We start from the raw sequence: 144,179 nt of genomic DNA on the forward strand, positions 1-144,179 counted from the left end.
AATAATGTATTGATATTATATATCAATTATATATATTGATATTTCAGAGTCATAAGTGACCCTCTGGTGACACAGCAGTCATTTTGATGGCACTGATTTATTGAGAAATTGGGTTTTTGGAGAGCTGCAGAGGGGTGGGAGGAGAAGGCACATTGTGATGTTTGCTGCTCTGTACCCAGATGGAAATGCCCAAACTGAAAGATAAAAAATATCCCTGCCCTTGGTGGGGATGTTGGAACTGGTGATCTCTGCATCCATTCAACCCAAAGCATTCTGAGATTTATAAATTAAAAACTAGACAGAAAATCTGACACAAAATTATAAAATTAGGCAAAAATCTGCACCTTCAATCCCCTTTTGACTGAGCTCCCAAGGGAGCTGCCCTGCCCCAGCCTGGGAGGTGCCTCCAGCCCTCCCAGTGCCCTTTGACAGCTCCAGGTGATGCCCATGGACCTGCTGAGTGAGCCAGCCCTTGCCTCAGGTTAGATTTAAACTCTTCAGATCCTTCTCCTTTCCCTCCGAGGCTCGAGCTCCCCTCTTTGTGCTCTCAATTCCCGCAGCCTCCTCTGACACCCCAGCGAGGCAGCGGAGGAATCTGGGCCCTGGGAAACTTCAGAATCCGGGGATTTCACAAATATTTGCTTTATAACAACAAACAAGGGTGAGCACTGAGGATGTGAAATATGTGCCAGCACTGGCCCAGGAGGTTTTCCAGGGAAGGATCCTGCAGAACCAACAATGTCATTTCTTTTCCCACTCATCATTAGCAATCCCTGTGTCAGCACACGTTGTGCTCCTTGGCCCTTTGCTGTCAAACAAGCACTGAGGGCAAACTCTCTGAGCTCAGCCATTTCTGGGGCACTGCACTTCTTGCCCTTACCCATGAAAAACCTAAAAAAAAGATGTCAATTGTCAGAGTTTGGAGGGAGGCAGGAAAAATCCAGATGTTTATTCCTGCAGGGCAGCTCCAAGGGGGCGGATTCTGGCCTGGCAGCGGTGGCACATCTGGCGGAACCCAAATTTTGTGTCTGTGCCAAATCTCCCTCCCTCCCTCCCTGCACAGCTCAAGCAGCTTTTCCTCATCACCCCTCTCAGCACTGATGGCCTTTCCTGCAGAAATCAAAATTTTGCTCTTCCAGCCTCTCAGATCTGGTGCCTGCCAAGCCAAAGGACACTCAGCAGCTGCTGCATCAGAGGCAACATCTGCAAAATTCCCATGATGGGCTGTTTTGCTTTGCTCAGGTGTGAGGGATGAGGATTCCATTTTTTGGTGTCCAAGGGGGAATGCTGCCGGTTGCAGCTCACCTTGGCTGTTTATTTCCCTTCTATTCTGCTTAAATTAATTCCTAATCTCTCCCCTCTCACACAATTTTGAGCTGAAAGCAGCCCTGGATATTTTTTTTGGGTGGTTTGTTGGGTCGGTGGGAGGATGTGAGCATCTCTTGGAAATTCTGCAATCAATTCTGCAATCTGCAGATTGAAATGAGTTCCATCACCCTCGATCTTGATCTTGAGGGGTTTTTTTTTTGTCAATAATTATTTCTAACCTAATGGAATTCCTGTAGGGAGAGTTAATTTTAAATGTTTATAGTTAGTGCCTGGATACAGACTGCTACATCACCTTCCAGGTCTCTCTCTGGGGTATTCAGTAATAATAATAGTAATAATAATAGCAATTATTATTATTATTATTATTATTATTATTATTATTATTATTATTATTATTATTATTATTATTATTATTATTATTATTATTATTTCATCAAACTTTCTGTTTTTTTTTTCTAAGGACAATTAATTCTGAATTGTTGTTTTTTTGTGGTTTTCTGGGGTTTTTTCACATCACAGTAGGTATAAACCTTGGTATTCCTCTAGTTCTCAAGTGCTGCTGTTTTTTATTAAAAGAACCAGAAAAAAACACCCACTTGCTGCTTTTATTGACTGATACTTGGTAGGGTTCTTTATGAAGGCAGTGCAGAAAAAAATGAACAGCAGATTTTCAGGTGAGCATTTTGTGTGGCATGGTTTGTGTTTGAGCAGAGCACAAACTTCCAATGTTTGATCCAGCCTTGTGTCCAACCAAAGCAGAATCCTGTGATTCTGGCAATGAAAAGTCACCTCAGTGAAGAAATAACTGGTAATATACAATATTTCTGTATAAACAACCTCACCAAAAATACTCCAAAACACCCTGTTTCTTTTTTAACAACAGTGATCTAAAACATGCAACATTTTAAATTAATTTCTGCAAAAATCCGTGGTATTAAAAATGTAAATGTGAGTTTTATATGGAAGGAAATAAATGACAGGAGCTTCTGCTACCTGAAGATGAAATTGCATGTAGATGTGATTGAGACTTTGAAAAACAAGAGTCACGTGCAGATAGATGATATTTAATGGCTCATGGAAGCTCAGTTTGGAGAATGATGTAAATGTGTGTCTAAATCGAAACCCACAGCACTCCAAGCACACCAAGCGGTGCCTGGAACACTTCAAAAACCTCTCAAGGAAACACAAAGGTCAAGCAGGTCCAATAAATAACATGGAAGTGATAGTGGAGGAATTGGTGCCAAAACTGCAGGGATTTGTGCATGGGACTGTAATGAAATTTCTGAGGATCTCAGTGCAGGTGGCAAATGCTGCTCGTGGACTCAGTGAGCTGCACAGAACTGCTCAGACTCAGCAAACAACTGCAAAAACCTCAAACTGTGTTCTTAAGGAGTTCAGGTCCCAATAAATTGGGGTTTTTCTGTCATATTTTGGTTCCCCAGGCTGTCAGAAGGTGAATTTTGCTCCAGGAGGTGTCTCAGAGCTTGACTGCTTTGAACCAGCCCTGGGGCTGTGATCTGTTGGAGCTGGGGGTGTGAACCTGAGTTCAGAGCTCTGCTGGAAGAACTTTCATGTGTCTGTGTTTCCCATCCCTCCCCCTTCTCCACCCACCCATCCCGTGGCTTCACAGCACCAATCCCATGCCAAGCAAGGTGAATTTTAGGGCAGAACAAAGTTATTCTTCATTTCATCCCTGATCCTGCATTCCCAATGCATGAAGCAAATTTATGCTTGAATTTCTGCCAGACCTCACTGCTAAAATGCTTTTTCTTTCTGCTTCCCTTCTCCAGTTTCCGGTAATATTATGGGGGGAAAAAAAATTATTTTTCTTTGTGATATTTTCTAGGTAATATTTTCTAGATAAATATTTTCCATTTTCTCTGGTATTGTTTTCTTCTTTTTAATAAAGAAAAAACTGTCACTGAAACCATTTCCAGAGGAAGGGACTGTTGGTATTCAGAAGAAAAGCCTTTTAAAAATAGCTTTTCTTGGCTGCTTATAAATCTTTATCATCACTAAACTCCAGTAATCAAATAAGAACAGTTAAAACACTTCAAGAAAAAAAAAACAAAAAACCTCTCCAGCAACCCCAGTAGCTTTAATGATCTGGTAAAAGACCAAACAAATAGACATAATTATCATAAAAAAGCTATTACACAACTTTTGTCATTGGAATTGTTTATGGGATAGAAATTAAAGTACTTACAGCCAGCAGAGGTTTCCTTTGCTCTCAGCCACTGTCCCTTCCTGCTGAGCTCAGTGAAGCCTTTGGGGCTCTTTCCCTGGGTAATGAAACCCATCCTGGTCTCTTACCGGAGGAAAAAAATCTCAATTTAGTGATTTCTTATCCCTGTTTCTGTACCAGAGGAAAAAAAAATCTCAATTTAGTGATTTCTTATCCCTGTTTCTGTACCAGAGGAAAAAAAAATCTCAATTTAGTGATTTCTTATCCCTGTTTCTGTACCAGCTGACAACACTCAAGGACTTGTGTCCATCTGCATCCCCAGGTATTCCTCACTAGCACCTAAATTCCTTAAAGTCTCTGGTGAGAAGATCTCTTAAGATATTTATATTTATATTTATATTTATATTTATATTTATATTTATATTTATATAGTTATAGTTATAGTTATAGTTATAGTTATACTTATACTTATACTTATACTTATACTTATACTTATACTTATACTTATAGTTATTTATATATGAAAAATTAATTTCTATAAATATATCTATATATAGATTTATGAATAGATTATATATTTATGAGTACATTAACATTTATTAGTTAAATATTAAAACATATATAGTATATTACTATTTATAATTTTAAAATATTTAATAAATAGAGAAAAGAGTTTTTATATAAGGAATAATGTAATCTCAATTCCCTGTTTTCAATGATATGAAATAGTCCTGGCTGAAAACCCCATACATTATGAATTAATTTGTTTCAATTTAACCCTCTGTGTACTAGGGAAGGCTTTGCTTTTGGAACCTGTGCTGCCCATTGGAGTGGAGTTAAAGCTTTTCCCCTAAATTTACCCTCTAAGTATTTCTGTTCTTCTTCTAAGCAGCAAAATACCTCATAAAATATCCATTTTTACTCTAATACACACAGAGATTAACTAATTTCCCTTTTCCCAGTGCAAAACATGCAACAAACTCTGTTCACAGGGCAGAGGTAACTTTTAATGAGTGGATAAATAGTGGGTTTTCATTTAGGGATTTTTCAGTGGTTTTGCCAAATGTTTCAAGGTTTGTTCCTCTTGTTTGTGTTTTGAGTAGGCTTTGAATTCCTTTTCTTTTTTTTTTTTTTTTCAATTTAAACTTTTAAAGCCAAGAACTCTGTACTCAGTATTTATTCCCGCTGCACTTTGCTGCCCCAAACAGGCATTTTAAGGACAGGTTTCTTTTTGAAAGAAAAGATTTGCCCCATAAATCAGTCCCCACATAAAACTCCCAAGGAACAAGTGATAGGTCAGGAAGAAATGAACTGATGGTGAGAATTTGGATTTCTCCCTCTCTAATCCCAGTTTTAACCATTTTTATGCCTCCTTCTAGACTGAACTTCATTCTAACCTCTAAGTGAGCTTGGACTGGGGGTGAAAAAACCTAAAGAAAAAAGAGAGAACAAAATGCAGGTAATCCTTGGAAGACCCTGCTGCTTTTTATTGCCTCTGGGTGGAACCCTGGCATAAATAAAAATATCCTGGCTGCAGGCTTTAATGCAGAATTTATTGTGAAGAAAACCCAAGGTGGATACACTAATGAAGTAACATTTGCTGCTACTAAATTTAAGGAAGGGAAAAAAAAAATCAATAATTGCTGCATTGCATCAGTGCATTAAAGAGTACTCAAGAAAAAATATGAAGTGCCATGTAAGTGTCAATATATGACATTATATCGGTTTAATACATGTAAGCAAGATATAATAAATATAATAAAAAGCTTTTTAGGACAAATAGATGGGCTCAGTAACCAAGGATCAAAAAACCTGCCCAGGAATGTTGACATCTTTTCAAAGGTGTTGCAGATGATTATAATTGTGAGGAACCTTAACTTCTTCTACATAGTTTTGTGGGAAACACAGATTTTTGGAGAGTTGATGGACAGAAATATTAATTTTGAATGTGATATAAACTAATGGTTATAAAACACAGAGGAAATTGTTCTGTCCCAGAAGAAAATGGAAATTAGTTTTGATATTCTGGTAAAAACCACATTATCACCTTGGTGGGGTTAAACATTTGCTATAAAAGGCTGTGAAATTTGCTGCATTTTGCTAGGTTGAGGTTGATATCGGAAATGTTGCAAAACCAAGGACGGGGCTCAAGAGATCCATTGCCAGATTTCCATACCCAGATTTCCATACCCAGATTTCCATGTCCATACCCAGATTTCCATGTCCATACCCAGATTTCTGCTGCTGTTGATGATTCAGGGTTGGTGGGGTCCTTTTGTAAGTCCTTGTCCTTTGTATCTGCCCTGTCCTGGGGAGATCCGTCCTTCTGTCCCCATTAATTCCCCAAAGAGCAGGATGAGGGAAGTGTCTCTGGAGTGGAGGAAGCTCTGAAGAGGAAGGAGCTGCAGGATTATTATCAGCAAAAAAAAAAAAAAAACCCCAGGGTGAACTCCTGTTGCAGGGTGAGCAGACATTGCAGGAGAAATCAGCTGAAGGTTGAGAAAAACGAATCTCAAAAATCCTTTCACGCCTTGCAAGGCGACGTCACCACCCCTCAGGGACACACAGGTGGAATTTCCCTTTTCCATTCTTCCCAAAAGGGCCCTGAGGACAGGTTTCTATTTGCAGCAGGCACAGGACGAGGGGATGATTTCCCAAGTGAGAACCTACAATACGAGCAGAGGAAATAATGCCTGGTGGTTTCCAGATGACAAGTGGCAGCAGAGATTCCTGCCATGGGCTGAGGGGTGTCAGGTTCTTCAGGGCAGCGAGCAGGGCTTGGCTGGAGAGAAGCAAAAAGGTGAGAAAGGGCCCAGGGAGAGTGGCAGGGGGAGAGGAGAGGCAGACAAGGTGTTGGATGAGGTGAGGATGATCTTTCTCACCTCTGCTAGGGGGGCTGTGAAAATGAGAGGGAGCAGAAATAGGGAAAGGTGAGAGATGGAGCCTCTTCCCATCCCAGGGATGGCAAACTGGGGTGGCAGCAGCAGCCATGGCAAACTGGAAGAAGAGTGGGGAAGAGGTTTTAGGGTGACTTCTGTGATGATTTATTTAAAAAATATGGATATTGATCTAGTACCAATATCCAACTGTGACAGACAAAGACTCTCTGGCAGTTTAAAGTTAGAAAGTGTGTGTTTATTGTGGGATGGCTCCCAAATACACACCCAATTTACAGGTGATTACAGAGTCCTTTCATCTATACAAGTATTGAATACCCAAAATACAAATCCATATTCATAACTTTGGTACATCCCATTCCCAATATGGATATTGATCTAGTACCGATATCCAAAAACTCTCTAAAAGTTTAGAGTTAGAAAGTGTCTGTTTATTGTGGGATAACTCCCAAATCCACACCACAATTTACAGGTGATTACAGAGTCCTTTTATCTATAAGTATATAAGAGTATCTATAAGTATATAAGAGTACTGAATACCAAAAATACAAATGCATATTCGTAACTTTGGTCCATCCTGTTTCCTGCTTTGTATGGTAATTAGTTGAAAAGCCATTAAGCATGCATAGTTTATTCCTTGTAATGGGTCAGTGGTCCCTTTCATGGGGAGGGGTCCCAAAATGAGGAAGTGAATGAAGTCTTCCTCGTTCTGACCTTTCTACCTTTTCAATGTAAATCTGACAAAGGAAGCCTTGGTAGAAGTCCCATTCTCATCTTCAACTGGTTTCAGAGCAGAGAAGGCCACAATTGTCTTATGTTCCCAAAAGCCATTTATCAGTCTCCATATTCTTCATTACAAACCCAGCTAACCAAACATTGTGTTGACGAGCAATCAATTATTAGTTAACTACTAACTCATAACTTCATCAAGGCCTACCCATTTGTTTTAATTAACTCCAATAAAGCTTGTCTCTAACTAAAATCTTAGCTCCTCTAAAATCTCTAAATTCCTTAAAGTTTATGTCTCAGTGAGCCAGAGAGAAGTTTGATGAGGGGATCCATGTTTGATAAAGGGATCCATGTTTGATAAGGGGATCCATGTTTACCCCTGAAAGAATTTCCTACCAAAGTTATTGACACAGAAACCAAGAAAGAAAGAAAGAAGGAAAAATAAGAGAAACCTTCAACTGACTGTTCCAATGAGCACTTTGTTTGTCTCTTGTGACCAATGAGTAAAGTGTAAACTTATGAGCTTTGTAGGACTTAATAAAAAGCATGCATGCTTTTATAATAAAAACAGTTTGAAGCCTTCTGAAAATGGAGTGTGTTGCTTTATATTGTCTCCAGCTCCACTCGGACAGAAGAAAAGGTGGATTTTGGTGAAATGCAGAGAAAGCAGAAGAGAACGAAACAGCAACATTGGAAAATCAACATTTTGCTCTCTTTGATCTTTGTGAATCTCCCCACAGCCACACATTTTATCATCTTATCCTTGTCTCCCCTGCTATTTCCCTGCCTTGGCAAGCACAATATCAGATTTTTTCTTTGTTTATTTGTTTTAAGGAATTTCGGCTGCAAGACCAAATGCTACTTTGAGTCCAAACTTGACGTGGCTGTGATGGTTTTGGCTCTTGGGGTGGGGAGCTGAAAGTTGATGAGAGGAGAAGATGCTGCAGGTTGAGCTGGGAAGTGCCTGCCATAGCAGCTTTCCAGCCTCTCCCCACTGATTATGGCTCTGTTGCTTGATTGAGTTCAGGAAGGAGATTTTGACTTTAATTTTTCATCTGTGATTCACTCAAAAATCACTGTGTGCTGTATTATGTAGGATACACTTGCACACATATCCTAAATATATGGGACAGGCACTATTGAACAGGGAAACAGTGGAAAAGGAAAAGTGGAGAAACAGACACAGAAAATGAGGAATTTGAATAATTTTGTTCTAGGAGGAGTTGCATGGCACAGCCATGAAGTACAAGGCCACTGAAGATCTCTTTTAAATGCATGCATCCAAGATAAATCTAAAAAATATTTATTTTTATTTTGTTTTCTTCCTTTAAATGAAAAAATCATACCCTTCATTTTGATAAAAATGCTTCACCCTGTAGTCTGAAATAATTTGCTCTGTTAGTCCTCAAGGCTCTTCACAGTGTGCAATATTTTTTTGGGGCTCCAGTTGGAATTTATTAGTGACGTTTTTCTGCCTGAAATAAGAATTCTGTGTTAGGTGAAATTTGCATGCGTTTGTATTTATCTTTGAGTTTGTTTCTAACTTGTGTCAGATATACCTCAAGTACCAGGTCAGCAAACTTGTAATTGTCTCACAGGAACAAAGAACTGGCTTGTAGCAAACACCATCCTTTGCATAGCAATGAAGAAATAAATAAAAAAAAAAAAAAAAAGAATGGACTTGAGAGGTTTGAACTGGTCGAAATATCAAATCAAACTCCTTTAATATGTGCACTGTGTTCCTTGATTTTGGGAAAACATCCTGGAAGCTAAAAGCACCAAAATTGGCTCTTGGGCTCAGCTGAGCATCTGGTTGGTAACTTTTCTTATCAGTGAAAATATCATTTTCTTGAAGTTAAGGGAGCTTTGCAGTCATTTCCCAGGGATTGGTATTCCATCATCGTGCTGGTTTTGTGTTAATTGATTTTTGGTGAGGAGAGAAGATCTCACCCCAGAGGTGTTCCTAGTTTGCATAAAATCTGACAGCAGCTCTCTTCTCCTCAGGACGTGGCAGAGGAGAGTTGGTGATTCTGGAAGATAAATATGGGCAGCACTGATTGGTGAAAATGATTGATAAATGGGGTGGGGAATGGCACCAAATGTGGGACACAGAACGGCAGAAACAAATGTTCAGATTTAGAGTTCTGTCCTCAGAAAGTCCCTGCCTGTCAAAGAGGCAGAAATAAATTATGAGAATGTTGGTGTTTGATATTTCCAGTGGCAGGGGTGACATTCAGGAGATGGATGTTGGGAAGTCTCTGCCCTCAGCGGGTTTGTGCAGCTCTCCAGGAATGGGAACTGAACCCAAACGTGGTTTGGAGGCTGCAGAGGAGGAGTTTTCTGCTCCCTGGAGCCTTGGGCTGGTCACAGCCTGGGCACAGGGTCCTGTTTGCCACACACACGGCCTGAGTGCCTCTGGTGTCACCTGGGAACAGCCAGGCCAAGCAGTTCAGGGAGCTGAACGTTCATCTCAGAGCTTTAATGGCTTAAAGCCAACAACTGACCTGGATCTGCCTCTCTTGACACCAGAGGCAAAATTCCCATGGGTTCTCATGGAGCTGCATTTCATCCACACACTCCTGGTACCTTTTCCCTCTGTGCTTGAGCTGAGTTTTAGAAAATAAATCTATATTTTGTTTTTCCCCCTAAAGCTTTTCTATTTTTAGCTCACATAACTCCAGTATGGCTCCTGGTGGCCTCACACCCCATCTCATCAGGTTAATCATTTTTATTCCTAATTTCTTGTATGTTTTAGCCTACACCTGGCTGTCATTTTTTTGTGTGTGCAGACTAAAAGCTTTTATTTCTTTGAGTCAGAGACTCCCCAAGGCTGGAGAAGACCTCTGAGATCAACAAGTCCTCCCAGCACTGCAGGTCCACCACTGAACCCTGTTCCTAAGTACCACATCTACATTAATGCCTTTGAATTTGGAAATAACTAATGAGCCAAAATAATACAATCCCTTATCATAGGAGTTCTTTTTCTCTTATTATTTTATGGAAGGAAAATAACTGAAAGGTCAGAAAAATTCAGCATGTCCTAAGCTGATGCTGGATGGTTCATTTTTTTGAGTTACAATATTTAAATGTCAAGCGTCCACAGGAGAAATAAATTATTCATTATAATTAGAAAAATGTAACTTTAAAAAAAATCATTTATTGGTGACTAAGCAGCATATTCAGTGAGAATGTTTCTTCTTTTGTACAATAGCTGTGTACTTTGAGATAATGTTCTAATTAACCTAATTGCAGCTATTGTGTTGAACTGTAGGTTGAGATCCAAAGTGTCATGGCAACATGGAGAAAAGCTCTGCAAGCCTCTGCTCTCTCAGTAGAGTCTCAAAAATAGCTCTTTATTCTAGGAAATAAGGAGGTAAATCTCCTTAACAAGATAAAGCTTGAACCAAGAAAGAATTTTCCCCTTTGCACTTGATGGTAAAGCATAAATTAAGGATTTCTGCTTCAATTTAATTAGCATAAGCCATCATAATAATGTACCCCGTAAGTGTTTGCTTTTCCTGTCTCGAGCAAGCCTCCTGTGCTCAAGAGATTTACTGTAAATCATTGAATATTAATTTCTTGGATTTTATTGAAGAACATTTTACAAAGTTGGCTTAGGAGAGAGAACAATCATTTTCTTTCCTTTGCAGGCAAGATCTCATTTAATACAGTGATATTAACTAAAAGGGACTCCATGAAATGCTGCTCCAGTTTTATGATCTGGCTAAGCTCTGGAGACTTCTGGGAGAGGGAATTTCAGAAAATAGGAAGAGGAGGTTTCAGCAGTGTCTGATTCAAATGCCTGATGATATTAAGTCTCTCAGTTCCCTGCAACTCATGTGATCTTTCATTTCATTGACACTGGTAATGCTAATTAGCAAACTGCCTCTCAGTTTAATTCATGGAAATATATGATTCCATACAGGCTGAGTAATGATTGCACAAGTGCCATAAATTCAGGAGAGAGCTTGGCATGAATCGAGATCACAGTTCAGGGCTAATAAACTTTATAAGTTTAAGACATAATGGATTAGAGTCTATTTGCACTCTGGTGCTCTGGTAATATCATCAAAGCAAAGGTTTTTACTGCTTGTGCTGTTTCCCATAAATTAAAAACCTTGCCTAATATCTACTGCTCATTCTCCACATCTGGGGTTTTGTTTGGGTTTTGGGGGGGGCTTTTTTCCTGTTTGTTTGGGGATTTATTTGTTCATTTGTTCATTTGTTTGTTTGTTTTCTCCCTGAGGAGCAAAGTTCACCCTCGCTGGGCTCCATTTCCTCTGGCTCCTCGTGTCTCTGCTTTCTGGAGAGCTCAGAATAACCTCCCACCAAATTAAACTTTCATGAGCTTCCCTGTGGCCTGTCATTAACTGATTTTGGAAACAAATATTTACGAGGTCCATTTGGTTCCCATATCTTTGCCTGGAAATTGGGCAGCTGGGAGAGACCTTTTGCCAAGACCACTCGTGCTGTCCAGAGCCCTGGTGGGACACTGGGGCTTGACCTGAACTGGTTACTGGAATTTTCTGCTTCCAAAGATCCCTTTCCCATGGATTCCACTTCCCAGTGTAGCTAGCACTCTTCTTTTCACAGAGAAAAACCTCCAGGAAAATATGTCCTTAACCCAGGAGTTTGCTTTGGGTGGCTGGAAAATACAGACCAGAAAAAGAAATGTGCTAATCTGGATTTTTGTTTTCTTCCCTCCTCTAAAATCCAGCCCAAATAGCAACTTACAAGGTTATATAGCATGTATATCATATATATATATAGCATATATTGGCTTATTAAGAAATACAAAATTATAAAAATACAAGGGATTTTTCCCTGTAATTCTGGAAATATCCTTAATTCCATACACAGGAGGAGATGATTCCTCTTATTGTGGCAGATTTTCGATAAATAAAGGCCAAATATTTATCCTGGTGGTGCAACAGTTATTCAGAACATATTTGCCAAGCTTTTGGTGATGGCATTTCACATCCAACTGTTTGATTTGTGGAAACAAGGAGCTGGAGACTTGAATTTCCACCTCTGCCATCGGTGAGCGCAAGTGCAACTTTTCCAAGGAATTTTGTGGCCATAAACTTTTCAATTTGCCAAGGAAAGCTGGCCAGGAGGCAAATGCAGCTGAAATACGAGTGCAGAAGTGGTGACCAAAGCAGCACTGCCTGCTCCACTGCACTTAATTTCCTTTGTGAGACTTAAGGCACTTAAAGTAAATCCCAAACCGAGCAGTCTCCGCTTCTCCCCGGCTGCTGGGAAAGCTGGAACACTGGTTCTGGCTTTTATGAGCTCCAATATAAATCTCAACGAGTCCTCCATGAATAAAATGGATTGCAGTCTCCAAAGTTCTCTCTTTTCGCTTTAAATTGAACTGGTACCTATTTCTAAACTTTTTTTTTCCCCTCCCGCGCCTAAGTGAAAATGTTTTCTTTAAATAGTTGTAAGTGCTTAAAAGAATATGTAATTTTATACTTCCTAAGCCCCTTTCTGTCAGAACATAAGAGGTCCACAGAGATTAGGGATTCAATTTAAAAGTAATCAAATACTCATTTTTCCTATGAATATTTAGACCAGTCACTTGCCAGAACTTACACCTGAATCTGTCAAATCCTGGGGGTTTTTCCGTAATTTTCCCTCCACCCCTGCTCATTCACAGAATGGTTTTTTCAAGCTCTGACTGCCCAGCCTAATCAAAAAACACACAGGCAGAACCAAAGGTTTCAAGAGCAGCAAAAATCCAATCCCAGCCCTGAACTTCTCCATCCCACTCAGCCCCCAGGGGCCAAGGTGAATTCCAGGAGTCAGGGGCAGCATTTTCTGTCTGGGAAAGGCTCTGGAGGCTCCAAACGAAGCTGAAGCTGCAATTTGTCACCTCCATGCCCCTCAGCCACCTGGAGCTTTCCTGTGGTTCTCCCTGAGACCCATTCTGTAACCAGCAGCAGACCCACAAATAGAACCGGGGGGCCAAATTCGAACTTCATTCCTTTAATGCAATGAAAATTTTCCTTTTTGCTTTTTAAATCCTCACCAGTTTTTTGCCACTGGGGGTTACCAGGTCCTCAGTTCCCCTGCTGGGCTGGGGTGCTGCACTGCCTGAGCTGCTGGGAGCTCTTTTCTCCCTTGCAAACCCCCAGAGCTGTTTTGTTAATTCTTCTCCTGCGTGCCAGCCCTCCTCATTTCTTGTCCCAATAACATCTTTACACAGACACTTCCCCCCAAGCTGTCACCTTATTTATTTCCTCCTCTCTCTTGCCTTGAGGAACATTTATAAACATGAAGACAGTGCAGGTTTCTCACTTTTATTTCAATTTCCTTAATCTGCTTGGTAGAGTTGTCTCAAGTTTTGTCTGGCCAAAGCAGGTATCAGTCTCTTTATTTTTTTTTTTTTAAATAGAATTATTTTTTAAAATATATATGTGGTATCATAACGATTGGATAAATTTTTCTTACTTTTTTTTTTTTTAGTTATTTTATTTTTTATTTTATTTTTAAATTTTTATTTTACTATTTTATTGTTTAAATATTTTTATTTTATTTTATTTTCTTATTTTGTTTTCTTTATTATTTTATTTTCATTTATTATATTTTATTTTATTTCCTTATTATATTTTATTTTATTCGATTCTATTTATTTATTTTTTAACTTTTAAATTTTTTTAATTAATTTATTTTAAATTTCTTTTAATTGATTTTATTTTGTTTTAATTTTATTTTATTTTATTTTATTTTGTTTTAATTTATTTTATTTTATTTTGTTTTATTTTATTTTATTTTATTTTATTTTATTTTATTTTATTTTATTTTAATTTTATTTTATTTTAATTTTTTTTTCCAGCTTCCTTTCAGACCATCCAGTCTGACCTCTAAATAGCACAACCAACACTTTTAGCTCAACACTAAACCTGATCTTTCCTGAAAATGCCTGGGTTATCTTAGAGAATTCAGGGAATTCAATACCTTAAAGACCCCCAAACAAATTAACAACCAACAAATGCTGCTATTGAGACTGCAAACCTTTAAATTCCCCTCCCCTCCAAATATTTTAATATTTCTTGGAGAGTTCTGCAGAGATATTTTTGTTAGATTTTCCCACCAAATTTTTACTAAGGTGAACACTTCTTCTCTTTGTAGAGATCTCCTCCTGCAATAATTCCTACTCCTCTGAAATTCTGCTGCTGGTTTTAATCTTTCCTGTTGCTCAGTTCCCTCTCAGAGGAAACGTTCTCTGCCCTGTTGCTCTCCTGCTCACTCACCTTTCTTTAAATAAACATTTGCTTTCCTCTTCTTCCTGCTTGGTGGCTGCAGTGGTTATTGTAATAGTCTCAAAGCAAGAAAATAAAAATTAATTCATGCTCAAGTTTCTTCAAAGGTCAGGAAGGATCCCAGGAAAGCTGATGGGAGGTGGGGGTGTAATTTACCTGTCTTGAAAATCCTGGCCACAGGCAATGTTATTATTATTATTATTATTATTATTATTATTATTATTATTATTATTATTATTATTATTATTATTATTATTATTATTATTATTATTATTATTATTATTATTATCTACTAAGGAGCAGGAACATGAGTCAGATCCTTTCCACCACAGGAAGATTTCTTTTGACCACAGCAAAAAAAGGAACCAGTAAAAGAAAAAATCCCCAGAAGTATCTCAAACGTTATCTTGGCATGTATGAGTCAGAGACAACAAAAGCTCTGAAAATAGAACAATTTGTAGCAGATAAGAAACATTTCAGGTTAATGGAACATAAAAAAAAAAAAAAGGAGGGAGATATGGAGTTCATAATGTTGGAATAGATTATACTTTGAAAAGAAATAAAATTCATCTAGTGCAGGGAAAAGTTGTGAGTACAGTTAGGAGGAGATGGCAGGTGGAAGAACAGAGAGAGAAAGGTTAAAGGAAAACATGAGGAAGCATGAAAATAAATATCCAGCTGTATTTTACACAGGTGTGCAATGGTTTATTGAATATCCTTATTCCCTCCGTTAGTACCAGAAATACTGCCAAATGTTCAGAAATATAATTAAATAGTTATTCAGTTAAAATGTTACCTTTTAAAAAGATGTTGCTTTGCACACACATTGACATCAGTTTGCAGTATTTTTGCAAACAGGTATTTTGCTGCAAATTTTTAATATTTTTTCAAGAGGAGCTTGTTGCTGTTCCACTCAACCAAAGATCCCACCAGGATTTAAATCCTTGTTGTGTGCTTTGCATGCCAAACAAGGAGGAAATGGCCTCAAGTTCTTCCAGGGGAGGTTTAGATTAAATATTAGAAAGATTTCTTCATGGGAAGGGTTGCAAAGCGTTGGAACAGGGTGTCCAGGGAAGCTCTGGGGACGTTTGAAAAATGAGTGGATTGAGGACCTGGTTTAGTGGGGGTGGGTGGTTGGGCTTGACCTTAAAGGCCTTTTTCAGCATTAATTATTCTGTGGTTGTGTTTGAGGGTGCTGCTGAGGGCAGGGCAGCACTGCCAGGGACTTTCTCATTGTTTTTGTGGGGTTTTTTTATGGATCCATTTGGATTGGATTGGATCCCTTTGGTGTCAGCTTTGCTGCACCTCTGAATTCACGTCCAGAACTCCCGGGGTCCCTTAAAGCTGTCCATTACCTAAACTCACCCAGTGCCTCCCTGCAGCATTAATTCAGGTGAATCACAAAGCTGCTGAGCAGGTGGGTTTTCTTCCCTCCCATAAAATAAATAATGTGTCATGAAAATGCATTTTCAGTCCACGTGGAAAACCAGGCTGATGCTGTAAAGTGCTCCTGCAAGGGCTGGGAAGGCACTGCAAAGCCTCTGTCCCTGGTGAAAGTGGGAGGGAAATCAAACTGCTGAGCATCACAGATCAGCTCCAGAGAGGGAATTCATGCTTCTGCTTACAGATGAAGTTGTCCTACACCGAGATCCAAGATTCAAAGCCTATTCCCCAGTGAAGCATCCTGCCCACACCTGCTGTCTTAAGGATTAAATGGAGTTCTGGCTTATAGGAAAAATACACCAAATTGAATTTTTCCATTTGCTTGAAAAACTTCTCCATGGTGGCTGTGGAAAAGTATATTTTTCATATAAAATTTATGATTATATATAATAATATAAATATTTTTATATTATATATTTATATTATATTATATAAAAATATAATATAATATATATTATATACTATAAAATAATATAATATATTATTTTATATATATAATGATAAAATAATTTTATTTATTTATATTTATAATTTTATAATTATAAATATAATATAATTTCATAATATAATTTATATTTAAAATATTATATAATTATAATTAATATTTTTCATATATTTATAATTATAATGGAATGGCATTGCTTATATACAGCTGGGTTTATATTTCTTATTCAAGGAAGCACAACCTGTTTCAGTTCTAAGCAAGAGTCTTACTGATTGCATTTACCCAGCAAAAAATTCAAAAAGAAAATCAGCATTTTCATCCTTCTCCTCAAAATAGTACCTGAGTGTGCCTGACCAGCTTAGGAAAAAGGTTTCAAAGTTAAAGACCCTTCAAGGACATCCAGAAATGGACTTTGTGTCATTAAAGTGTTTCTGTGGTTTTCCTGTCACTGTAATTCAAAGACACTCATTCCATGAAGGTTCAGCAGTAAAAGTTTTCCTCCTCCAGGACTCCAGAATGTTTTGTTCTGGTGCAGTCCAAAAAAGACTCTGTGGAAATCTGAGTTTTTACTTTAAGAAACAAAAAAGAAATCCAACTGCAAGTCCAAACATAGGCACAAAAAAGCCAAACACGCTTTTAGCAAAAAAAGAAAATAATTTACTTGGTGTTTATATATTGTAAAAGGTCAGGTACCTCTGTTCAGCAAGGTAATTCAATCAGATTTTGTATTCTGCATCTGTTTTACTTATCTATCCATTTATCAATATTTAGAAATGACATCTATTTGGGGGAAGAAGAAAAAGAGCCTCAAAACTGAGGCGATCTTTTAGTACTTTGGCAGAGCGGCCAAGAACATCATTAACACACAGTTTGAAATGTGCCCTTATCCATTTTAACTTGCCCAAACCAGCATTTCGTGGGGAAATCTCAAGAGATTTCTGCAATTTTCTAGCAGTGGGTGAATTACCCCATCCCTCAGATTCACAAGGAATTTTTGCCATGTCAGCCAGCAAGTTTTGAGTACAGTTCTGTCACATTTGCAAAATAAATTCAACAGAATCTTCCACACGTTTGGAAGAAAGGACAGAGAATTTCCTGCCTTTTAAACCACTGGGGAAGGTGAGAACCAGCCTGTCCATAGGAATATGAAGTGCTGAAACACACAATTAGGAGAGATGTCTAAAATTTTAATTGAACAATGCCACGCTGTCACCAGCAGCTTAAATGCAGTCCTGTAATGCCATTTGCTATAAACCATGTCAAAATGAAAAATAGGTGTGAGCTGACGTGTGGGGTGTCTGAGATCTCTGAGCTCTGATGGATGTTCCTCCAGAGCTGTCGGGTACATAAACTACACAGGTGATTACCCTGTAATTAAATGCAACTAACAAAGGATCAGGGGAACAAAATGTGGGGCAGGACCTGTGGAAAGAGGAGCAAGTGTTGGCTTGATGACTCTGCTGGAGGAGTTTAGGTTTAATAATCGCAGTGGATGCTTGGCTCTGGTGCCAGATTTGGGTTTTCTGGGAAGCAAAGCAGCCCATTGCTGTTTCCCTCACAGTGTCACATCACAGATGGGTTTAGAGCTCCTTGGGAACTGGGAGGGACTTTGGCAGTGCTTCTCCAATTGATGCCTCAGGGTTTAGCTTTTATATTTTTCATATTTCTGATTTCTGCTGCTTTAGTGTGTGGGTCTGAGCTTCATACTATGGGATGGTGAGCTCTGTGCACAGAGCAGGGAGACAAAACAATTCCTGCTCCAGCTGGGCACCAAGGACAAATGATCCAAATCTCAGCCCCAAGAGCACAAACCCCGTGGGCTGGAGAGAGAAAAACAAGCAGGGTGGGACTGCAGGGGCTAAAGCTGGGATGGGACAATGAACTGCAAGGTGCAAATGGAGCAGAACTGATCCAAGGCAGAGACCCCGGGAGCGCTCGTGCATTTTGGGGCCATTTTGGTTCATCTTGGGTGCAGCCCTGGCTGGGCTCTGGTGCTGCCCAAGGTGGATCCATGGAGGAGATGCTTGGAATGAATCCCTGCTTTATTCTGGAGCTCTGCCCAGCCTCTGCTCCAGGGCAGCCTGCACAGAGCATCACCAAAATCCCCTCTCCATCTCCACAGCAGCTTCACCTCCAGCAGGGCTTTCTCTGGGAGCAGACACACATTTCCCCCAGCTGTCACACCCCAGCCCCATTTCCAGTTCAGTAGACCCCACATTACTTTATGAGAGCTCTCTCTGGTTTATTTTAGTGCAGCCAACAAAGCCAACCAAGTTCTGACTTCCCAACTCAGGATCCCAGGATCAAGGGTATTTCTTCTCTCGCCCTTCATCTTGCATGAGTTTAATGTCAAACAAATCTGAACACAGGTACAAAAAAAAAAAAAGATGAAAACAACAAAAAATTCAGTCTGCTTGAAATTTTTCAAGGTTTGAACATGGGGCATTGAATATTTCCTCCCGTTGATTGAGAGATAATAGCAAATTGAATTTGTTAAATCACTTCAAATAACATTCTTAGTAAAGAAATTAGCATTTCTTTCATCAAGCACATTTTCTATTATTTACCAACTCATAGAGTTAATTTTAATAAGCCAAAAGCAATTAATACTTATAGTAAATAGTTTCCCCTAAATTCTGGATTGAATGCAGCAGACCTTTACTAATTCACATTTTACTAATCCTCACTCTTCCTAACACACAAGAGCCTTTCCCTTCACCTCCTGCCTCTTTGCAAAGATTTAATATCACAATGTTTCAGTGACTTCTTAGACTGGTGGAATCTCATTATTTATACAGCATAAATAATTAAACGAGACCCTCTTTTTAAAATTAAATGAGCCATGATTTCTGAACTGGGTACCTTCGTTAGGAATTGTGCCAGGAGCTGACCCCCCCTCACAGGGAATTCAGTGTTCACTGACCTCTGGCTCTGAGGCCTCACAATTGAAGGTCACAGCACAGAATATGGACAGAAGGATTCTTATGAATTTCCCCCCTCTCCCCATTCTCTTGGAAGGCAGAAATCCCAGTTTTTTGGGTGAATATGTGCCCAGGTGGTTCTGCTGCTCACCAGGCATTCCCATGTCATCCAGTGCTCCTCCTGGAAACCTCAATTCATCAGTATCAGATTTATAAATATCAATTTCTCACTTTTCCCCTTGCTCTTCCCACTGCCAGTCCATCACTGAGCAGAGCCCACAGCCAAGGCTGATGTGGGGAGTATTTCCAGTAGTGATTCCCACCCTTTTAGATGAAATTTTGCTAAAATTTGCTAAAATTTCATTTTTGATGTCTCACAAATGCCTTTTCCATGCACATTTAAAAATATGAAAAAAAAAAACCAACAACCCTACACTTTACCCAAGTCCTTTGCCCATGGCAGCACACGGGCAGGGAGGGTGTTTAGTTATGCAGGGCAAGCTGGAAAATTGAAATGCATGGCTTGTTTTAAAGCTCACAGAGTAATATTTGAGTTACCTGAGTAAATCTCTGCATAATCCCCTGGTGATGACAGTCAGAATTTCTCAACTCTAAGCTGTGTTAACACACAGAAATTCTGATTAGCCACACAGACTCTTGGAAGGGGCAGATCCGAACAATAGGCCAGGCTTGGGAAAGATGGTTGTAGGGAAATAAATAAATCATGCTGCCTTCAGCCCTCCCTGCAGCCACTTGGGCTGGGGGTTTGGGACTGAAAAACGCCCATAAAATAAAAATATCTGTCCTAAAATTGGGTCATGTCTCACAGGCAAGACTCACCAGCACCCAGGACTGGGCATTACCGGATATTGAAGGTGTGAATATGCTTCAGTTGTGCAGAGAAAACTCCAAATTAATTCAGTTTGGATTACATGCGTGTAATTACAGCGGCTTGGCCTCTCTGTGCATGTGTTAGCTGCAAACAAATGAGGTTTGTTTGATGTTTCACGTTGCACCATGGATAAAAGATCTGCAGCAAAGAGCAAACCTATTGCTTTGATCCCACCTTGAAACACAGGGATGTAGATTAAGGTCTAAATCCAATTCTCAGGCTCAAGGAAACTTTTCTGATCATAGCACTGGCTGGAGTAAGGGTTTATATCTTGGGGTTGTTAATTAACAAAAAAAAAAAAGAGTGAGAAGGATCTAATTTTTCTTGTCTTAAGTAATTACTCCCTTGCATTGTGGTCAGTGGTGAAGATTCAGAGATAAAAACAACCTCACGAAACTCAAACACAGGGGCTGCCACATTTAGAGAGAAAAACAATCACCCTTCTCCTGTTCTTTATTATGGAGGGTGGATTGCATTTAATCAGCCAAACACTGACACATTTCAAATCCAACAGAAGGAAAATCCAGACTGAGGCTTTATTAACCTTTATTCGATGGAATTTTTGATCTTCACAGCAATAGCTGCTCACCTTAGAGAGAAAAGAGTGTGAAGAAAATCAGTTTATAAAAAGTATAGAAAATGTAGCAAATTTGAAGAGCACTGATAGAAAAAAAAAACCCCAAGCCAGCCCCCAAGTCCTATTACTTATCTTTTTTTTTTCTTAAATGAAAATGAGATTAAGCTTGAGAGGGCATAAATTTACACTTACTGAAACGTGGATAAACTTGATAAAGAGCCAAAAGATCAGAACAAGATTCCTAGACCACCTTAGAGTTTCAGAAATAATACCTAAATTAACTGTACAAAACAATTAGAGTATAAATGTTTTTGTTACCTTCAATTCATTAAGTTACTAAAACACATCCAAAATAGAAGAACAAAATTACTCTGGGAGATCAATGGAAACTGTTTCCATTTGAGAGCTGATTGTTTTAGCCTTCTGGATAGCCAAATTAAACACAAGAAATAGACCAGCAAAGCAGATATTTTTAGATTTAAAGATCCCCAGGGAAAGGGAGGAAGTGTTAAAGAAATTAACAACAGATTTTGTGTCATTCTTTTAGTTCAAAGGACACTAAAGGATGGAAAGGTGACTCAGGTGAAGGTGTCTCATCACACTTTTTCAAAGTTTCAATTTATCCTGTGTTAGCTTCTCTTTTTCACTCTCCATTCCTAAGAAATTACACTTCATCCTTCATATTACCTGAAGAAGCAAAAAATATCAATATACTGAAATAATAATGATTTTTCTTGGCTGGGCTCTTTATGTATGTGAAAATCTGACATTTTAGCTATTAAGATGAATTATCATCATCATGAAAGTATCGTACACATGAAAATTACAGTAATTCAACAGTTTATGTCAAGCCTAATGGCAGAGGAAAGTGTTTATGTGTGAACATCACATAAAGCTGAACCAAAGGCAGAATCCTCTTCAGGGAGGTCTGGGCCCGTGGTGGCAAATCCCTGTTAAAATGAGTAAAATCTTCAGTTCCCTCAGGGCTTGGGGAGCTCTTCATAAAATCAGAGAGGTCTGGGTTGGAAGGGATATTAAATATCACCCAGTGCCACCCCTGCCATGGCAGGGACACCTTCCACTGTGCCAGGTGCTCCAAGCCCTGCCCAGCCTGGCCTTGGGCACTGCCAGGGATCCAGGGGCACCCTGCCCACCCTCACAGCCAGGAATTCCTTCCCAATGTCTGATCTTTCATGTTTCCCGCTCCTTTTTCACTCCTGTGTTCCGTTGGAACCCTGGTTACTGAGAATTTTGGGTTTTCTGTGCTGCCAGGCACTGACCCCCATGAGAACACTGCACTGACCTGAGGCTGTGGAGAAGCTTCCAGAATGGAAAGATGGAACTGGGATTGTGGGGGTGGAGTTTGGATAGAAGTGTGTGATACCACAGGGTGGGAAACTTAGAGTTTAAGGGTTTAGAATGTAGTAATAGTTATAAAGCAAGATGGAGGCTTTAGGGCAGAGCCTGGTCCTTCTTCTCCACCTTCTTCTTCTCCTTCTTCACCTTCTCCTCCCTGGGTTTGGGTGTTTTTGTGTAATTGGATAAAAAGTCCCCATTGCAGGCCATGAGTGATTGGTTATTGGGTTTAAAGTAAAAATAATTTCGGTGTCATTTCTTAATTGGACAGTTTATCCTTAAAAGGCCTTGGAGAGAGACAGAGATGGGGCTCCATTTTTAGTTTGTTAAAGTGCTGTAGAACTCGGGGTTTGTGAGACTGTGACATGGATAAGAGTTAACAAACATCTGAGTCCAAACAAGAAATCACATCTCACACATTTAATCCCAACCCTGGCAAAAAAGAAGTTAAGACTCTATAGAGCTCCTTCAGCTTTCTGGAAAGTTCTTCCCCTGTTCTTCCCTCCTTCAATATTCATCAAAAGGAAGAAAAAGAGTGGGGGAATGCTTGGCTCAAATTGCCTATTTAAATAATTATTGTTGTATCTATGTTGTCTTCAGAGCCAGACATCCAGCTGTCCCACAAGACTGAGAAATTAATTCCCACAAGCAAAACCATTCTGATCTGTAGGGATCAACGTTAAACTGTGCAGAATTTTGGCCAGCAACATAAACAATACAGACAAGACAGTAAATATGTGCTTCTATGAGCACATTACAGCATTTTAGGACCATCACCACATTTTCATTTCCTACAGAACTCCTCTGTCCCACCACATCCACTCTCCAAAGAAAAGGACCAAGTAAGAATAAGCACAATACCAATTTTTCTGAAATAAAAATCCAATGTTCAGCCGATGCAAAGACCACTTTAGGACTGAGCATGAAGAGCAGGAATATTTGCTCAGTCTTCTCCAGGAATATCTTATAATAGCAAAGGATCTACTTTTTTTTTGTTTTACAAATTACTCAGCTGTTCCCTCACTCATTTACAGCCACATTTTTTTCAATCATTTGGTCACCAAGACCACAAAAATATTTTCTGTTTCCAGGGCCATGTCAACCCTTTTTTATCCCTCCTGATACTTAATTTTGAAGTAAACCTGCAAATCTCTAATTAAAAAAGTCAAAATGCGTGATTAATTACAAACCAAGAGTATTTTGAAAGCAGGAAAGAAAATAAACAACTGTGTAAAGTGAACAGATGGGATTACAAACTGAATTGCCATAATTAGCATTGTGAGGCTGATAATTACTCATTAGAATAACAATACATGTCTAATATTAATATGAGATAACACAAATGTGGTTATATAGGAACAGAAGGATGAAGTAAACTTGGAAGGGTCTGGGAAGGATAATTGGAGCTGGACTTCCTGCTAATATTTAGATTTGACTTGTGAGGTTCTTGTGAAGATAAATTCTGATTTTTGTGGACAGGATCCCGATTTCCCCGGTTTTAAAGCAGGAAAAGCCCTGCAAAGTCTTTATTGAAGGCTTCTGATGGCCCTGTACAATTTCTTAGAGATCTAAAGCTTTCTGTTGAACAACATATGACTTTCTGGTCTACTTGATGAGTCTAAACCTGGCTTTAGGGGGGATTTGGGACCTAAGAACTACCTGCAGATATAAAGCAGGAGATGCTTGGAAATCTGTCTATATTGAAAAGTGGCAGAACTGTCTCTAAAGAAGACTGTGAGCAAGTGGAATGTCCTTTAAATGTTGAAAAGGACATTGATCTCCTTAATTCCCAATAAGTACAGTGAACATGAGGGTGCTCAAACGATAAATAAATCTGTATATGAGGTAAATCTGTGTTTTTCTGCAGTTCTAAGAAATGACAATTTATGAGAGTTGATTATGATGAGTTGCCAGGTTACACAAATCAAAATCTAAACCCAAACCATGAACTTGGAGATATTTAATAGAAAACTGGAGTCAGTGTTACTTTATTCTGTTAACTTTGAGCAGTTTTACTTGGATTGGAGAAAGAGGAAATCTTAATGAAACAATTGTACAGTTACTTCCATTTAATGGCTGTTTTACAGTCAAATACACATTAGGAAGAAAAATGTTAATTGCTGATGTGCTGAATACACTGTACAGGCAACATTTAATTACAAAAAGATATCATTTTGAATGACTGCTATTTTCCCTGCCTTCCCCAAATGAACTCACCAACAGAATAATCCAGAGTGTAAGCAAAACTGAAGTCCAAAGATCTAATTTCTAATTCAGGGAAGCATTAAACATATGCTTAACTTTGACCAAATGTGTAAAGCCATTAACTCCAGGCCCATAAAGAAGTGCTTAAAGTTAAATGGGTACTTAGGTTATTATTCACACAGGGTTGCCTTCTTGAATCTTACTCCCCTACTAGTATTAGCACTCTCTTCAGCATCTGGTCCCATTAATTACCAAAAGAAAAAAAAAAAAAAAAGAAATCCCCAAAAAACCTGTTACTGACCATTAAAATGCAGCACAACCTGATTTGCATATCTACATATGGGTTTCATATTATATTCTGTTTCTACCCTTTTTTTTTTTTGCCTGTATTAAACATGAGCAGAGGAAAGCAGAGGTTAGTTTATCTGTTTGCTGGGCCTGATTGTTAAAGGCAGGCAGGCAGCTGAATATTTGTGTCTGTAGTTGTGAATGCAAATGAGGAGCTGCCTTTAAAAATCGTGAGTTGTGTTTTTGGAGTCTCCAAAAAGAAAGAAGTTTGGGCAGGAATCTGAAATAACCTGATTCAGAGTAAAATTTCTTAATTTTTTTTTTGTCTTCATAGAATTAAAAAAAAAAAGGGAAATCCAGCCTTAAAATAATAATTTTCAGGCCTAAAAGCTTTGTGACTGCCATGGACTGGAGAGAACACTGGGAGATCTAAATTTCAGACAGAAAAGACATAGAATAACTCTCATGGTTATTAATAAATGGGCTTCTAACCTAAACCAGCCCTGAAAGAACAGAGCATAAAATATTCTTGCTATTTCCACTTCTTCCTTACTAAGCGAAACAGAAGATGGTTTATTTGGGTTAATCATTTTCTCTCTAAGCATCTCAAAATCAGACCTTGGATCTTATTTTTGCCATGTTTTGATTTCTCCTACACCAGACCAAAATCTTCCCCTTGACTTTGCCTTGTTTGACACAAACCCAGAATCAATTCCAGCTTATCAGTAGCAGACAAACCGGGTCTTTTTGGGGGAAACTGGAAAATCAGGATAAAGTGCAACAATTTTAGGAAGTTTTGAGACATGCAGCTATTTCAGTCAACTCCACTCCAGTGGCATGAAATTATTCTTCTTCATTAAATTATTATTGAGGAAATTTAGTGTTTATTTAGTGAATACTCACAGGGTTATTAGTTATGGACTGCCCTCCTGGTTTTTAAGTCTAAATAACTCTACAGCCACGGGATTTCCTAATACCAGTTCTTCCTCTGTGAAAAGCTGTGCCCTCTCTCCATGAAAAATGAGGATATTGCTTAGATTCCATGGATTTAATGCTCTCTGGAATGGCTACAGTTATTGCTACAGTCTGTTCTAAGAGAATAGGTAGGCAAAAGGTGGAAAGAAGGAGTTGAAATGTAAAATTTTATGTTGAGTTTCTCATTCCATGCACTGCCCTCCTGAGATTTATTAACTACAGAACCACAAATCCTCCAAGCCCACATGAAAAGCCAATGGGGATGAGATTTCCCTGATTTTTCCCTGGCTCAGCTTTAGTTTCCAGCTGTTCAGGCCTCCCTCCCTCCTTTTCTGATGTAGGGTGAGCAAATTCCCAGCAGGGACTGACTCCCCTCATCCTTGGTCACACCCCAGGCACTGATCTCACCTGAGGGTCCCCAAAATCTGTTCTACATTCCATAGAATGAAATTCCTTTAACACAAGTTTTTTTGGATGGAAAAGGTGCCCCCACCTCTCTACAAAGCTTCAATAAACAGGGAAAGTTCTCAAATAAAACTCGAATCAAAACACAAATAAATTTCTGTCCTTTGCCTTTCTAAACTCCTATGAAATCTCTAGTCAAGGCTGAAACCTGATATAATACTCAATTTTTTTTTTGTGCAAGATAAATATTTGCTCGAAATCCAAGAAAATCTGCATATTGAGCCCAGGATAATCCTCTTGGATGCCTGGCAAATGCCCTCGAATCCAAGTCTCTTACCCATTCTGGAAAGATTAGAAAAAAATCACATTTTGCCTCAAACAAATCTTGGTATGGATTGTCTCGTTATCTGGAAATATACCTTGTACTTGAACCCTCCTGTGAAGTGTTTGGTACTATTTATTTTCACTGAAGTCTTTATTAGAGCCAACATTTAAAGTTTTAACAGAATTGCCTTTAACTGGAATTTATTGGCCATTCTTGCCCCACACAAACACTTTTTAATTTAAAAGAACATGTTTCTTACAGCGAGGTTTCAGCCCAACTGCTTTTTTTACTTAGTGAAAACCCTTTGAAATGCTGTTGTACTTCTTATTTAAGAAGTTATTCATGTGAGGAATGGCAGCAGGTCTAAGTACATAATCCTAAATAAAAGGTTAACTTTTGCAACAAATTGTAAATGGTTGTTTGTCTGGTTTTACTTTTCCCAAGCAATACCCAGAGACAGATTTACTTTGAATATTCTTCACTCCCCGAGAGATGACTTCTCCTTCGTTGGAAGTTTTATTTGAATGAGAGTGAGACGTGAATATCTGGGAGCCTTCACATATTTCTGAGACATTTCTCTTGCAGGTTGCAGATGATTCACAGCAAAGAAGTCTTTTGATGCCTTGCCAGAATACAAAATGCCAGGTCCTTGCCAATGAAAGAAGCTCCGCTTCCTTCAGCTCACATTTGGAGCAGCAGTTGGGCTTAAATTTGCTTTTGTAGATATGGTTCACCCAACTGTCTTCGTTTGGAGCAGGCTTTGCTCAAAGAACACAAACAGCAGCTGAAGGACCTGACCCTGGGCAGGGAAAACTCTGGAATGACAGAAATACATGGAGGAAAAGAGGCTGATGGTGTTTGTGCTCAGTGCATGAGTGAGGTCTTTATATAAATAGAGCATAATGTGAATACTAGAGGCAGATCAAAAACTGCTATTCTTCAGTGAAGTTTGCTTTTAAGTGCTGGTTTTGGGAGATAGAATATTTTCCTGGCATGCATTGCAACACTTCTGTTATACAGATTTTATGTGATCCAGGTGCTAAAGTCATGATTTAAGCATTATTACATTTATTATTAATGTACACCATCATTTGCTGCCTGACAACATAACGCTAACTCATGAATAAAGTATCCAAGATAGCAGCAAAATGATAAGTAATTCCTAGGTGATAAGAGCTGAACAATTAGTACCAAACAATACCATCATAAAGCACGGATTTTGGTCCTTACAGACAGCATTAAATTAAATTAAATATTTCCCAGCTAAAGGATAAGGCACATAAGTATTCCAATTACAGATGAAAGGGAAGCCATGAATCCCTTCAAATCTCTACAGCAAAGGGTTCCCAATGCTTTTAATAAACATATTGTTTTTACCTGGAGGAATTTAAGATTAAATCTGATCTAGAAATGATGCCTCAGGTTTAGCTTTTATATTTTTCATATTTCTGATTTCTGCTGCTTTAGTGTGTGGGTCTGAGCTTCATACTATGGGATGGTGAGCTCTGTGCACAGAGCAAGGAGACAAAACAATTCCTGCTCCAGCTGGGCACCAAGGACAAATGATCCAAATCTCAGCCCCAGAGCACAAACCCCGTGGGCTGGAGAGAGAAAAACAAGCAGGGTGGGACTGCAGGGGCTAAAGCTGGGATGGGACAATGAACTGCAAGGTGCAAATGGAGCAGAACTGATCCAAGGCAGAGACCCCGGGAGCGCTGGTGCATTTTGGGGCCATTTTGGTTCATCTTGGGTGCAGCCCTGGCTGGGCTCTGGTGCTGCCCAAGGTGGATCCATGGAGGAGATGCTTGGAATGAATCCCTGCTTTATTCTGGAGCTCTGCCCAGCACAGGGCATCAGAACTGTGAAATAAATAACACAAACACCTCATGGCTGCTCACAGGGTCAGGACTTCGCTGTTGTCTGGGAAGGATTAACAGCAGGGAGTTATTTTGATGATGAGAATTGAAGATTATATATTCAAACTGGAAAAGTGGAATTTAACATTCCCTTTTTTACCAGTGACAAAACTTTTTGTGGCCAGCACAATGGGATGGATCTGTATTTTCCCTTTAACCTGAAGGGAAGATGTGTTCCAATCTCTCTGGGTGTGGATGTATCTCCCACCCATCTCGTTAATGTCCTCACTTCAGCAGAAAGAAGATGTGGAGTGTTCAGTTTTAACAGCCTGGATTTCTTCAGAAATGATCCTGTTGGGATTAAGTTCCTCCAGCTCAGTATATTTTCCTATTGAGCTGCTTTTTTTCTTTTTTTTCCCCCTTCTGTGACTTTTGGCTAAAAGTAATTGCTGAGTTTTCTCATTAGGAATGTGTGTGTCCCTCTAAAAGGAAACGAGTGCAGGACACCACCACCTCTGCCAGGCTTATCTGCAGCCTGGAATGCAGATTTCCTGCTTTGTCACTGGATATCTTCATTTGCAGCCTGAATTTTTCCTTTCAAATCAATTCTCAGATACAGAAGACAAAATCCTCTTGTAGTAGATGGCAACAAACGCCTTGAATTTTTCCATTGTGAGAACAAATAATGAAATTAAAGTTTTCCTAGGACATTAATTCAGGCTAGGAAGGGTGACATGTTCATCCCAGTGCTGAAAAAAGCCATATTTATTTAAGTTCCTTTGGTAGACATAGATCCAGACTTGCTGGTTAATGTTCACAGAATGGAACAATGCTCATTTCTGCAGCTTCCCTTTTCAAATTTAGTTCTGTGAGTGATGTGCAGTGAGAACTTGATGTTCAGGAATGCACCAGAGAATTACTTCTAGTCATTCTCGGTTATTTTTTTATCTCTTGATTTCTTTAAATAAAGGATAAAAAATTGGCTTTTCATGCATTGATGTTTCTATATTTAGTGCTGGAAAGGGTAAAAGAGAGAGGCAAAAAAAAAATCCTGGTTGTGAGCTGTGGGCAGTTTAATTCCCAATTAAATTTTGTTGTGGAGAGATTAATTTAGGACATATTCCATCATTTTTGCCAAGTTTGCTCTTTCCATTGGCTTGCCTGAAGCCCAGGACCTCACCTTCCAAGTTCTCCAGAGAGACTCAAAGAACCAGAACTGTTTAGAACAAAACCCAACATCTTTGAGCTGTTTTCCTGCCTAAATCCTAACACCAGAATTAGCTCATGCCAGGCTCTAATCATTTATGCTTACAGGCATCTAAAATTAGGTAATGTGTACCTGGAGATAAATTTGGCTGCGTGCTGCACTGTGCACGAGAACTGCAAAATGAGGAATAATGGAGGGTAAAATCCTCAGCAGTGGAACACCTGACAGGTCCATAATAAAGCTGAATTTACAGAGTGGGAAGCCAGAGGCCATTTGAATTTAGGCTGTGTAGTAAATAATGGATGCTGAAGTGCTGGGCGTGGTTTATGAATATGCAAATGAGCATTAGCATTTGGAATGCAGGCAGGGTTCTGATTCAGGGACGGGGCTGTGAATATGCAGCAGCTGAATTTACTTCTTTATTGGAGTCGGTGGCTCAGCATTTTTGTTTTTATTTTTTAAATTTTTATCTCTATTTCAATTTCTATTTTACTTTTTTTTTTTAATTTTTATTTTTGGGAGTTTTTTATTTTCTTTTTTTTTTTGGGGGGGGGGTTTGCTTCTTTTTTGGGTTTCTTTTTCTTTCTCTTTTCCTTTTTCTTTCTTTATTTTCACATTTTCCATGGTGAAAAAGCAGCTGGCCACAAGATCAGCAGTCACTCTCAGAGCTTGCTCTCCTGGATTTCCTAGCAGGGTACAGATGGATTTGTTTTTTCCCTGCTGTTACCACCAGTGAGGGAATTTTGGTGCACCCCTTGTGTAACAAGCTGTGCTCCATGTTTTGTTCTCTTCCTTGGGCCAGAATTTACTGCTTGGGAAGAGTTTTATTTATTTTATGCCTTCTTTCTTTATTTTATTCCTGCATGCCACTCCAAAGCAGGAGGGACCTAAAAGACCTGGTGGATCCAATAAGGTCATGAAACTGAGATAATTGGACATAACCCTTCATTTATAACTTTCAAACTGTGAATCTTTGTTTAATCATTTAAGCTAAATCTTCCCATTTCCCAGCCTGTTTCAAGGGAAGTGAAACATTCAGCCTTCCTAGCAATTTTGCCAATCCAGAGACAAATATGGATTGCTTAATATCATTATATTGTAAAAGCCTTTCATTTCAGTATAAACCTGGCTCAAACGTCATGCCAGACAATGATTCCGTCAGCATGAATTTAAAATTGAATAAATAAATTATCATCTTTAGTGAATAACAGCTACTGTAAAAATAAGGTATAAAGTAAGTAATTGTATGTATTACACTAATTAGTGTGTCATTATATCTTAAATTTACCTAAAATAATCAGGATTTAGGAAATATTGATATTGCTTTGATTTAGCTTTTTTATTTGCTTCTTTTTTACTAATGTTTCCTTATTTTAACAAGTGCTTCAATACAGAAATAGTCTGTTCATCATCAAAAAGGAAAAAAAAAATGTAACCTTGATTTGCTGGAATAAATTACAGTTACGCGTGACATTTACATATTTTTGTTATTGAAATTACCTCCAAAAATACCTCTTGAAGATCCCAACAGTTAATGATAATGCAGTTTAAATTTCAGCATTTCTTTCTCTCCTTATCTTTTTTTTTTTTGCTCAGTGAATCCTCATTCCCTAGATAAGTAGCCCATGGCTGTTGCTGGGATTTTTTTTTCTGTAAGGTATTACAGGTGATGAGTCAGAATTATCTGCTAAAATTAATTCTATTAGGAATGCATTCGTTGGCTTGTTCTAAAGCAGCAATTTATCACATTGCAGTATAATACATTGATAAATCTCCCAGCACTGGCAAAAAAAGCTTCCTGGGATTTACTCCTCCGTGTTCCAACAGACCAATTTATATTTCCTACACATTCTGGGGTTCAGAGAAACACGCTGGGGCTGATGTGGGATGGCAGACACTGAAGTCTGAGGGAGCTTGGAGCATAATTAAGAGATAATAGTGCTATCTGCCTGTTTTATGAGGCACTAACACAGCCCTGAGTGAATAAAGCACAGAATAAACTCATTCCAGCCAGGGAACTGGAGCTCTGCCAGCAGCCTGGATGCAGCAGCACCATTACATCAGCCTGCTATCAGTGTTTAATTAAAGAAAATTGGGTGGGCATTGCTGCAAATGGCATGGAAAAGGATGGTTTGAGGCTGGGGAGGGCTTGGTGGGGTCACTCCATCGCCAGGAGCTCGTTGTGGAATGAGCTCCTGCTCCACACCTCCCTGGGGATCTCAGGCGTGTCTGAGGTGCAAAAGACACTGAAATGAGAAAATTCACAGATTGTGTCACACAGAAACTCACACAGAAATTCTAGGTTGGAAGAGACCTTTAAGATCATCGAGTCCAACCCATGTTCTAATACCTCAACTAGATCATGGCACCAAGTGCCACATCCAGTCTTTTTTTAAACTCTTCGAGGGATGGTGACTCCACGACCTCCCTGGGTAGATGATTCCAGTATTTGACTACTCTTTCTGTAAAATACTTCCTCCTTATTTCTAGCTTGCATCTCCCTTGGCGCAGCTTGAGACTGTGTCCTCTTGTTCTGTCGGTTGTTGCCCGGAGAAAGAGACCGACCCCCAGCTCACCACAGCTACCCTTCAGGAAGTTGAAGAGGGTGATAAGGTCACCCCTGAGTCTCCTTTTCTCCAGGCTGAACAACCCCAGCTCCCTCAGTCGCTCTTCATATGGCTTGTATTCCAAGCCCCTCACCAGCCTCGTTGCTCTCCTTTCAGAGCAGTGGGATGCTGATGTTATCCTCAGTCTTAGAACCGGGGGATTAAGGGGAAAAAAGCCAAAAAACTAAACGAGCTGGACAGCAAGAAGCTGATATTGGGCTGCCAGGTCCAGGTGATGGCTGAGATCCTTATCACACTTTCCTCTAGAAAGGACAGATGGAAAGACAAAGGGAAGATGTGCTGCCCACATCCTGGAAGGAGTTGGGAAGTTACCCATGAAGGCAGGACCTGGCTGAGCACCAGAGTGGCTCCTGAGACAAATCTCCCTGACATTCAGTCCTGACAGCTCTGCCCACATTTCCACATAAAGGTGCTCATTTAATCCAAATATTTGGATGCAGGTGCCTACTCCCACCAGTGGCTGGATGGAGGCCACTAATTTTGTTTGTGTAAGTGACCAAGCAGGTGTCAAACTGCCACAGTTTTGGTCCAAATCCAGCTTTTGAAGGCTGATCCGAGAGGAAATTCTGGGGAGTTTGGTGATGGATCCCCTGCTGTACCTCACCTCCATGGGAAGGGCTCAGGGAGGCAGAAGGGAGTGGAGTGCCCCTATTTCTGTGGAACATTAAAGAAACTGATAAAAGTCTTACTCCTGCCACAGCCACCAGCTCAGATTTCCACTTTCAGCGCAGGTGGCACCAAAAATTTGCAAGGCAGAGGTATCAAAAGTCTTTCCATCACATCAACCAAAACCACTGCAGAAATTAACATTATGTCATCAAAAAAAAACCCCAATAATATTCAGTAAGACAATATGGGGAAATGTAATTTAAATAAAATAATAATGGAACAAGAATAAACTTACATTTCTTTGTAATTACTTCAGAAAATCAGGCTACACCTTCTGCTTTGAAGCTCCAAAGCCCTGAAGCATTTGCAAGGGGAAGACAGAATTAGCAGCCAACACAATCAATCAACACAATCAGTTGAAGCATTTTAGTATTTTTTGACTAAAAACTTAATGTGAAACTACTTTTTTGAGATGTTAATAAAAAACTGAACAATATCCTAACTAATCCTATTAAATACTTTTCTCACTGGACTCCAGCAAACTTATTGGAGAAATGTCTTCACCATCATTAGAAGTTCTATGGGTCACAGACACTTTTCAGTAAATCTGGCCTGACTTTGGTACTCAGGAAGGTCTAATTTTATTCAAAAGTAAAAAATTAAGACAAAGATTTGCTCAAGGTAGAGTAAAACTGAAAATAATGACAGGTTTTTCCATAAAGTACATTTTGCTCAATGGGTGAACAGCGCCAGGAAGGAGGTGGATGCTGCTGTTCTGGCAATCTCTGATCTGCTCATAACTCTGATTTTTGTGCCTGGATTTTATTCACAGCCCACACTGTGACACAGCAGCACCCTGGGCCTGAGCACCATCCCACATTCCCAAAAACTCCACACTAGCATACGTTGCACAGAGGGACCTGCATTATCAATGGCTGCCTTCTTTTCAAGCAGGATATCTGCATTAAATTGGATTCATATAGCAGATACTAGGAATGTGGTCATAATGGATAAGGAACCTATTGAAACATCAAACAATAGCTGATTCTTACAAAATGTGCATTTTTACAGGTGTGCTGTAGAGAGATTGATCAATCCAGCTGGGAATTCCCTCATTTTTGTACGACAGAATGTCCTGGTGGTTGATGACAGACTGCTTCAGCAATGGACTCCAAGGAATTTGTAACACAGACCAATTTCCTAATTCCCACCACTTTTCCACTTGTGGCTCCATCACCCTCTCAGCACAGCAAATAAACTGATCTAATGAAAGGATGAAAGAAGAGTTGCTCTGTTTTATAAATTATTATATGGTTTCTCAATAGGGAAAATGTGGGAGATCAAAGGCCACAATTATTTCATTTTTAAGTTTTTTGCTGGTTTTGGAACTAAATCATCGACCACTAAAATGGAGCCTCTTGCTGGCAATCTTCCCTATGCCTTGCCCTCCAAATATTTTAAGATAGAGCTGTAAAAACCAAAGTAAATATAACCACCCTCTTCTTTCAGTCTGTAGTTCTTGTCATTTCCAAATATAGGTTCAACTTTCTCTTCTGCCCTTGAGGAGCTGGGCCGTTTCGTCCTGGCCTTTTGAGTTGAGCTAATCAGTACTTTTTGTCCATGTTTTTTTTTTTTTTTGGTCCAATTTTCTGCATTTTCTCTTCTCTGCTTCATTGGAACCAAAATAGTTTGGGCTGCTGAAGTGAATGGAAGTAATTTTTGTCCATTCAGCACAATCCCACTGCCGCCCTTCCACACTAAATGAGAGATGTTAGAGTTCATCCCTCCAGCTTTCTCTCTCTTGGCCAAGAAAATCTTTTCCATTTTGTAGCTTCCCAAAAGATTTTTTTCTTTTGCTTAGCTGCTGCTTGGAGGTGATATTTGCAATCTAGGGGCTGATGGAACAAGCGAAGATGTAAATATTGTCCTGCTGGTAAGCGCTGATTCATTGAAATGGAAATTATTTGTGCAAGAGCATCGTGTCTTGGCCATTATTTGTGTCAGAAACGAGGAGCAAAAGTAATTTAAAAGCAGGTGCTCTGCATTGCTTTGTTTTACAATGTCTTTTTCTCATTAAACTTGTTTATATTCTGTGTAACCTTTCGGATGAACAGAATGTAAGAGTGCAAAACAAGAGACAACACACACAGAGCTTTAACCTTATCAACTTCACAGAACCAAAACAGTTTCCTGCATGCAAGAGGATGGGGTGGGAGTTGATAGTCCCTCTTTTTAGCCTTTATAGGAAAAAAAAAATTAGAATCACTTTGATACCTTAGGTGTGAATCTTAAAATGCTTAACAAGCTCTAAAATAATGCCCCAAAATTCTGTTCCTCCCAGGCTGAGCTCTCACACCTGAGCAGCCACAGGATGTGATTAACTCCTCAGTGACTTTTCTAATTGAATCAATTCTGAATTGATTATTTCTCAATTATTTGTATCATTGAATTAGTTTTGAATGCATCATTCCTCAGTGATTTGTGTCGCTGAATCAATTTTGAATTGATTATTTCTCGATGATTTATGTCACTGAATCAATTTTGAATTGATTATTTCTCTATGATTTGTGTCATTGAATCAATTTTGCAGCAATCAGATAAACAGCTGGATTCCTCAGTGGGGGCTGCAGGATGCAGCTGCTGCATCCCAGCTGCACCAGGGCTCCCATGCATCCTCACCCCTGTGCCTCCTTAAATCCTGGACATTTTGGAATTTACCAACTCCTTTGTGTGTTCCTGTCACATCCCTATGAGCAAACCTGGCTGAACTTGTACAAAAACCAGTGCAGAATGGAGAGGCAAGATTAATTTTGCCTGTGCTTGATGGGTAACAAAAATAGATAACACGACACTGTGCTGAAATGAAGATGATGAGCAGAAGCCTGGAGAGCGTGTGAATCAAATTTAACTTCCAGCTCTTAAGACACAGCACAGAAATTTCAAGAGGTGGTTGAAGGAGAGCCCTTGTGAGTGGTGCTGCTGTGCTGGTGCTGGGCTCTGGCAGCCAGGAGAGCTCTGTGCTCTCAAATGCTCCTTCAGAAGAGGAGCTGCCCCACAGAGCTGCTGCCTTTGGCTGTGCCAGAGCCTGGGGTCATCCTGCAGGGATGGATTTCCATCCTGGCAGGGCTGGATTTCCATCCTGCAGGGCTGGAGCTCCATCCTCCCTCAGGGCTGGAGCTCCATCCTGGCAGGGCTGGAATTCCATCATGGCAGGGCTGGAGTTTTATCCTGGCAGGGCTGGAGCTCCATCCTGGCAGGGCTGGAATTCCATCCTGCAGGGAGGCACCCCCTGAACTCCTGAGTGTAGCAGTGTGGGGGTTTAGATGGTGGAAGATGCTACCTATTCCCAAATAAGCATCTCAGGTGGAAAAGCTGCTTAGGGAGGTGCTCAGGCCAAGCAGTCAAGTGCACACAGCACACTCAGCATGGGCAGCTCAGCCAAGAGAGGCAGTAGAGCCTTTGGTGTGATAAATTCCAGCCAAGGTTTATTCCAGCACGCCCAAGGGACAAAAAGAACTAGCACGGGGTGCCCAGAGCAGCTGTGGCTGCCCCTGGATCCCTGGAAGTGTCCAAGACCAGCTTGGATGGGGCTTGGAGCAACCTGGGATGGTGGAAGTTGTCCCTGCCCATGACACTGGGTGATCATTGAAATCACTTCCAACCCAAACCAGTCCATGATTCTATGAACTCCTGAAGAAATTCAGGCTGGAATGAGCATTTTCAGCTCAAATGGGTCAAATACTGATTCTGCTGCATTTCTGCTGCATTTTGGTGACTTGACCACAATTTTCCATACTGCTAAAATGATTTCAATGTGTTGCAAGAAATTCTGGTGCTTTTTTACAATTTCAGAGTTTCGGTACCTTTATTCTGCAGGTGTCAAAGCCAGGTGCACAACTCCTTCTATTTCTGAGAAAATGCACTGTAAAATGGAAGTATTCATCCAGATTCTTGATTTTGGATTTTTTATATATATATATATATAAAAATATAAAAATAAATATATATATATATAAATGTATGGAGATATATATATATATAAAATATATATATATAAATCCATACATTTATGTATGTATATATTTTTATATATGTATATGTATATATTTATATATATATAATATATGTATAATATGTATACATTTATTTTATATATATGTGTATATATATTAAAATGTTTGGATTTATATATATAAATCCATACATATATATATTATCCAATATAAATTTTTGATTTTATATATATACATATATATATATACCCTTAAAATGCAGTGATAAAATAAATTGAAGGTACTTCTTGTCTGGCAGATTTCAAAGCGAAGTCGTGCAGTAATAGGAGTTGTGCTCTTTTCCAAAAATATTCATAGAAGCTGCATTTTTAATTCCCAGAGCACCTCTCTGCTGCTGCTGTAGCTCTGTAGATGCACGACCAGGAATATCTGAGCAGGAGAGGTGTGTGAGGAGGGTTGGGAGAGATGGGTGGGAGGGGAAATTAAAGCCTGCATGTCTCTGCCATTAGCACAGAGCTGCTCATAATGATGTGTGGGGCAGGTGTCAGCTCCTGAAGTGACAGATGGCACTTTTGGTGTGTCAGCATCCTTAGAGAGCACAGGAGCCTCAAAAGTGAAAATGTGGGCAGGGGAGTCACCCTGCAAGATCAGCTCTGCTTGAAAAAAGCCATGCTGGGAACATGTTGTGTGTCCAAGGGACCCACAGGGCTGGAAGAGGAGAAACTCAGCTTCTTACTCAGGTTCTTCTGTGGCCAGCGGGAGCTGGGAGGTCCTTGGTGAGGGCACACCTGGAGTGCTGTGCCCAGCTCTGGCCCCTCAAATTGGGAAGGACATTGAGGGGTTGAGCACATGCAGAGGGGCTGGGAACACAAACCCTGTGAGTGAGGAGCCCCTGAGGGAGCTGGGGGTGCTCAGCCTGCAGAAAAGGAGACTCAGGGGTGCCCCCATCACTCTCACAGCTCCTGAAAGGTGCCTGTGCTCAGCTGGGGCTGGGCTCTTTCTCCAGCAGCACTGGCACAACCAGAGCACACAGCCTCGAGCTGCACCGAGGGAAATACAGGGTGGATAGCAGGAAAGAGTTTTTACAGAAAGGGTGAGGAAGTTCTGGAATGGCTGCCCGGGGAGGTGCTGGAGTCCCCATCCCTGGGGGTGTTTAACAAAGCCTGGATGTGGCACTGGGGGCCAGGGTTCAGTTGAGGTGTTGGGGCTGGGGTGGACTCGATGGTCTTGAAGGCCTCTTCCAACCCAGTGACTCTGGGAATTCTGTGAATTCTGTGAATTCTGTGAATTCTGTGAATTCTGTAAATTCTGTGAATTCTGTGAATTCTGCAGCTGCTGCTGGGCACGAGTCCCCTCTGAGCTGCTCTGCCAGGTCACCTTGGCCTGGATGTTGGCTGAGGTTAATTGGGATGGAGCTGCCACCACCACACCCTCACCAGGGCTCTGCATCTCTGAGAGCTCTGCCTCCCTCTGCCTCTTCCCCAGGGAGCAAACAGCCCGATCTGTTTAACTGCTTCCCTGGAACTAAGTCAAAAATGGCCTGAAAATGAGTGTTATTAATGATCACTGCTGCAGCAGAAGCACAAACTTCAGCAGATTCAGAGAAACCTGTGAAGAGCAGAGGGCCTAATCTTATTTCCCATTCCTTTTCTATTAGTGGTGGCTTGGAAAAGCTCTGCTCCAGGTGCTGATTTGCTCTGAGTCTCTCAGGTCTCTTTGTTGTAAATGTGATCTCTTTAGAGCATGGAGGATAAGATTCAGCAGGAGATGAAAACACATGTTCCAGCAAGCTGCAGCTTCACCCTTTGGCCATTCTGCTCCTCTGCCCTTTGCCCCACACAACAAAGCCAAGGAAGATCTTAAAAACAGGGGGAGGAAATAAAAAAAAATTTAAAAAAAAGCTGGTTTTGTTTACATTAAAATTCATGAACACATGGTTTGGCCTTTAATCTGCAAAAGTCACAGTATTTGCTCAAAAGGACAGTTTCTCACAGACAGAGCAGGCCAGTTTAAAAAATTCAGCAGTTACAAAGACAAGAATGACCTTTTTTTGGAGCAAGGAGGAGGCACAGGAGAGGTCTGTTTGTCCAGCTCTCCTCTTTCTTTTCTCTCTTCTCATCTCCTCAGCCTCTTTTCCTTCCTCTCTCCAATACTATAAACCAATTTTTCTAAAAATAAAAAAGAAATTTTCAAGGAAGTGTGTGGCAAGGTGCTGATGACATTGTCATGTTCATCTTTGTGCATTACTGCAATCACTTAGAATATTCTCAGCTTGGTCTACAGGCTCATTTATTTCCTAATTTGTCTTTGAGAAAGGAAAACCTACAAATATTAAAGCTAAAAAAATAAAAAAGAGAGGAAACTGGGCTTTAAGATGTTATATTTTTCTTGAGAGTCCTGGTAGATAGACAAGATACAAGATGAAATGTCAGATGAATAATTCCATCCTTCAAAGGACAACAAATTATTTGCAGGGGTTAGGAAGCGATGCCAGGTTCTTTCTTATATTTTGTGGGGAAAATATCAGATTTATTGGGAATAGGGGTGGCATTTTTCCGTGTTTGGGGAGCAAGGACACCAGCCTGGGGGGAAGGAAGTGGGGTGTCACCTCCCACGATTCCAGGACATGCCATGGGGGTTTTAAAGGGAGAGAACAGCATCATTTCCATGTCCATAATTTCACAACCCCATGGGTTTGGTGTTACAAAAGGAAGGGCTCTGCTGCCTCCAGGACTTGGTGGTCAACACCTCCCAAACCAGCAGCACCCAGGGCTGGGTTTCATAGCCCAAACAATTGGTTGTTAGGAAATGGGTGAATGTCAATTCTTTGCTTCTTTTCTGACAGGGTTGGGATTAAATTGTGAGATGGTATTTCTTGTTGGGACTCAGATGTTTGTAAGTTCTTATCCATGTCACAGTCTCACAAACCCCAAGTTCTGCAGCACTTCACTCCAACAAGCTAAAAATGGAGCCCCATCTTTCTCTCTCCAAGGCCTTTTAGGGATAAACTGTCCAATTAAGAAATGACACCTCAATTATTTTTACTTTTAACACAATAACCAATCACCCATGGCCCACAATGGGGACTTTTTATCCAATTACACAAAACCACCCATACCCAAGGAGGAGGAGGAGGAGAAGAAGGAGAAGAAGGTGGAGAAGGATCAGCCTCTGCCCCAAAACCTCCATCTTGCTTTATAACTATTACTACATTCTAAACCCTTAAACTCTGAGTTTCCCACCCTGTGGTATCACACACTTCTATCCAAACTCCACGCCCACAATCCCAGTTCCATCATTCCATTCTGGAAGCTTCTCCAAGGCCCCAGGTCAGTGCAGTGTTCTCTTGGGGGTCAGAGCCTGGCAGCACAGAAAGTCTTGAAAACTCTAAACTTAGAAAGCCTAAAATTCTCACTAACCAGGTGAACTGATGTGATCCCAGCCCTGCATGCTCAGGACACTTTCAGTGCAGGGCCAAGGCCATTTATTGCCATGGTGGCACCCTGGCATTTGGGCTGCCAGCCCTAACAGGGAGTGACTGGCAGCCTTAATGACCAAACAATATTCCAATATTCCTTGCAATAACTGAGCACTGCTCCTGGGATAGCTCTGGGAATCTTCAGTGTGAACAAAAAGAGTCCTGCAGTTTTCTCATTTAATTAAATTTAAATCTATGGGGACTGGCAGTGCGTGGCTCGGGCTTTTGATTCTATTTTTTCTTATTTTTTGAGTTGTTCTTTGCAGTTTAATGCCGTTGTGAAGTAGTTTTTCATCAACAGACAGCCTCAACTGGAAGTGGAGCTGACACCTCATTATCTTTAGAGAAGGATTTTTATTAATTGCAGCACTAAGTACAGGGGAAATAGCCAGGATGACATGTAGTAAAAAACACCAGACAGTAGCACAGGATGCAAAAGCATTTCAGCATTTCCTGTTATGGGCTGTACTTGTGCTTGTCTGGAATTTTTTATGGGAAGGACTCACTTTCACCTGGTTTTATTGTTGCAACCCAAATTATTAAGGGGTATTTGGAAATATATATATATATATATATATATATATGTATAATATTTGAAACTTGGGAGTATTTTAGAAACATCTGCTTTCTAAAATACCCCAGACATTTGTGAGTTGAAGGGAAGCTGCTTGCAGTCCTGTTTTATGGAGAAACACTCTTTCTATGTGGTGGAACAAGTTGTAAACATAGATAAAGATACAGATATAAATATAGAGATAAAAAGAATACCTGCACCACATGAGTTGGTAGTTCTTAAAACCAATTTCTGCTGAGCTATTCCTGAACTGTCGTGCTGAGCTGTCCCTGCCCAGGAGCTGTGCAGTGCCAGAGCACAGGGAATGGAATTATTCATGTACATTTACACAACATTAGTCAGGAATGGTTCTAATTGCTACATCCAGCACCCTTTAAGTTTAGCTTTCCGAGCATAACCTGGGATTTCTTTAATGTAATACAGCTCTTTTTAACCTAGGGAAACCCTCACAAAATATCTCCCAGATAGGAATTTGACTCTGTAACAAGATTTTCAAACCCCAGTGTGCACAGAGATGCTTGTTAGGAATCCAGACAAGGTGACAACACATCTGACAGCTTATTGCCACTTCTGGGCTGTCCCCTCTCTGCGCTGTCACCTGTCTCATCTCTTATTTACCAGTTACTCACGGTCACAGAGCCACAGACTGGTTTGGGATGGAAGGGACCTGAAATCCCCCCCAGTGCCACCCCTGCCATGGCAGGGACACCTCCCACTGCCCCAGGTGCTCCAATTCCCAGTGTCCAGCCTGGCCTTGGGCACTGCCAGGGATCCAGGGGCAGCCCCAGCTGCTCTGGGCACCAGAGCCAGGGCCTGCCCACCCTCACAGGGAACAATTTCTCTTTAATATCCCACCTAACCCTGCCCTCCATCAGTTTGAAGCTGTTCCCCCTTTTCCTGGCGCTCCATTCCCTTGTCCAAAGTCCCTGAACAGATTTTGCCCACCAGACCCACTGCAGGAAGAGGCAAAAAGCAAAAACAAGGGGCTCTGCCTGGCCCTCCTGTTCCTGTGAGAAGCATGGAAACTCCTGATGGTAACAGGAGGGAGGAATGGTGAGGCTGGGAGGAACCAAGAACCATGACAGCGAAAGCAAAGAGTGACAAAAACTGAGAGGAGCGGGAGGAAATGGAGAGGAGAAGTGGGAATTTGTGCTGGAGGGGTGCTGGAGGTACAGGCAGAAAGGAGAGGGAGAAGGGAAGGAGCCAAACTCTGCTCTAAAGATACAAAAAAAAACCCCATAATAAAAATATCTTAGAGACATCAGGTAAAACAAAGCTTCCCAAAACTAAAGGAAAGGCTAATTAGAGACTTCTACCCCCTGGAACACCTACAAGAACCAGGCAACTCCTTCCTGAGTTTTTGTGTTTGTTTAACAAATACCTGTGATCTGTCTGCCAATCCACATCACCCCTCACGTGCAGAGAGGTACCAGCTTCCCACTGGGGCTTCCTAAAGTTAAATTGTCAGCAAAACAACATCCTTCCCTATGGGAATAAATCATGCAGACTCCATTTTCTTCATGGTGGAAAAAGCCCATTCTTTATTCACAAAACTCCTCTTTATCCAGTTTTACAGACTTATACAGACCTGTGTGTCACTCCAATGGGTCAGGAGCTTTCTTGTTGATTACTTCATGGGTTAATTTTTATTAATAACAAGTTGTTATTCTGTATTGATTGCTCACTCAAACTCTTGGTGTGTACCTGCTGAAAAGTTGTTTGTGAGAGATAGTTTTCATTTTTCTAAGGGTGCACAAACAGTTTATCCAGGGGCTGGTTGTTTTTCCCCAGGACTGGATTGTTGTGTCAATGAACTGCTCACACCAGGGTTGCTTCCACATGGGAATTGCACAGGGGCCACCTTGACAAGGCCAGCCAGTGATTCCAGGAGAGCAGCCCTGATTTTCTGAAGCCTTTCTCTGTGATTTTCTACCTTACTGCAACATTTCCCTCTTCCCAGCCTCTGTCAGGCCACACTTCCCTTTGTTCCTCCCTGCTCCTCCTGCCAGGCTGGCAGCTGCAGCATTCCAAGGGAAGCAGGGATCTGCTTATAAACAAGATAAAGGGAGGGATTCAACTTTTGTTTTCCCCCCTGGCACTTCTTTAACTTGTAAAGCAGAGTTTGGACTCCTTCCTTCCACGCCCTTGTTGTGCTCAGAGCCTTTTCCAGCCTCGTGGCTGCCCATCAGGAGATTTTGCTGAGAGACAGAAACATCCAATTTGTTGTTCCTTGGTTTGTCCAACCCTCAGGCTGGCTGTGTTTGGGCAGCTCTGCTAAAGATCCCTGGGCTGGGATTCTGTGTGTGGGAAGAAGAACGTGGATTTTATGTTGACAAAAAGCCTCTCAAAGTTGTTGCTTTTTTGCTGGAGGGACAATCCCAAACTCGTGCTGTGGATGCTTGAACAGATGTGCCACAGCCAGGGCACCTCAAGGGCAGCACTCAGAATTAGCTCATGGCACAAAAGGGGTTTTTCCCCATCTGCTTAGGAATAAACACCTGGTTTCAAAAAAAAATCTTCAATCAATGGCAATTAATACAGTAAAAATCAAGGATTAGAGTCAATATTTAATGAGTGTGTTACAGAGCAGGGAGAACTGGATCAATTGAAGGTGGCAGGACACAATGGAGAAAACAGAAACTTCTCTTGTAATGAAAGGTGATGTCTAAGAGCATAAACCCCTGGGATGTGATTTAAAATCCTGTGAGTGACTTTCCAGGCTAAGGAATGCCTGAATTGAGTGGTTTTGTGTGGGATGCTGCTGCTCTTTCCATACGCATTTTCTATTTCTGGCATAATACATAAATCAGTGTCACAACAGAAAGGAAAAATGATGCACGCTTAAAGCAAAACATAAAATTACCTCTTTATGGGCTATCTGCTTCTTAGGTATTATTTAGAAAGCACAAAATAAATTAGCTGAGCTGTTTTGGAGCTGCCTTTTACAGCACAGGAAGGGAGGAGACAGATTTGACAGGGATGAAATCCCTGCACTCACAATGGTGTTCAAACACCTCTGAGCATCACCTTTGTGCCTTCTGCTGCCAGGGAAATGCAGAATTCCTCTTCCTTGGACAACAGAGGACAAATTTACTTCAGGATTTGCTCCTCACCCTGCAGAGAGAGCAGAAAATGCCTTACATCCAGCTGGAGTCTGGTGAGGGGGCCAACCCTGACTTTGCTGTGGTTTCCTGGGACACCTCACAGGGAAGAACTTGGAAATCAGCATTTGATAGCTCGAATGTGAGCTTTAATAAATTGCCTGAACCTCTGGGAATTCTTATTGTGATAGGGACAAATAGACAAGAGCCAATATTCTATGGACAGAAATGCCTACATCTGTAATATTCACCTAATATAATATTGTGGATTTTTTACTTGCATAAAACACACAAATAAATAAAATGTCCTGCTCACAACTCAAGCTTTGCAGAAAAGGCCTGTCTTGTGCTGAGTGTGGGTTGATGGAACATTGCCTGGCCAGGATTTTCCCTGCAAATGGAACCTCCTGTGCTTTCTGTCCATTCTCTCCACCCAAAGCAGCCAGGAGGAGATAAGAGCACAGATCTGATACCTGATCATCAGAGATAAGAGGCATTCACCCAGGGAAAGCCCCACCAAAGATAAAGGACTGCTCTGATGTTGTCTAACCTGTTATTAGCACATGGATGAGTGGGAAATGCAGTTTGTTCTGTGGGAATGCCTTTTTTTACAATACTCCCAATATCAAGGGGAAATAATTTCATAACACCAAAAACCAGCACCAAAACCTGCTCAGGACACCATTTCTGGAATATTTTGGACCAAACTTTCTTAGCCTAAGGTACCAATGTTTGCAGTTCTACCCTGACTCTTTTGGGAAAGATTAATAAATGGAGCATGCTGCCCATAATTCACTTTTTTTTTTTTAATGTCATTAGAAATAAATGGACTTTGTAAAGAGTTTCAGTAAAATATAGCACTGTCAGCCTTAGGAAAGTTATTTTGGAAAAAAAAATAATAATATATTTGAATATAGAGAAAAATCACTTGATGAGATCTGTTTCTTTCCTTACTGTAAGAAATACAATTTTTAAAGGTATTTAGAGCCTGATTTGTGGGTATCTCACCTCCTCACCTTTCTCTTCTGCTTGCCCTTATCTTTTGTGAGGATGATAAAAGCTTCACCTGCCACGGCTCCATCCTCTTTAAGCCCAGCCATGAGGTTTAATCCATTGTAGGCCTAGTTCATAAAAAGGGTTTTACCTCTCTCTTTCCTAAAAGAGAGCCCAAGACATAATCCAATTATCAACAGTATATGGCTGTTAGAGCTGAAGACTTTCAGTTTTGTTGGAAATAATTTTTGAATGGTGTTAATATCAGGGGCAACCAAGTTTCCTATGAAGAAAAATAGGATTTATTAAAAAATAGGATTGAAAAACTGTCCCAAAAAAAGGTGGATTTGCTGTCTCTTCTGAAATAAAAATGTTGATAAAAATGTCTTTCAGTTTTATTTCTTCAAGCAGAAAACCGCAATAAAGAAAACTGCTGCTTTTTCTATTACAACAAATTCAAGGTTTCATGAATGAATTTGAAATAAATGAATTTTAAAATCTCACACCCAGGCACTAAACCCAAATAAGAACATGCTATGTTATTTTCAAAACTGTTCCTGTTATAACCCAATGCCAATTAAACCTCAATATATGTGTTAATTTCAGAAACAAGGAAAAGTTGTTTCCCCTCGCTTATTGCTGCTTGTGCAGGTTCCTTCTTTGGAAGTTAATTTGCAATTTTTGTGAGTTTTGGAGCAGTCTGGGGGAGGTACAGAGGCAGCTCTGTACCTCCCTGTAAATTCCTTTTTTTCCAGGCTCAGCATCTGTTGCTAAGCTCTAAATACACAACAAAAATTTCAGGTGAGGCTTTCTCATCCATGGCAAGGCTTAATTTGTGTTCATGTTCCAGAATCTCTCCTGTTATTTAAAACACCGGGTGACTGCATTGCTAATCTTGCAGTTGACAAGTGGCCTTCCTCCCCTTTGGGACTGCAAAAAATTATTTCTGCAAGCAGCCCTAATCCCAAGCAAAACTTCTCAAAGGTAGGGGTTATGCTGCTCCTTCTGCTCTTAAATATACATATAAATAAACAATACATAAATAAACAAACCAATAGGACCTTTAAAGAAACAAACAAACAAACAAATAAATAAATAAAGGACCAGGACCTATAAATAAATAAATAAATAAATTAGACAGTAGGAATTTAGAATAAATAAATAAATAAAACTATAGGACCTTAAAATGAGTAAATAAATAAATAAATAAATAAAGCAGGACCTTAAAATCAATCAATCAACCAATCAATCAATCAATCAGCAGGACCTTAAAATAAATAAATAAATAAATAAATAGGACAGTAGGACCTTAAAATAAATAAATAAATAAATAAATAAATCAGCAGGACCTTAAAATAAAGAAATGAAACGGTAGGACCTTAAAATAAATAAATAAATGAATAAAACGGTAGGGCCTTGAAATAAATAAATAAAAAGATAAAGAAGTAGAACCTTACAATAAATAAATAAATAAATAAATCAGCAGGACCTTAAAATAAAGAAATGAAACGGTAGGACCTTAAAATAAAGAAAGAAAGAAATAAAACGATAGGACTTTAAAATAAATAAATAAATAGATAAAGAACCAGAACCTTAAAATAAATAAATAAAGCAAGCAAGAGGTGGTTACAATCTGATCATTGGCACTTAATAGCTTTAAAATATGTTTTTCCTTCCAATGGAAAAGTTAAAAGTCTCTCCCTGTGATGAGTAATGAAGGAACTGTAGTGGAAGCACAAGAGGAAGGAGTTTCCAGAGCTGGATGGGATCTGAGATCTCAATTCAGATTGAGATTGGCAGCAGAGATCTCAATTCAGTGGCTAATTGCTAATTTGATGGCTAATTGCTCAGCATCCCCTTCTGCCACGCACACAATTGGGGCTCCCCAATGTCCCAGCTCCCTTCCCCTCCTGCACCCCTGCCATGATTCCAGGGGCCAGCTGCAGTCCTGAGCAGGCAGGAGCAGCCTCCCAGCACCTGCAGAGAGCTCAGCTGCTTCCCCTGCTGCCTCACAACCCCAAACCCACCTGGAAATTCATCACCTGCGGTCACCTATGGTCACCTGCGGTCACCTGTCCCTGGAGGATAAGGCAAAGCCACCCTCAGTCCCTCCTGGGTGGAACCTGGAGGGAGCAGCACCTCACAGAATTCACAGAATTCACAGAATTCACAGAATTCACAGAATCACTGGGTTGGAAGAGACCTTCAAGACCATTGAGTCCAACAGCTCAACTGAACCCTGGCACCCAGTGCCACATCCAGGCTTTGTTACACACACCCAGGGATGGAGACTCCAGCACCTCCCTGGGCAGAACATTCCAGAACTTCCTCACCCTTTCTGTAAAAACTCTTTCCTGCTATCCACCCTGTATTTCCCTCGGTGCAGCTCGAGGCTGTGTGCTCTGGTTGTGTCAGTGCTGCTGGAGAAAGAGCCCAGCCCCAGCTGAGCACAGGCACCTTTCAGGAGCTGTGAGAGCAATGGGGGCACCCCTGAGTCTCCTTTTCTGCAGGCTGAGCACCCCCAGCTCCCTCAGGGGCTCCTCACTCACAGGGTTTGTGTTCCCAGCCCCTCTCCAGCCTCGTTGCCCACCCTGGATGCCCTCAAGTGTCCCAAAGTCCTTCCCAATTTGAGGGGCCAGAGCTGGGCACAGCACCCCAGGTGTGCCCTCACCAATGAGCTCCCTGCTCCTGCTGGCAGTCCCTGTGTGACACCTTGGTGCCACCACCCCTGATCCCCTGCTGCCCTCCCATGAACGTTTAATTCGTGTCATTTTGTCCCCATAATCCCATGTGGAACATTGTGTCCTCAGCCTGGCCGGCCAATTTATTTTATAAATTATCTGTGCTAAAACTTTGAGAAACTTTGGGATGGCTCTGAGGGTTTTGGGGCTGTTTCAAGGAGAATTTCTGACAACGTTTTCAAGGTCTGTGTTCTGCACCCCAAACATTAAAAAACATTTAAAAGGAGCACGAGCTACAAGCATTGCAGGTAAAGCAAGGCAGAAAAACCTTGCCAGCTTGCTGAGCATCAGTGTGTTTAGATAAATCTGGGAGTCTCTGTATGGCAATTTATGTTCCAGCAGCCACTGCATAGAAAAAGCTTTTGTATCCAATTTAAAAACATGAATGTTCCATCCTTACCCTAGAGCTTAAAGACGATTTACAGAAGTAGGGCACTGTGAAGTATTGCCACAATAAACAGTTGTTTTACTTCCCTTTTACAGCAAAATTAGGGGAACACTGCAACCCTTGTCAAGCCTTAAAATATGTTTGCAATAAAATAGAAGCCATTGGCTTTCTTTAATTTCAATGAGTTTCTTCATTATTCAAAGGCCTCTTTAAATCTTTCAGAGATTCAAATCTGGTTTTTTAAGAGGAAATACATAATCCTTCAGTAATTAATTAGTGTCTGGCTACTAAAAAATTGGGTATTGGTGGTCCTCCTGTATTTTTTTCATGGAGGGAGAAAGCATTTTAATTCTTCAAAATTTTCTTATAGGTTCCTTTCTGTTGGCAGGAGTTTGAATACATTATAAAATGCTTTTCTGGTAATACCCTTCCAGAATTAATGAAGGAACACCTTATAACTGGTTACTATGAATTAATTAGAATTTCATCCTGGTGGCTGGAGATTTATTTGGATATGAAAGAAAGTTCATAGAAAGTTGCTGTTTATTTACCCACAAAGAAGTTCTTTAGTAAAGACTGAGGGTACAGAGAATTAATAAAGAGAAGAACAATTATTTTTATATTTTCAGTGAATGAAAAGAATTGACCAGAGGTTAAATAGTTTCTAAAAACGACACAGAGTAGCTCTAAAATAGCCAGGCTGGGCTATTTCAATTAACTGTGAGCAGCACTTCACTGCATGATCAGTCCCCCTGAAAACAACAGAAACAGAGGATTAATGTCCAGCAATGAGATTGTATAAATTCAGATCTTTGGGCCCTTTGAGGCAGAGGCCCCTGGATTTCAGGAGCCTGGGTTTGGTACTTTGGGCACACCACGGACACCAGGGGATGGCTGGAGGTGGAGAAAGATTTCTCTCATTGGCATAAAAACCAGTGAGTGGAATTACAGCTTCATCTGCTGCTGTTTGTGTGATAAGGGATGGACAGAAGGTGTTTTCTGGCTGTGTGAATGAAAATAATGGAGAGAGAACTGGGAATCTGAGAGAGGATTTAGGCAGAAAATCCTGGTGCAGCTCACCCCAGTCACTGCAGAGTGAAGGAGAGAAAAATCTTTTCATGTTCTGCAAACCCTGAGCTGGGTGGGCTTTGGGCAAACAGACACTTCCAGGCTACCCTTGACAAGCACAATTTCAAAGTGATGCAGACATGATGTCTTTGTTTGAAGAAATAGCTTTAAACAGAGGGAGCGAGGGAAAAAAAGTCAAATAAGATAAAACCAGAAAAAAATCTCAAGATGGGAGTTGACAGATACTTGGATTTTAGTAAAGCATTTGACACTGTCTCATGAAATCTTAATTGAAAAATTAATTCAAGTCAGCTTGGCTGCAGACAATGGTGTGTGGGTTGAATATTGGCTAAAGCACAAATGAAAAAATGCTGATAAACAGCTGGTAACAAGATGGGTGGAAATGTCCAGTGGGGTGGACATAACAAACATGCACTGATTGTTAGTCTGAGTTTACTTTATATCTTCATTAATGGCTTAGAAAAAAGATATAATCAAGATCACAATTAAATACACAGATTATGCCCATCCTAGATGGATGTCAATAAGGGGAGTGAAATAAAAAATGAAACATGGATAAAACATGGCCAAAATAGATTCATCAAGGGAAGCGAATTATTTTACTGCAAGCACAAAACCAGCACAAAGCAGAGGAACTCAAGAGATGAACTGGGATGTTTATCTTTTAGGGGATGGAAGAGTGGCAATGGACAAGAGAGCAGAAGGATGCCGCTACAGGAATGATAAAAAGGGAAATGCAAGTTGAGGATCCAGTGCCCTTTGCATTCAGTGGAAGTGCAGCCATGGACTTCAAAGGGTTCTGGGCATGGCTGGCAGTCCCAAAGCAGGGATTATCTGCAACCTTGTTCTGGCCACTGCAGGCAGCCATAAGAGATGCTCTCCCAGAAAGATGTTAAATTGGCAGCAAATCAGAGAGGAGGCAGAATAAAAAATGAAGGGGTTTTGTGAGAGCTGAAGTGGGAAGAAAAATGAAGGGAATTAAGCAGTTATAATTTGGCCAAATAAGGAATAAGCAGGAGCACAATAACAGCTTTCAAATGTCTGAGGACCTAAGCCTGTATAAAGGATAATAATTATTCACTCTGTTACATGGCAGAAGGAGTTTAACAGGTGAAGGGAATATATTATGAGGGAAGAAAGACATTTGATGTAAATATCAGGAAATGCTGCATATTAAACTGTTGAATAATAGAGGAGATGGAAGTCCTGTGGTCTGGGATTTCTGAAACTCAGATTGAATGCCAGCTATTGAAATGCAGAGAGGAACCTTTTCAATTCCCCAGGACACCAGGAAATGCATCTGCCTTGGAAAGATTGGGATCTTCTCCCGACCTCTCCCTGTGCAAGCTCCATGTGTTTTAAAGCCCACACCAGGAGATGCAGGAATATCAGAGGATAAATTGTTCTTAATAAGGAATAAACACTCCTCATATCTTCTGATTGTGCAATCTGCTCCCACCCCTGTCTGACTGAGATCACAGCCTTTTCTCAAATCACAGCTTTTTCTCAAGTCAATATCTTCAAACTGCTTTGTTCTGCTCAGGCAAAAATAAAATGCTCTACAGGGGTGGGAAATGGGGATATTCATAGCAGTAACCCAAAGATTTATTAGTAGAGGACATTTTTTACCTCAGTTTGTCTCAGAATACTGGTTGTTTTTTGTTTTTGCTTTTTTTTTTTTTCTGCTAGAAATACTGTCTAGAAGTGCTATAAGACTTCTTTTCTGGAGTTTTTCTTCCCTGGTCTCATTTTTTTCTTAGATCTTTAGATACTAAAACCACTGACTACACTAAAAACCATTAATGAATTTGTTTGTTTGAATGTGCCCACTCATTCACAGAGCAAAGGGTTTGACTAAAAATATTAATCAAAGAGAAAAATATAAAAATCTGACTTTTATTCCATCATGCAGTCCATGATAGGGGAGGGAGCTATTTCTATCCAGCAATTCCTGCCTTTTTCCACCCCCTGCATTTTGGTTCCCAGCTCTCCACCAAACGTAGGAAGCAAAGACAAATTTCAGATGATAAATCAGGAAGGCTTTTTTTTTCACATATCAATGTGAAAAGAGGCAATTTTAAATACAGCTAAATATTTGTAAACGTGGGAAATGCCAGATCTCACTTGGTGTAAATGATCCCAAGTTTATTCATTTTGATTTGAGCATGACTGTTTACACTGGATATTTCAGTGTGAGGTAAATTACAGGACTTCACTCACTTTAATATCATTTTTAATGACCAATAATGAGCTCAGGCAACAATAAATCAGTTTTTAGACTTTAGACCTTGCTACAATCTATGGCAGAAAACATTAAAAATACTTCTTGGCCCTTTCTGTCTTGATTTGATACTAATGCACAATGAATTGCAGCTTAAGGAACCACTAGAGAAAGCTTTCCATGTCTTAGTGTAAATCAATAGATTTTATTACAGCAAAACACGTCTCGTACATCTGCAACACCATAAATTTATGCCTGGGGAAAAAAAAAATAAAAAATCAACATGTCCTGCACTGCAGACATCAGAGCTGAGAAGCTGAATATTCAGTGTCAGTAGAAAGGCAAGGACAAATGCTGCAGGAAAGGCAAGGACACAACACCTGAGGACAAAAGCAGGACAGGAAGGAGCAGGGCAGGGAAGAGGTGGCAGCTGTCCACAGGGCATTGCTGAGCCCTTGATTGGAACAATCTGCTTAATTCTGCAGCCTGATTTCCAGGCTGATCCTGAAAATATTCCTGTTAGGAATTAGGAATAGGAATATTTTCAGGATCAGCCTGGAAAAGAGGCTGCAGAAAATATTCTGAAAAAGGAAGGTGGGATGCCTGGCAAAGATGTTTTATGGAGAGAAAGTTCTGAAGCTGAGTGTATTTGGTTTATATGAGTGTGGTTTAGGGGATGACTTCCTTGAAGTCAGGGAAGCACTGATGTGAGAAATCTTGTAATAATAAGTTATTAAAAGCAGTAACTCTTCTGATCCTCACACAAACTCTGAGAGCAGCACTGGCATCAGTGGAGCCCCACAATTCTGGGAGTCAAAGCTCCTGGGGGGGTTCTGTGCTGGTTTTTCCTCAATAAATTCAGTCACTGCTCTGATTTGCACTTGCCTGAAAAGACATTCAGGATCAGAACCAGTTCAGATTCGAATTAAATTCAGTCTTGGATATATGCACAAATTATAAATACCTGGAGAGAAACAGATTAAGGATTAAGGCTGGTTAAATAAAGAATTAGCTCAAAATTAAAAGGGAAACAATACATAAACCACGGACTGTAAAATGCCCTGACGTTCCTGAAAACCAAGATTCTGTATTTCTACACACTTGTATTATGAACCTTAAAAGCATGAATGTGTTTTATTCCTTGCCAGGTTCGTTCCTCTACTTGGAAAACATTTATTCTGCTTCTTGTTTACACTGAATTTAGAATTAATGTGGCTGTTCTGGTTGAGCAAAAACAACCTTGACTTGTATAAGGCATCATTTTATCATGCCAAGATATCTTGTGTAAAAACATAACATGAGCAGAGTTCTCAGAATTAAGCTGGTTAATAATTACTATATAAACAGGTCAAGGATCAAGAGAGACAGTAAATTCTTGTGAAGTGTGTGTAGATTATATTTCCAAATTGCAATACTGAAAGGCAGAGCTGTCTTAATGTGCACAGAAGAAGTCAGATATCCAGAGGTGAAATATTGTGGTCTCAGGGAACATTTTTCACACACTAATAATCAAAATACAAACACCGGTAGTTGGTTATATGAAATACTGCACTGTTTGCATTAGTGAAGTATTTCTTAGGTGCATAATATTTACTGAAAAACTACATAATCCAATCCACATTTTCTTATATACTGTAAAAACGAACAGAAATCACAACTGAGAGACTCCAGTCGGGTTTTCTGATGAGTTTTTCAGCTCAAACTCATTTCCCTGGCCCAGCTTTCCTCCCAGAGCCTGCCCAGACACTGCTCCCATCACCTTCCCCAGGACTTCCACAGGGGAGACTCCTTTGGGGCCCCTTTGGCTCTTTTATCTCCTCCAGCCTGGCTTTGAACATTTCCTGAGGGTCACCCCGTCTTCAGCTTTGGCCATGGTCACCTTTGAACCTTTTCAGACATTGAATGTTTCATTTCATGGTATCAAGAGCATGGTAACAAGTTCCTAGGGCTTGTGTAAGCGGCTGGAGCCAGCCAAGGGTTCTCTCCTGCTGAACAATTTGGGTTGTTCTGGATGGACAAAATTCAGGACTAAATGGATGGCTCAGAGTCAAGGTTTTGAAATTCGGATGGTAAACACACACAGGGCTGGGTATACACCCAGGTGCACATGTGAGAGTAACAACACTGCAGATCTGATGAGAACTGAACTGTGGACTTTCTTCAACTGGAATTATTTTCCAGACATTTTTTTAATGGAGGTTTTCTATTCAATTAATTTGCTCACAGAAGATAGTATTAAAAAAAAAAAACCCAAACAAACCTAAAACAACTGTTTTGTTTTCTGTCAGAAAATGGGAAGTGGAAAAGGAAGTAGTTCTATGTTCCAGCACTCCCTGAGCAGAACCAGCCCTTTCTCCCTTAGCTGATGCCCCACAATAAAACAGCCAAGCAATACCAGACCTGAAAACTGAATAACTGCATTATTCTAGATGTTAATGCTTCTTTATTTCTAGTAAAAGCAATGTGGAATGTAAATTCCACTCAAATGACAAGTCAAGCCCATGAATTAAAACTCAAAATGGTTTTAAAAAACAATTAAATGAACATAAATGTACTTTTTTGGGACCTTGGAAAGGATTTCAAAATAAATATAAAACCCTGGTCGTATCAGTAACTACAAAAAATATGCAATACCAGGGAAAGGTCTCAGCAAAGTGGGAAAAGCACAGATGTGCAAACAGAGCTGAGCAGAAATGTGTGTGCGGCTCATTCACTTGTTTGCCAAAGTGTCATTACTGCAGAACGTTATTTACAGATAAAAAATAGCATATCCTTGCAGTCATGTGGTGCTGCTGGCTCCTGAACTTCCTGCTTATCTGACAGGTTAACCAGCAATTCTGGGCAGAAATAATCTGGCTGCTTTGGTAGTCAGCTCTTGGCCCAGGGAAACTCCTTCATTCAAAGAAAGAAGCAGCCAGCCAGGAAAAGCAGATCTCCAGGTTGGTGTTTTCCTGCTTCCTTTTCAGATCCAGGAGTGCTCAAAGTGGGAGAGGTGGAAGTGCTGAAGTGATCAGACAGGCAGGTTATGGTGGATAAGCAAAGCCCTGCTGCCCCCCTACATTTTGGGTTAATTTGATGCCACTCCACAGCTCTGACGTCTCAGTGGGTGCAGGATGAGAGTAGCACAGCTCGAGTGGCCCCGTGGTGTCCTTTAGTCCTGAGCTCTGCCCTGTCCCCTCCTGGGTCCCACAGACACCAGAGCAGAGCAGCTGGAGGGTGTTCAGGGCTGCAGTCAGCCCCAGGGATCCTGGAAAACCATGGAATTGCACCCAAAACTTGCAGCAGCCACTGCACAGGACTGGCCCTGGCTTTGGGATTAAAGCAGGAAACTGGGGTCCTGTCCTTTTTGGGGTTCCCTCCTCTGTGGAAACCCCAAAAAGGACAATTAACAGATTGCAGATGGGGGGAAATGTCGTGGTGTTGGTTCTTTCTAAAAGCAAAAGAAATAATCCTAGAAATATTTGGGTTGTAAGGGACCTTAAAGATCAACTCTGCCATGGGCAGGTGTGACACCCACTGGAGTAGTTTGTACTGGAAATGCTCCAAAGAATGGATAAGCACTTGAATATGATGCAATACTTTACAGTCATGTTTAAATACTGAGAAATCTCACCTTAGACAACCCCAGAAAGGACATGCAAACACCTCTGTGTCATACTGAGGAATGATGATAGGCTCTACAAAGTGTACAGGTAGAGGGAAATGTACAGGGCATCACCCCTGTGCAAAGGGGAACAGTGTAGGAACAAGCAGAGCTGCAGGGGAGGAAGAGACATCATCTAAATCTAGTGTGGTCAAAAAAAAAAATCAATGTCAACCTTAGAACTGCACAGGAATATTGGAGGGACAATTAGCATTGGGTGGTGCAAACCACCAAGACCATGAAAGTGCACATACTCTTTTCTCTTTAGAGTGTTAGCAGGACATCAAGGTGGAATTGAAACATTTTATAAGTCTGTTGCTTGATCCCACTGTGAGTTTCCCCAATCACCAAAAAAATCCAGCCATAATCACTGCACTCTCAGCTGTGCTGTGGTTTGGAGCTCCTGCTCTCTGCTGATGCCACTCTCAGGTGTCTGTGCAAACACCACAAGTGGAGCACTCCCCTCTGAGCTCATCTCCTGCTCCTCCAGGGCTCAGGAGGGCTGGGTGCCAGAGGGTTGAGACTTCAGGGGTGTTTTTCTTTGGGCTGTGGCCGTGCCATGAGAGCAGCAAAGCTCAGATGCTGAGATTTGCCATCGCTTCCAGCCTGCTCCTTGCTTCTGCAGGAGAGGCTCTGAGATTTCAGGGCTGGGGAAGCTCCTTGGAGCCTCTTTGCAGATAAAACTTGGTCACAGCTCACCAAGGCCCTGCTGATACTGATGCTTTAGGATTTGAGCTTTTCTATTTCCATCTCTCTGTAGCCCTGCAGTTCTTTAGTGTGTAACTCTGAGCTCCACACCCAGTGCCAGCTGCTGCTTTCCCATTTTGGGCAGACACAACAATTCCTCTCCAGGCCTGGCAATCAAGGACACCTCAGTGCCTCAGGGCCCAGAGATGGAAACCAAAGTGAGTTGGGGCAGCAAACTGGGGCTCAATGACTTCATGACCTGAAGCTGGAATTGGAGGATGAGCCCCCAATCTGTCCTGCAGGGCTCCCCTGCACCTCCTCAGGAACCGCGGCCTTGCCTGGCACTGCTGTCACCCCTGAGCCCTGCAGGGACAGGGGCAGCTCGGTGACATTGCCCAGGTCATCCCTCATGCCTTAGGGTTCTGCTTTTTATATTTTTTTCATCTATTTGTAACCCTGCAATTCTTTAGTGTGTGACTCCAAACTCCATGTACAGTGCGAGCTGCTGCTTTCCCATTTTGGGCAGACACAACAATTCCTCTCCAGGCCTGGCAATCAAGGACACCTCAGTGCCTCAGGGCCCAGAGATGGAAACCAAAGTGACTTGGGGCAGCAAACTGGGGCTCAATGACTTCATGACCTGAAGCTGGAATTGGAGGATGAGCCCCAAAATGCAAATGGCCCAAAGTTATAAAAGTGTGAAACCTGTGAGCCGTGGGGCATTTTGGGTTGGTCTGCCCTGGATGTACCTGAAGGGCCTTCTATCAATAGAACTGCTTCTTATTGCCTTCACTCTTTCAGGACTCTGTTTTTAAGTCCCAATAAAAGGCATCAACACCCCAGAGCTTTTGCAGTTAAAAATTCCAATTATTAATGTAACCTCCCTGATAGCCCTGAGGAGTGGCTCTTTCTTCTTCTCCAGCTTCCTCAGGACACAGAAACTGTGCTCAGCTTTCCCCTTCTTCCCTTCCCTTTTCTCGCCCATCTGACCCCCAGGGCACTGCAGCAGCCAGAGCTGGCAGAATTAATTAAGTTAATCATTACCTGCTGCAGCTCTGGGGTCGCTGCTGCAGGTAACTCAGCTGATTAACACCTGTGATCCTGCAGTGCTGCTTGGTTAAACCTTTGCATTCTTCCTCATGGGATTAATGCCATTTTACAGATTTGTGCTTGGGTTTTTGGATCCTGGAGCAGCCAAGCTGCTCCAGAGCTCCTCATCTTCTCAAGCTCTGCATAAACACTTTTCCATAAGCAGCGCTCTTGTTTCACTGAGCAACAGCAGCAAATCATTGAATTTCTAAGAATTCTGAAAAATAAAGTTCCCAGGCTTTCCCAGCTGTAAAACCCTCAGAAAGGCTTCTCTTCCCTTTTCTGCACTTGGGTTTCTCTGGCAGAAGTGTGGCTGTTACACAGCAATTTTCTTTCCATGTTTTTAAAGTGGCTGATTTTAATTTGGATCTATTTTCCCCTGCAAATCCTTCCAGTCAATATGGAATTACATAAAGCAGCTTTTTGAAGAGAAATTGTATCTGGAGAAGTTTCCACTCTGTGTGTGTGTATTTTACACAAACTATTTATTTTTTATGTCTTGGTGGCACTATCATTTTTGATGACCTGTGCTCTACCAGACTGACCTCAAAGACATAAAATGAAAAAAAATGATGCAATAGTTTTGATCCTTCCACATCAAGAGTGCTGCTTTCAAATAAGGACAGGGGACAAAGTTTACTTGGATGATGGGAGGAAAGTAATTTTTTTTTCTTATCCCCAAAAAGCTGAAAATAGGTTGAAGTGACTTAGAAATGTGTTCCTTTCATATAAATGTAAAATGCATGTAGTGTATTTTACAATTTCTTCCCATTAAGAAAGGGAAGAAATTGTAAAATTTATAATGAAAAAAGATTTGTACAGGTTTATCTGGAAAGGGCAGTAAAGTTTCCAATCATGAATGACTGTCAAATGCTCTTCCATAAGGGATCATCAAAATTTCCCAACAGCTAATCTTGAATAGAAGGTGAATTCTTTGCATGTGCAACACAAAACCTGAAATAAAATACAATTATTGGCTTCAGCTCTCCGTTATTCTCAACAGGGTAAAAGTACTGTGTAAGTTGAGAAAGCTCCCAAACACATTTTTAGAAAAATGATGTGGTTTAGGTGTCCTCCACCAGGCAGCATTATTGATAATGCAAACAAAAATATTCCAGAGTCCCACACATCAATTTTGATTTTCTGAGATCATGGCTGCAGTAGCTGACAATGGAAATGAAATATTCAGCTTTGTTTTCTGTCAGAAAACAGAGCTGCCATGGTGCTTATGAAATAACACCTCCAAGAGAACTTTTAGGCTGGACTGACCATTAATCAGTTTATGTTCTGAATACTGAGCATTCATGGTATTCAGGATTTTTATCTTTATGTGCCCCAGACGTTTGAGTCAGGTTTCTCTGACCATGGCAGCCTGTTCTGGGACCTGGCACAGCTGAAGTGGTCAAAAAGGAGCAGAACCCTGTGTAAAACTGCTTTTACACTTTTCAGAGCTCTTGCTGCCCTGAAGACCTTCCTGTCTGCTCCTGCAGAGCGTTTTCCATATTTTCTGTCTCATGACTGAAACAATTCAAAATCAAGAGGGTGTGCAATAACACCAAACATCTATTTGGGCTTCATCTTCTTTGCCATGAAGCACATTAACCATTTTGGGGTGGTTTTAAAGAATAAGCAGACACTTCTACTGAGTTGTTTAATTTTTTTTTAACATCCAAACCTGAATCCATTAGTGTCTCTATTGGTAGACTCATAAATCTTTATCTGAATGAAAGTTCCTCCACTGTTTTTTCCAGTTGGCTCCATGTGCTGGCTTATTTCCATGCTGAACATCTGCACACATTCGTGCTATCACTTAAACCTTCAACACAAAGTTTACTTTGGATTTAAAGAATCTGTTTGATGCCATTCATTCACACATAACAGCAACATTTTCCACAGCACCAGCATAGTTCCCAATTATTTTTTAGTATATATAGACGAGGGGAAAAAAAAATGTTTTATCTACCTTACAGAGCTTCAGACTGGCAGGATGTTTAAAAGAAAAAATGTCTTTGCTCTGATTTATGAGAAATCACAAGTAATACAGATTCCCCCCTGGGGATATTTCTGGGGAAGTGGAACCACGTGGAGATTGAGCTCCCTCCTGGTGTGCCCGGACTGTCCTGTGGGTGCTGTTACAATCTGGGGCACAGCAGCTCAGGAGCCTGAGCTAAAGCAAGCACGAGGATTTATTGCAGAAGAGAAGTGCAGAATGTTTGCTGAGTAAGCCAGGACTTCTTGCATTATGCCAGGGATTTAAAGGGACAAAAAAATCCATCCCAGCAGCAAATCTTGGGGCACTCCGCATTAACCTCTCTGTATGTCAAGAGTTAGAACTTTCTTCCTCTCCTTTGTTTTTCCTATCTCACCAATGCATTTTAATCCATGGCAGAAAATTACCTTTTACCCTGCAGTTTTCAAATTTCCCTAATAGGCTTTGGGGATGGATTGGGTCAAAAGCCTTATAAAACCAGCACTAGATGATCTCCCTCTGATTGCTTTTATTCTGTGGACCTTCCTGATGGCACTCAACAGATCTGTGGGGCAAGATTTTGAATGAGGCCAAAGGGAGGGTAAGGATTTGCCCCTCTTTCCCCACTTTATAGATATTCTGGAGTTAAATATTCACATTTATCAGCCCCTCTGAGACTCTGAACTCGACATAGCAGCAGCTGCTTGTCGATAATTTAGACAGGAGGAAATCTGAGAATGTCCAACATATAATTACCCTCTTTGTGGAAGGACAGATTCACATCTCGGTGAAATAGATGGACAAGAGCAGGCTCTGAAGTGCTGCCGTGAATTTCAGTGGCTAAAAAATCCTGGTTGTATCCTTTGGGAGACTATTTTAGGAGAGAAAAGCACTGTGCATCACATAATCTGCTACTGAAGTTGTGCTCTACAAGCCAGGACAGCCCTGGCTCCCACCTGGGAGCTGAATAACCTGAGTTGTGTTCCTTGTGTTCTAACAACTCCTGAGCTGCTGTATTCCCACTGAGGTGCATGAAAGAAAAGGATTCTTCCTCCTCCTTCTTTTCAAGCTGAGCTAAAAGCTTTTTTCCTTGGAGTGCTTTGAGGGAAGGTGGGAGAAGGTGGGTGTTGCATCAGCTGAGGAGGAAAGCACACGACGGAAAAGCTCCTCAGCACCAGGGAAAAAGTTCAAGGGCAGCTGGGGAAGAATCCTAAAATCTTTGGGAATGTTAAGAGGAGAATAAACAATCAGATGCTTAGTTATGTAAATTCAACTAAATCATCTCCAAATGTGGCTGTCAGTTATTTGTTCTAAATCTAAAGATTTGGGGCCCCGGTTTTGGTCTGTGTGGTGGGACAGTCTCATCTGTCATGCCACAAACCCCTAAAACTGGTTTTATCCAATTACCTGCATTTCTGAGGGAAAGAATCAGGATCCAGCTTCGAATCTTTGCCAGGTTTGCTTTTTCCTTTATCACATGGGAGGCTGGCAGGTGGTGGGTTCAAAAGCAAACCACAAGGAGGTTTTCCATGGCTCGTGGGATTTGTCGCATGGATCTGGCACCACGTGTTCTGGACTCCAAATATTTACAAGGTTGCAAAAAGTACTCAGATCAATTCAAGGGAGAAAAGCCTCTGGGTGGCAATAGGAGACAAAACCATCACCTTTTACTGAGATTCAGGTTTTTGTTGGCTAGAAAGTTTCACTTGTGTAATTCTGTGCTTGGCCTTCTCTTCTACTTCCGCAAACTTCCCCAACATTTGGAGAAAGTCCAGAGGAGGCACCAGGATGGTCAGAGGGATGGAGCAGCTCTGCTGGGAGGAAAGGCTGAAGAATTGGGTCTGGGGAAACTTTATGTGGGTTCTTCTGAAAGAAGGCCTAAAATAAGAGTGGAGAGGGAATTTTTGTAAGGACATGGAGTGACAAGAAAAAGGGGGATGGCTCTAAACCAAGAGAGGGGAGGTTTAGATGGGATGTTGGGAATTGTTCCCTGTGAGGGCGGGCAGGCCCTGGCACAGGGTGCCCAGAGCAGCTGTGGCTGCCCCTGGAGCCCTGAAATGTCCAAGGCCAGGTTGGACATTGGGAACTGGAGCAGCCTGGGACAGTGGAAGGCAGCCCTGCCATGGCACTGGATGGGCTTTCAGGTGCCTTCCAACCCAAACCATCCTGTAATTTTAAAATTTGTTGATTCACCTTTTGTTCAGATTCTACATGGCCATTCTTGAATATTCTTTATGTAATGAAAACTGTTATTCCTCCTCTGAAATTAACACATCTCTTTAGTCAGAGTGGGAAAGTAACTCTGGGTCACTTCACTGCCTGAGGTGCTCAGTCCTGTAGGAACAAATCTGCTCAGTTTAGCTGTGGTGTACTTAGAAAAAGTGCAATGGGAAACCTGAAAAGATTGATTTTGTTTAGGAGTTTGCAAGAACAATAAATAGGTTGGGTATAAACTACCAAAAAAACCTGCCAGTTTTTGGGTGAGCTGTGCAGTGTTTACATCTTAAGGTTATACTGATGGCTGATTTATTTTTAATTATTTTATTTTTATTGTCATTATTTTAATACTTTTGATTTTACTGTTTATTTTTATTCTTTTTCCTACCTGAATTTCCTGGCTAGCAAACACTGCCAATGGCTTTAAAAGTGAGCCAAAACTGGGTGAAAAATACTGAGCTGTGTAATCATAAGTGAAAATGAGTCCGAGGGAAGTGTTTTTCCAGGATTTCAGGGTCTTCCCAGACAAACTGAGCCAGGAGCTGAGCACAGCTCTGTGGTGATGTGCATTGCTTAAGGGCAACAGCACAACCTGGTGGTTTCTGGTTATTCCAATGCATCAGGATCTGCACAGGAATTTCCCTTCCCCAGAATCCAGCTGGTTCCCTGCACAGAGCTGAAGCCTGTTTTCATTAATTCAAATGTAAGGTTCCATTTTACCCGAGGTTTTCAGAATAAATAGAAAACAGCAGACTGCAAGGGCATTTGCAAAAAAGATGAAGTAACAGGTCCTTCCCAACATGCCTGATTCTGAAACCTCAGGGTGCTGGATATGTCTGAATTTTGCTTTCAAGATAATAACTAAAGGGATATAACTGAGAAAAAAAAATCTTGCAATATGTACTATGCAAATTTTGGGGAAAAAAACTAAAAAAAAAGGACAAAAGGAAAGTGTGAGCAGAAAAAATTGGAAGTTTGCCTTGCTTTTTCTATTATGACAAAGCCAAGCAAGGTATATAATGCATTTACATAGACTGCATATTCAGACACCAATAATAATATTTATTCTCTTTCTTGTGTGTCTTCAGGGTAAGTGGCGTTGGTCAGAGTGTAACTTCTGAGGTGGCAGTGAAATGAAATGGGTGGCAAATTGCTCAGAGAGAATTTCCAAATAAAATTAATTACATTTTGTGTTTTGCATGGTTGTGAAGCACAGGCTGTGTGATTGCCAGCAATGCAGATGTGGGTGCTGAACAAAACATCTTGAAAATGACAAGTTCAGTTCATTTTCTGATCATGTAGGTTGGGACAAAAGCCACTGACTGTGATGAGAGAGGGGTTTCCAGTCCAGTGCTGGGGCTGCTCCTGACACTGGGCAAGGCCTGCCATGGGCAGGAACTCCTTCCACCACCCCGGGTTGCTCCAAACCCCATCCAGCCTGGACTTGGACACTTCCAGAGAATGGGAGTCCCTGAGTTAAGCTCAGTCCTGCTTAACTTGATACAAAGAACCCTTGATTTCACCTGTGTGGCTTTGGAGCTGAGAGCAAAGGGATTTTCAAAGCCACTGGAGGACTGGAGTGCTTTGGGGCAAAAGGTTCATTGTTTTTATGCAGTGAATATTCCTATAGAAGTGTCTCCACATGGGAATGCTGAGGTGTCTCATTGCTTCCTCTTTGTCCTTTAGCCCAGTCCATGGCTGAGGAATGACTCACAATCACTCTCAAGAAAGCACTGGAGTCCACTGCAGGTGTGTGTGATTCATGCATTTAAACTGACTCTAAAGCTTTCTCTTTTCTCTTACGTTATTGTGACCCAATGTATATGAATCCTGCTGAAATTCATGAAAATACTTGTTATTCTGCTTTGGTTTATTACAAAGGAAATACATTGTTACGTAAATAGGACAAAATGCTTTGAACTGAAGTGAGGATATTTCTGAGAAATTGTACAAAGAGCTTTGGAACAGTGTAGAATGGGAAGGAAGGAAGGAAGGAAGGAAGGAAGGAAGGAAGGAAGGAAGGAAGGAAGGAAGGAAGGAAGGAAGGAAGGAAGGAAGGAAGGAAGGAAGGAAGGAAGGAAGGAAGGAAGGAAGGAAGGAAGGAAGGGAATCGTCTTCTTTTCCTTGAGTGCTGAATTAGGGGACAAAATGATCAAAGGCCAAATGCTGCTGTTCACAACCTTTCCCTGTATCCCAGTGAGGCAGTTCCTGAATCCCTCCGGAGCAGCCATGGGAAGGATGTTGAGCTGTCAGCTAACCATAACCATGGACAGAAACCAAACCCCTGAGATGGAAGCTTTCCCAGCTTCCCACACATCCTGCTCCAGACTAGAGCAACCAGAGTATTTTTCAGAACTCTAAAAACCCTTGGCAAGCACAGGGATGTCAGGTCTCCCTGCCTGATGTGCTTTGATCACTCTGTAATTATTACCCATCAGCTCAGACACTGATTTGTGCTTTGCTCAGGAGCAGCAGACAGTGCTGATGCCTGGCTGGAGAAGCTCAGATCAGCTGGGTTGAGCTGACATCTCCTCCTGCCATGGGTGCTGGGTGATGCCTGGGGCAGCACTGACAGGGTTAATTCTTTACTCTCCTTCCCCTGCTGTTTCACAAAGTTATTCCATATTTTCATGTTAGCACAAAGGATTATCAGGAATAATTTAATGTACTACCAGGGACATCTTCCTGTCATGGAATCACTAAGGTTGGAAAAACCCTTCAAGAACCTCGAGTCCAATCAGTCCTGTTCCACATTATGTCACAGAAGAAGCTGGCTTGTACTGAGCATTAATCTGGTTATAGATAATAAACCCAGCCCAGTTCCATAATCTGACCCCTGGGCTGACTGACAGGGACTTCACCCAAAAACATCTTTCCCAAGGTGCAAGCATTTCATTGGTCCAGCACCTGGGGGGCAGAAAGATCAGACCAATGAGCTGTCCAGACCCAGGAGGTTTGAATAAAAGCAAGATCAGAACAATCAAAAATGCTGTTTGCTGGTGACCAGCGAGGTTTGTCAGGGTCCTGTCCCTGATGCTCGATTGCAGTGGGAACATGTGGTGACCCCAATGTGATGAAGAACAATCCAAATACACAACAATTGTCCTGCAGGAAGAGCAGAGGGAGGCACAGGGTAGTGCCTGCAGAGCCTGTCCCCACAGCGAAAAGCTGGAAAAAGACAGAGGCAAGTAGAGCCCTGCAGAAAAAAAGTGCAAAAATTACAGCCAAAGGGCTCTATAAAACCAAAAAACTGGAGAAGCTGAAAATACAAGAAAAACCCCACAGAAGATATGGGGGGGCTTTGTCTCTGTGCAAGACCACCCAGTTCTAAAGGAATGGAAACTGCTTGAGGAATGGGACATAGATTATGATAAAAAAGCATTATTAGCATTAATAACATGAGCTAAAAACCACAACCTCTAAGAGCACAGGCACGCCTCCATTGGGCGTGGCCCAACCCCATGCCAACCTCTGAGAACACAGCCACGCCTCCAGCAGGCATGGCCCCACCCCATGCTCACCTCTGAGAGCACAGCCACGCTTCCAGTGTGATGGTGTTCACAGGGATCCAAGGATGAGGGAAGAGATGAGGATCTGACTCCGTGTTTCAGAAGGCTGGATTTATTATTTTGTGATATATATTATATTAAAACTAAACTAAAAGAATAGAAGAAAGGATTTCATCAGAAGGCTGGCTAAGAATAGAAAAAGAAGGCATCAATAACAAAGGTTTGTGGCTCGGACTCTCTGTCCGAGCCAGCTGGGCTGTGATTGGCCATTAATTAGAAACAGCCACACGAGGCCAATCACAGATGCACCTGTTGCATTCCACAGCAGCAGGTAATCATTGTTTACATTTTGTTCCTGAGGCCTCTCAGCTTCTCAGGAGAAAAAAATCCTAAGGAAAGGATTTTCCTTAAAATGTGTCTGTGACCCCTCCAGTGGGCGTGGCCTCTGCCCCAACACTGCCTCCATTGGCGGGTGTGGGAATTACATCCTGCTGATGTCAAACGCAGAAGCAGGGCCCCTCCAACGCCTCGGCCCATCCTGTCACTGCCACTGCCCCTCAGAGCCTTGCAACATCTCCTGATATCAACAGTGAGTTTGCCAGAGCGTGGGAAAAGGCCCTGCAGGGTGTAAAAAGCATCTGAGAGTGTTATAGCATAGGAAAATTAGTAAAGAAGGCTGCCCAAAAAAATGGCATTGGCCGCGTAGCAGAGCCGCCTGTCGGCAGCAGGAGCAGGCCACCGTCTCACCCGTGGCTTCCTAAGTTTGGGCAGTCAAGAGGCAAACAGAAAAATTCTAACAGCTCCAGCCAAAGCAGTGCCAACAAAAGCAACGCCAAGTTCTGCACCTCAAACATCAACAGAGCTTCACAGCCTCTACTGCTTCAACTGTACAAAGGTTCTCATATTCAACAGACTCTAATAAACCAATTACATGTGCTAAGGGTAAAACTGTAGAAAGGGTGTCACACAAGGGTTATAAAAATACACAACTGTTTATTAAATATGCCCTGGAATTCATAGTACAATGTTTATTATTGTTGTTTGTAAAATCAAAATTAACAACTCTCTGATAGCTGATTCTGTTACAGTTACTAAGAAAGTATTATGTTGCTGTCTCAAGTATGGGCTACTGTGCATTAAAAATATCCTAGAATGTATATTAGGAAGTTTATTCATAATCCTTCTATCATCATTACTTGCAATGCTACTAGATCAACCTAGAAAACTCAAAGAATTTACTTGTTCTAACATTCTAGATCTGTTAAGGCATACACATGCACGTTAATTTAGTAATGTCATAAACAAATTCCAGTTGCAAAGTTTTTCAACTGAGAATTCGCCACCTGTCATCATTTTAAAAACTAAAGTCACATATTGAAGTCAATAACAAATTTCTAACAAAAGGAAGAAAAGTATATTACTTGCACTGTTACCATAATAACTGAAAGATTAAAATGCCTATATTTCTTTAATTATTCATAAGTTGTTCATGTTGAATTTTTTTTATTCCCAAGTGCCACACCTACGCATTTTTTGAACATTTTCAGGGATGGTTCCATTTCCTTTCACCCTTTCAGTGAGGAAATATTCCCTATTATCCAGTCAAACCTCCCCTAGGCCATTGGAGGCCATTCCCTCTGGTCCTGTCATTCTCACCTGAAAGACAAGCCCCACCTGGCTGTGACCCCCTTTCAGGTACTTGGAGAGAGCAAAATGTTGACAAATGAATGTCAAACACCCACTCAGAAAACAATCCTGGTTTTCCTGCTGGGATAAAGGAAAATTCTCCTTTTTGCATGCTAAATTGAGGGATAATAGAGAGGGTCTGCACTGTGTTTGCCCCCAAAGTGGAAGCTGCTTTCAGTACACACAGATAGTGAATCATCCTTTACCCAGAGGAGTACAAATTCTGTCCTAAAAATTCACTGTGTTCCCATATTTGTCCACCAAATTGTGTCCTCACTGCTGTAAATTTTGTATTAAATTATTTAGGTCAGCTTAAATTTGGAAAGCAACAAAACGAGCACCATTTTTTTGCCTCATTTACATGTCTGTGGTTGCTGTAACACAGTTTGCTTCCTAAATTAAAGTGATGCAAGCAGTCTGCCAAGGAAATGCACGGCAATATTTTTTGGTTATATTTTTAAAAAGCTAGTTGTAACTCTCAGTCATTAACCCAAAAATAGGTGGACACGTGGAGACTAAAAATTCAGATTTCTTCCAGCATGCACTGGATCTGTGGATACTCTGGTTTGAAGTTTCATAATTTTCCTATGAATGAAGAGCATTTTGAGTCTTTGCTGAATGGTTTGAGCATATCAATATCTGTGATCCTGTGATTAAGGCCTGCCTAATGGCAGGTATTGTCAGGATCCAGAGGATCATATTAAAAGCCATTAATAGCTCCATGCTGTGCTCTGACATGATGCAATCCAGCAGCTGCCCCGTGGAGAAACACTCCAGGCATCGTGTCAAAGGGACACAATGCTAATAACTGGGTTAGGATGGGTTTATTTCATCCTGATGGTGCCAGAGCCCTTCCTGTGCCTTTGGACAGGCTCCTCCTCAGGGCCTGCCCTCATCCCACCTCTTGTTTTCACTGCTGCTGAGATTCCAGCTCCTGCCAAAAACTCCAGACCCCATTTCTGGCTGGCTCTGTCCCAGGCAAACATCTCCCAGTTCCTCAGTGCTTCCCATAAACATTTCCACACAACTCTGTCAGCTCCTGCTGCCTGACATTCCTCTGGGGATGCCCTGTGTGGGCTGACAAAAGTTGCTTTTGGTTTCCCTGTGTGGGTCCCACCTTTCTGCTCCCACCAGATGCCCCTTGTCATAAATGGGAATGTTTTTATCACTGAGGCTGCTCATAGCTTTGCATGGAGTGACCCAGCACAGCTTTCCAAGCAAGTTCTGGTGGTGTTGGTACTGCAGGCCTTCTACTTTCTTTTTTTTTTTTTTTTTTTTTTTTTTTTTAATATGTATTATTTTCTCCTACTCTGGAGAACCTCCGTGCTGATCCCAAAAAACTGAATCCCCATTTCTCGTGCACCAGATGCTCAGCACAAACTAAATTCCCCCTGCCCAGGTACCCATCATGGTAACACCTGTCTCAGCATTAGCTGGAAATCATTTGCATGGTGACACTCTGGGGTCACCTAAGCCCAGAGGGACAATGATTTGGGAAGCACAGAAAGAGCTGGATCCATTCACTTGCATTCCCTTTGGTCAAACATCTTCTTTCCTGTCTGTTCTGGTTTAATTATCCCAGCAACATTTGATAAATTTTACTCCTTGCCCATCTACTTTGGAATAGCTTCCAGGTTTCTCTGTAAAACACCAGATTCAGGCCCTTTCCTATCTCATGCACCAATACCTAATTTTCACACAGATTTTTAATTGATTGCTTTTCTTGGTGTTATTTTATTTTGCTGTTTTACAGCTGCTGTTAACATTTACTAGAGGAATTAATTTACACTCTGCGTGGAAGGACATCACTGCAGATATTTTGGCAACATGAATTGTGACTAAAATTTGGGGAGGGGGGTGTGGAATAAAAGGAGGAGGAGAGGAAAGGCAGCAAAGGAGGGTGAGCAAATTGCTTTTCCCTTTTCAATGGTTAAATCCTAACCACTGGTAAATGGCCTTTCAGTGGGGAGGGCAGCTCATTTGTGATACAGGTACAAATGAGCTCAATCAGAGAAGCAACCCCACAGGCACTTCCAATTCTTTGTGTGACATTCAAACCCTCCAATGTTTTCAGCAGCTGATGATGGGATTTGCCCTTTCTTTTTTTTTCCTTTTGCGTGAACGCTAAAATTAAAATCACTTGAACGCTTCCACCGAGCCAGTCCTCGCCATCATGCTTTATTCCTCCAGGGGCTCTGGGAAATAGACTGAGAGTCTCTGCCAGCCTGAATGATGCTGTGATTCTGTTTTATGGAAGCTGAGGGAAGGCAGTCCATGTGAAACTCAGCAGCACCCACCCAGCCACCCACCTGTGGGCTCCCTCCAGCGTGAGCTGAGCGAGTTGTAGCTTTGGCAAAAATGAAGGCACAGGGGTTTGTGCCATGAGGTTCCATCCCTGCTTTCCAAATCCATTTTCAGACAGAGCCCTCACTGCAGCCCTCATTGGGGTTGATTATTTTGCACATAGGAGTCACAGCTGTGCTGGTGGCTCCAACAAGAAGCACTGGCAGCTCCTGGGAGGGCTGATCCCAAGTGGTTTTCCTTCCCCAGGGGGGTGGCTGCCAGCTAAGGAGCCCAGGAATATTCTGCATAACATCTTTTGGTTATTGCGTGTAGTGACTTCTAGAAAATGCAGCCTCTGAATCCCAAGGGCTGGCTTCTGTTTGTTGTGGGGAATGGATGGAAATGATGCTTTTAGTCAAGATTACCACCAAAAGGTCCTTATTTTTGGTGATATGTTGAGAGAAAAACTAGAAAACTGCAGCTATAACAGTGGGGTATTTCAAACAAACCAAAAAGGATGGTGATGTCCCTAACTTTTGGATGTCTGAATGCAATCCAGGATTTTCTTATGCTCTTGGGTACATCTTTCAATTTCCCAGGCTCCTTGGTCTGACAGCTTAAACAGAAAGTCTTTCAGGACTCTCTTCATGCGTTTTGCACTGAATCTGCCTCCAGGCAAAAGGGAGAAAATGAGCAGAGAATCAGAACAATCCTGCAGCCACTAAAACTCCTCTCCCCAGCCGAGGTCCGTGAGCTCTGCCAGGTTCTCCTGCACTGCACTGAAGTTTTCCCTTCCTGTTTTGACCTCTTGCAACTCCTGCTAAGGGAAAGTATGCTGCAGGACCATTTTTGGAGTTGAAATGCTCTGACATGATAGAGGGCAAGGGATTGGAAAAGTTGGTGGTTTAAGCTTGTACAGTTTCCATCGTGCAAATGAAAGTGGAAGGAAGGAAAGAGAAGTTTATGGGGTCCTTGAACCATCAGGGATCTGCATAGGGCAGGATGATCATGAGCAGAATATACTGTTATTAAAGATAATTCTAACTCTTCTATAATAAAGTATTTCCTAATAGTTCTACATGGATAAGCCTTGTAGAATCTATAAGGTTATCTATAAGATAAGCCTAAGGAATCAATTTGGCCTCAACATTTCGATCTGTACCCTCAAAATCCATACTGAGCATCATATTTTGCACATCCCCTTACCTTTCACTTAATGTTATGTACTTAATATATAAATATACAGCAACACCTGAGGGAGTCTCCTGTATTTTAGCAGGAGGCCACCTGTTCTGCCAGGGCTGTTTTTTCAAGCAGATGGCCCCATGATGGATTATCTGCTCCTCGCCCATCGCAGCGCCTTCCTGAACAATTTGCACTGATGTTTATAATGAGGTTTTCCTGCTTACACAACACTTGCACATCCACAGGACAAAGTGGCCTTCTGCTGAAAAGCCACCTAGCCTGAGAAGTTTGTTTCTGTGCTGGGGAAGAGCTTTCCAAGCCTGTTCCCAATGGGATCTGGCAAGACCCTTTGGAAGAGGTTGGCGTGTGGTAACAAAATAAGCACAACTTCTCTCAGGCTCATCTGTTAAACCCAAAGTTATATTTATTTCATGAAACAGAAAAGCCAAAAAAATAAAATCTGCTGGGAATTACAAAAAACGAAGGGAAAATGGCTCTGGAATTTTTTTTTGTAATGATGAGGAAAAATAAAGTGTGTGCTGATGTTGGCCAGCACATCACAGAATCATTTAGGCTGGAAAAGCCCTGTAAGATCAAGTCCAATCACAAACCCAGCATTGCCAAGCCCACCACTAAGCCATCCCCAAGTGCCACATACACAAATCTTTGAAATCCCTCCTTCCCCACACTTTTCCTGCTGCTGGAGCACAGTTTTGGGGAGGTGCAGCCCAGCTGCATGGGGGCTGCAGTGACGTCTCAAACCTCCTCTCCACAAACCTCAGACCTACAGCAGGGCACCTGGGGCTTTTTCTCATGACAAACACCCAATTATCCCCACTAAAATCCGTGGCTGTGACACATTCAAGAGCTGTGACCCTTTAATGGGATCGCAGGCTGGGACACGCTGAATTTGCTCCCTCTGGAACTTCCCACCCGCAGGTCCCAGCAGGTCCTGATGCCAGGATCAATTTTTTCATTCCTGTTTTCACTGTGCTGGATGAAATTGGAATCTGAAAACTGCAGTGGCTTGGGCTGAACCTTTGAACATCCTTATGGCATTTCCATCAGAGACGTCATCTCTCTTGTGGGTGCAGAAACTCAGAGGCAGAAGATCATGTTAGACAAAGCCTAAAATAGTGAGAATTGGGAGGACTGGGAAGAATTTCCACTTTTTAGATACAAATTCTACTTAAGAGATTCAAATGAGCTCATTGATCCACCAAACCTCTTAGCTATTCACAGAGTTTTGGTATGGGAGAGCATAAAATGGTGAATTTCAAGCTGCTGTTGTTAGGTGATTATGGGAATTCAAATATCTTTACTTTAAACAATTAGAGCTTTACTATCTATAGGAAAGAAACAGGAAACAGAAAGAGAAAAAAAAATAATTAATTGTCTGCAGAAATCTGTGAAACCCAAGTTATAATTTAATTAGTTTTTTTCTTGCTAGCTAAACACCAGGCTGCAATAATGGCATGCAAGTCATGTTGAGTACACATTAATCATTTTTTATTTTCTTCATGGAATCTGATCCCTAAAAGATAAAATACGGAATTATGTAATACCTCAAGGAACTAAGAATATGTGAACATTATTATTGTTATTATTATTATTAATAATAATAATAATAATAATAATAATAATAATAATAATAATAATAATAATAATAATAATAATAATAATAATAATAATAATAATAAAGTCTTTAACTTTTCACTGGCTGTATTTTCTCAGTGGGTCTGATTTCTCCAAGATATTTATACAAGTACAGACCATAATTGTGCTAATAAAGAGGAAATTATACTGATCTATAATTAGAGTAATAAGGAGAAAGGTACAGCAGATCATAATTGAACCAATAAGGGGAAAGTACAATCATGTTAATGGCTTGCATGAGTGTTAGTGTATTCTGTATACTTAATAAATTGGTACCCATTTTCATGGTGTGTATCAGAAACACTTTTCCTGATATTATCAAATTACCTTTCAAGTCTATTGTTGGGCACTTCTGCTGGCCCTGTAACCCCTCTGGGGTGAGGAATAAGTAGAATAATAGAATTTCAGATGGGTTTGACCATCAGCTTCAATCATCTGTAGCAGCACTTCATCCCTGTCCAGGTTTAAATCCACAGATACACAGGTGTGCAGTCTCCTAACAAGGGTGAAATTTGGAAAAAGAAACACAGAAAAGGTTAAGAGGTGTAACCCCACGGGGTCACTGTGTTTGGGCATGAAAAGATGCTCTGCAAGCAGGACGTGCTCGAAGGACAAGGCAATGATTTATTTCCTGATATTCACAGTAGAATAACGCGGCTGCAAGCCCCAGAGCTGAGCATCAGTAATTCCTTACTGCTGCTGCTGCTGAGCTCCCACCTTCTCTGGGCTTTTTTTTTTCAACCTGAAAATTTCACAGCTCGCAGCTTTGATGTGTTTCCCTGCAAGTCCTTGAGCTGCTAACTGTCCCCTTCTCAGCAATCTTCCCCCTGTCTGCAGTTTGACCTCTTGGAGCCCGTAGAGCTGGAGTTTGCTTGTTTCCCTCGCAGCTTTTTCTCACGGTGGGGTGGTTTGCTCAGAGCTTCGAGCCAAGGTCGCGCAGATGCTCGGCGTGGAAATCCTGCCAGGGATCAGAGACAGAGCTGAGCCCTCCCAGGGGAGTTCACCACGGCTCAGCTTTAAAGCAGCCTCCCCACGTCTTCACAGAAATGACATCAAATAGAGTTTGGATATAATTGTCTTGTTGATTTCCCTCTCAGCCATTAAAAAAAATAAGGATGTTTCCTACATTTACTTTTACTTTCCTCAGACATGCCCACTCTTGGCGTGTGACATCCTTTACTCTGAGGTGACACCTGCAAAGATTTTTGGCCCAGTTACCCAGGCAGGAGCCCAAGTGCTGTTTTTGAGCTGTGGATGGCTTAGAAGGGCAGAACCAAACCAGGTGAATGGGATCTTCATGTGCAAGGTCAGAGAACACCTTGGGAGAGGGGCTCATGTTTTGCACCAGAAACATCTGAGACATGCATTTCTCCAAATATTTTTCTCTCTCAAAGATTTCTCAGCTCTGCTAAGTCCTGAAGATCAATGGAAAGAGAGAATTTCCAAGAGCACAGAGTGACAGGACAAGGTGGGATGGCTTTAAACTGAGAGAGAGGAGGTTCAGGTGGGATATTGGGAATTAGGAATTGTTCCCTGGCAGGGTGGGCAGGCCCTGGCACAGGGTGCCCAGAGCAGCTGGGGCTGCCCCTGGATCCCTGGCAGTGCCCAAGGCCAGGCTGGACACTGGGGCTGGGAGCACCTGGGACAGTGGGAGGTGTCCCTGCCATGGCAGGGGTGGCACTGGATGGGCTTTGGGGTCTCTTCCAACCCAAACCACCCTGTGATTCCATGATTCTGTGATGATATGGAATGTGTGTGAGTTAGGATTTTAATAATACTTAGGTAAAATCCTGAGGGGCAATAATGGTGAACTAAATAATAAAAAAATGCTATATTTTTATAGTACTATATACTATGGTGAACTAAATAATAAAAAAAATGCTATATTCTTATGTATTTCCATATATATCCATATATGATACCTATCGTTCTCTAAGCTTCTTAAACTAACAAATATCAATTTTCCCCAGAGCTGAACTTTGCTTTCATTTCTTCAGACACTTGGACATTTCCTTGATCAAAGTCCCCGTGTCAATGTGACAATGATTTCACATGAAAGAACAAAAGGACACTTTCATATTTTGTGGAGATTTTTAAGAACCTTGCCCTAAGTAAAAAAATTGGCATTACCTTATAAAACTTCATTAGATAGAAGGATAGACCTATTTTAAAGAAAAAGGCAAAACCCATAAAAGTAAGAGTATAAATACATAGAAGTCTGTAGGTGTACAGCATATATTTTTATATATATAAATTTATAGTATTTCACTCACTGGCTTGCACCTCCTTTTCTTCCACTCTCCCATAGGATCACTGAGAAAATGATGACTCTCCACACAATTACTGAGGGCATTAAATGTGTTCCATCTCTAATTTTTGCACAGGTATTTTTAGCAAGCTAAGTAATAACTAAAAGAAGTGTTTCCTCTCACCGCACACAGTTGTAAAACTTTAATTTATATGTTAATTTTTTTAATTAAAGAGGGAAAAAATATAGAATTTGGCTTAGTTTTCTTTAAAAGTACAGCATGAGAGCTGAACATTAGGCTGAAGGACAGTAGTGGAGAGGTCTGACATTTACCTGGAGACATCCAGGTAACCCCAAGGCTGAACTTGGACTTTCCTGGTGCCTTGGAAACAGCCTGAGACAGTGGATTCACTCATCCCAGGGTCACCTTGTCAGAAAACGCCACGTTTTGCATTTAGTAAAGCAGTGCCTCGGAGCAGGAGGCTGCTCCTGGTGCCCTGGGCTCTCCGAAGAGGAGCAGGGAGGGGAAGGCGCAGCCCTGACAGCAAATGAAGGAAAAAATGGACAAGGTTTGAAAACAGATGAAGCCAGAAGCAGCATTTAGTGTTTGAGTCTCCTGCTGCTTCTCTGCTGCTCAAGGCAAAGAGGTTGAGAGCACAAGCATGGTCATAAGAATCTGAAATTTGCTTTACAGTGGCCTCTAACAAGATTTAGGGGTTATGATTCATCCCTCTGATGTCAGAGAAATGAAGGAAGTGTGTGTCACCTGGAGACATCCCCAAATGGGCTGAGGAGGCAGCAGAGAAAGGCAGCAAATGCGGAAACATTGAGAACTGCCTCAGTCTGAGTAGCACCATTCAGTGTTTCCTGCACTTGAAAGGTTTTGATCAGCAAGAGTTGTCACCAGAAATAATTCTGAATGAATTTTATTATTAAAAAAATGTATTATTTAAAATTTCATTATCAAGAATTTATTATTAAATATTTATGTAGTTATTATTCATATAGGTTCATTATAATGGTAATAATGTTATTATTACATTACATTACATTCTATATATTATATTATATTATATTTATTATATTATATATATTATATATATATTATATTATATTATATTATATTATATTATATTATATTATATTATATTATATTATATTATATTATATTAATTATATTATATTAATTATATTATATTTTTTTATTATTAAGTATTTCTATTACACTACTGAGTTAACAATCTTGGTTCCAAGAATTCTGAAATCCCGCTGTATTGTACAGTTCTGTGCTGAAAGTTTAGGGATTTTTCACAGAATTATGGAATCCTCAAAAGGCCTGGGTTGAAGGGATCCTAAAAATCAGCCAGTCCCAACCCCTGCCATGGTGGTTTAGGTTTAGAGTGGGACATATTCTCTCCAGTGAACATATCCATGCAAAATATCTGTGGAAGGTCTGATCCCAAAGGACATGGTAAAATTACGAGGAGAAATGAAATAATCCTGCTTTCTTGAACTTTCCTCTGTTAAAACACTAATTCCCATGCTGGCTCTAAAAACCCCACTTGTAATCTCCATATTAAGGTCTATAAACTTAACTCTTAACTTTTTATTTCTGCTTTATTCCTGTTCTGTGCGTTGCCAAATATTGCTTTTGTGTAATTGAAACAGAGCTGTAGTTTGATTATTAAACAGGAAGGTAATTGTGTTCGGCTCTAAAGGGGGAAGCAAATGTGGACAGCAGGAAAAAAAGCTTAAATTGTGGAAAAATGGCTTTTTTTTTTTTTTTTTTTCTTCAGAGCAGAGCTAGAGAGCAGATGCTGCTGGGGGACAGCAGTCCCAGCTCCAAGGGGTGACTCTGTGGTTCCATGGGGTGGCTCAGGGAAGGGGGTTTGACAAGAAAGTTTGTAAGGGTGGTGGATGGCATTTTTTTTTCTTTTTCCCACCCCTCTGTTTTGATCTGTTGCACTGTTTGATCTGTTTGATCCCTGCAGAATTGTGGCACTTTAATGCTGCACTGTGGGACACGTCCCCCATCCATGGTTCTGCCTGGCTTTGCACCTGCAGCCTGGAATTCTGGTAGGAACAATGCTCAGGAGCCTCAGGAAAAAGGAGGATATCAGGTGTGCTCAGCACCACGGGTGATTTCCTGTTTGAGGCTTAAGGAAAGAGAGCAAGCAGCATGTGACACCACACGGGTCCCATTTTTAACCCTAACTCAGAAGGGGACAATGCAGCTCTGTGCCACAGCCTGGATGGGCAGGAGTCAAGTGATGCAGCTGGTGCTTGACATGTCCAGGCAGGGCACATTCCTGTTTTATCTGCCACAGCTGTTAAAACCAATAATAAATACTTATTTACAAAGAAAATCTGACATTTCAGTGCAGCAAAAAAAAGAAAAAAAAAAATTACAGGTGAGAGTGCTCTAAGCAAGATGAAAGAGAGGCTTGAATTATTATATTTACATTTCTATTTATTTCTATAAAACAGATGCCCCGCGCACAGAACAAATCCCTGTGTATCCTCAGCCTCATGCCTGGTTTTGCCCAGCCTGGGGTTGTCCCTGGAGCATTTCCAGGGCAGCTCTGGGAGCAGATGTGGGATGGGAGGCAGATCAAGTGGCTGCTGCCAACTCTCGCGAGCTCCATGTCAGAAGGAGTTGATTATAATGTCAGCACCGGCCAATTTACGGGCTTAAAGCAGCAGCTGCACCGCTGCATTTCCCCCAGGGATCCCAAGATCCCCACTCTTAAAAACTTTGTAGTTTCTTGTAATAGAAGCAGGGTAAGTGATTCTCTCTTTGCACGTCTCTGCCTGCCAGGATAATTTGCGGTTCAGCTTGATTTGCGCAGGGATTGGGATCGCGGGGAACGCTCCGCTCTGCCCATTTGTTGCTCTCCAGGGGAAGCTGCCTCTGCTCTGCAAGTGGAACAGCGTGTGTAGCAGACCTTGGCATTATTCAAGGGATCCTGGGCTAAGTAAATTAAGCTGAGCTAGAAATCACTTATTAATTCAACCATCTTTCCTATTTAAATAGTGATTATGTAGTCCGGTGTATAGATTTTTTGGCTGGGTAAAGATTTGCAAGGGGGAGGAAAGAGGCTTTGAGATAAATAGTGTTCCCTCGCTGAATAAGAATGCAGAAGTAGAGTCTGTTTAACTTTTGCTGGGGGAAACTACTACAGCAGCAGGTTTTTACAATGTGCAAATACACTGCTTGCTATAGCTCTGCTGGGTTGGTGTTGATGAGCTGAAGCAATCTTCTGACCCTTTTACTCTCATTGTAATAATCAAGTAATGTTTGTTTTGCTCGGTTTGCTTTACGTTGCTGAGCTTGGTTTAAAGCAGCATTAAAATCCTTATTAAATGTAATATTTGCCAGGCATTCAAGGTGTAATAATAATCCTCTGTCACTTGCTACTTTTGTTAATATTGGCAGAGTGACCTGGGAGTAGATGAGTTCTCTCATTCAGTAGTACAAAACTTCTGTGTTTTTCAAGCTTGATCCAACTTGTTCTTTGGAATGCCAGAGCTAATTTGAAAGGAACAGAACTAAATTTTTTGGGGTTTTTTTCTCACTACTCTTATGATCTAAAACTATTGCCTCTATATTTTGCAATGCTACATTGTTTATCCCATCTCTTTTTAATTAACAGGAAAGTGCAGGAGGAGAATTAATTTTAATTACTATTTAGGTGGATTAATCTTGAGGAACTTTAAAGTCTCTTGTTTTTCTTAGCATCATTTTCTCTTCATAATGACAATATTTTAAATACCTTATTATTTCCAGCTTGTGGTTTTGTCATGATCAAATTCACTGAAGTAACAGTGCCACAACAGACTTAGATAAATAGCTTCCCCCATCTCATAGTGTTACTGGATGCTCCAAAACCCAACTGGATCCCTCATCCATCATTATTCTTCTCCCAGCTCTGGTGGCTTTTCAGGATTTTGGGTTTGGTTTTGCAGAGGGGCTGAGAGAAGCTCTGGGATGCTCAACACTAATGATTTTTTAAGCACAGATTTACAGAGCAAACCAAATCATTCTTCTTGCCCCTCCTTCCATGGCCTCCCTTAAATCTTCTTGAGAGAGTTTTAAAATGAAACGTGCTCTGTTAAAAAAAATGATCCCAAGTCTGTGTTGGTTTAGCAGGCTGGAAATAGTCAGCAAACCGGGTAGGTGATGCCAAATTTTCTCAGAGACAGTGGGATTTAGGGTTAAGTGTTTTAGCAAACCGGGGTAAATACAGGCTCTTGTTTTTGTCTCAGTGCAGGTTTGGGGTGGATCTCAGACAAGGTTCTTCCCCCAGAGGGTGCTGGGCACTGCCCAGGCTCCCCAGGGAAGGGCACAGACCCAAGGCTGCCAGAGCTCTGAGAGTTTTTGGACAACATTCCCAGGATGCCCAGAGTGGCATTGTTGGGGTGTCTGTGCAGGGCCAGGGGCTGCACTGGATGATCCCTGTGGGGCCTTTCAGAGTCAGGATATTCCCTGATCCCACGCCTGGCACAGAGAGAGGGGAGCCAGAAGCCAGTGATGTGTGACTGAGCCTCCTGCCTGTGCCAGGGTGAGTTGGGCTGACCCAAACTCCTTGGGGGCTGCTGGACCCTGTGAGCTGACAAATCACATCTCTAATATTTAACCAAAAATGGGACAATTGCAGGTTTCTGTCAGTCAAGCTGAATTCTTGGTGGAGTGTAAGACCAACTCTGGAGTCTATCGCCCCGATTTGCCACCTCATCTATTTTACTTTAACAAAACAACCATAAATGTTTATCTTTTCTAAAATTTGTCTATTTTCTGTCTGTTTATATGAATGCTAAAAATATTGTCCCTGAAGATTCCTCCCTGCTCCTTTGATGCTGTCTCAAAATCGGGAGCCCCTTTGCACAAAATCTTCCCTTCCACCCCTCTGCTGCGTTTTCCTTCCAAGAACAGGCAAACAAGCAGGAGGAGCTCAAATTAGGCCACAGCTGTATTTTCCAGAGAAATTATCCTCATTCCTTTTAAGGACACGAGTGCTCCTCATTAACAAAGAATGGCCTGTTTAAAGGGACAGGACAAAGCATGCCATGTGTGACAGTGAAACAGGCAAAAAAAAAAAAAAATAGAAGGGAGCTTTGTTGAGCATTTTCAGATATGTAAGCCACAGAAATGGATTTATGCAAATGGGCTTTTTGTGAATTTTCAGTTTCAAGGATAGAAGGATGGTGCTGAGGTTTTATTTGAAAAGGTTGGGGTAAAAAAGATTATTAGGGTGCTTAAATGTGATACATAATCAACATTTATATACTTAGCTTTAAGATAATACTGATTATCACTTAGAAAAGTCCTCAGGAAGGAAAGAGCAGACCTTACCCAAATTATTAGGCATTATCTTCATATATTCAAAAATCCTTGATGTTTTAGCATTTTAATATTAATTCTAAATAGCAGAAGTATGACTGCTTCATATGATTCTGCTGGTTGTAAACTTGGTTAAGATGCTCTAGAAAAACAAGATCTTAGAAGAAATTATTCATGTAGGTTTTGGTTGGTGGGTAAATCATCTGCAGTGGTCAGAGCCTGCTTGTATGATTTCATCTCTCCTGGTTTGTCTTCCTCAGTTCTACACTTTTTAGCAAGAGAATTTTTTCTGAAGTACTGACCAAATACTAAACACAATCTTTGCAACACAAATAACCAACAAGAACTTACAGATAAAAACTTCTGTGCTTTGTGCTCACTTTCAGTGCTCCTGAGGTGACCTGCACCCTTATTTAACAGACCATTTTGGTACTAATACATTGCAACACTAATTCTGAATTTATTTTTCATCCTATGTTCCAGGCATCATGATTTGGACAAATGGTTTAGGTCCCTTCACCGGGTTTCTGATGGGGTTTCTCCTCCTGTCCGTGTTCACCAGGAAGGTGGTGCCTGAAGAGAACATCGTTGCGACCAAGAAGGGCAAAGTCAGAGGGACCAGCCTGCAGGTGCTGGGGGGGACAGTCACAGCCTTCCTGGGAATCCCTTATGGGCAGCCCCCCATTGGGAGGCTGAGATTCCAAAAGCCAGAACCTCGGGAGACATGGGCAGATGTTTGGGACGCCACCAAACACGCAAACTCCTGCTACCAGCCCATAGACACAACTTACCCGGGCTTTGCTGGCTCAGAAATGTGGAACCCAAAAACCAACCTAAGTGAGGACTGTTTATACCTGAATGTGTGGGTTCCTTCTCCCAAGCCCAAGAATGCCACTGTCATGGTGTGGATTTATGGTGGTGGCTTCGAGTCCGGCTCCACTTCCCTGCCTGTCTACGATGGGAAGTTTCTGGCCAGGGTGGAAAGAGTGGTGGTGGTTTCCATGAACTACAGGACTGGTGCACTGGGATTTCTGTCCTTGCCAGGAAACGAGAAAGCTCCTGGAAATGCAGGTTTATTTGATCAAAGGTTGGCACTTCAGTGGGTCCAGGAGAACATAGCAGCCTTTGGAGGCAATCCCAAAAGCGTGACTCTGTTTGGAGAGAGCGCTGGCTCGGCCTCTGTCACCTATCACCTCCTTTCTCCTGAAAGCCATCCTTTATTCACCAGGGCCATCCTGCAGAGTGGGTCTGCAAATGCCCCCTGGGCTGCAATTACATCTTCTGAGGCCAGGAACAGAGCAGTGGCTTTGGCCAAACAGCTCCAGTGTCCCACCAGCAACGAGTCAGAGCTCATTTTCTGCCTCCAAGACAAGGATCCAAAGGAAATAGTGGAAAATGAAATTTTTGCCATTCCAGACGGTTCTTTTTTACAAATACAATTCTGCCCGAGCGTGGACGGTGATTTCCTGGCGGACATGCCAGAAGTATTGATGGAGAAGGGTCTTTTCAAAGAGACGCAGATCCTAGTGGGTGTTAATAAGGATGAAGGTTCCTTTTTTCTGGCATACGGAGTGCCTGGCCTGGACAAGGACAGCGACGGCTTGATCAATAAAACCCAGTTTGAGGCAGCTTTAACTCTGGCCTTCCCAAGAGCGAGCAAACTGGCCATAGAGTCCATCATCTTCCACTACACGGACTGGGAAAACCTGGGAAAGCCGGAGCACTACCGGGATGCCATCGATGACGTCATCGGGGACTACATCATCATCTGTCCTGCGGTGGAGTTCAGCACCAGCTTCGCCCAGCTGGGCCACCACGTGTTCTTTTATTTCTTTGAGCATCGCTCCTCCAAGCTGCCCTGGCCAGAGTGGATGGGGGTCCTGCATGGCTACGAGATCGAGTTTGTGTTTGGGCTGCCCCTGGAGAGGAGAGTCAACTACACCAAGGCTGAGGAGCTCCTGAGCCGCTCTATGATGAGATACTGGGCGACTTTTGCCAAAACTGGGTGAGTTTACTCTGGAAGGTTGGTCAGTTGGATGTTGTTTCAGCAGGGGGAAATCTCAGGCAACTTTTGCCAAAACTGGGTGAGTTTACTCTGGAAGCTTGGTTGGTTGGATGTTGTTTCAGCAGGGGAAAAACTTGGGCAACTTTTGCCAAAACTGGGTGAGTTTACTCTGGAAGGTTGGTTGGTTGGTTGATTGGTTGGTTGGTTGGTTAGTTAGATGTTCTTTCAGCAGGGGCAATAGCTTGAGCAACTTTTGCCAAAACTGGGTGAGTTTACTCTGGAAGCTTGGTTGGTTGGATGTTGTTTCAGCAGGGGGAAAAACTTGAGCAACTTTTGCCAAAACTGGGTGAGTTTACTCTGGAAGTTTGGTTGGTTGGTTGTTTGGTTGGTTGGTTGGTTGGATGTTGTTTCAGCAGGGGCAAAAGCTTGGCTGTTTCAGTGCTGCTTTGGAGCCTGGCTGAAATGATGGAAGCAGATTAATTGTTCAGTTATCCAGAATTCTTATTTTAGTTCTGACAAAAGCACTAAGGTTTCAATAAAATAAACTGTTGATGTGTTGCTCCCTGTATTGGGCAAGCTTAAGGGATCAATGTTTATCCACCCATAAAAGCAAATACAAAACATTTCTTTGCCAGGGCTGCGGTTGTTACAAAGGCAGGTAATGGTTTCAAGGGTTAGAAACAAAATATTTCAAACACTAGAAAAGACTTCCAGCAGTAGAAGTAGGAGGAAAAAAGCCCAATTTCCTTGAGGATGTAATTTGCTCAGAACATTCAGGTGTACAACAGGGAGGTGTGTTATGTTCACTCGATGAAGACATTGGGATTTCAGAAAGCCTCTCCTCCCTGTGTGCTGAGTGCAAGCCCAGGACAAAATCTCCAGTTCCAGTCCACTCATCTTGAAGTGACATTTGGCCCAGCCTGCACAAGGAGCAAATAGGAATATTTCATTTGGGTGTTGGAATGGATTAAATCCAACCCCTCTCCTGCTGGGCAGCCCTTGCTCCTCTCAGCAGGGCTGGGGGCTCTCAATGAGATGCTCAGTTTGAAATGAAAACGTTTCAGAGCAGTAACAAAAACAGCCCCCACCATAATAATCATGTAGGATTAGTCCCAAGCCTGGTGGGAAGGGAAGATTTCTTTTTACAGAAGTTTGGTTTGTGCTCTCTCCTGAGAAAATTATACATACAAAAATCTGTTCCTTGGAGAACACACAACCAAACAGTCAATTCACACTCTAAAAGCATTTCTTTAACTTTAATGTTAAAATCCTGCATTAATTCTGTTTCTAAGGTGGACCCTGCATTTGATTTGTCAAGGATACTTAGATTTGTAAAGGGAAATGAACATTGGAACAGGATCTAATTAATTTTTTTAATAGATTAGAAACCAGAGGGGACCACTGTGCTCATTTAGTCCACCCAACCTTGTACATAACACAAAACACAGGTAGGACTGAAATGTTCCCACTGATTAAAAATGTTTCCACTGATTAAAAATCCAGAACAAACACTGTTAGGTTGTTTTAAACCTTAATTCCACTTAAAGCATTACATTATAAAAGTTAGTGTTTCCAGAGTGAATTTGCCTACCCTAACTCTGCATTTTCCAAGTTTCACATTTTGTTTGACAATTTTTAAGATTAATTTTATGATTTTTGTTCCATATAGAGGTTGATTATTAAGGATCTATTAAAATAATCCTTATTCCTTTTTTTAAAAAATTGCTTGTTAAACAAACAGGCTATACCCTTGAGGCTTGCACTAATGTGCTTTTTCTCAAATAATCACTCTCCGCATTTAAACCTGTGATTCATCCACACCTTGTTGGAACTCTCCCTGCCAGAATTAAACACTGTCATCCCCACAGAGTTGTAATTCCAGGTGTCACCTCTCCCTCCCAGTTCAGCCTGACATTCCCTGCTTATCCACCCAAGGCAAGAGCTGTTTGTGCTTCGTGGTGTTATCTTGGGGCTGCCATTTGTCAAAGGCTCCACCATCCTTCCCAATTCCATGTTCCCCCCATGCTGGGCTCTCTCCAGCTCCAGGACACCCCAAAATTGGAGGCTGCCAACCCCCAGCCCTGTGCTGTCCCTTCCCCTCATCCTCCATGGTGAACTCAATGCTTATTTTTATGTGCATCCCTTTTTTAACAGATTTACTTATCAATGGGTCTGATTGATTGATTGATTGCCTTGATTTGTAGGAGGATTAATTACTTAAACAACTCCCATCCCCCTTATATATTGTAATAAATATTTATTTTAGCAGAAGAGATGAGCATATTAAAACTCAGAAAATAACCAATAGCCGTGCTCATCACTGCATAATGCTTCCATACAGCTTTAATTATTGTGAAATTTAATCTAAAATTTAATCCACGAGCTCTTCCTGGCTCCCTCTTTGCTGGGAGCCTGAGCAAACCCCTCTGTGTGAGTTTGGTGGGGAGGGCTGTGATGCAGAGCAAAGCCTCCAGTGGGGCTCAGTCTGGAACTGAGCTGGGAGGTTGATTTATCAAGGCCAAAAATGCACCTGATGGGTTCCCAAGATGAAGCCAGACATTGGGAAAGGCTTGGGAACACGTCCTGCACCGTGAAGATGTGCTGTGACACCGTTCCTTTGGGGCTGGTGTTGGTGGAGAACAAACCGAGTGAAAGTCCCTTGTTCCATCCTGCCCCAAAGGAGCCTGCAGCAGCATCTCCCACCAGAGACTGCACATCCTGCCATTGAACACAACTATTTCTTGTTGGAAAAAGAGAAATTCAGGTCTATATTTGATTTTGCAGAGCGATATTTACATTTCTTTGAACTATTGGTTTCCATTGGATTATGTATGTATTTCATTTTCATGTATATATTTCATTTGCACGTATGTATTTCATTTTCACGTATATAACTTTCATGTATATATATTTATATATAAATCTCAATAACCTGCTCTGCAAAACACTGTTCCTGTCACTGCAGCTCCTAAAATTAGACAGCACAAGGTGCATTCAGATTTAAGTTTGTGGAAGACAGTCCTGTCACCTACTCTGATCATCATTCACACTATAATTAGATTACCCCACAGATTGAATTTCAAGTGGTTTCCACAGCAAACAGCAAATAATCCCTCCCTCTGCTCCCACCACGAGGATCCAAACCACCACTATTGGGTAAAACAATACAACCCAGCAATTTCTGTGTTAGTGAAGGATCAGATGAGGATTAACCCTCTGTGTGACCCTTTACTCATTATCCAGAGCAGAGCCACCTAAGGCTCTGTATCCCATTAGTCAGAGTCTGTAAGCAGTGGGGAAGTGATAAAAATGCCCAATAATTCCAAAATTAATAAGCAATCCTTTTTTTTCCCCAGCACATTTGAGCACAGCAAACATTTATGAGGAGCTGGGGAAGCCCTGTTTTGACATAATGTTTGTAGGAAACTCTGGCATGATCAAAGGGCAAACCTCTGAGGGGAAAATTACCATTGATGTCTCCAGCAGATGAAGAGAAAAATCAAGCAAAAATGAGAAATATTGTACAGCACATTTTTAGTGAGGGTGTTTGACCTAATATTCTAATGTGCTGAAGTACAAAAGCACAAGGGAGGGGAGAGCAGCCTGCAGAGGAAAGGAGATGAGGTAGAGTCAACAAAACTGGAAGAAATCTTGTTTTTCCTGGTGTTTTCTGCCTGAGAGGTGCCAGAGCTGCTTCTCATGAGGGGCCTTCCAGCCCAAACTTTGACCTTAGTGATGATCTCTGGGTTTTATTATCATGCAAGGAATAAAAACGCTGATAGGAAAATTAAAAATGTGCACTGAGGAGCATTTTCTGCTTCTGTCATGGCTTAACCCCAGCCAGCAGCTAAACCCCACAAAACTGCTGCCTCCTTCCCCCACAGAGGGATGGGAGAGAGAACTGGAGGGATGAAAGCAAAGAAAACTTGTGAGAAATCTTTAATGTCATGTAAGGACAAAAGGAAATATGTTAAGGACACAAAGTGGCTCCTTCAAAGCATCCCAAGAGTGTGAAATCCTTGATTTCTGCAATTCTCAGTAACTAAAGGACACTGTCAGCCAGCCCAGGGGTTTCCCAGCCCACCACCATCCCCAGCAGGAGTGGATGCAATTTTCCAGACCTCTCACACTTCCTATTTCACGTCCTGGCTAAGAATAAATATCAGTGATTAGTGACCATTTTTCCTGGGAAAATGACGGGCATTTCTATTTTTGAATAGAAACAGGGGCTGGAGATGTAGAGGATTCAGCAGGAGACAGGAACACACATTTCTCCTGTGAGCCTTGGTGCTGGTGCTGCTGTTTAGACTCCAATTTCTCTTCTGAATCCCTGGGAATAGGGTCATTTTTAGGAATCTGCCATATATTGACATAGTCTGTGAAGATCCTGCTCAAAAAGTCTTTTTCATGGCTGAATTTGGGTATCAAATAAGTTTGACCAAGTACCCCAGCCATTCCTTTTTAAGCTATTAAGTTATTCCATAAAATACTTTTATTTTTCATACATTTGAGCCTTGAAAGAGCAACATTTGCATCACACTCTGAAAAATCCTTGTTCTACCAGCAAGGGAAGAAAGAGACTTTCTACTCCTGCTGTCTGAATAAATCAAGCCTAATAAAATATTTGGGTTATAAGAAAGAACAGATTCCAAAATCAACGTTCTTGATTCACACTTTGAGGTTTAATTCCTCCTTTCACCTTGACCTGGGGTCTCCTCAGCTTATTCTTGCATTTAAGAGTATTGGCAGTTGAATATCAATTCATAGCCTCAAAATCATGTGATGAAATACCAGATATCACCACAGTGAGACAAGAGAGATTAGCAGATTGGATTCAGCAGGAAACCACAGTGTGGTGTCAGGAAAAGTGCTGGATCAGCTCTGGTATGACTGTGCTTGTGTGGAAATAACATTTATTTTAGCAATAATGTTAATTTTCACTGGCCTTCTCCGAAATTTTTTCCCAGCACACTTGATTTTCAGCCACGCTCGTGAAAAAACAGAAATCTCTCTTTTTGAACATTTTTAAAGTTGCTTTTTCTGCCTCAATTTTGTTATTCTTCAGAAAGCTTTTGAAAGCAGGCAGGGGACACCAACAGCTCCTACAAATCCCCAGCCCCAGGATGCTCTGCCAGCTCTGGGAAGGGGAAATTTGATTTATCCCCAGAAAAAAATAGATGGGATCCCAAATCTGTGGGTGCCTTTTCCATTCCTTTATCCATTAGATTTGGTGAGTGTGTTCTTTAGTGATGAGAGATGCAAAGTGACAAGAGCCAGACAAATCAGATGGGCTGAGAACTCAAGCAAGAATATACCAGAGCACAAAAGATAATATTTTTTAAGGCTTTGTGAAAAATGTTTCTGATAAAAGGAAACGGGCAAAACTTGTCTCCCTGCCAGTTTTACAACTGCTGAAACAAATCTTTGCAGCTTTTTCTATAAAGTGAAGCCTTTGAAATATTTCCTCCCATGTTTTAGGGGAATTTGTGAGGCTTTGATTGTCCCACTAAAGCTGTGAAGCATTTTGTCTGGTTATTATTGCCTTCCCCTGATGTTCCTCTGGCAGACACATAATAAATTTCAGTGCTTTTGTTACCAACTTATCACAACCTGTTTATAGAGAGTACTTTCAGAGCAATGAGAACAAAACCAACAGCCTCATACAGAGTCCAGGCAGCACTTGAACTGGGGACCTATATACTCTGGGTATGGGAAGGACTGAATATACCGGGAAAAAATAAAAATAAAAAACTCCCGGCACTTTTAATTTCCTTATACTTCAGGAAGTTGGAAGTTTTATGTGCCTCTGAGCCATTTCAAGGGAAGAAATTTACTGTGGGCTGTATTTCTGCCAGAGATTCACTCGTGTTCACAGGAATAGAGGAAAGTTTTGGGGTTGGAGTCACTTTGATCCTGACAGGGTCTTCAAATACTCCAGAGCCAGAGCTCAGGAGGACCAAGAGGAGCCTTTCCCTGAGGCTGCTGCTCCTAAGATCTCACACCCTTCCAGAAATTTTAATTTTTCATCTTAACAAGTGATTTTTTTTCCTGATCAGGTCAAGAATCCAGAAAAAAAAGAGATTTCTGGATTAAAAAAAAAAGGAGTATGAACAGAGTGGGAGAGAGATTCCCAAAAATACAAAAATATACATGGAAAGCCTTTCTTCCCCATCTTAGGGAAAATTAAAGCTTTCATTTTGACCCAAAAGGACACATTTACTCTCTCATTCACTGTCTGTCATGTGAGAAATTTCTGAGCTGTGCAAAGAAATTGCAGAAATTATAGTCTTGGAAAAAAAAAAAACGGGGGAAAATAGTTTAATTTTGAAGAAAATTTACTCCTATTTTTCCACCTTCAGTTTTGAGTTCTTAAAAGTGACTCATCATCTTTACCAGAGTTTACATCCATTGTTATATTCAGAAACAATAATGGAAACACCTTTTTAGCAAACTAATAGGAAACAGTGGATCATGGAAAATATGAGTAATCAGAGACTCACCTTGGCAGGCCTCTCTCTCTCTCTCTCTGGCTTGCAAGCTGACAAGCTGTCATTGAATTTCAAAACTGAAAACAGGAGTATTTCCTTCAGATGTCTTTTGAAAATTAGTCTGGGATACAAATTGTTGAGATCGGTTTAATTTTATTACAAACATTGCGAATTACAAGAAGTTCCTTTCCATATGTGCAGCAAACTCAATTCTGTCCACGTGGATTTTCCTCCCTCCAACAGATGAGTCAAACCATTGTTTTCAAACAGGAGATGAGAAGATCTATTGAGGAAATGTCCAAATATTGTAGGAGCCTTTGAGTGAGAGCAAAACTTAAACCTAGAGCTGAAATGTAGAGGATGGCCTGGAAGAGAATTCTGGCAGTGCTTTGTGGAGCAGGGGAAGCTCAAACTCAATTGTCAAAGGCTGTGGGATCAAAACCATCAGTGGTGGCTTGGGGCTGAGCAAGGAGAAACGAGCCCTGGAAGAGAGGGAGATCTGAGGGGCTGGAGGGTGAAATGGAGCTGGGGATGGGTCTGGAGCAGCAGGAGAGGATGAGGGAGCTGGGAAGGGGCTCAGGAAAGGAGGCTCAGGGGGAATTTCTGGTTCTTCACAATCCCTGCCAGGAGGGCACAGCCAGAGGGGTTGGGCTCTGCTCCCAGGAACAGGGACAGGAGCAGAGGGAACGGCCTCAAGCTGTGCTGAGGGGGGTTTAAGTTGGAGATTAGGAAGAATTTCTCATGGAAATGGATGTTCTGCCCTGGTAAAATCTGCCCAGGACTGTGGTGCAGTCCCCATCCCCTGAGGGATTTAAAATCCGTGTGGATTTGGCACTTGGGGACATGGGACAGTGGTGGGCCAGAAGTTGGACTTAAAGATCCTGGAGGCCTTTTCCAACCTAATTCTGTAATTCTATGGATCCAAACCTTGGATGTGGCTCTGCCTTTCCTCAGAAGTGAGATGGGTTGGAGAGCCTGTTTTGGAGAGCCAGGTGTGGTATTTCTGGGGTCCCTGTTGTTGGAAGGAAATGATGAATCTGACTCCATGTTCTTAGAGGGCTAATTTATTATTATATTATATTATATTATATTATATTATATTATATTATATTATATTATATTATATATTATACTATTATGCTATACTAAAACTATACTAAAGAATACAGAAAGCATATAGACAGCAGGTTTAACTATTTACTAATGAAAAACTCCTGACTCTCTCCAGAGCCCCAGCACAGCTGGATGGTGATTGGTCATTAAGTAAAAACAATTCACATGAAACCAATGAAACACCCACCTACCACATTCCAAAGCAGAAAAACACAGGAGAAGCAAATGAGCTGATATTGTTTTGTTTTTTTTTTCTCTGAGGCTTCTCAGCTTCCCAGGAGAAGAATCCTGGGCAAGGGAATTTTTCCAGAAAATGTGACTGTGACAAGCCAGAGTTCCAAGGGCCTGGCAAAGAGTCTACACAGACACATTCTGGGGAAAGGAGAGGCATGAAGAGAAAGAAACATTTCAAGAGTGAAATAAAACCATGGCGAGATTGCCACCTCAAATATGGGATTGGGAGTGAGATGTAAATAATTTAGGGTCTGGTGGGAAGAAAGGAAAATGGAAAAGCAAGAGAGGGAAATGTAACTGCTGCAAGACATCAGGTGACCAAGAAATAAATGCACAAAGGAGAAAGAACAAAAAAGAGATTGAAATGTGAGAGCAGAAAATGTCTGAAAGACTTGCAGGGAAAGAACAAACCTGAGAACAGAGAAATGAAGGAAGGGCACACATGGACTTCTTATGAGTTGTATTTGATTCACATATAAAGCAGGCATTTCAGAGAGAATGTATTTTACATGTAAACACACAGTCCCAAAAGGCACTGAAAAATTCTAATTAATGTTTGTTCACCCACAGTTAATCCCCTTTTTGAGGGCCACTCTTCTTCTGTGCTGCTTTCCTGCGGCTTAGTCCGTGTTTCATCAGCAGAAGGCAGAAATGGGAGTTGGAAAGGTCTGCAAACCCCATTTTTCCAGGTGGTTCTGGAACACTAATCTGAAGGGATGCTGAGAAGTTCCACGGGGGGAATGGAAACCTCTCAGTGCACATTTTAATTTACTCCCCAAAGCCAGAGATTGGCTGTTCCAGGGAAGTGGCAAAGGCGAGGGGAGAGGAAATGAGGAGCAGCAGAGGTTGCCTAACACCACATTTTTGAAGGGAACTCAATGTGGTGTTTAATTCTCTTTTCAATCAGCTGCAGGGGAAGGCAGTGGTGGGGAAATGTAGTTAGAAATTCAGTGCTGGGATTTGGGAGATTCTGTCCCCAAGAATTTGAAGCCGTGTTGGTAGAAATTGGGTATTTTGTGCTGGCAGTTGGTGATATTACACAATTTTATAAGAATATCAAATTGAAGGTGACATTCTCTGCTTCCCCAGACACGTCTGTGTCCTCTACCTTTCCTTGCAGGAACTTAAGACAATTTCTTAATTTCAAAAAATGCAAACCCTAAAGAGCACTACCTCAAATGTACACCTCTTCCTACAGGAACAGCTGTTTAAAAACAGTGATTTTTTTTTTTTAATTCTAACAAAGCTTTTCATTTTAATGAACTTATAAATATCTGCCTCTCATGGGTCTTATTCATGGTGCAACCTCCAAGTGGATTTTCTGTATAACTGGCAATGCTCAGATGTTTAACAGCTGTTTTTTCCTAGCAATAAAGTAGTCTGCATATAATAATTTCCACAAAACCCTCTCAATTTTGAAAGAGATGAACTTTAAACACATTCCTCCTCTCTTTTCCTACTGTTTCTTCTTAAGAGCTACACTTCCATGGCTCCCAGTCCATGTGTTGGTATTTGGAGAACTCCCTCTTGCTGCAGTTCAAAGCAGAGACTCAGAAGAATTTACAAGAATGGGACATAATTCAAATTTCCTTATCAAAGGAAGTCATATGTAACTTCCACTTGTAAATGTCAAACCTACAATGAATTTACACCATAAGAAAATATTATTATCATCATCATTATTATTATTATTAAATATTCGGGGAGAAGCTTGAGAGCACTCTGTTTTCTTGTTTACATTTCCCAGCACGAAGCTGCAGTGGTTCAGTTTCTGATGAAGCAGTAACACAAATTCCCCCTCCTGAAAACTACCCAATAGTTTCACTTTTAGGACTGCTCAATTTGGCCTATATCATATGGTCATGAAAGTTTGTGACTCATGCACTTCCTCCCACTCACAGAAATAAAACAGTAGTAGAAAATATAAAGAAAAATGCCACTGTGATGAAATCCATCAGGACACAATGAATCCAGAGGGTTTTGGTTGGTGCAGGGCTCTGTGGAGCATCCATCCTGAAAATAAATCATGATTAGGGCAATTTCCATTGAAAACAAATCTCAAATATCATATCCTGGCATAGTATCAAGTACACAGTCCCTAAATTGCAAATTTAGTCTCTAGAGATAAGAAAAGCATTGAACACACTTATCCAACAATTTCTGAGTGCCTGGGATGAACTGCATTAATGGCAGAGAAGGGAAGGAATGGAACCAGCAATAATATCCATGAGCACAGTGTTTACTCTTTCTCAGAACCAGCTGGGCTGACAAATTTTACCAAAGACAGTGGGAATTTAAAACACAGTATTAATAGTTTTATGGCTATAAAAACATTATTCTCTTCCCTTTCCTCTTTTTTTTTTTTTGCTTCTGATGAAGCCCTGGTTTGTTCCAGGGAGTAATTCTAGTTAAGATACTGTGTAAGTTTGTGTTTTCCAGGTCATGAGGAGGAAGAGGGGTTGCAGGGGAGATAAAACAGCCCCAGAGGATGACTAAAAGGCCAAGTGCCATGTGCCTTCCTGTCTACTCTTTCTTTTGCTTACCTCTTAGGGAAGGTACTTCCTCCTGCAAGGTCTCCATGGGGTTCAGGACCTTCTTCCATTTCCAAATATCCCTCTTCAACGAGTTAAGACTAAAAGCTATAGTTCCATTTGATGTCTTGCTGCAGCCAAGACTGCTAAGAAATAACAGCTTTGAAAAGCGGGCCTTGAAAGCTGAAATTGATCCCACACAAAAGGGCAGAAGGATCTTACAAAGCACTTTACAGGAATATTGGGGAAAAAAAAGAGGTAAAATTGTTCCTTCAGCTCGAAGAAGGACTGCAAACTGCAGTTTTGCCTCTCTCCTGTCTATCCAAAAGCCATATATAAATATGAAATGTGAATATTCACACCAGAACCTGAGTCCTGGAGAAAGGGTGAAATCCTCACTGTGACTCTTACACGGAACAGTGGGACAGCTCCAGACCTCATATGACAAAATCCCATCTCATCCATGCTCTGTGTGGAGTTTGGGGTCGCTGGAGCAGCCCCAGGCTTGGCTGGAACATTTCAGAGGGAAGGAGACCCACGTGCAGCACAGCCCGGAGGGTCAGAAGTGCAGCAGGGGTTGAAGGGCTCCCTAGCTCTGGCTCAAACTCATTATTTCTCCTGCCACCAGAGCAGGTTCCTGTCCAGAGGCCAGGGCTGGAAGCACCCAGCTCCTAAACACTCAGCAAAGAGCTGAGGAAGAACATCCTGCATCTAAATGTCTCAAATGCTCCACTATTTATGACCAATACCTTGAGGCCTGCCTTGGGTACAGCAGGAATTTATGACATGCACGAGCAGGAATTGTTTCAACTCAATGGGTGCTCCACAAAGCTCTTTGGAGCAGAACAGAAGACAAAAGACATAAGAGCAAATAGCACAAATAAAAAAAATAAAAAAAATAGGAATAACAGCTTGTCGCTTCATTTCCTGAAACTGATATATAATAGCACATCCCACGATAATTTATAGTTAAAGGCATTTAAACAGGCAGCTGCTGTGTCCAGGCTGGAATCTGGGAGGAATATCCTGAGCTTTATTTAGCCTGTGAAGGTGTAAGAAAGCCTGGCTGCAAAGGTGCTTCTCCAATTTCTCTCAGTTAAGGACTCTGCCAGCTGGATCCTGCTGCTTTCTTCAGGGATCAGCAGAAGGAATAATATTTACCCAGGCTAGGACTTGCAAAGCAGTTTCCCTCTGGCTCAGGGACACTTTGCAGTCACTGGATTATGGACTCGTGTGTGTGATCGGGGAGTGAGAACTGAGCACAGCAGGGTATAATGAACTTCCCAGAAGCAGCTGATTAAAAAGGGAGTTGGAAGGATTCGGGTCTGCTTCTACATCCCTCAGACTCGTAGTGCTCTTCAGAGGAGCCCTTGCTTTCCTACTGTGGCCATCTCAGTAAGGCTCAAATGCCACAAAATCAGGATTTTTGCACCTTATTAAGGAACAATCGTATGAGAATTTTTTTTTTATTTCAATTATATGATAATTTAAATCAACTATATGAGAAATGTTTAATGACTTATATTTTCAGAAAACCGTCACTATTTTCTCACGTCCGTGGCGCCATCCAAGCAAAGCCTTACAAAACTTGCTGTCAATACACCATCATCCCCCCAGGGACCACAGCAGCACCCCAAATTGAGATTAACCTGGCAGCCAGTGTGCTGCAATGGGAAAATGAGCGTAGGTATAAATATCACCCATCCTGGCCTTCAGGAATCATGTGAGACATCTGGCAGTGCTGGCCTGGCTAATGCCACAGACACTTCCCTTCCCTCTGGAGTGGGACTGGGGCAGCACTGGAGGGCCTGGAGCTCCTCATCAACAACAAAATGTTTCCTTCCAAAATGTGAGGGGAAAAATAAAAATAAAAAGAAAAGGTTCATCTGTTTGATTTAGACCTTGAAGATCATCCAACCATCAGATGTGCAGAAGCAGCCCTTACTCCCAGAGCTACCCTTGGGGTGAAACCTTTAGGTTGTCCTTCTTGTTTGATGCTGAACTGACTGTTCCCATAATTCTCAGAGGTTTTGTACTGCAGCTGCAGGAAACCTGCAAGAGTTGGGGTTATTTTTGCCATCTCATTCCCTCCAAGGCCATTCCCCCTCCTGGTTTTCTTGTGCCCATGGAAACACTTCATAAAATACCATCCCATGGAAACCAGCTGATTGCCAGTGCTGCCCAAGAGCCACCAGGAATCACAAAACCCAATGAAAGGGATTCACATTCCCTCTCTGCTGCCTTTAAACCAGCTTTTAAAAGAAAAGGGGCCAAATTGGAAACGAGCAGCAGCAATTCCAACCAGGGTGAAGCCAATCCACTCACACTGGGAGGAACAGGCCTCCTTTGGATGTCAATTCCTTCTGCACAGGGGAAGCAGAAGGTGAAGCAGAATTATCATTAGTTTTCATTCATCTTAGTGGGCACTGAGATATGGGGTTGTTTTTCTTGTTCTCTGGAGGAACCCACAATGTAAGTCACAAACAGGAACATGGTGAAAGCTTGGGACAGTCTAAGCTACACTGTAGGACACTTGTTTTACAAAGGAAATCCTAAAGCACCCTAAACATGTTTTCAGGAGGGTTAGTAGAGAATGTTTGCCATTCTAGACTTTTTCAAAGTAGAACTTAATACTACAAAAGAATAACTTCTGTGGTAATGATGGAATTCACTCCATGAGTTTTCACTCTGCTATTCAAGACTTGCTCCCAAAAATAAAGGGAATGTTTTCCAGGTACTTTATATCCTGAATGTTTACCAAAAGCAGTCAGATGATGAATTACATATTTTTGTGTGTCTGTATGATAAACCATTTGTAAAGGTAATGCTGTGTGAATATTAATAAAAATGCAGGGAGCTGGTATTGTTTCTCAGGCTATATTGATCATATTAATGAGAATGGTAATGTATGTATGTTTATTATGATTAACAGAGCTCTGTTCATGTTGCATTTTCCATTGGAATGAAATTAACTTTCTGTTTCTAAAGTTGCTGAAGATGAATATTAAATACAGAGAAATGATTGGTGAATAAGCTCTTCAAAACCCTCTTCACGCCTATATCAAATTTAGTACACTTGTTATAAATTAATCTTGAAAACTCGAAGTTATTGGCAATTGTGGATGGAAAAACCCAAAGGGGGAAGAACCTGATCTAAGTAACAAGAAGTACAATGAAGAAATTTCCACTTAAAAACGTATCTTAACAAAATAATTTACTATAAATGAGCTGCTGTGCCACTACCAGAGTAGAGAGAATCCAGCCTATAATTTCAGGGCCTATGCAAAGAGAAAACATAGCTGCAGGAATGAGACAAATTCTGTTTACACCAGAGTTTAAACACAGGTGGTTTTAGTTTGTGTTTTGATTTGTTTTGTTTTGTTTTGTTTTGTTTTGTTTTGTTTTGTTTTGTTTTTCTGTCTAGCATTTCTTTTCTGGGAGCAGTTCAAAGAATTGTATTTTTTCATTGCCTTAGGACTTGCTCCTGCAAATGGTAAAAAGGGTAGAAAAGGAAAAAGATTCTTTCTAAGATCTTCAGTGAAGCTCACATTCCTGGTCCAGCTGAAGATGTCCCTGCTCATTTCAGGAGGTTGGATCTTCCAACTTCCCTTCCAAGCCATACTATTTGATTATTTTCTCCAAACAAAATTAAGGGCCTTCTCTGAATAAATCTTGTCCAAGAAAGGTGATTTAACAAGATAAAAACATGAAATAGAGACCTGTCCTGAAGGTGCACAGCCCAAAACCTTTTCAGGACACACCATCAGGCCCCAGTGCCAGCACTCAAGTGGCAAATCTGGAATTACTGAAGCAGAGATGATTAAGCAATACCAGAAAATGAAAGAGCAGAGGATTAAGGAATTGATAAAAGATGATAGAATGGAGGTTTCCATGCAAATGGAACTTTATTTTTTCAGCACAAACAAGTTTGTGTAATCGATCACCAAAGATTGTCCATCCAAACCTAAATGGGCAGTGACAGGTTTGTGCAGGGTATTGGATTCCTGTCTGCTCACTGAAGATATTCCCACCATACCTCCACTGTTCTGTATGAATATTATTAGACCTTGAATTTGGTGCAAAGAACAGGGAATTTCACAGCCTATTCTGGGCACTGCAATTCTCATCATGAAGTTATTAGTAAGAAGGAATGAACAGTAATTGTGAGGGAACAACAAGGTTATAATCATAACTTGTTCCAAATTATACTCCTGTGATCTCCCTTTTGCTCTGACTGGGAGCTGCTTTTTAACTTGAGAAATTTTCAATATTAAAGCCAAGAAGGAAATTACTGGGCATCTCTTTGAACAGTAAACTTCCTAGAAATGCAGAAATTGTCATAATCAGCAGGTTCACGGGCTTCAAAGTGCTGTGTTCACCTGACAGTTCTTTCAATCATTTTTTAGTAAAATACATCTGTAGCCATCAAGGCATTGTGTAATCCCCCCACACACCTGTAAATTATAATGTGGGATGTCATGATTTATTTCATAGCATAAAAGCTGTTAAATGAATACTGACAGCACCATTAGCATCCTGATCTTGAACTGAAGTGCAAGTCAGCTCTGCTTAAGTCATCATTCTCAGGAGCCACAAATAAATGTGCACTCAAAAAAGGTGCCATGGGTTAATCAGAGCTGAATTAGTCAGGAAAAACCAGTGAAGAAGGGAGCAGGTCAGGAAATGACAGCCTGAAGCTTTTATTCCAATACTGGTTCTTGAAGCAGCCAATACCAAAGACCCCAGAACACAGAAACATGGGCTGAAAACTTGATTAATCCAGAATTAACTGAGAAATATTGATATTGCTTCAGCATCTTGTGCTCTGAGTGCTCCCACCCACACCTCTTGCCTTATTCCCTCTCTTGGGAAGCAGAACCCAAATGGGCTCCACTCCCTGGACTCCCCTTTGCCTTCTGCCTTCCAGCAAGAGTTCTGGTGAAAAGCAAAGCAGAGAGAACCAAATGAACTCACCTCAGAGTTAATTCATCCCACCAAGAATCGCCAATTACTGTTGCTCTGCCCTAAATCCCAGATTCCTTGATATCATCCTCTAGGAAAGAAAATGGCTCCTTGTGCTTGCACTGAAATAAAATGTTTAATTTCTATTCTTAACCTCTTCTGAGCTAATGGAGATCTGTGACTGTTTGAAATACAAATCTACTTATTCTAAAATTCATGTTCTGTTTGTTCCCTAATGTAACACTGCCCACTTTGTTGTTCTCCTACACATTTAAACAATTTTTTCCCCTCATGCAGATACTGTCCTTTCAGGAGGTGAAATCTGGATTCCTGTCCTTAGAGCCTTTAGAATTCTGTTGTTTTATAAATATTTATCACAACTCTTTTAATACCAACAGCTGTGCTCCTTTCACATGCAGAGCTGGTTTTATAAAGGGTGAAGTCCCCTGTACCTCTTCCCAGGTTCCACAAGATTTCAGATTGTTCCCATTTGGCCCTCCACAAACAGGACTCAACACACCTCCAGGATGAGAGTTCCTTCTTAATGAGGAATAATTGTTCTCTCTCCCAGTACAGGTCTTATCCCAGTTTAGACATTATTTCTCCCTTTACTTGCATGTTTATCCCAGTCATTTACTCCAATCTGTTTGTCCAGCTAAAGGGATCAAAGGCATTCAAACTAAAACACAAACCACTCAACCTCCCAGACTGGCAGGCTAGTTAGTTCTAGAGTCATCCCTAATAATTCACAGCTTCTGTGAGAATCTCCAGATTCAAAAAGTTGCTTGAATGTGATCATTTATTAAGTTATTCCCTTTGATGAACCCAGAACACCACAAAAAGTGGATTTATTTTTTCCTTCAAATGAGGGTAAATGAAATTTGCCTGGCTTTTCCCCCTGTTACTTCCAAAAGGACACATCAGTCATTCCAAACTAACATGCTTAAGCTGAACAACTATTAAATAAACCCAAATCATGCTTTACTGTGTGCTGAGGTGGTTTCTCATTCTAAATGGAGTGTTTATTTTCTCATTTAGAGCTCCAAATGGGACCCTGACTGATGGAATAAAATGGCCAGTCTTCACTAATGCTGAGCAAAAATATTTGACACTGAACACCAAAACTTCTGAGGTACTGACAAAACCACGAGCTCAGCACTGTCGATTCTGGAAACACTTTTTCCCCAAAGTGATGGAAATGACAGGTAACAATTCTTTTCTAGATGCTTTTGTACAAAACTTTCGTGCAAGGATCATTTGCTGGATGTTAACGTGATAATTGAGTTCAGATCTTCCTGTTCCTGTTTGCAACTGAGATGTTCATTTGGGTAGAGCTGAATTGGTGTTGGATTGAGCTGTCCATGCTGTGCTGAGGGTGGACCCCAGAACGTGCCCTGTGCTTCTGGCTTTGGGGTCACCACCCTATTTTGTGCCAGGACAAAACCTGGGGACACGCCACGGGCCAGGACTTTGTGATGTGCAGTTTTTCTGTCCCAAAATTCTGATGCAGCCACAGTGTGAGACACTGAGTGCTGAAACCTCTGCTCTTGGGTAACCCCTGAAAGAGTTTTGGTGCCACCAGGGTTCCTGGGTGCTGGAGTGAGCAGGAAAATCAGCACTAAAGGAGAGTTTGCACTGGGAGCTCTGGAGGCTTCAGATGTTCTGTATAAACTGTGGGACGTTACAGGATGTTATATTTGGATTATATTATCTATTATTTATGGGATTCTATTTTATGCAACCGATCCCCTGAGGATAGGAAGTGCACTGCCACTGCCAAGAGGGGATTCTGGTTTCCAGCTCACGTGAGAGCCCTGTGTTTTATTTCTGGAGTGTCACTGCTGAGAGCCCAGAGCCTGCAGGATTTGCCTGTAGAAAACAGAACTGATTTGTGCCTGGCCATGTCTACAATGGATTTATGAGATTTCACTGCCAGGAAAAGTATAATTGTTTGAAACTTTAGGATCAGTTGAACAGAGAAGACCCAAATTTTTCCAAGACCAATGGCGCTGTTTTACCAAAGCCCAGGAATAGATGAAGCCTCTGTGCTTTGGATTTCAAAAGGAATTGATTTTATAAAGTGATTTTGCAGCTCTGGAATCACATTCTGCAGCTTGTCTGAGGGAAGGTCTCGTTTCAAAAATGAGATACACTTTTAAGATGTTAATTAGTAATTTAAAATCTTTCTCTAAGACTCAGTTTGAATGCTCGTCTTAAAAAACACGTAAGCCTTAAAAATATGTAAACTGTCATGATGCACAGATGATTCCTTCTGAAATAATTTATTCTCTCCTCATTTGAGTCTGTGACTGTATTATGGCTCAACTTTTATCCCCTCTCAATTCAACAGATGTTTTTCAATTAAATCAAGAGACACGAAATCAGTAGGTAAAATGAATAATTTATGAAGCCTACTGTGTGATTTTGAAATCACAGCTTTCCCAATTACGGGTGGATTTCAGGGAGGTTTCAGAGATTCTGACAACTTTGTGCTGAGCCAGGAGAACTGAACTCTTTTACATATTCCTTTAACCTGGCTGGGAAACCCTAGGGAAAAATGTGGATCCTACAAATGGGCTGAGCTTAACTAAGCCTGCACGGAGCAGGAGGGAGCAGATCACCAGAGTCCAACACATCCTGGGGGAGAGGGGAGCTCTGCCTGGTCCTGTGGGGTAAGGAATGATGAAGCAGCACTCAGGACCTGCCAGCAGACATAAATTCATCACTGTGCCACATTCGGTAATTGGCAACATCAATTTACATAATTTAATTAAAAGAAATTCACGAGCGTATTCTTAGCAAAAAGAGAAGAATCGTCGTGTCTGGATCCAAATATAGAACTGAGGCAAGAATGTTGTCAACAAGTGGCACTGCCTTGTCTTGTATCATCTGTCAGTCCTTGAAACATTGCAGTAATAAAAACAGTATTTCCATTATGTTCCCTGTACAATATTATCCAATTCTGACAGAAAACCCTTTGAAATCCTGTGTACAAATGTGATATAATAGCTTATATTGCAATAATTCTCCTCACTGAAATATTATTTTGCATTTTCTCTCTCCCTTTATGCCCAAAGGACAGTGCACAGCATTAATGCAGAGATTTCCTCTTGTTCTGAGGGTCTGTCCTTTCTATTACTCCTTTCATTGAAATGTTCTTAGGAAAAGAAGGTTGCTTTAACATGAGGTGATATAAGATGACAGGGAACAAGTAAGGAATTTTTATGTTCTCATTGTTACAAGTTCAAGTGAGGTTCAGCTAGGCAAAGTAGAATTCTATCAGGTAGAACCCAAAGAGGATAATCAAAACAACCGATTTTGCAGAAATTATGATTTTTCAGCATCAAGTGATCAGGATTTGCCATGGATTTGCTTAGTAACCCCTTGCCTAATTCCTGACCCACTCCTAGCCCAAGCCTTGCCACCCACTGAGGGATTTTAGAGCCTTTAAAGGCCAGCTCCAAATGTGTCCTGGATCTGAACCAGCCTGTTCCCATCACAGGCTGGGTAAGACAAGTTCCCTGAGGCAGTTAAATAGATGAGAAATAGATATCTTTACTGTTAGAAAATTCACATTTTCCTCAAGCAATCATATCAGATTTTTTTAAAAAAAAATTATTATGGTTGTGGGGTAGGAAAATAATAAGGAAAAAATAAGGCTCTCCCAGTAACAAAAGAGTAACAGCCATATATAAACCACGGCTTTGATACCTCTAGACTAATTTGAGTGATTTTGGAAGGTTTCTCAAGGTATTCTCCTCGGGTTTCAATTAGAAAACCAAAGACACGAGTCAGAACCTGGATTTTTGTGTCCAGGACCAGTAGACCTGGGCTCTCAGTTCCAGGCAGACACAATTCCTGCAGGAATTTACCCCAATTTCCAAGGCCCTGAGCACACCCTGCCCAGGCCAGGGCAAGCTGGGGACACTCAGCATTTCCCATTCCAGCCTGAAACCAGAGGGGTTTCTGCTGCCTGCTGCTGCTAGGAGAATCACACTCGAGGGACAGTAAACAGTAAGTGACTTTTAAGTGGCTTTTAGAGCAATCATATGTTAATTATAAAAGGATCTGTGTTAGACTTTAGCTCCTCAACACAACCTTTAATGCATCTAAAGCCCTTCCTGTTTATGTGAGCCCGTTTCCTCTTGATTGTAGAACGCTGCAGGCAGCCAAACTTTCCATTTACTCTTCCATTACTATTTTACTGTGCCTAATACATATTTTTCTATTTTATTTGATATTACTGGATCATGTATCATCTATGAAGAAATCAAGCTTGGTCATATAAATACGTTACTTTTTAAAACCACCCTATAAAGATCTTTTTTATGTGGAGGCAGAGAAATGCTCAATCTCTTGACCAATGAGCAACAAAAATTATTTTATTTGCTGTGATCCTCCAACCAGTATCTGGATTCTACAGAGATAAATACTCAGGGTGGTAAGAATATTAAAAAATTGACTAAATATAAAATTCACCATCAGAATTAAATTAAATTTCCACGAAGTTGGATACTTGAAGAAATGTGAATTAATCACAGGTAACCTCACCAATACTATCACTTCTCCCAGCAAAGACTTTACTCATTGCACCTATGAACAAAAATTTTCTGTACCTAAACCATCTAATTTCTTTCCAACATTTCATTCCATGTCAAGGAAGATAACAGCCCTTGGAATAACTCATCTCCCAGAGAGCTCTGCTGATTTCTGGAACAACTAAAAAAAATAAAACAGAGGATTTTGTAGTCCTTAAAAACACATCTGAAAATGAATATACTGCTGTGTCTAACAAAGCTTTGATATCCAGACAGTGTGATTAAAGAATATTCAGTATAGATATTATTTGTGATGTTTGTGGAGAAACTCTCACCATGAGAATCTACAGCATAAACCTGTGGCATTTATCATACTACTGAACCCAGAAACTTGAGGGTTTGCAAAAACCTGCAATCATGAAACCTGCAATCGTGAGGTGTTGAGGACAGAAAAATTAATTCTAACTTGTCATCCCTTATTAATTAACAGCTATATGGCCTTTATCCCAATCCTCAATGTGGTTTTGTGTGTTAACATTAAGATTAGCACTTTATTGGCACATCCAGCAGTTCAAAGGATGGGATGGGGATAAATTTAACTTTGCTGTAACACCATTAAAGTAAGGGAGAGATGGAATGAGAAGAAATCCCAGCTGAAGAATCAAAAAAATGCCTTTTTAAAATTTTGATCTGTTAAACTGGAGCCTTTCAGAGGACTGATTCATTGCCTGCAGAATCTCCCCTTTTCTCCTGCCCAGCCTCACTGGGCTTTGCACAGGAATTAAGGGAACGTTTGGGATTGCCCCAGTGGCTTCTAGAAAATTCCTTGTTTTCACTGTGAGCTCTGAGCTCACCCAGTGCTCTGAGCTGTAATTATTGGTCAGCTTGGACTCTCTAATCTTTTTCTCTTTTGCCTCCCAGCTGTCAGCTCATCTAAGTCATGGGTGGTTGCCTCCCGGAGATTGATGATGTTGGTGATAATGGGATGCATTGACTTGTGACTTCAATTTGGATCTTATCACTGGGGGGAAGAAAAGCAAACAAATGGGAATCCAAGTTCTTATTTCAGTGATTTCCATCCCCCTTTTGTCTTTTAGATCCATAATGGTGGCTCCTCTGAATTTTTTGATGTCTTCTTTCTCTAGCTGGCTCACTTGTTCACCATAGTCTTTAAAAAGAACTGAAAAACCCCATAATTTATACTCCAGAACAGTGACTTTTAATTAAAGATGTGTCTATGGTAGAGATGTTTCGGTGTCTTTGGGCAGACTTGAAACACCTCTTCACCTGAATAATTAAAGAAGAGAGGTTTTTGAGTTTCCTTTTTAATGCCTAAGTGGAGGTTTTGCCTGAATAAATAAAACTGGACACCCAAAATCAAGAAGAAAATGAGAAACACAGTTCGGGCAGTTTTCTCCAAATAATACTGCTACTGCTTCATACACTGAATTACCAATCCATTTGACTTAATGTGAAAAATTTGGCTTTGCCTGAGACCCTGACTACATCTTTAAATTAAATATGTGTAAAGGAGAGTTCTTAGAGTCAGGAAAGCAGAATGTTGTGCATGTTTTGTTCCCATGTTGCTGAGTTCTATCTGCATAGTTAGCAATGAAAATGAGATCTTATTGTTACCAGCACTTCCAAATCATCTCTGAGTTAATGGCAGTTGTGGCCTGCAGAAAGGAAATTTTAAAGTATCTGAACTTTCCTTTGATCTCTGTTATAACCAAGCTTATTTACAACTTTGAGCTGAGGGAGAAGGATGTGGTTAATTTATTGACATTTTTTTTTCCATATTTGTTCTTCAAACTTTTCTTTTTGACTGCATTTAAAAGTGCAGAACTTCCTGGAGAAAAAAAATATCCTGGTTTTATTTCTGGTCTCACTGGAACCAAGAAGTAAATCTCATTTCAAAGTCTCATTAAATTGCCATCTGGATTTCCAGACCAGAAAGGTTTGCAAACGTTGAGCTAAACTGCAGATAAGCGACCAAATTACTGGAAGCTTCTCCAAGCTAAATCTCGGAATCAGTGAACTCTCTCCCCCGAATATTCTCTCTAGTGATGTGTAAAACACTGAACTATTTCATTTTCACATCACCAGTTACACTTGCAGTGCTGGCAGGTCGTAAAAAAGGGGGAAGGGGTGTATTTATGGAGGGAAGAAGAACAGCAGAAGAACATAAAAGCCAGAGGAGCATAAAGAACCCACGGAGCTGTTACCTCAGGAACACCATCCCCAAGTTTTTCTGGAAGTGAGCCATGCCAGTGAGGGACACCACCAGAGCTGGGTCCAGAATGAGCAAAGCATTCACAGTTCATCAATGGTTTCTGAACTTTATCCTGAGCTCTGCAGCTCAAACAAAATGATGAGCATCAGCGACTGATACAGCCTGCAGGTTTTGTCCGCATTTTGATGCTGTCTGGGATGTTCCTCTCATGGTGTTAATCACCTTTTGGGGCATCAGGAGGGAATCCCTGTCCATAAAATACTCTGGGAACCCCGTGAAATGCTGTATTTTTATGACTCTTCTCATCCTCACCCTCTGCTCCCGTGCTCATAACAAATTTGGCAATAAACATTTCCTTGGGACTCAGGATTACTTGGAAAGTGCTTTAAAGGTGGGGATGAAAAAGAAAAAGAGAAGATGGTTTCATGTTGACATAGTGCACATTTGACAGTGTCCTACTCCAAACCTGTGCCCTTTATGCTTTAAATTTGGGGATTTGTTCCATGGGAGGTCAAGAACCTGGACACCCATTGAAATCCATTAAAACAATGGAAATCCTTTTGTTGCCTGAAACAAAGTTGTGATTTCACGTTATCTTTGCAAGCATCTCTCTCATTTTGCATTATTTAGTCTTCAAGGTGTGTGGATTTCAATGCAATGCAGGGTATATTTAACCAAAGGAATATTTTGAGGATAAAAAAAAGAAAAAAAAGTGACTTTAAAATGATGATTTTTATGGACAGAAGAATTATCCAAAATGCATTTAAAAATATATATATATTTAAAAAAATCCAAAGTGTATTTATTACCCTGACAGAATGATATCTTTACACTCCTCCTTTATGATGTAAAGACAAAATACTAATCACTGAATTTTCAGTCATTCCAGGTTTAAGAAAAGAAGCAAAAGACCATCCCATAATGTATTTGGAGCAGATGACATTGATAATCAAAATTATTTTTCAATTAGCATACAAAGAGATTCAAATTTAGATTAATGTAACCCATTTCATGTTTTACAGGAAATATTGATGAAGCAGAACGAGAGTGGAAAGCAGGATTCCATCGCTGGAACAATTACATGTCAGACTGGAAAAATCAATTTAATGATTACACCAGCAAGAAGGAGCTGTGCAGTCTCTAATTAATATGTTTACTCTTTCCAGTGTGTCCCTAGAACTGTTCATAAGGCAAATATCCAGGTAGCTTCACAACCTGTTGAGCATTAAATATATTATGCAGATTAAAAGGAAATATGACAGATACAACTCTGATTTCAGATCTTTCATTTATATTTTACCTCCTCTCTCAATATAAAAATATAAGGCACCCACACCCTTTGAAGCTTCCCTGGGTTAAGTAGGACTGTAGAGATTAAAGGCTGGAGATTAATGATGTACATATTCTTATAAATACTCACTGCTTAAACTCACCCTTCAAAGAAACAATGCAATCTGTTAGGGGAAAATGGATTTTATTTGAAACAGAAACAGCAGTTTTACAGCATTGCCACGCAGAGCACAATCAGATTTAATCTTTAACTGCAACGCCACCTCACTCAAGCCTTGTTTCAGACATAATTTCATCAACATAAACATAAAGATGCAATAATTCTGCTGGATGCACCAGGCAATATTTGCTTGTTAGACCAAAAAGTTTTAAGACTGCCATAAAAGTGGGAATCAGTGCTTCTTCCTGCCCAAATATGTGGACAAAGCCATGGCAGGAGAGGATTTGAGCTGTGTGTTGAAAGCCTAAATCAAGTGCTACAGTGAAATAAGCTGGAAAACCCAACACCTTCCCCACAATTCCCATTTTTCAAGGATTAAAGAATTATGGACTCACAAATAATGAATTCACATATTTCCAGCTCAGGCACCCTGGTAGAAGTCCCTCCTATGGAGGCAAGCTCCAATTATGATTTTTTTCTGTCCACTCAGCTGCCTCCTGGTTGAGGGACACCCCACATTTACAGGAACACCAGGGGCAGGATTTTACACCTGCACCAGAGCCTCAGTCCCTGTGTCAGCAAATTCCCAGCCCCAAAAACTGCCAGCAGAGTGGGGCCTGGCCAGGAATCTCCTGATGGAAGGCTGGGGAGAGGATCCTTGCAGTTGTGACCTTGGTGGGAAGGACCCAGAGGACTCTTTGCCACGGCCAGGTGAGCTCCCTGCCCTGTGAGCTGGCATCTCCCACACTCCTTTCCACCTGCTTGAGCTGAACCCATTAAAAACCTCTAAAGAAACCCATGGATAATTCTTTCTCCTTCCCTGCTTCTGGATGGGGCTGGAATTTTTTCTGCCTGAACACCACCGTAATTGGTTGCTTTTCACTGGCCCAACTGGGAAGAATAAATGCCAAGAATTTGATGAATGTAAGTAGTATGTAAGAGCAACAAGCCATCTCGTAAATAAATTATCCTGAAGCTTTCTGTAAATGCAATAGCATCTCAGTGCATCTATTTTCTGTGCTAGTGATTGCAAAATGCCTCCTTGGATTGAGCTGAAGAACTCCAGATAATGAACTGAGAGTGTTCTCTTCCTGGCAATCAGTTTGACCACACGGGCTCCCTCCAGTGAAAGGATTTATTTATACAGGAAGGCCAAATTCTGCAAGAGAGGATGGCCTATCATCTTTCCAGTTATTTCTAAGAGAACACAATTATTTCCCTGACTACTCTATGGAAAACCACCTTTTAGCACAGGATTTTCAAAGGCTGCAGTCAAACCTGCACAGAGACAAAAAAAATCTGATCAGCTGTGAACTTGCTGATCAAAACTTGAAATTATCCGGGATTCAAAGGCCCTTTTTGTGTAGCACTACATGTTTATACCAAAGGTAATTAGCCAATTACATAGATTAGCATAGTATTTATCAAATATTCTTCAGGCTAACCCTGGGATAGTGAAAATAAACACAGAAGGGTGAATTTTTTGTCCATCCCTGAGCATTTTTGGCACTCCCCATTTTATTTCTGTGCTGTTCTTCACAGATATGTTGGGTGCTACTGTGCCCACAGTGAGCCTTGACAGCACCATCAAAGCAGCATTTATTTCTTCAGCCATCCTCTTCACTGCAATATTTCCTTATCCATCTGTCTGATTAGCCTAATAAATGGGGGAAAAATATCTGAGCCAATTAAAATGTAAAATAACCTTTGGAAAGGTGCTGAAGGAGTTTATAAAATATTTGGTTGTAAAGGTGGTTTTTGTTTGAGTAAAACAAAGGTTAAACCACTTTTTGAAGGTTTTACTGATTTTCTTGGTGTGACTTGCTAGCTTTGTATTTATTCACCTGCTGGGAAATAATATCTCCATTTATCATTCAAATGAAATCAGTACATCATGTAGTCATTCATGGCTCATATCTGCAAAAAAAAAAAAAACAAAACAAGGAAAGCCTGAAAGCCTGAAGTACTTGGATGTAAGTGGTTAAGGTAGCGAAGAGTGAAAAAAGACTGTGATTGCTGAAAATGATGATTATATATTAGAGGGATATCTCACCCAGACCTTCCTGAGGACGGAATGTTGTTAATTGATGTTTTATTTTCATTCCTAAGAGCCAAGAAACACAGGTTTCTCTGTGAAACCTGAGAAAATGTGTTGCTTCTTTCTTACCATCTTTGATACCCAAAGCAAGAATTCTGAATTTAGTCACAGAGTCGATGAAAGATCAGAACAAGATGAACTGCAGTGCCAACAAAAACGTTGGCATTAAACCAGTTGTCATTGGGTTTATAATCTCCCAGGTTTAATGACAGATATTTCACACTTATTTTAGATGTTGGCATTGGAGGACTGAAGTCAGACATTTCCCAGCAATCAAACCCACCATTTTTTTTTTAATTTACATTTTAAATGTTTTGTCTGAAGTACTTTTTGTTGGATAAGCTTTCAGTAAAGTTAAGCATTATATGTGTGAAATCCAATCTGAGCATCAAACTCAGAAGAGTTGGGATGTTCATGGTACCAGGCCTGGTCTGCAAAGCTGGACCAACCAACGCTGAAGATTTCTGGCTTTCAACAGAGTCCAAAATTGTCCTTAACACAACTTGGACCCTCCCAAAATTTCCAGGCTTCCTCCCAAGTGCAGATATTACCCTCATAACCCCCTCACAGCTTTTTACCCCTCATAGCTTGGATTTCTGGAATGGAAGTTCAGGCCTTGCCATTCCAAACCTTGGCTGTCACTCTGATGTTTTCACACTAAAAAAGGCAAATTTCTGTTGCAGTGGAAGGCTGGGGTTTGGCCTTCTTTGGTCAGTAGAGGCTCAGTGTGTTTATCCAGCAGAGATTTCTGCTCTATAAACACACGGATTTATGTAGCCAGTTAAATCTTCATGAGGAGACAGCTCATCCCCACCAGCTCAGAGCTGGGAAGGTGTCATTTCAACAGAAGAAACTGAAGTATTTTGTGGCTTTTTTTTTAAACAGAAAAATTAGTATTTGAATTAGAGTTTTGTAGAGAAAATTATTTTATAAAAGAATGGGCCCTTCTAATGTTCCTGTCCCAGCAGATCATTACCAAGTGGTTTGGCTTCTATAACCCACAGATACTGAATGGATTAATCCGAACATAACATGGGCAGAGGAGGGACATAAATTTGTCTCTATCAACATCACAACGTCGTCTTCAGGGGCTTGATTATGTTTTATCATTTCTCCTGGCTCAGCACCAGTTCTGCACCATCAGCAGAGCTATTTAGAGGGACATAACAAACGTCACCATGCTTGAGTTACACCTGCAGCGTGTCCAGAGTGTGGAGAGCAGCCTGGGCTGGTCCTGCCCCCTGACACTGCCACTGTCCTCCTCAGCTGGAGGGGAGACTTGCATGAGTGAGAAAATAAACATCCCCAAAAAAACAAAGAGAGGAAAATAAATATGGAGGGAAAAAAAAAAAGAGGAGGAAAGGAAAAAAAAAATTAGAAAATTGAACAAAACTCCCACCAAACCAAGCAAACAAAAAGGTTCCCTAAAAAATCCCAAAAAATGAACAAAAACATCCACACTCCCCACAAAAAAAACATCAAAGAGGGCAATTAAAAAACAGAAAAACAAAAAATGGGAGGAAGGACAGGGGAAAGGAAAGGGGAAAGGAAAGGAAAAGGAAAAGGGAAAGGAAAAGGGAAAGGAAAAGGGAAAGGAAAAGGGAAAGGAAAAGGGAAAGGAAAAGGAGGAAGGAAAAGGAGGAAGGAAAAGGAGGAAGGAAAAGGAGGAAGGAAAAGGAGGAAGGAAAAGGAGGAAGGAAAAGGAGGAAGGAAAAGGAGGAAGGAAAAGGAGGAAGGAAAAGGAGGAAGGAAAAGGAGGAAGGAAAAGGAGGAAGGAAAAGGAGGAAGGAAAAGGAGGAAGGAAAAGGAGGAAGGAAAAGGAGGAAGGAAAAGGAGGAAGGAAAAGGAGGAAGGAAAAGGAGGAAGGAAAAGGAGGAAGGAAAAGGAGGAAGGAAAAGGAGGAAGGAAAAGGAGGAAGGAAAAGGAGGAAGGAAAAGGAGGAAGGAAAAGGAGGAAGGAAAAGGAGGAAGGAAAAGGAGGAAGGAAAAGGAGGAAGGAAAAGGAGGAAGGAAAAGGAGGAAGGAAAAGGAGGAAGGAAAAGGAGGAAGGAAAAGGAGGAAGGAAAAGGAGGAAGGAAAAGGAGGAAGGAAAAGGAGGAAGGAAAAGGAGGAAGGAAAAGGAGGAAGGAAAAGGAGGAAGGAAAAGGAGGAAGGAAAAGGAGGAAGGAAAAGGAGGAAGGAAAAGGAGGAAGGAAAAGGAGGAAGGAAAAGGAGGAAGGAAAAGGAGGAAGGAAAAGGAGGAAGGAAAAGGAGGAAGGATACAACCAGGGTGGGGGAGCAAGTCTGGCAAAAAATGGGAGTGATAAAAAATAAGGTGTGAAAAGAACCCAAACAAATAAGGGGACAAACAAGAATTAAAAGAAGACCTCACACAAGAGCATCTGCCCCAGAATGCTCAACCAGGGAAGGGTTTCACACCCTCCACTGAGTATCCCAGTGTCTCTGTTCCAGTAACTCCAGCCAAAAATTCCTCCCCATGAACTGCCAAATAAGTTTAGGAATTTGACAGTGATTCTGAGCACGGGGTGAGGAATGAGCCGGGCAGGTCTGGCTCTCTTGGGGGCTGCTCTGGGAGATGCTGCTGCCAGCTGACTCCTTTCTCCCTGTCTTTTCTCTTCCAGCCCCTGGAATTCTGGGCATTTGCCAAAGCCCCAGTGCCCTTGGCCAGGCAGAGGCTGAACCCAGCACCTGTGTAACAGATCTGTGCAGCTGGAGGTGTTTGCCATGCCTGCTCCATCTGTTCCACGTGCCACAGGTGTGCTGATTTACCCTGGCTGAACTGGGAGCAAGAAGCCTTTAGAATAAAAAAAAATAAAGAGTTCCTGGCTGAATGACTTATTCCTCTCTTTCTCCATGCTCTGTTTTTATTTATCCTCATCTACACCTCTTTTCCATTGCTGCTGGATGAGCATCATGAAGCTTCTTCTAAAAAATCTCTGGTAAAATACAGAATTTTAGACTGTTTGGATACTTTGGGATCTACAACAGGAATTTGGCAACAGGGTTAATATTTAACAGCTTGACTCTGTGAGGTGGGAGGACCATATTGTTTCTTAGGGAATACGCATCCATGCACACAGATATCCATGGAAATACAGGTTCAGCAGCATGGAGATGCAGCTTTATCTGCTGCACTTTGAAAACAGAACCCCAGCATCTTGCTTTTTTGCTGAAAAATAAAATACTCACAAAACTTTCTGATATAAATCATCACCTCAGCCAAATGAGTTACTCACAATCAAAAGTTCCAAAGCTTCTCCCTCGGATTTCAGTTGTTTCAGGTCCAACTTTTATGAACAAACATAATTAGCCATTTTGAAATGCTTGGCCAGACAAGATAATTCCTGCCTGACCCCTGCTGATTATCCTGGTTCAGCACAGGAGCCTCGCAGCTCTTTGTTGATAAACCAGATCAGCTGCACTCACCCAAACTTTAACTCGTGCACTTAATGACTGCAAAGCAGTGATGTGAATCTACAATTAGTGCAGGTGCAAGGTTTGGAGAGGCTTTTAATTGGGTTGCAGGTGAGATTAACTCGGGCTTCCAGAAATGCTCCAAGTGCAGGGTGGGGAGGCTTCAGCCCAGTGATGGTTTGGATGGGTTTGGGGAGAAGCAGCAGAAAAAATGAACTTTAATTCCTGCACAGGATCCTCTACACAAAGTGAACAGTGATAAAAGTTCCCTCCCTGACAGCTTGAGGACACTTCCAGAGCCTGTGGGTGCTGTTTTTTGGGATTTAGTGAATTTGGTCATTACATGTATCACTCTTTAAAAACCCCGGCATTCTTTTCGGGGATCTGGAGCTAGCCAGGAAATTATTATTGTATTAAATCATCATTGTATTGAAAATTATCCATCTATTCCTTCCAAATCCATATTTGTCTGGAAAAGAGCACCAGCTGCTGATATTTCCAACTCTGTTCCATTTTAATATGAGCCCTGGTTGCAGGAGTTAATGTTTTATCCTCTATTAACAAAACCACATGTGAAAGGTGTGAGCCTGGGAGCGCTGGGGTTAATTATTTTAATTTATGAACTATTTATAAGTCCTCAGTTAGAGTGAGAAGTGGTAAAAGTGTGTAGGTAGAGAGGAGTTCTCACCACAGCTCTCAATGTTCCCGATGAAATTCCTCCTTGCAGGATGTTTAATCACCTCATCAGCCTCTCTCCAGCACAGCCTGTGCAGCCCCTTTCCTTACAAAATAGTTACATTTCAACTGCATTTTAATACTGATCTCATTTTATCATCTCACATGTGAGAAAATTGAGGCTTTAACCCAGAAGAAGCAGCAGAAGATGTGACTGATCATTTATCCAGAATTGTTTAGAAAGTAATTCAAAGGACCTTATTCAGGACGGTGAGAACCAGCTGAAATTACACATCCAAAGGGATGCTTCTGAAATATTGAACTTTTCTCACTCACTAATTACAGGGATATAAATTTTATAGGTACTGTTAGCAGAAGTTACACCAGTCATTAAATAACCCTAACCAAGCCTCATTTCTCATGACCTAAAGCAAATATATTTAAATTATTTTATTTTTTAATTAAGAGTTATAACTGCAGAAAAAAAGAAATAGCTCCTGTTCTATTTTCAGCATATTTTTATCTAGATCTTCATCCCATTTCATCTCTCATTTTCAGTGCTACAGTGATGAGCACAGTTAGAATTTTCCCCATCTCTGCTCTTAAAAAGACCTTGACCCTGGAGCTCTCACTGCAGAATTCTGGTTGCAAAAATGATTATTACAAACCAAAATCACAATTTCATCGACAAACACTCACTACTGCCTCCATTCCATAAAACTTCTAGATCCATCTATCTCTGGGAATGACACAGCACTCCCACTTCTTGATCATTGGGTGACTTTCAGTTAATTAAAATTTTGTCATTGCCCTCAGAGGAAACACAAGAACTCCTTTGAGTGACATTTGCAATCTTCCCTATCACTTAATAACCTGGGAGGTATTTACTATTTAACAAAAAAATAAAAAAATAAATCCACACCTCAGAATGTATTTTTCCCCACAGATTTCTCTTAATGATGAGCTAAATGGGAGAGTAAAGATGTGAACAAATTGTGTTTATCTTCTCCTCTTTGCAGAAGAGGAAAATCCACTACAAATGCCATTTCCCTTACATATTCCATGCTGCTGTTATTTGTGAGTAAATGGGCTCTGAAAAATGGAAGCAGAAACTAAAATTCTCTGCCAATCCTTGGGAGAACCGGCATTGTCTGCAGCCCACCTGAGGATCCTCTCTTCACCAAGGCCCTCCACAGATTTTTGTCATTGTCCCATAAATTTAATCCATTTCCCATCCTTATCCACACTCAGAGTAGGTATGATTCCAAATATTAAGGCCAACACATCCAAAAATTCCTTTCTAGAGAGAGGTCTTGACAAGAAATCTCTGCAGGAGCTCCCAAGCCTGGGACTTGTTAGTCCAGAGGGCAAAGAGGGATCTCAGACAAAGCTCAGCCTGCAGGGGAGGGAATGAAGCTCAGAGCAGTGGAGGCTTTACCCCAACATTTCCCCCACTGCAGAATAAACTCTGAAATTCCTGTCGATTCAAGAAAAATGACAGAATCCCTGAAAACCCCACTCTGTTATTTCTCCATTTAAAGGGAGATTTCTTGACACATATCCAACCCCTGCAGCCTGAATTCCTTGTCTTTCCCACTGGCATTGGTTACAAGCTCCTAAAAACCAGGCTGGAGTCAGAGTTCTGCAGTGAATTCATGGCATTTGACACTCATAACTCCACTGTTATAAAAACAGATCAGTGCATTAAAAACCTCCTTAATAACAGCTCTGTTATCCAAGCAGACATTGCCCAAAGCAATACAATTATTGGTCAATAATTCCTCTTGAGCTGTTTCTATTACCACCACTTTATTTCAACACTTGCCTTCTTACCCTTTGATCTGCTAATTATCTTTTTACCCTCTGACCCTCTCGACAATTCCCTGGCAATTTGATCCATTAATTACAGAGCCCACGTTCCCCATTTTCCACAGAATGTGCAGTTTTTGTGACCTTCTTCACCTTCCTTCCCACAAACACTTGCCATTTTTCTCTAGGGTATGGCTACTTCTGTAAATACACAGATAATGGTACAAAATGCTGTAATTAAAAAGTATTTTTGCATTTTTCTTGCAATCTTTTGGGCTTCATGAAAACATCTTATATAGTTTGTCATTGACTTAGATTTCAATGGAAATGAGCAGTCTGGTAAATGCATCTTTAGTACCATAAACATTGGATTTTTTCCCCAGTATTAAACATTGATTGTATTTCCATACTGGAGATTCTATTAAAAACACAGTTTCTGCTATATTTTGTGTAAAATAAAATTATAATTATAAAATTATAATTATATAATTATAAAAAAAGTATTTTCTGATTTAAAGCTTTTCTCATTTTATGAGCACGACCCACAAATTACTGAATATTCCGCATTGCAAATTTCCCACTCCCTTCTAAGCCAGATTCAGACCTAAATAAGTTCTAGAGTGGAAGAATTTTAAGAAGATAAACTTGAGCTTTTTACTTGTACAATCCAGAAATGATGGTGCTGTGGAAGGGGGACATTTTGGCGACTGGGGAGCAAAAGTTTGGAAGCTGGAACAGAACCTTGGTTCTGTTTGGGTTCTGCTTGGGTTTAATTAATTTCTTGTGACCAGGATATCCTGTAAGGACTCCAAAGAATCTCTCATTCTACCAGGAAGTCTCTGACACTGTTGGGTTTCTCCTGTGTTTGTGCGAAAGGACACTCTCATTTAAACCTCCAGTGCCTCAGATGGTGATGTGGGGATTTTTCTGTTAATATTTGGATTTTTAACCACAGATTTAGTTCAGAACTGAGCACTTTGTAAATCTCCATCAATAAAATGCAGCAGAACACAGGCATTGCAGTTAATTTTATTCTCTTTTTCCGTGCAAATGCTCACTTAGTCCTTTGGCCAAAGTTACCAGCTGCTTAAGGTAATGGCTTTGTGCTGTGTCCACTCAAATGAACTCAACCACTTCTCATTCCAGAGAAACCTATGCAGAGCTGCCAAAGAATGATCATTAATGCAAGATTTTTCTTTTTGACAGCTTTTCTGCCTGGAAAATGATTGATTGGGCACTTCTTGGATAAATAATCTTTGCAGTTTTTAATATAGAGAATCCATTTTAATATCTGCATCATAAAAAACAAGAAATTCTCATTTCTGTGCATCCAGTTCTTTTCAATCAGATTATTTTTATAAATATGAGGATTGGAAATGCAAAATGCGTCTTGCAGAGCAGAGGTATCTTCAATAATCCAGAGGAAAATCTGCTAAGGAATAAAATTCTTCTTGCACAATTTCAAACCAAAATTGTGCTTATTGAATATAGTCCTGTCTAATCATATTGACTTATTCTTTCTTTTTTCCCTTTCAGACCTAGCTGGTAGCATATAATTTGCCATTTTTCACATTAGTTCTTAAATAGCTCACACTTCCTCGCATCACGAGGCACTTAACAGCTTCTCAGTAATCTGATTGTTCAATTGTCTGAAGATTTCAGACACAGAAAAGCCAAGTACAGGATCAGCCTGAAATACTTTGAAATACAGGAGGCCATTCCAGCGCAGCTGAAGCAAGTAATGGAGAATTTGTAAAATAAAACACAAAGGAATGAGTTGTGGCTGGCAATAAAGACGTGAGCAGCTCCGAGGGTGTTTCTGTTTGAGTTATGGAGCTCCTCAGGAGCTGTTTGGGGATCAGGGCTGGGCTGCTTGGCTTCCCTTTATGGTCCCCCAGCCGGGTGTCTCAGGGCTCCTGGGTCCTGCAGTGCTTCAGAGCCACGGGAGGAGCTCAGCCCTGATGGATGGCACAGCTCACACCTGCCAGGCGCCTCTCTGAGCTGCTGACACCGTGGTTTTCCTTCCCTCCCACCTCCTTCATGCAGGAAAACTTTCTGCTGCTTCCTGTGCTGAATATCCCGTCAGGTATTCCAGCCTGGGATGCAGCATCCCAGCAAAGACCTCCTCAACTCCAGACCTGCACTTGTGACTAACCTGAAATGTGCAAAAGGAAAAGGAAAAACTCATTTGTCAAGAAAATCGTCAGAGAGATGAACCATCCCCTTGAATCAAACAGCCTTTCGAGTGTAATAGCTATCCTGGTCAATATTTAGATTATTAAAATCCAGCAAGCTACAAAATATGAACACATACAATTTGTTTGACATCAGAATCCAGAGTTCAGCTGATTGTGGCACTTTCTAATCTCCAGTTTCAATCCAAATTCACATAAGAAAAACACTTAGGTAATTTTCTTTTGCCATCTCTCACTAACCACTAAGTAATCTCTCTATTTTTCTTTTGAATCCCTGTGGCAAATTGCATCATGTAGGCTTCAGTTACTCGTGTATTTATTTACCCTTTCCTTTCTGTCTCTTGCTTTTTCCCTCTGTGTTGCCCGGACTGTTACTCAGTGTTACGGAATTTTGAAAAATCAATTATTCTCTACCCTTTTGCTTTATGATGGAAGAAAGACAAGGTGATTTTCCATACAGGTTGCCATACACAGAATTCAGCTGCAATAATTTCTTCATTCTTTCTTCATTCTGCCTTTCCTACCACTCCAAGTAGTTTAAAACTCTTAAAGCTTCAGCCTAGAAGAGTTTTTTTCCTTTCCCCAGCTTGTGTTTGTCCCTTGAGCTCCCAATAGCAATGAAACTCCAAGATTTAAGAAAACTTTCTGGTTTTATTTTCAGTCATCCTCTGATTTCATTCTCTAAGATTTTTTTTGCTGCCAGCCGTTTCAATATTTCGCACTAAAAACCTCATCTAAAGGTGCTTGAAGCCTGCCAGCCCTGCAGTTGGGCTTTGTGGGCTTTAAAGTGAGCCCTGATTTACCCCAACCCTTCCAGCAGAGGATCCATGGGTTGTGCCTGGGCTCAGGCACACACAGAGTCCAGAACAATTAAGCATTTATTTATAGCTGAAGTTGAATGCATGAGTAAGGCACACATGCTCAGGAATTGCAATGCTTTGTTGACCTTAACATTCCCCAGGAAGATTTAGGGAGGAGTGAGGTGCCAGCTTCACTTTTGCACCAGGGGCCTCTCCTATTTCTGCTGGGAGGGGCCCAGCCTTTAAACCTGGTTTAGCACTGACATATTTACCTATCTTTCCTCTTCTCTTCTCTCCCTGTGAAATTTGAGCAAGAAGCTTTATTTGAACAAGAGCTCTTTAACCTCATCACAGGCAGGGTTTGTTTTTTTTCTTCATTTCAATCTTGTGATTAATTAACACAAACCCCAGTGATCCTGCTGGCCCTGCCTGGAGAGGAGCTGGTTTGCTTTTTGATGAGGAGGAAGCAGCCTCCAAACAGAAGCAGTGCCCCAGGACAGGAGTCAGTGGGCAAAACCTGAAACCCAGATCATCAGGAAACACAAATTTACTGTGGGGGTGACCAAACACGCATTCACTGTGAGGATGGCCAAACCAACTGCCTAGGAAGGTTCTGGAGTCTCCATTCTTGAAATTATTCAAAAGGTGTCTGGACACAGGATTATGGAATATTTTGGGTTGGAAGGTACCTTAAAGATGATCTTGTTCCAACTCCACTGCCCTAGGCAGGGGTATCACCCAGTAGAGCCAGTTTCCTAAAGTCCCTTCCAAGCTGACCTTGGCAACTGGCTCTGGGTGGTCCTGCTTGAGCAGAAGGGTTGGAGCAAGTGATCTGTGGAGATTCCTTCCAACCTGAACCATCCTGAGACTCTGCGAATGTGTCCATTAATCCAGAGCCTCAACGTGAAGCACATCAGACATGAAATGTGAGGATGTCAAGTGCCTCTGACATCCTCACATTCTGCCGGGAATGAAAATACACTGCCAGGAGCAGTAAAAATAATAAAATAAGTCATATTAGATTAGGTTCCCTCCATCCAATGAGGTTCCTAAACTGTGTAGCACCCCAAATATGATAATATTTAGATCAAATTTTTGGATGTCTTTGCTCACTTATGAAGCCTCTTGGCCTGCTCTTCTTTGCTCTCCTATTTCTGTAATAAGAAATAAATATTTCTTCGCCTGGCCAAATTTTTTGAACTGAAAAATAAACCTGTAACTCAGGGCATGCTTGGAAGTGTTTACAGATGCTCAGTAACCCCGTGAAGACTCTCCTGTCCCTTTGAGTTTAATGGAGGCTGACACGGAATTCAATGAAGTGCGAATTTCCCTCTCGATTTCAGGAGCTCTTTCCCTGGATTTATTATGCCTGTGATTCCACCCAGTGTCTGTGAACAGTGTTATAACACAGCCACCAGCTCAGCCAGGGCATTCCAATTGAGAACTCAGAGACCAAAATCTTTTGCCATCAGCTGCCTCCAGTCCTCAGGTGGGGTGGATAATCTGGATTTAACACTCTTGAGATCTGCCTTTTATTACTAATTGGTTTCATTTATTTTGGAGCAGTTTCTTATTAGAAAGGGTGAGTCCTCTGCTTTTAAGGGACACAACCAAATTCTTCATGCCCCATCCCTGGAGGTGTCCAAGGCCAGGCTGGAAGGGGCTTGGAACAAACTGGAATAGTGGAATGTGTCCATGGCAGGGGTGGAATGAGATGAACTTTAAAGCCCTCCCTACTCCAATCATTCTATGACATCAATAATGTGTTATAAGATGCTGCAGAAGGGTCTCGCAGACCAGAGAGACCTCAGCAGTTCCATCCTCCTCCTGGGGACTCACGTCAGGAGTGGTGGATGGTAACAAACCCCATGTGGGGCAATCCAAACTGCTCCCCATCTCACAAACAGGGGACCTCACAGTGTGCCAGCTGGGCAGCCTGTGGAGATCACCTGCTGGGATATGACTTCAAAATATGGATTTTTGTTTATTCATTTATTCATTTTTTTATCTTAAGTGTGAGTAAATTGCCATCAGCAGGATCACTGCAATCCTGGATCCTGTGTGGGACAGAATATTTGGCCTGCAAGTTCCTCTTGCAGACCTGGCAGGGCAAGGTTGAGCTTGTTATCCTTCTAATCCTGCCTCAAGCAGGTGCCTGGAAGGAAATGGAGTCAGAGATCTGGTTTCTGTCCCCACTGTGCTCCCAGGAGTGATGACAGAGTTATCCTGGGACGGGCGTGAGCGGGAAATGGAAGGGAATGGCAGAAATGCCCTGCCCGGGTCACGTACCACAGAACTTCCCTGGCACAAACACCTCCTGCCCAGGCTGGCACGGTGACAGACCTGTCCCTTGGCCAGCAAATGAGCAGAGGGCTCAGAGGGAGGCAGAGGTGCTGTGCTGGCAGGGAGCAGAATCTCATCCCTGTGAATGTGAGCGCTGACGCCTCTGCCAGGAGAACTTTGCTAAACCCTTCTCCTGGTTTGAGTTTCCACAAACATCTAAGCAGCAAAGCCCTCTTAAAATCAACTGAGAACCACCCCCAGAAACAAGTGCTTTGCTGGGAAAGGCTGGGCTTGAGCTGGAGCCTTTGCTGCACAAAGTTCTGAGTCAGTATTTTCACCGGGCTGTGCAATTTGCCATCATTTAGTTGGAGGCACCTCCTCGTTCCAAACAGTCCTGCACACATCAGGAATGCTGTGCTCATCCTGTGCCTTATTATGAAATGATAATGGCCCTCTCTAACCTTGCTGGAGGGAGAGTTCTGAGCTGAGGCAGGAGAGCTGGCCTCCCATACTGATGAACAGAGATTTTAAAGGAGATATCCCTGCATCTCCACCTTGGTGCAGACAGCTGCAGTGGATTTCTCTTGGTTATCTTAAGAGAGCTGGAGTTCATAGCTTTAAATATCACCAGCCCCAAAGTCTGCTCAGAATATTAGGAACTTAGTTCTTGGGGGTTTTATCTTATGTGGCATTTCTTATGTTACCTAATCATGCTGTTTGCACATTTCAGCCCCAAAATGATATAAAATTATGGATGTTCGAATGGTCTCTGGGAAATATTTTGCCTTTTTGTTTGCTCCTGATAAAAATCTGCCAAAAAAACCCCTTCAGACCTGCCAGTCAAAAAGCATTAAAATATATAAAATTCAAGAACCAGGGCTGTTGAAAAGCCTAATCTGGCCTGAGCTGTTGGAGGCAGAACTTCCCCAGTGCAATAAACAGTGGGAACATTCCCTGTGAGCCTGATAAAACCTGCTGACGTCTGCAGGGAGCTGTGCTGCTGGAGAAATATTGTAACTACTCCATCACTGCTCCTGTTGCATATACAGAGCTGGAGCCAGCTTGGAAATGTTCAGGCAAGTTATTCCCAGTCTCGTTGACAATAACCACTTGTCTCATGTAAAATATCCACTCCTGCAGGCACAGCAGTTGCTGTTCCTGGGCTGGGATATTCAGGATGTCGTGTTGCCTGAGTGATTTCCAAACATGTGCAAGTGGAGGGAGAAGGAAAATCTATGGGAAGCTGTAAAAACGTCGCGTGCAGTCCCTGAAGTCGCCGAAATAATTCTGTGAAAATTATTCCCCCTTCCCTCGTGCAGTCCCAACCTTTCTATTTCAGTACCAAGAAAAAAGTATATTTGGAAAGCAGACTGGCATAATTACAGCACAGAGAAACTTGTGAGAAATGGCAAAATAGCACTAAAAAAAAAGCCACTGGGAATAACAAGCAAAGGCAAAAAAAAAAGAAAAAGAAAAAGAAAATAATGTTATTTGTACAATAGTTTATGTACAACAAATGCAGAAAGGAGAACTCTGCTGAGTAAATTCAGAACACTCCTGTGCTGTGCATTAGGCTGAGTTTAGTGAGGGCACCTCAATGTGATCCATGGCATTGGCTCTGTCACTGCTCTCTGGGTGTGGAAAACCCATGGAAGAGTTTAGATTTTGCCCAGAAGTTGCTTAAAATAATCTGGGCTATTTGCAGGATGAGCATGATGACAGTGTCAGGTTTGGACATTGCAGAGGTGTTGGGAAGGTGCTCCCCAGAGCAGATCAGATCAGCAAAAGGGCTTTAAAATCCTTGGCGTTTCTACAGCTCCAGCTCTCATTCCATGCCTCCCCTTACTTAAGCAATATGAAACACCAGAGAAGAGGAGAAGAAATATTTTCCAGTGCTGGTAATGTGTGTACCTGGGTAATTCCCACCCTGTTTTCCAGGGATTTGCCTTGGCGTGGAGCAGAGGAGCCGCTCTCCTCTCCGTCACCACCCACCCAGTAACTCGAGCAGTGGTGAGTTTTCTCTAAGTCCTTTCAAGTGCAGCTCACTTCTCCTCACACCTCATTTCTGGAGTGGTTCCTGCTCCCTCCGTGTGCCCCTGGGAAGCAGCTGCAGCATTCCTGCTCCTCTCCCTCAGTGCCCTCCCTCTGTCCCAGGGTGGGGGACAAGGGACACCGAGCCCCAGGAATGGCATGTCCAGACTGCAGCAGGAAATCTGGGCCTGCTGAGGCTCCTGCTTGATCTGTCACACCATCCCCACTGACATCCCCCTGATCTGACCCACAGGGAGCAGTGCAAGGAATAAAAAATCCCATTTATTCCTGCGGGGAAGAATGCTGTGCTCACAGCTGGAACACAGCAGGTTCAGCCCCAGCCTCCTGAATTTCAACATCAGAGAGAGCAGTGAGCTGAACGAGTTCATTATTGGAGATGTTGTAAGCTGGGCTTTGCAATTAATTTCTCCTTTTCCTCACACAAACCCTGGTGCACTTGACCTGTGTTACACTGCACTTTCTCTGACAGGAACACCACAGATAAGCCTCTCATCAGCAGTGGCCTTGGTTATCTGGCTCTGTTTGGGAACAGAAATGTGCTATTAGGATCTTAAAAAAAGGGTCTGCTTAATGTCAGGGTCTATGCCAAATTATGGCATGAAATAAAGGAGAACATTTCTGATATGATTTCCTTTTTTTGAATAAACTAAAGCAGGAGAGATAAAAAGCTGTTTCATGAACATAAATGCAGAAATAAAATTTTGCCAGCCATGAAGGTCACAGAAAAACAGAATCAGGAAGGGTGGAAAAGCCCTCAAAGATCATGGAGTCCAACCTGTAACCCATCCCCACCTTGTCTCCACCCCAGAGCTCTGACTGCCACATCCAGGAATTCCTCAGACACCTCCAGGGATAAGGACTCCAAACCTCCCTGGGCAGCTCCTCCCAATGTTTATTCACCATTTCTATGGGGAATTTCCTGCTGGTGTCCACCCTGAGCCTGCCCTGGCCCAGCCTGAGGCTGTTCCTTCTCCTCCTGTCCCTGTTCTCTGGGATAAGATCCCAAATCCCCCTGGCTGTCCCCTCCTGGCAGGAGCTGTGCAGATCCACAAGACCCTCCCTGATCCCCCTTTTCTCCAGGCTGAGCCCCTTCCCAGCTCCCTCAGCCCCTCCTGGTGCTCCAAACCCTTCCCAGCTCCCTCAGCCCCTCCTGGTGCTCCAGGCCCTTCCCAGCTCCCTCAGCCCCTCCTGGTGCTCCAGGCCCTTCCCAGCTCCCTCAGCCCCTCCTGGTGCTCCAGGCCCTTCCCAGCTCCCTCAACCCCTCCTGGTGCTCCAGGCCCTTCCCAGCTCCCCCAGCCCCTCCTGGTGCTCCAGGCCCTTCCCAGCTCCCTCAGCCCCTCCTGGTGCCCCAAACCCTTCCCAGCTCCCTCAGCCCCTCCTGGTGCCCCAAACCCTTCCCAGCTCCCTCAGCCCCTCCTGGTGCTCCAGGCCCTTCCCAGCTCCCTCAGCCCCTCCTGGTGCCCCAAACCCTTCCCAGCTCCCTCAGCCCCTCCTGGTGCCCCAAACACTTCCCAGCTCCCTCAGCCCCTCCTGGTGCTCCAGGCCCTTCCCAGCTCCCTCAGCCTCTCCTGGTGCTCCAGGCCCTTCCCAGCTCCCTCAGTCCCTCCTGGGGCTCCAGGCCCTTCCCAGCTCCCTCAGTCCCTCCTGGGGCTCCAGGCCCTTCCCAGCTCCCTCAGTCCCTCCTGGGGCTCCAGGCCCTTCCCAGCTCCCTCAGCCCCTCCTGGTGCCCCAAACCCTTCCCAGCTCCCTCAGCCCCTCCTGGTGCCCCAAACCCTTCCCAGCTCCCTCAGCCCCTCCTGGTGCTCCAAACCCTTCCCAGCTCCCTCAGCCCCTCCTGGTGCTCCAGGCCCTTCCCAGCTCCCTCAGCCCCTCCTGGTGCTCCAGGCCCTTCCCAGCTCCCTCAGCCTCTCCCCACAGCACCATGAATGCCCTGGCCCAAGACCTGATGTCTCTTTTACCCTTGTGCTCTGTGCAGGGTTGGTTTTGAGGGGGCAATATTGACCAAGCTGCAGAGAGAGGGGAGCACACCAAGGAGGGCTTTGCCTTTCAGATGCGCATCAAATTGAACTTTCTCTAACATTTTCCAGATGGGCAGATTCTGCGTCATTCACAAATTATCCCTGTGTTTCCTGGGCCCAATTCCCCAGACAAATTCCAGTTCCCTGCATCCTGAGAGATCTGTTCCTGTCTCTCCTTCACGCATTTCAATTTCTATATGATTTTTACATTACATGTGAGATAGCTGTAATCTGTGAAGGGATAGCGAGATCAAGAGAAGAACGAGATTATTCTCTTTGCTTGTCAAAACAAACAGAAATAGCATTTCTTCTTCTCTGCAATGGCTGATAGGAACAGAAACACAGCAAAAATATTCATTTTTCTGCCTCTTGAAGCTAGTATGGTTCTTCTGAAAAGTTCTCAGTGGCTTCTAGGTGGTAGAAGAGTTTGACCTAAAATATATTGGACTCACTTGTAACCATTAAAGGGAAAAAAAGAAAAAGCAGTGGCAGCAATAAAAATGCTGACAATAACATAGTGTCTTAGTCCATGGAGATTTGGCAATAATCAATACATGATGCCCTCTCTAAAAATACTTTGGCTTTTGGCAGCTTTAAAGGTTTTCCTCCCCATAGGTGTAGAACAGGCAAGTTGAAAAAACTCAGGGAAACTTCGAGAAATTACTGAAAGAGCAATAAATATTTAAATCTTAGAAATTCACTCAACACCTCCAGCTGGGCAGGAGCAGACAATATTCCCCATCTGCAGCAGCATGGAAAATCAATAGCACAGAGGCCGTGGCTGTTCCTGCTGCAAATGTAATCCTGGCTGCTTTATCTTCAGGCAAAAAAGCAAAATTTATTGCAAACACTGTGGGCCTTCCTTTGTCTCAAGGATATGAATAAGGAGTGTCTCCACTGAACCCAAGAAAATTATCCCAGTTAGTGGGAAATCAGCTCCTGTTTGTGCAGGAATGAGGTGTGTGCAATGTGTGTGCTCAACTCCAGCAACCCCACTGAAGCACAACATGACACTGGGTTTGTCCTTCCCTTGGCTGGGTACAAAGGGTCCGAGATGTCTGAAGTCCTCTAGTAAGGAAAACTACCAAGAGAAATCAAATATTTGGTTTCTTTCCTTACCATGATTTAATCAGTGCCTACAAGGCAGGGCTGTTAGAAGTATTTAGAATAATTTGTCAAAAACTCTTCATCCTGCAGAACCTTGATGTAATCCTTACTTTTGGAGCACCAGAATATTTTCCTCACAGTATTTTTCCTATGGCTCTTCCCTTAAATCTTCAACTATCATGACAAGAATCATCATAAGACTCTCAGTCCATCTAAAACCAAACCCTGTGCCAGAGGTTAAAGTCCAAGTCCAAGTCTTTGAAAACTTGGAGCTCATTTTCTTCAGAATTATTATCCCCAAAATAATATTAGGTCATTCATGCCTGTGTTTGATTAACTGCAGTTAACTTTGCCATGTTAACCAGCTCATAAAAAACATTTTCTTTAGCTCATGGAACATCCAACCTTTGGGATCTCTCTTCCTTTAAAGAACACAATATTTTTAGGAATTCTCCTGCACCCTAAAGGAGCTCCTATGAAGAGAAAAATTATTTTGCAGGGCAGTTGCAAAGTGTTTATGAGAAAGTTTTGCTGCACAGCCAAACTTCAGGAATTGCCCAAAAATAGAGTTTGGTGCAGGGATCACAAGTGAAGAGATGGCTTTGTGTCTTCCCATGTTTAAGAAACAAATATCATGTTTGAGCAAATAATGAGAATGAAAAAGAGGAAATTAAGGAAATTAATTAGGAAATTAAGACAAATATTTCTTAGTATGATATTGGATTTTAGATTCCAAAATGATGAAAAGATATGACTGTTTGTTCCTATCAAATATGTCCATCTTTTTCACGGTAAGGTGGGACAGGAAAAGTTTTTAATATTCAGCAAATCTCTTGGTGGCTGTGGAGCGTTCATGACTAATCAAAAGTTCCTTAATGAAGCATTTGTGTGAAGCTCTTTAGTGCATGGTTAGTCACAAAAATACAAAATATGAGGGGAAAGCAGGGTGGGTTGGCAATAACTGCAATAACTGTGGGGTGGAAATGGTTCCACTGTGGGCCAGGCACCAGCACTTCTTCAGATCCTGAGGTTTTACATTTACAGCCAGTGTTTGTTTTCATTATTGTGAAATGATTGTTAACACAATCATGAAGCAGTGAAGGCAGCAGCTTGGAATTTTCCACGTTTTATTTTTTTGCAACACCTTTTTACCCCTTTTTTTTTTTTTTACCCTTTTTTGCTGTCTCAGAGAATCAGCTTGGGAATTCTGACTGTGAGGAATTTTCTCCTCTCCTTGATTAATGGCACTAGTGGTTAATAAAGATCTGAAAAGCTTTTATTAATGAAATATCTTTTATTGCACAGCTTTTATTCATTTTTCATGCACACGTTAAAGACAGCAAAGAGGAAAAAAGCCACCAAAACCTACAAGCACACAGAAATAACCAGCAAAGCCTTAAAAAAGAGATTGTTGAGGTAATAGAGATAACATTTTTAGACTGCAAGGATGGAAAGTGAAGAAACATAGATCCTTTGGGAGAGCAAAGATCCCTTTAAACCTTTTCCCACACTTCCTGTGGCACAATGAACTTTGGGTTGTAACATTATTTAGCTGTAACATAACTTACCCTGGCAGAAACACCAGCTCTGCTGTCTCAGGGGCGATATAATTCCTGGGATACTACATCCAATAAATGTTTTGGGCCAGGTGTAGTTGTACCAAGCACAGAGGAGGAACCATATGGATGCTCTGCAATCATCCTCCACATGGCTGGGGGACAAGAAAACAGCTCCAGGTTCATATCTTGATTTATAAAGGTGACTTGGTAACTCTTGGAATTAATAGAAATCCTGGAGGATTCTGGTAAAGAACACATCAAAAAAAATCATGGAGTGGTTTAGGTTGGAAGGGACTTTAGAAATCATCTCATTCCAACCTCCTGGCACAGGCAGGGAATGTGGCTGAGCTCCCCTTCCTCAAACACGAGTTCTGTGCAAGGATTCTTCTTCATGGCTCAATCCCAGTGCGTTTAGGGGAAATTTTGGATGGCATCCCAGCTGCAGCCCACCTCTCCTGAACAGCCTGGCAGCTGTGCTGGGCACTTAAAGTGCCCACAGCTCACCTGGGGAAGGAAATGAGGAGGGCAAGCCATGCATTATTCCCCTGGGGACTCTGTGCTCCTGCTCAGGCAAGTTAATGTAAAAGAAAATTAATTGGCCTGCAGTTATGCAAAGCAAAGTGAACAGTAACAGGGTTTATGAGGCCAAAACCTCCGAGTGGCAAGGGCTGTGTGTAGGCATTTCCAAAAGACTCCCACAATCAGGTGTTTTATTGCAAGCTGAAGCACAGGAGATCCCATAATTGCTACTTTTAAAAGAGATATGGGAAACACTTTGCCACCACTTTGTCAGAAATGCAGGCTGTAAAACTCTGCAGCTCCATGGTTTCCATGGGTGCCATCTTTTCTGGGATGTCCTTGGGCTCTGGGGTGAGGAGAGAGGGACAAGTTGCCCATGGGAATCAATTCCCCATCTCACAGCATCTGTGGGGTGCAGGTGGTGGGGAGAGGGACAAAGGGATGTTTGCCCAGTGGGGCACAGTGCTCAAGATCATGGGAAGAGCTGAAATTTGGGGTCTGCACATGGCCTGGAGGTTGAGCTGCTCCTGTGGGTCCCTTGGAGAGCACCCCCAGCCTGGATAACCTCCATCCAAGCCTCTTTTGATGGGTTCACATATAAAATCAGTGAGATTTTTATGTTTCATTGCATTCTACTCAGTGTTTTGGTAATTTTTTGCATCTTTATTGGGTAAAACACCACCCTTGCCCTTGAGATGCTGTAAAATCTCAAAGTTGTCCACTGGCCAACCTTGTTTTCCTTCTCCTGCTCCTCAATTCGCCTGCAGGTGTGCACCCATGGATCTGATCCAGTATTCCACATGTTTAAAAAAATATATAATAAATCACAAAGGATTCCATAAATACAACACTTTCATCCCACCTCCTTTTGAAAAAGTGATGGGAATGAAGAGTGGGGAAAATAAGGTTCTGCAAGCAACCCAGAGCAAGAGGGAATAAATGAGGGCATCATCTCCTCCTGAATTTGAAAGTTCAACAAGAGGAACCAGTGCAAGAAATAGAAAAGAACTAGAAGGAGTAGAAGTAGGTCTCATTTAAAAGCACATTCCAGTCAAAAATACCTCCCAAGTTTCATGTCAGCCTTGCAGTTTTCCTCTAAAAAAAGAAATCAAGCAAGCAATAGTTATTTAATAACAAAGAGTGACCTATTTTGGAAAGAAAATTAATATGGAAGCATTCTTTTGAGAATAGGAGCAGTTTTTGTGAAGTTTTCTCCACTATTTTATGGACCAATTCTGTGATGAGTGTTGAATAATTCTTATTTTGAATCTCCTTGTACATCTCAGAATACAAACTAAACTTCTGGTATTTGGGCTGAAATCCACTTGATTATGTACTAATTCCTATGAAAAACATTTCCATATAACATACATTATTTTTAGAACAAACTTCTGCACACACTTCCCTTTAAGAACTCCAGAACTCAAGAAATGTTTGGTTTTAATAAAAATGGTGCAGCTCCAGTGGATTTAATCATGCAGACTGAGGAGAGCTCCTGATTTAGCACACCCAGATTTTGAGTGGTGGCATCAGAGAGTCTGTCCAGTGAAAAACAGCAAAAAAAAATTAATAATGATTGACTTCTGTAAAAGGATGGTCTCATGGAATCTCCTCAGAGATTAATAACTGATTGGCTTTGTCAGATAATTAGCTGCTCCACCAAATCATTTGTAAGCTTTGCAGGAGAGACGCCAGCACCAAATGTTGTTCTCATCCATTGCTGGAGGTCGGCTGTTTTCCAAAATAGAAGTGCAATTAATCTTTATTAACATAGAGAAGCTGCTGATATTGTTCATTAATAATCTGATTTTAATGTTAATCAAATAATCACTGCAGTGTTGATCTATTGAGTGCAATGTGGGGGATGTATTGTGCCTTGCATAAGCAATGGATATGATTTACCAATCTGTGTGTACAGAAAAGTGTTTGGGGATAAAACTAACATGGTTAGAGAATGGAAAATGTTTTCCTGAGGTGAAATTTCCAGCATTTCCATTACCTGCTTTCAGCAAACAAAGAACAGACAAAGATTCAGCTTTTTTTGGTACTAAAGGATGGTTAGCAAGAAGAAAAAGTGCAGCTGTGTTGTGTCTTTGCTGTCCAGCAATCCAGTGTTTCTCATAATAACTTTAAAAATGTACCTAGGACTGTTTATAAGGAAGATCCTGACTAAAATGACTATTTGGGTTTGTTTGCCTTTATCTCTGCCTTTTTCTAGCAGTTGTATCCTTCTTCCTGATTAGCCTGAGTACACAAACGCATCTGGTCCCTGGACAATCCCTCTTTTTATCTCCAAGCAGGTTTCCTAAGCACCGGTAATTTAAAAATGGTTTCTGTGCACATCTGTCTCAATAAAACATTGCTGAAACACCTCCAGCCCCACTCCTAAAAAATGAGTGCTGAGGCAAAGCGAGCTTGTGTGGCTGCAGCACTTGACAGAACATTTGCCACCCATTTAACACCCTTTGCAGGGGCCTGGTTCCGTGGCACGGCCCTGACTCATCATTTAATGATGATTTAATGGTTTAATGAGAGCAAATGGTGCTGAAGCTTTGCTTTAAACACGGGTCCTTCATCAAATGCACAGATTCAAGAGGAAGCACAGATGGGGCTGGAGATGGAGAAGGAAAGGCCCTAAGGTGGGAACAGCAGACACTGAACTTTAATATGGGTAGCTCTAAGGTTTGCTGAGTAGTTTCTTTAAATCTCATATTTAAAATTGCTCCTTTCCCTTCTTCTCCCCAGGCATGCTTATTTCCAGTAATCATGAAATTATTTGGGTTGGAAGGGACCCTAAAGCCCACCCAGTGCCACCCCTGCCATGGCAGGGACACCTCCCACTGTCCCAGGTGCTCCCAGCCCCAATGTCCAACCTGGCCTTGGGCACTGCCAGGGATCCAGGGGCAGCCACAGCTGCTCTGGGAATTCCATTCCAGGACCTCCCCATCATCCCAGAGAGGAATTTCTTCCTAATATCCCATCTAAACCTCCTCTCTCTCGGTTTGAAGCCATTCCCCCTTGTCCTGTCCCTCCACAATCTCATAAATTGTCTCTCTAAATGACTGTATAATAAAGATAATATAGCAAAACTGCATATCCTAAAAACCCAGAGCAAGCAAGCAAAAAAAAAAAAAAAAAAAAAAAAGGTGGGTGGGCTTTGTTTGCTTTGTTTTAGCAGTTTATCCTTTGCTAATAAAGGTGAGAAATGGGATTTGCCAGGTAAGCTGTTGTAGGCTCACATTTGGTTGCTCTGCTGCACATGACATGGAAAGATTTGATCATTTTTTGGTAATCAGGTTTGTCAGAATCCTGTCGGGGGATCTGCAGTCTCCAGCCCCGTGTTGGTGAGTGCCAGGGATGCCAAAGGGCTCTGGCTTTGCATCTGTGACACTCAGAGACAATGTTTGGGCTCAAAATAATTTCTGTGCTTCGTGCATCATCTCCTGACATGGAGAGGATTGGAAGTCCAAAAGCCTCCAATCTCTTGCACTGTTCAGCCAAAAGATTCCTTAAAGCACAGTGGAGTCAGGGGGTAAAAATGCCACGACAAGCCCATCAATATCCTCCAAAGTTTTATAACACTCTTCTAAAATAGAAAATAATTTTAAAAAAAGAAAATTAATTAGCTGATGGGCCAGATGAGGAATACCACATAAATATGTCTGTTTAAATCTCAGGGCTTGGACAGCAGTGGTTTCTGCTGCAAAATACAATTGTACATCACCTCATGGCATTTTGAGGAGTGTGGGATGGAAAGCAGCCTCTGTGCTTGTGCCAGACTTTATTTCATGTGGGCCCATTTCTGAGGGTGCTGACGATGGATTAAGCAGTGTTGACAGATAAATACTGATGTTTTATTTTCCTGGAGATTAGAGAGTGGCATGCTCCAAAGTCTGCTGGAGTAGATTACTTAATAGACTATTACTTCTCACGGATTTTGATTATTATTTGGATTTTCCAGAGTCATCATCTTGAGTTGCTGTTTTCACCCTTCTGTCAGCTCTGGCAAAAACTGATAGCCAGGTGATTAGTCTGAATAAAATAAGTTTTTCACTTCCTAGGGTATCATTTCTCTCCAGCCTCATGCTTGTGAAAAGCTGAGGAGTTTGGGTCATGGTTTTGGGCCATGGAAGCTGTTCTGGACTTTTTTAAGAATGCATAGTGAAGAGGGACTATTTACAAGAGCATATTGTGCTTTTTTTATGGAATAGTTTGGGTTGGAAGGGACCTTTACATTCCTCAAGTCCAACTCCCTGCAATGAACACCTTCAACTACAGCAGGTTCTCAGCAGCATCATCATTGCCTTTTGTTTGGGTTTTCCCTTTCTGACCCTAACTGAAAAGAGAAAAAAACATGCCAAAATACTGTGATAAAAGTGTTTTCCATGTTCTTTTTGATGGAAATGCTCACATTCTGAAGAAACCCCCCAGCTGAGATCCAGCTTTCAACCAAATGGATAAACATTGGTAATATTTTTATCTGGTTAAGGAAGCATTGATACAAATTTCCATAGGGGAAAAGATAAAGCTCTGAATCTTTGCTTGTCTCTCTCTTGTCATCACAAAACCAATTCTCCTTCCAAGTCTGGGGGAACCAAGGCTGTGCTGCCACCTCTGTGTGCAACAGGCCCAGGATCTCACAGGTGGCTGTGGAGGTGTTTTGCTGTTTTACTTTCCCTGAGCTCGGTTAAAATGATGGTTTGTGATGATATTGTCCTTTCCATCCCAGACTTAGCATTCAAGGACTGTGCTGAAGGACTTGCCTCTGAACCAGGGAGATATAGAGAGCCAAAAAAATGGTGAATACAATAGCAGATGGTTTATGTCAGCTTGACAGCATTGTTTTTGGCCAGCACCCAAAGCTGCAAACTTCTGAGCTGGAAGTTTGAGCTGTTGTTTGAAGTTGGGAGAGGAGGCTCAGGAATGCTCCAGAGCTGATCCACACAGCTCTCCACGAGGTCAGAACAGTGCTCCAGGCAGGTCAGGGCCAGAAAAAGGTGAAGAACAACTCAACAAAGCAAAATCTAGTCACCCAAAGTGATGGGAGTGATTCTGAAAATTAAATTATGGTATGAAAAAAAATTGAGTGGGCTGGTCATGCAGAAATGCCCTGAGAACTTCATTTGCACAGGTCTTTTGAGGCAGGATGGTGAGAGACTCCAGCTCTGATCACACTTTTGCAGAGATGATTTGCCCTTGCTCCCAAAGGATTAAAGTACTTCAGACAGGCAACAAGTGTGAGTTGCTGGGGTTAGAAGTTTTTACAAGCACAGCCGCGAGCGCGTTAGAGCATTATGATTTATTGATGACCTGTCTGATGGAGACCTGAAATTCTGACATTTCAGCTTGCCACAAATATAAAAACTAAACCCAGAATGCTCAAAAAGAACATAGGTCAAGGGAAAACAACCCCCTTTTCCAGCTGTCTGCACGGGCAGGTCTTGTAAAGGCATTAAAAGGTTCTGAATCAGGCCCATGCCAGCAATTCAGATTTACTGGTGGTTGTTACTGCAGCTGAGACAAACACAGCCTGGCTTTACTGGGTTTTGCACATTTTTCATGCACAGACTGAAAAATGTCCCTGAAATTCCTCAGCTGCCACAGGAGCACCATCTCTCCCTTCCCTACAGACAAACAAGGCCATTAGAAACTAATGGGGCCTTCAGGAACTGGAGATTCCCCCCATCCTCCATGTGCTCCCTCATCCCCCCCAAAGGGGTTTTTCTCTGCTCTGCAAATTCATAATGCCCTTGTAAATGACATTTTGCTGCGCAGCTGAAGCAAGCTACCTCAAGGAAAAGTGAAGACAGAAAACAGGATTTAATTTTCTTTTCCTTGTGCAAGTCTATCAGAGTGGTCCAGCAGAAACCTGGGAAATGAGGATCCATCAGGTTCCCCAGACAGGAGGAACTTTGAAGGTACCTTTTAATTGTCCTTCTGTGAGCTCCACGTTGCAGCCTGGGCTGGACAAATTCTTGATTTAAATTACGTAGGATTAAGAGTCTTGTGAATAATGTGGTCAAAAGACGAAGAAATTTTATGTTATCCACAGAATATTTTAGTTTTTAACTTAGGAACTGATGTGCTTTAATCATAGAGTGCTGGTCATCTCTAAGTGGACCTTCGGCCCTTCTTTTGACTGTTAGATAAAACTAATACTGAATTTGGAATACCTTGGGCAGTCTCCAAGGATTCCTTGGAATCGTGGTGTCCAAAAGATTCAGTTTCCAGGTCCTTTTCTGGGATACAGGTAGCCACATCCTCTGCAGAGAAGGGAGTTTCCCTTTCTGCCATGTTTGATCTTTGTCCTTGGACGGTGCATGGTACCAGAGGGGGATTATCCTTCACTTAAATTCTCCCCCAGAACTTTTTTATCAGGATGGATGGTAAAACTATAGAGAAGAAATCCAGGTTCAAGGAATACATACAGAAGGACAGTGGTTAATCTCAAATGTATGAGCAAAGTGGTTTGCCAGTGGAAAATTAGGAATTTTTCTTTGATTCTGTGACCCTCCATTGCTGAATTACCTCATAAAAACCTCTTCAAAACTGAGGTCTGTCCAGAAGCTTCACTGAAGATGGATGGACCAAAAAAGGCCTGAACTATAATTCTGATTAAATATCTCTGCTTAATCCTTAAATCTCAGTGTTTGTGTCTGATTAGAAAAATTCAATTTTCTAAATTCTTGTGAGAATTCCAAATTTCAAAATCCTCTATTCCAAAAAAATTTTTTCTGCTGCTCTATTGATTTCATCTACTATTTCACTGAATTTTACCTATCTTTTTATTTTTTTTGGAAGTGCTTTAGGGTATAAATAAATAACAAGGCACTTGGGATTTTAAGATTTTCATATCTTCCATTCCAGGTATTGTTTTGCTCCCATTTCCTCCCCTGCAGCATTTGAGGGCTCATGTAAAACACAGCCAGCATGATTCTATTCCTTTTCATTTTTCTTTCCTTCCTTTTTTTTTTTAAGAGATCAGTGAGTCAGGGAGCTTTTAACAAACATCTGCTTAAATTTATCATGTATACAACTCACCAGGAGCTGAGCAGCATTTCTTCCTTCCAGGCTGCAGTGAAATCCATTGTTTTCCCAGGGAAGCAAAACGGTATTAAAGTTCCTAACTGGGCCCAATATCAGCTTTGAGCAAGATAATCTCCAAACCTTTCTCCAAAGTCCATTCTAGAGCTTGATTTGTACTTCACTCCTCTCTGGTGAGCGGTGAGGTTCTGAACTCTAAGCTAATACCAATTAAGAGGCATGGTCATCAGGGGAGCAAAGAATTAAAAATGAATTGAGCTTTTCCAAGCAGCAATTTTTTCTTGGGTGAACCAGAAGAAGCCAATCTTGTCTTCCACTGCTCAGTAAGAGACCCCCCTAAAATTCAGAGACACAAATCAGTAAAATTAACATTTGCAGGTCCCCAGCATAAATGCAACATTATTGTTTTCAATTTCAAGTGTAAATAAAGAACAAATTAGCTCTGACTGTTTGAAAGAGGAATGTGTCTGGAATTGTTGCCATTGCCAGGGTTTATTGACCCGTGCTCTGGAGCTGGAGTGGGAAACGACTGCTCAGGCTGTTACAGTAAGTTCAACACTGCAGGATTTGGGAATTCATTGTGTTTCAATTAATTCTAGCTCTGTAAAAACCTCTTTTCTTGTTTGCTTTATCTTTTTCTTCTTATTTTTTATTTTTATCATGGGCCAACAATTAATTTTTTAATCAAGATGCAGATAGAGCGTCATTACTGCTTCAGGTCTAATAATGAGCATTCTGTGATTCCCAGGGAAAGTGGTGTTTGCTTGGCTTTTTGTTCTTTCCCATTCACACTTGCCAGGTTAATATTGTGTTTGCAGATTTGCATTTGGACCATATTAGTGTGCAATCTTGAAGTTAAAGACCCAGAATATTTTGAATTCCAGTAATCCTCAACACAATAGGCTTTCTCCTTCTACTTTAACTAATTATCTCTGTGCAGCACTCCAGGTGAATTTCAACACAAGCACTCTAATAATGGAATTAAAAATGTATAAAGGAATTAAAAAATGAATTTAAAGTATATCCTGCAAAGAACTTTCAAACCTGGACTAAATTAAATGACGAGACTTAAGTCCCTCTGTTTTAAAGGATCTGCAGGTGGTAGATTAGGAATGCTGGGGTACCACCAGGACCTCATGCAAAACAACATAAACTCCAAGCTGAGCAGGAATAAGGGAATTTTCCAATCTCCTGGGTCTCATTCCCTCAAAGGCCACCTGTATTTGCAAATAGAAATGTTTTGCCAAAAAAAGTCTTGCAACCAACAACAACATTCCCTAATTAACAAGCACTTGAAGGTGGTAAGGGAGAAGCCGAGCTCCTGGTCTGTGGAAGCTGTCCCTGCCCACGGAAGAAGAGGAGTTGTAAGGTCCCTTCCAACCCAGACCATTCCATGATTCCTTTATTCTGATTCCTGGAGCTGTGAGTGAGTCCCGGGGCAGGCAGGATTGCTGATGTTTTGCCCCAGTTTTGGGGGCATTTGGGGTGTGTTCAGCCAGGACCTGCTGAGCGAGGCTGTCTCTCATGCAGCCAGCAGGATGCAGAGCTCCATGAGGGCAGCACCACCAAATCCAGCCCTGTCCATCCCTCCCATCATTCCAGCTCTCCTCCACACATGCCCCAAGCTGGAGCAAAAGCATCGACCATAAAATCATCCAATCATTAAGGTTGGAAAAGGCCTCCAAGACTCCTTAAGTCCAACTTTTGCCTTAATCCCCCCCTACCCACTAAACCATATCACCAAAATACTCAACTCAACGAGCCATTCCCTTAGGAGATGGATTTGATGATCCTGGTGGGTCCTTTTCCACCCAGAATCCTCTGTGATCTGTGACTTACTCTTCTTTTAACACTCCCAGGGATGATCACTCCACCTCTGCCCTGAGGAGACTCCTCCAAAGCTTAGCCAGTCCTCCAGTGAAGAAATGCAGCTTTAGTTCATCCTGCCCTCTTCTCCCTTGGATTCCCAGAGGGAGCCCAGGCCCATCTCCAGCAGCCCTGGAGCTGCAGAGGAAAACTCCCCCCTTGTGCAGGATCCCTGCTCCAGCAGAGCCACAGCTGGCACTGCAGGAGGGCTGAGCCCCCATGGGATGGGGCTGTGCCACCCCCTGACACACAGGGGGACAGCTCCAACAACTCTGGCAGAGTTGTTTTGTACTACTGCATTTTTATTTTATTTTTATTTTTTCCCTAATAAAGAATGGTTATTCCTACTCCCATATCTGTGCCTGAGAGCCCCTTAATTTCAAATTTATAATAATTCAGAGGGAGGGGGTTTACATTTTCCATTTCAGGGGAGGCTCCTGCCTTCCTTAGCAGACACCTGGCTGTTCAAACCAAGACACATCTCTACAGACTTGCAGGCAATTTTCAGGAGCCAAGGCAGCCCTGGCTTATCCTGTGTCCTGGGGATGGCTTTGGGAAGAGCAGGCAGAGCATCCCAGGCTCTGCACATCCATGGGTGGAGGCACTTTAGTGCCAGGGGAGCTCATCAGGACCCTGGTACCTGACTCTGATTGCTGAGGACACCTGGCTGCACAGCAAAGGCTCTGCACAGCAAAACTATTAAATCAGGAGAGGTCAACTAAGCTAAAGTGTCTGTTTCTATAATCACAGCATTATCAAATGCATTCCTCAATAAACACAGCAACCAGCCCCCTGAAGGCTCCTTTAATCTGCAATAAGTCAGACACGTCTATTTTGGACAAAGCCCTAACACGCTGTCTCTGAGTTGTGCCAGACTTCTGTCTCAGGGCTGTGCCCTCCCCTTCAGTGCTGTGAGGGACTGCTTTCTGAACTGGGGACAGAAAGGGACCCAATGCAGCATCATCACAGAAAAACCAAGTGTGCAGGCACTGGAATGTACCAGGAGACTGGCAATGATCACAAGCAAACATCTGTAAGAAAACATCACAGTCAAAATGCACTTGAAGTGATTTGTGCATGGAGAACAACATGGGTAATACTGAGTGATATTTATCACATTGGACATCTTCATTTTGCTGTTATTTCTCCCTTCCTTCAGGTATCTCCATGCATCCAGCTGTAAATGTTGTTTATATTTTTTTTTTCCAGGCTTTTTTTTTTCTGCAGCAAGTTATTTACTCTTCCTTTTGAGAATTTTAATACATGAGATATCTCCTTAAAAATCATATTCCTGAAACTATGACAGAAGAAATAACCCAAGCATCATGAAAAATATCCCAAGTCCAGAAATTCCTTCTGAAACCACTCAAGCTGTTTAAAAATAATGATAGAAATTGTAACACTGTATGGAGACATACACAAATACAAGTTGAAAGCCCTTAAGCTGTTTGCTTCAACTTGTTTATTTTAGTTTATCAATTAGTGGTTATGAGGATTTTGGCTTTCGAGCTCAGGGTGATATCCAAGGAGGGTTTTTCTAGCTAAAGGAAAATGCTTTCCCCAGGCTCCCATGAGACCAAGGCCAGTCCCTCTCACCTCTGAAAAATGGGAGCAGAAACCCTGCTAAATTCAGGGCAAGCTCTCTCAAAACAAAAGGGTGTTTTGCCACCAACTCCTTCTTTTGTCTCCTGAGGTTTTATTCAGTGCAGGGCTCCCTGCACAAAGTGAATGCCAGCACTTTCCAAAGGAAAAATAAAGCATTAAAAACATGCCAAAACAGGCTTTGGGCAAGAATTTTAAGAGGCAAGTCCTAGAAGCCAACAGCAACTAATGGAGCTATAGAAGGCAATTAATTACCCTGGACTGTGCCTGGATCCCAATTTATTCAGGACCTGGACAGAGTCAGGTCCTGATTTCTCTCCTTTTGTTTGTCCTCTCGCCTCTTTGGGCCTGGTGCAGGCTCACAGAGCCTTGCTCCAGAGTCTCCCCCTGTTTTTGGGGCTGGGACCTGGTTGGATTGGGAACAATGAGATACATTTCATCATAATCTCCTTTGGACTGAGGAATATACAGAGATACCAGCTTTAGAATTCTGCACATCAGTGCTCTGTAGTGGATCTGTTTGTGTGGAGAGATCCCAGGGTGGACTCACGGCTTGCTCTCCCTAGCAGCATTCCTGGCCTGGATGCTGATAATTGGCCCTTCCCACACAGCTTTTCCTGGTTGGCCTTTTGGAGTCTCTGTGTCCTCTTCCATACTTCCAGTCTGGATCCCTGCATAAACAAAATAAATTTAATAAATTGTAGGTTTTTCAGAAAATCCACCCCAGAAACACAAGAGGAGTTAAATCCTTCCTGAGGAGAAAAATCCCACAAGTGCTCCTGGAACTCCCCCTAATCTGATAAAACGATCCTGTCTCAGACTCAGCTTTGCATTTTAGCTGGAAAAGAGAGCTCCAGATGGAAAAGCATCACTAAATTGCCTTTCTTGGGATAATGACAGGGATAATGAGGCCTGGCCTCACCTGGAGGAGAATGCCCCACTGCAGAGATGTCAGACAAGCAGCAGGGAGATCTTGGAGCAGTTTTAGGCTATCTACACACAGACAGTGACCTTTGAAGGCTTTGCCCACCAGGGAGAAGTTATGGAGCTAAGCAAGCAGGGAGAACACGTGGGCATGGAGAATGATTTCCTCTGGAAACAGCTCATCCATTATTGGCAAAATAAACCCACCATGCTCCAGAACATAATTCTGAGCTTGTTCACAGCTGCTAGGGAAGCTAAAAGTCAGGCTGCCACACATTAAAACAAAGTGTGACACAGATCTCCACCAGGAAAAGGATGAACCTGCTTTGAAGATGCAGCACAGGGTGCTTGGACAAGGTTTTACATAACCTTCTGTCCAGGTGTAAGACCTGGGATAAAACCTGGGAGATCAAAAGGGGGCTGTGCACTGAGGATTCTCCTGCAAATTCTATGAGGGACCCCCCTGACCTTGCCATCTCTCATCTGATTTGGTGCAGAAATAGAAATTTGGGCTTGTCCTGGTAAGGATTTCTGCCATGAAGCCAAGGACAAATGCTTATTAGTGGATGAGCTGAAAAAGAGGGAAAAGCTCTCAGGAGGGAAATCCCACTAAGGCTCTGTCTCACCAAACTTCCCCCACTGACAGTGCAGGCATCTGCATTTGAGCTGATCACTGAAATTAATGACTACTAAGTGCTGCAACTTAAAATTCCTTGACCTATTTTAAGTGTCTGGTTTAGGCTGACTGAACTGATCCTGCAGAAAAAAAAAAAAAAAAAAAAAAGTTTCTTCCTGTCATCTCCAAAGGTGCTGATAACAGAACATGCTGTGATACAGCACATGCTGGAGCTTTACAGCCTTGTTACAGCACTCAGACAGTTCAAGGTCAGGATTTTCCCAGAATATCTGTAAATTTCTCTAATTTCCTTGGGTTTAATGTACGTGTTCCTCGCTGATGTGCATTTACAGCCTGCATCTGGGTGCTGCAGATCATTTTGCTCCCATAAAAGTCTCATCTGCCCAAATATTGTTATGTTAAATGTGAAAAAAAAAGAAAAAAAAAGGTTTTGAGGAAGATGTGCAGAATATTTCTGCAGTTAAAAATAATTGGACCTGCAAAAGGATGCAGGGGGTAAGAAAGGATGTGCAGGGGCATAAGAACTAGCAGTTAAATAATTTGTGTAAAAATGTGGGAAATTAATTTGTAGAAAATTCTCCAAACCTGACTGAAGGGAAGGGCTTAATCCAACATAAAAGATATTTGGATGCTCTAGAGAGGATGAGGAAAGAATAGGTTCTTGCATTATGAGAAAACAAAATAATTCCAAGCATGAAATAGCAGAGAGACACATGGGGTTATCAGAGAGATCTCCACAGACATACAGAGTGTGGAGATGTGAAAAGCTGAGGTGGAGAGAGATCTGAGAGTGATCAGAAGCAGAAATGCAAGTGGGATCTCTGCTCTGAGCTGTGATCAAATCTGGGCAACGTGTCTGGGCAAAGGAGCAGCAGGCACAGAGCTGAGGCTGCAGCCAAACAAGGAGGAAGGATAGACACAAAAAATAACCAGAGATGGAAGAAATCAGACTAAAGTAGAATTTCTAGGACAAAAAAAAAATTAGAAAATTGTGAACATCTGTAATTTTCCTTTATTTTTTTAATGAGCACGTTGAATTTGAGGGTACAATTTCTGGATGAGTTTAGATATCTGAGGGGTTAGTGGCAGAATGATCCCAGCATGGAGAATTTCTTCCTTTCTCAGAGAGAACTCCTTCCTTTCTCTCATGAAGCAGCATTTCATGGTTCCCCCTCCCTGCTCACAGAGAACTCAGATGAGTCACGATTATGCAGAGATTCAGTACTTGCTGCTTGAAACTTTTATTTGTACACCAGGCATCGTTTGAACTTTATTGCTGCCATTTCCTTTCTATCTCTGATACCGGGCCTGCCCTCAAACCCCCCAGAATCCTTTAAAACACACAGTTCATTAGCTCTGTTTTGAAAAGCATTGTAAACACCGAAAATACATCTCAGACAGGGATGTCTGGAATTGATAATGAAATTATGGCTCGTTCCGGGGCAGAGGGAACCATAAACCAGATATTAATGTGGAACTCGAGCCCTTGGATCCTGCAAGACGAGGAAAACTCTTGGATAAAGCACCATTAGCAGTATTAATGTGTGGTTTCCATTTTAATTTCTCTGCAGAAGTTCCTCAGAGCCATTCTGCTCATCCCACATCAGGATGTTTGCAGTATTGTTTATCTCCCATTAGGATGTTTTTCCCCCTTGTCAGCTTTGGAAGCCTCACAGTTTGGATTGGATTACAACCCCAGAAGAGTGGTACCACCCTGGTGGAGCATCAGGAATTCATTTCTTCCCCTTGCTGTATATTTTTCTGAAGGTTTCTACACACTCCTATGCCTTTGATGCTTATGCTGCTGGCTTGGGATACAAGGGAGGTACAGAAGTAATTTAGGCCCTGCTGAGTGAACAAACCAGGAGGGAATTCACTCACCACCTGAACACGTCATTTCCAAACTGCTGGTGCCTCACCTGTACAAAATGCAGGCTTTGTGCTTTGTCATTTGGAGAAGGACTCTGAGACAAAATTAGCTTTAATTGCACTTGCTGCTGGTGAGGATTTTACTTTCTAATGCTCCTGGAGAAGTAGGAAAAGATTGGTAATGTGGCCAAGGTGAAATTTGTTTTTAGAGATGCATGAGCTACAGATATAAACTATAAATATATATATAAAGATTGCACACTTGTGTCTGTTTACCTCCCCAGGTATCTGGACTAATGGGCTTTTAGGCCATGAAGTATTTATAACGAAATTTAACAAAGAGATGGAGACCACAGAGAGCCTGAATTCCTGCCATTTTTGTAAAAGCCAGAAGCTGGAGAAGAGGGAGGATTTTAGTGCTGGCACTGATCATAAAGAAAAGTTCACCCTTTATTGGACACCTGAGAATTCATGTGGGTCCCCCTGGGGTACTGCTGCAGGCCTTGGGCTGTGCTCCAGGAGAATTCCCACTCTGGAAGGGTGGGATGGAGAATGGGACACAGAGTGGCCTTGGCTGACTGAGGAATTCCTTTAAAATCAAGTATTAAAGCAACTGTAAAATTCTACACACTTCATTGTGTTTGGCTGTTTTCTGCCTTGAAAAAGCCTTAAGTAAACTGGTGAAATTAATATCATTTCAGTACTAAAATGGTGTCAAAAATCTGGCTGGAGCACTTTGGAGGCTGCTGGTTGCTTTTCCATGCACTTTTACTGTGGAGTGTGTCTACATTTCAGTGAGAAATACATTTCATGCCCCTTTTCACATCAGCACATTCCCATCTACTCACCATAGGGCTGCCACAGAAGGAAGTGGCTGGTCTCTATCCATGTTGTTCAGTGCTGTATTCCCAAATATTTTTTTTCCCAGTTGATCAATGTGTCTTACAACAGTGTCAGACCAGCCCAACTGGACGTGTCTGGCCTTGTGGGATGAGCAGCCCATGGGCCTGGACTCTCATTAACCTCCCAGGAATACCCAAATTTTCCTGCAGTCTTGCCAAATGGGAGGAACAATTATCCTTGTTTGATCCTTTGGTTGTTATCTTGCTCTCTGCACACAGTAATTAAATCTAAGGTACCGTCCAAATAAATAAATTTCACGAGGCTTTCTGGAAAATCTCTCATTAGAAAAATGAGTTTGGTTGTCTCAGCTCATATGGCATCGATCACTGCTCTGCTTAGCAAAATAAATACAACTTGGGCAAAGTTGGGATCAATCTCTGCCCAGAAAAGATAAATGAGGCAGCAGCAGGGAGAGCCACTGCGAGCACATTTAAGTAATAAGACCCAGCAGGACCTGCCATTGTTAGGGCAGACGCCCTGAAGTGTCTTAATGTGATTATAATGTGGCTTCCTGAAAGAAACCAATTATAACTATCTTAGATAAAACATTATTATCAATATTCTGTGGGGCAAACTGCAAGCCAAACAATTAAAATTTTATTTTTCAACTTTCTTCGTGCAGTTTTGAAAAGTGTTCCCAAAGACACTTTGCCAAAAGCACCTTTTTTTCTGGGTGCTAGTAGTGAAAAGTAGAGCTGGTCCCTGGGCTTAGCACAGGCTCAGAGGTCAGCACAACCCAGATTTAATTTCCAAACACACTGTTAAAAATTTGTATGTAAATTCTTTTTTGCTTGGTTAGCTGGCTAACAAATTGAATGTTCCTTCCTGATAGCTTAAAAAGAGATTGAATGTATTTTAAAGGATATTTAGAGCTTGTTTTCGAGATGCAAAAGCCTTATTTGAATATATTAATTTTGTTTCTGAAGGTGCACTTGTGTCCTATTCTGTAGTGCCAGTGAGGGGGAAAAATGGAGAAAGGCTGTGCATCACTTTTCATTTAATGAACACTTATCTCGTGTAGAAATCTAATTTATTATATCTGAGGGTAGAGCAGGTTCTTCCCTTGGTAGAGACATTGTTTGACCTCCTCGTTAGCGACTTTGGAGGGGGCAAAATGCAACCTCAGCAGGTCTGCAGTGACACAGGACTGGGAGGGGTGGCTGCCATCCAGCAGGGCCTGGGAATGCTGGAGGAACCAACTGGAACATCACAGAGCCCATCAAAGGTCCAGTGCTGACCTCTCCAGTGTCAGAAGGGCAAGGACATGCTGGAGCAGCTCCAGCAAAGGGCCATGAAGATGATTTGGGGACTGGAGCAGGAGGCTGAGTGAGCTGGGATGGTCCAAAGGTTCTTCTCAGGGGTGCCCAGTGATGGCCAAGAGCCCCCAAGCACGAGGTGAAATATGACCTGTGTTTCAGCCCAAGAGAAGGTGAATATGAATCTGTGTTTCAGCCCAAGAGAAGGTGAATATGAACCTGTGTTTCAGCCCAAGAGAAGGTGAATATGAACCTGTGTTTCAGCCCAAGAGAAGGGGCTCAAGGCCAGGATCAGCAAGGATCAGCCCAGGATCAGCCCAGCAGGGTGGTGGAGTTTCCATCCTTGGAGCTTTTCAAAGCCCCAGCCCTTGCTCCAGCAGGGATTGATCTCTAGAGGCGCCTCCAGCCTCAGCCCCTCTGGGACTCTGATGCATCAAAGAAAATGAACCCCCAGAGTGAACTCATTTCCACGGGAGCAACTGGAAAAATATTTTGTGTGAAATGCTCCCCCTTTTTTCCCTCATATCTGGTGGCTTTGCACTCAGTGTTTGCAATGAAACAACAGCCTGTGATTTATTGAGCCTTCTCCTTCCCCTTGTAGTTTGTGTAGCTTTGCCTTCTTCTCCCTTCAAGGTTAATTTGGCCTATTTAAGATCTTGTCTATTTTGCAATACTTTTTTTATCTCTGTTGCTGAACAGATCATATATTCTTAAAAGAATAACAAAGTCAAGAATTCAATATCCACAAGCTTTATTCTGGTAATTTTGTTTAAACTTTATATTAAAACCTGTCACAAAAGCTTTAAAAATGCATCTTTGAATAATTTTTAGTTGAATATTTACTCTATGTGTATATATTTAAAGATCTTTTCATTAAAGAAACCCAGGATGACTAAACTTGCTGGATTATTTTTTATTAATAAATTTTTAGAGCTTACATTCCACAAAATTTCTCGGAGCCTTAACTCCTCCATCACCACCAACAGGGACCAGCTGAGCATTCATTTTCCCATCCTGTGCAGATAAATTCAACCCACACCTGATATTTCAGGTATAAATATCTGAAACCAAGGATGTTCTTGAAGTTGGCAGGCTCACAGCAGCAAAATGAAGCTGACACGAGTTCCAAACGACCAATGATTTAAAATTTGGAGGAAATAATAAGACAACTTATTTGCAGAGCCCATGCAGGCTGCTGCTGAGGTTTTTCACAGCAGGTTACTTATCAGCTTAATAGAAATGCTGACATGCACAACCTTAACTCCTGGATCGCCCAGGCACGGCTCTAATCCAATTGATTTGTGGTTGTTTCCTTGGATGAAGACATAAAGTGGATGTGTTTTCCAAAATATCCTCACTTCTTCTTTAGGACAAAGAGGCTGTCCCAGAGGTACCCATGATTACATGATTCAAAGGGATTGTTATGATTTTTTGGTGCCTGGTAAATGGCAGTGTGTCATATTTTACCCCAGCTGAACTGCAGCCCTGGGAATGATGACACAATTTTCAGCTGGTAATACCCTGCCCTGACCTCTCAGCAAAGAAGGTGTTCCCAAATTTCAGCACTTTTTAGGTTTACACTGTCACAGCAGTATTTTTTTTTTAAATGAACTATGTAAGATAATTATTCTGGCTTGCAATTTTCAATTGTCAAAATTAAAACACAATGTTTGCAGCAATGGCTATGTCACACTGCATTTTCTCCTCAAGTTATTGTTTTCCAAACTGTAACAAAACATCGAGATATTAAATTTCTTCCTTATTATTCAACTCCATCATGCTGAGAAAAAACAATCTGTTATATAGCAGAGTAAGAACAGGACAGGAGAGTAAATCTAACAGTAACGTTATTTAAATATACAGGGGTTTGCTGTTACTAAGATTTGTTCATCAGTGGCTGGGTGGGGCTTGGAGCAGCCTGGGACAGTGGAAGGTTCCCTGCTCATGGACAGGGGTTGGAACAAGGCTTTTTTAAGGTTCCTTTCCAACCCAACCTTTTTTTAAGGTTCCTTTCCAACCCAAACCAATCCATGATTCCAGGCGTGTAAGTGCAATTTTGGTGATGCTCTGCCAGTCCTGGCTTCATTCAAGCTCTCTTTCACCTGGGCTCTGGGTAGGCAGCTCTTTTTTTATCCTGGGGGAGAGGAGTGGTAGCTCTACATTATTCCAATTATCCAGAGAGATTTTGGCTGCAGGATGTGGCCCCGCGGACAATTTTTAGTAGATATTCAAATGAAAGTTTTTAAAATCTATCTCTTAATTAGGAACTCTTCCACCTTTCTTAACCTGAGCTGGACCAACCAGCAACTGATCCTGCACCACAACCACCACAGGATTGCTCTTCCCTGCCCAGGAAGGCTGGGATGGGGAATTTTCAGCAAGACCACGAGGATTTCTTGTGGCAGATTCAGCCTCTCGGTGCTGAATTTTGGGCCAAGCCTGACCAGGATCTATAATTCCAACATCTGCAAAACACTGGGTGCAGGAATGGGAAATATGGGCTGGGCAGGAAGGGTCTTGTCAGCAATTCATGATGCATATTTACTACACAGGTAGCAAAAAAAAAAAAATGCTGCTGTATTGGGTTCATGCTGTCATTTTGGGTTTCCTGAATTAAATGCACAATTTGAAACCAAGAGATATTTTATAGGCAGCGCTGCTTTCTATAGCAAAGAGAGATTTTATAGTCGGTGTTACTTTCTGTAGCAAACATTTATGGGAGTCTGAAACTTGATACACAAATATTTGAACATTTTCCCACATCCGTATGGTGAATCACTTATATAAATACATTCTGCAGCCTTAGCAAGTAGGGATCCATTTCAGTAAATCTCCCTTTTAGAAAATCTCTGTCGTTCTCTAATCAGCTTTCTGTTCTTAGTTTTCATCTACATGTACGTTGGGAAGCTCAGTCAATAATGAGTTCAGGAATGCAACTCAAATATTATTTTCCAAAATAATTTTAAAACATTCTTCATCAAAACCATACCAGAATCATAATCAATTTTTCTTATGGACTTTTTTCATTAAACTGATTTTTTATATTTGTAAATTACATTCTTGTTTGCTTCCCCTTTGAAAAGGCTTGAAATGAGATGCTTAAGGGCAATCAATAATTTAAAGGTGCAAAAAAATTGTTCCACTCATCACTTTCCTAGGAATAAGGTTATTAATTTCTTTTTTATTTCATTTGATTTTATTTTTGCGAGTGAAGTTTGTTAATACCGATGGGTCGGGACTGACTGCAGCTCAGAGATGTTTCTGTTTGACAAGATCAGTGCTGAGGAGAGGAATCACATTTCAAGGGTTTGGGGATCAAAGGGAAGGAAGGCAATCACGTAAGCCCCAA

The 144,179-nt window shown here is 41.6% G+C and overlaps 1 protein-coding gene across 3 annotated transcripts; it reads left to right on the plus strand.

The window, feature by feature from the left end:
- Window positions 1-75,966: 75,966 nt before the first annotated feature.
- BCHE (butyrylcholinesterase) lies at window positions 75,967-104,019 on the plus strand. Of its 3 annotated transcripts, none has more exons than XM_066556448.1 (4): window positions 75,967-76,087; window positions 79,131-80,652; window positions 97,019-97,185; window positions 103,774-104,019. In XM_066556448.1, exons 2-4 carry the CDS (start codon window positions 79,136-79,138, stop codon window positions 103,893-103,895), a joined length of 1,806 nt encoding a protein of 601 aa, XP_066412545.1. In that variant the 5' UTR covers window positions 75,967-76,087; window positions 79,131-79,135; the 3' UTR covers window positions 103,896-104,019. The 3 variants fall into 3 exon arrangements, with proteins under 3 accessions (XP_066412545.1, XP_066412546.1, XP_066412547.1); XM_066556449.1 differs by lacking the exon at window positions 75,967-76,087 and adding an exon at window positions 76,206-76,281; XM_066556450.1 differs by lacking the exon at window positions 75,967-76,087 and adding an exon at window positions 76,216-76,238.
- The last annotated feature ends 40,160 nt before the right edge of the window (window positions 104,020-144,179 follow it).

This window comes from Molothrus aeneus, chromosome 10 (assembly GCF_037042795.1).
Source record: "Molothrus aeneus isolate 106 chromosome 10, BPBGC_Maene_1.0, whole genome shotgun sequence".
Classification (NCBI taxonomy): domain Eukaryota; kingdom Metazoa; phylum Chordata; class Aves; order Passeriformes; family Icteridae; genus Molothrus; species Molothrus aeneus.

What these genes read in the sequence shown, in the direction of transcription:
- BCHE (XM_066556448.1), top strand. Translation starts at nt 79,136, where the DNA reads ATGATTTGGACAAATGGTTTAGGTCCCTTCACCGGGTTTCTGATGGGG. An exon ending in GCGACTTTTGCCAAAACTGG is followed by an intron (nt 80,653 to 97,018) that starts GTGAGTTTACTC and finishes TTTCTCATTTAG; the next exon opens with AGCTCCAAATGGGACCCTGA. An exon ending in CAAAGTGATGGAAATGACAG is followed by an intron (nt 97,186 to 103,773) that starts GTAACAATTCTT and finishes CATGTTTTACAG; the next exon opens with GAAATATTGATGAAGCAGAA.